The sequence below is a fragment of the Neolamprologus multifasciatus genome, chromosome 15 (assembly GCF_963576455.1).
Source record: "Neolamprologus multifasciatus chromosome 15, fNeoMul1.2, whole genome shotgun sequence".
Lineage (NCBI taxonomy): Eukaryota > Metazoa > Chordata > Actinopteri > Cichliformes > Cichlidae > Neolamprologus > Neolamprologus multifasciatus.
Window position 1 is genome coordinate 35,609,634 of NC_140453.1, and position 139,233 is coordinate 35,748,866.

At 40.2% G+C, this 139,233-nt stretch overlaps 6 protein-coding genes, 2 long non-coding RNA genes and 2 other non-coding genes across 24 annotated transcripts; 5 read left to right on the forward strand and 5 right to left on the reverse strand.

Annotated features, from left to right (window-relative positions):
- Positions 1 to 5,870: 5,870 nt before the first annotated feature.
- kiss2 (kisspeptin 2) lies at positions 5,871 to 8,484 on the reverse strand. The gene is made up of 2 exons (XM_085132945.1): positions 7,856 to 8,484; positions 5,871 to 6,637 (listed from the first exon to the last, which is right to left on the reverse strand). The coding sequence occupies exons 1-2, from the start codon at positions 7,965 to 7,967 to the stop codon at positions 6,375 to 6,377; spliced, it is 375 nt and encodes a 124-aa protein (XP_084989071.1). The 5' UTR covers positions 7,968 to 8,484; the 3' UTR covers positions 5,871 to 6,374.
- Positions 8,485 to 8,920: 436 nt separating this feature from the next.
- On the forward strand, positions 8,921 to 13,365 carry LOC146502587 (uncharacterized). The gene is made up of 2 exons (XR_014869364.1): positions 8,921 to 12,313; positions 12,390 to 13,365. It is a non-coding gene; the product is annotated as an uncharacterized LOC146502587 (long non-coding RNA).
- Positions 13,366 to 29,417: 16,052 nt separating this feature from the next.
- Positions 29,418 to 61,102, reverse strand: LOC146502588 (NLR family CARD domain-containing protein 3-like). Of its 9 annotated transcripts, XM_085132936.1 has the most exons (13): positions 60,970 to 61,102; positions 60,696 to 60,751; positions 58,389 to 58,554; positions 57,746 to 57,847; positions 56,666 to 56,744; positions 56,299 to 56,503; positions 54,323 to 56,147; positions 46,451 to 46,624; positions 46,045 to 46,218; positions 44,253 to 44,426; positions 43,375 to 43,548; positions 33,331 to 33,377; positions 29,418 to 33,176 (listed from the first exon to the last, which is right to left on the reverse strand). In XM_085132936.1, the coding sequence occupies exons 3-13, from the start codon at positions 58,538 to 58,540 to the stop codon at positions 32,650 to 32,652; spliced, it is 3,633 nt and encodes a 1,210-aa protein (XP_084989062.1). In that variant the 5' UTR covers positions 58,541 to 58,554; positions 60,696 to 60,751; positions 60,970 to 61,102; the 3' UTR covers positions 29,418 to 32,649. The 9 variants fall into 9 exon arrangements, with proteins under 9 accessions (XP_084989062.1, XP_084989065.1, XP_084989066.1 ...); XM_085132939.1 differs by lacking the exon at positions 57,746 to 57,847; XM_085132940.1 differs by lacking the exon at positions 46,451 to 46,624 and having other exon boundaries at positions 60,970 to 61,101.
- Positions 46,970 to 54,315, reverse strand: LOC146502589 (uncharacterized). Its single transcript, XR_014869365.1, has 2 exons — positions 50,385 to 54,315; positions 46,970 to 50,121 (listed from the first exon to the last, which is right to left on the reverse strand). It is a non-coding gene; the product is annotated as an uncharacterized LOC146502589 (long non-coding RNA).
- A 6,373-nt stretch (positions 61,103 to 67,475) lies between the features above and the next one.
- On the forward strand, positions 67,476 to 85,217 carry gys2 (glycogen synthase 2). 2 transcript variants are annotated; one of them, XR_014869160.1, is made up of 17 exons: positions 67,476 to 68,242; positions 71,255 to 71,436; positions 72,185 to 72,376; positions 72,511 to 72,696; positions 74,329 to 74,473; positions 74,971 to 75,088; positions 75,193 to 75,313; positions 75,397 to 75,503; positions 76,363 to 76,422; positions 76,520 to 76,598; positions 78,283 to 78,396; positions 78,655 to 78,781; positions 78,888 to 78,983; positions 79,084 to 79,247; positions 79,784 to 79,864; positions 81,679 to 81,776; positions 82,272 to 82,387. XR_014869160.1 is itself a non-coding variant. In XM_085131816.1 (16 exons), the coding sequence occupies exons 1-16, from the start codon at positions 68,119 to 68,121 to the stop codon at positions 82,488 to 82,490; spliced, it is 2,115 nt and encodes a 704-aa protein (XP_084987942.1). In that variant the 5' UTR covers positions 67,476 to 68,118; the 3' UTR covers positions 82,491 to 85,217. The 2 variants fall into 2 exon arrangements, 1 of the variants encoding a protein (XP_084987942.1); XM_085131816.1 differs by lacking the exon at positions 81,679 to 81,776 and having other exon boundaries at positions 82,272 to 85,217.
- On the reverse strand, positions 83,727 to 93,075 carry spx (spexin hormone). 2 transcript variants are annotated; one of them, XM_085131827.1, is made up of 6 exons: positions 85,799 to 93,075; positions 85,256 to 85,339; positions 85,054 to 85,111; positions 84,861 to 84,923; positions 84,403 to 84,489; positions 83,727 to 83,844 (listed from the first exon to the last, which is right to left on the reverse strand). In XM_085131827.1, the coding sequence occupies exons 1-6, from the start codon at positions 85,802 to 85,804 to the stop codon at positions 83,780 to 83,782; spliced, it is 363 nt and encodes a 120-aa protein (XP_084987953.1). In that variant the 5' UTR covers positions 85,805 to 93,075; the 3' UTR covers positions 83,727 to 83,779. The 2 variants fall into 2 exon arrangements, with proteins under 2 accessions (XP_084987953.1, XP_084987952.1); XM_085131826.1 differs by lacking the exon at positions 83,727 to 83,844 and having other exon boundaries at positions 84,317 to 84,489.
- A 115-nt stretch (positions 93,076 to 93,190) lies between these two features.
- On the reverse strand, positions 93,191 to 101,316 carry golt1ba (golgi transport 1Ba). Of its 3 annotated transcripts, none has more exons than XR_014869161.1 (6): positions 101,102 to 101,316; positions 100,452 to 100,543; positions 97,860 to 98,038; positions 96,248 to 96,329; positions 95,807 to 95,913; positions 93,191 to 93,833 (listed from the first exon to the last, which is right to left on the reverse strand). XR_014869161.1 is itself a non-coding variant. In XM_085131825.1 (6 exons), the coding sequence occupies exons 1-5, from the start codon at positions 101,124 to 101,126 to the stop codon at positions 95,905 to 95,907; spliced, it is 387 nt and encodes a 128-aa protein (XP_084987951.1). In that variant the 5' UTR covers positions 101,127 to 101,315; the 3' UTR covers positions 93,191 to 93,833; positions 95,879 to 95,904. The 3 variants fall into 3 exon arrangements, 2 of the variants coding, with proteins under 2 accessions (XP_084987951.1, XP_084987950.1); XM_085131825.1 differs by having other exon boundaries at positions 95,879 to 95,913; positions 101,102 to 101,315; XM_085131824.1 differs by lacking the exon at positions 95,807 to 95,913 and having other exon boundaries at positions 101,102 to 101,277.
- Positions 101,317 to 101,671: 355 nt separating this feature from the next.
- On the forward strand, positions 101,672 to 118,487 carry recql (RecQ helicase-like). Of its 3 annotated transcripts, XM_085131808.1 has the most exons (16): positions 101,673 to 101,804; positions 102,645 to 102,696; positions 104,554 to 104,781; positions 104,870 to 105,049; positions 105,154 to 105,260; positions 106,144 to 106,342; positions 106,447 to 106,613; positions 109,313 to 109,394; positions 110,045 to 110,193; positions 111,759 to 111,876; positions 111,976 to 112,114; positions 112,202 to 112,293; positions 112,387 to 112,598; positions 113,760 to 113,894; positions 116,033 to 116,172; positions 117,755 to 117,895. In XM_085131808.1, the coding sequence occupies exons 2-15, from the start codon at positions 102,687 to 102,689 to the stop codon at positions 116,135 to 116,137; spliced, it is 1,923 nt and encodes a 640-aa protein (XP_084987934.1). In that variant the 5' UTR covers positions 101,673 to 101,804; positions 102,645 to 102,686; the 3' UTR covers positions 116,138 to 116,172; positions 117,755 to 117,895. The 3 variants fall into 3 exon arrangements, with proteins under 3 accessions (XP_084987932.1, XP_084987934.1, XP_084987933.1); XM_085131806.1 differs by lacking the exon at positions 116,033 to 116,172 and having other exon boundaries at positions 101,672 to 101,804; positions 117,755 to 118,487; XM_085131807.1 differs by lacking the exons at positions 101,673 to 101,804; positions 116,033 to 116,172 and adding an exon at positions 101,812 to 101,993 and having other exon boundaries at positions 117,755 to 118,487.
- Positions 118,488 to 126,446: 7,959 nt separating this feature from the next.
- Positions 126,447 to 126,529, forward strand: trnal-cag (transfer RNA leucine (anticodon CAG)). Its single transcript has one exon. It is a non-coding gene; the product is annotated as a tRNA-Leu (tRNA).
- A 1,758-nt stretch (positions 126,530 to 128,287) lies between these two features.
- Positions 128,288 to 128,600, forward strand: LOC146502595 (signal recognition particle RNA). Its single transcript, XR_014869678.1, has one exon.
- Positions 128,601 to 139,233: the final 10,633 nt, after the last annotated feature.

Genomic DNA, 139,233 nt, shown 5'->3' on the forward strand with positions numbered 1-139,233 from the left:
GAACGTTTCAAAAAAGTTGGCAGGGGAGCAGTCTTGTATTACCAGTTCTTTTAGCTCCAAGGAGACACAAAGTTTACTATGAACAAAGTTCAACGCAGCCAGCTTTCTTTGTCTTTGCTGACTCGGGGGGGGGGGGGGGAATTCCTAAATCTCCTTTTGGAGATGACGGACATCATAACCACTTTCTCTGTTAACCATGGCTCTCTGCTTTAGACTGTGTGTGCTGACTTAAAAAGAAGGGTTTCATAGGTCGTGATTTTTCTGCACTGCTGAGATATTATCAGAAGATCTGTAAAGTAAATGCAGTAAAGCACAATACTGTGACAAGTATGAGACAAATGCAGCAGAAACGGGTTCATCTGATGATTTGTCAAACAGAGGGGGAAAAGAGATCTTAATTCAAGCGAATTTTTTGTAATTACTGGGTGTCCTCTCAGGGTTGCTGTACTTTAGTTAATGCGATTGCTTGTACATGTATTTTTGGTGAGTGTTCTGTTTTATTAGCTGCAGTTCCAGCAGAGTAAGATATTTGATATGCATTCCTTCTTCAAAATAGTTTATCATTTGGAATGATAACTTAAAAATAATACTGCAATATCTCAAATCGAGCTGATCAACATGTAGATAGATCTATAAAATCTTAGGCATTCCAATGACTTGTTTATCTGTACTGATAAAACTTTACTTTAAAGACTTAGTATGGAACGCCAGGACTTCCATAATGAATTAAATACACCATTAAATAATTAATTAAATGTGGCAATAATTAATTAAATGTGGCAATAATTAATTAAAATCGGAAATAATTAATTACATAAATATTTATGACACATTTAATTAATTATTGACACATTTAATTATTTCTTTATTTCACATTTTAATTAATTATTGCACAGTTGACTCCTTCAGGTCTCACCATGAAATAATTTTACCTGTCAACCTCACCCATCAAACCCAGGGGGCGGGGCTAACGCTGATCGAGTCAAAACCATTGCTTTGGCCTGGTGGCCATTGTTTTTAGCACACAACAACCAGCATGTGAAAACTAACAGAACTGAACTTTGAAAAACCCTGTTTGTGTGTGTGTCACCAAATACCGTTTTAATATTTTTTAGCCGAGTATGTAGTGGTTTAATCTTCATGTGTCTGGTCGGTTTGTCAAGATAGAGCCTCTTTGCAAAAGTGCTTCGATGATTTCGGAGATGTCTGCCCAGTCTCACGGCAAAGCGTGGGATAGACCCGTTCGCCTCGCAAGCAATCGAGCTGTTATTACCACCGACAAAGCGCAGGCCCCGGTAGACAGCTGTAATAACCCCCGCTGACACTGACTTATTTTACTGAGGTTATATTTATCGGGGTTTTATTTCCTGATGTTCGTATGTGTCCTACGTGTTTCAGTATAATTCTGAATTATAACTAACATTAAAAACATGTTTAAGGAGGAGAGAGAGAAAATAAATTCGATTAACAGCTGATCTTTGGGTTTTTGTTCAGTAATCAGTGTGACCTGCGTATAAACGCATAAAATAAATAACGTTGGTGTTTCCGCCATGTAGTAACTGCTGGCTTTAACTGTAGAAAGGTTGTTCGACACTATGACACACATACAGACTTCATGATGTTCGGCTAATATTTTTATTGTGAAAATTAATCATGAGGGTAAACGGACCTGTACACCACAGAGCGAGGTCAGTATATCCACGATATCTTCAGCTCTATGAGTTAACACAGAGTTTCCCAGCTGACTAATCTAACGGTCATCTACGAATATGTCACGGCTCATATCTATATGATTATACAGAAAATCATCCTTATTACTGCCAACTATTCCAGAGACGTGAAAATCTACAGCATAAAGAACAAAACATCCAGAAGTCTGCACGATGTGTTTCACAGTTTGTAACAAGCCTTTGACAGTTAAACATAACATGACCGAAAAAGAAAAAAAAGAGAAAAAAAATTCACAAATTATATGTTAACCTCATTTATTTTTATTTAAGTAAACTCTAAAAATTCTAACAGACAGCTGGTGCTTAGAATACAGCTGAATAACTATTAAAAAACAGATGATATAATATTTCTGTCCAGGTTGCAGTCTTCATGATGAACACGCTGTTGCAAACTCTGCTCCTCTCGGTGGAAATGCGCCTACTCTTTCTTTAAAACATTTTATAAGTCAGTTTACTCTCAAAATTCACTGTTAAATCCAAAACACACCAGATAAAGAAAAGCGAATGGTTTAGTCAACACATGTGCCAGTGAACCATTAAACGTCTGTAAACCTGTGCAGTTATGAAACGTAACTTTAACCTCAGCCAAACCGATTTGCTCAGTTGTAAATAAAACAGCGAAGTAAACGTGACCCGACAGACAAAACCTGAGTGAATTAAGTCCAGCGTTTAACCACTGAGAGCTAAAACTCAGCTGAGGTTTCAAAGCTGTGCCGGTGATTGGACATCAGCCGCTGATGAAGTGGGTTCGCCTATAAAGTGCTCTGTTGGGAAACAAGCTCCAGCAGCTCTGCGCTCGGGAAAAACTATATTTACTTATCTTGTGCAGAAACATTGCGTTATATTGTGCACCGGCTGCCCAGTTAAACTGTGACTATCACCAGGTAACGTGGACGTGTTTCTTGAATTAGCAGCAGGTGTTAAACAACCGCTGACAGGTGAGGAGGAGGAGGATGCATGCAGGTAAACTGAGGGCCTGTTGAGCTGATCGCTGGTGTCGTGAGAAACACGTCAGCTCGGTCTTTATGTTACAGAAGCACAGAGACACAAGACCAGGCGGAAAGAGACGATCGTTCGGTGAAAATGAGAATCTGCAAATGCAACACGTGGAACACAGCAGGCACGTGCAGAGGGGGGGGGGGGGGGTAGAGGGGCTTGAGCACCCACCCCTTTCCTGATGGGTGCCCAAAGTGCCCTTTTGTTGAGGCAGCTTTTTTTTTTAAAAAGAAAAATTTTTTAATGTGTGTGTGCGTGCGGAGTCCTGTCTGTGCCCCTCAACAATAATATTTAACTATTAATCACAGTTTTGCTAAATAAAAGGATCTGGCTTGCATCTGTCACATGATCACATTTAACCAATGATCGCCCTTGACGGCAGAACGCGCTGGTTACGAGCCGGGAACGAGCTCACAAAGAGCACGCGCATTTTTAGCGGTCCAGAGCTGTAGGAGAAACACAAGTTAACTCAGAGACACAGACTGATGCGACAAAACCAGTAAGTAGGTGTACAGCGTACACTGTAGTGTATAGCACACAGGAGTATTAGCTTATTACGTACACGTTGGTAAGCTGTCTTGTGGCAACTGACGAACTGAAACAAATGAGCGTGCTGTGTGTGCAACAGCGCGACAAACATTACCTGTCATTTTATTAACTGCACAAGTAGTGCTGGTCATAGCTGCTGGCTACCTGTGTAAGGCTGTCATGGGTCTGTATCTGTCACCGTTTTAGGGAACATATTTAGTTTTAAAGTAAGTTTCCGGGCTTTTCCTGCCTTTCTGGAGGGATTATATTTCACTAAAACGATCTAATATGCATGTCCACATAATTATGCATTATTATAATTATAATATATTAAAAACACACGCTGTATTTTAAAGAACATACATTAAGAAGCAGATTATATTAGATTTATATTTTAAATAACACAAAATTTGGATTTTACAGCAGTAAAATTATTGTATCTCTACAGTTTAAAAATGTAATAAGCTTTGCCCCTGCACAGAGTGGATAGTGAAACAAATGGAATCATCATAAATGCATTATTTCATATTTCATATTTATTACTTCCCCCTCCTCATTGCTTTATTATTGTAGCTCTAGTAGTAAATAATAATGTAAGGATTCTGGATCAGCACCGTGATGCCCATAGTATATACAGTATTCTGAAGAAGGTCTAAAATGTCACTGTGTGTGCGTGCATGTGTGTGTTTTATTTAGATGGATTTAAAAAAAAAATATTACTCATGATATAACATTGTCCAGACATGCCTGGTAAGGACATGAGGAGGAAACAGTAGGAGCTGTGTGAGGCTACTAAAGGCAGTGCTATAACATTTTTCTGTCATCATTTTATTATAGATTAAGTGCAAGAGTTGTTAGGTGTGGATAATTCAATTATAGTTTATTGCAATAGCAAGTTGTGCCTTGTTCTCACTATAATGGGATGGAAGGAAGAAGAGAAGCAAAGAGTGATTCACAGGCAGAGCCGAAAATATTTCTCACAGTTTTTTGTTGCCTTATGGTTCCAAGCGCTGTCACCAATCTTTGCATTTTGTTATTATCTCATGACACTTGTTTAATCAGCTACCATCTCTCCTATGGACTTTTTACTGTCTACAGTCTCAGATCAACACAGCCCTGCCCTTCCCTATTAGATTCTTGATGAATGTGTGTTGTTGTTATTCAGCCTGGCTCAATGTGCCCCTTTTTAACTTTGAGCACCCGCCCCTTTAAACCTCTTTGCACGGCCCTGGAACACAGAGAGTGGAATATCTAAACAAACCGGTTAACATAGCCCCCACCCCTCCAAAACAAACAAATACACACAAAATAAACAGTTAAGCTGGAACACCGGGGCTGTGAGCTCGGTGCACTCTGTCAGCTGACTGTTAGCAGAGCTAGCGAAATCTCTGAAAACATCTGAGCACTTTTGCAAACATGTTCTATGTTGACAACCTGACCAGACATTCGCAGCTAAAACACTATTATTAAAACTACACCATTGCTGCCTGTCATTTGAAATGCATTCTGGGATACCAAGTCGACACAAGCAATCGATTATCTAGGATTGACCTGTCTTGCCTTACTTTGCACGGCAACCAATCAAATGTTAGAGAAGCTGCAGGGCAGCGTTAACCCCGCCCCCTGAGTTTGATGGGTGAGGCTGACAGATAAAATTATTTCATGGTGAGACCTGAAGGAGTCAACTGTGCAATAATTAATTAAAATGTGAAATAAAGAAATAATTAATTAAATGTGTCATTAATTAATTAAATGTGTCATTAATTAATTAAATGTGTCAATAATTAATTAATTACATGTGTCATAAATATTTATGTAATTAATTATTTCCGATTTTAATTAATTATTGCCTCATTTAATTCATTATTTAATGGTGTATTTAATTAATTCATTATGGCAGTCCTGGCGTTCCATACCCTGGAACACCATCTGTGAATTGTGGTACATCCTGAGATTTGATTTTCACCTAGGTGTCATCCACATACCTGAACCAATGACTTTATGGGGATGTGTTTTTATAGTTATTAAGTAGGTTTAAAGCACATGTAGAGAATCCCTTTAACAATGTGTTTTATTTACATTGTTAAATAGTGTAAGGATAACTCTTGTGAAGCAAAAAAAGGAAATAAGCTGTAATAATAATAACCAGTATTCTGCCAAAAATGGTCTCATGTTCTGTAGTGCTATAGTGGACAATTGCAACATTGTAAAATTTTATTATTACTATTATTATTGTTATTAGTTAGAGGAAATAATTAATAAAAACAAACTACCACTGAAGCTAAGAGAAACTAAACTAAAACTGCTCAAACATTAAAAAAAAACTAAACTGAAACAATTAAACTCCCTCTGGAAACTAAATGGAACCAAACTGAATGAATTTGTTTTTGTTTTTTGTTTTTTTTAAAAAAAGGAACTAAAAATAAAAAGTAATTTGAAACTAGAAAACTCAAGAACTCAAACTGTCAATTATTGACTTGAAATCCAATAAAGAAAAAACTATTACAACAAGTATATAACCATGGAACAAATGACAAGAGGGTTTCCTCAATGTTTTTAATAGCTTTTTTGTTTTTAAAAAGGTATTATTTAATATTGGTACCTTGCCTTGGAGTGACTGTGACCACCTAATTTGCTCTGGTGTAAATAAAATATTCTGATTCTGATTCCCAATAGACACCAAATGGATGTTCCGGTAATAAGAATATGTTGAATAGAGTCACAGAAGCGCTTTGTTCTGGCTTGATTCAGCATTTTTTATTTTTTTTACAATTCTACTAAACACATTTGACTATTTTCCCTGTTATTATTTAGTTTGCAGTGCCCTTTTGTGACTGCAGTCAATTAAATCACTTCATTTTTACACTACTACTAAGGATCTCTTCGTATAATTCATCAGATTATTAAGACGAGACACAGGACAAGACATGCTCTCTAAAAGTATTTTATTTACATAGTTCTCCTCTCCATTGTAGCATCTGAAAATAATTTTACATTAAAGATAGGTGCAAAAGTTTTAATCAGGGAAACCTTTTTTAAATAAAGAGTTTTAAGAACACTGCTGTCACCGCTTGACTTTCCACCACAAATAACATAATTCCCCAGATCATGTCCTCTGTTTCAGGTGGGCACCTCCAGTTCGCGCAAGAACAGAGAAAAGGGTGAAACCTTTTTTGTTCTGGCTCTTTTAACAGCTCTTCTGTAAATGTAGCCGTTGTAGCGTTTTCCAAAGCGAAGGCTGAGAGGGTTGTAGTTGAAATTACTTCTGCGATCATTGCAAAGAAGCTGCCTCTGGTCCTCGTTCTCTCTCAGGGAAAAGCAGAGGCTCGGATCCTCTGCCAGGAAGTCGCCTGCTGTTCTCCTGAATGCAGAGGACACTGCTCCTGAAGGCAAACCCCAGACACATCAATCCACAACTGGAAATACATAAACACAGCAGAGTACGTGCAGCTGTAACCTGCTACACAATCTATTGAATCAGTCATCACCACTCTGCATTTAAACACACACACACCCACACACACAGTGTTTGATGAGGTAACTCATGCATTTTTTTCTTTTTTAGATTATTTTAGTTTGACATGTACTTTTGTTTTTAAAAAGAAGATTTTATGACCATGAAATATCTATGTGTCAATTATTTTTATACCAAGTTATGGGTTTATTGTTTTGTTTTGTTTTTAGCTTCATATCAAAATTAAGACAGTCAATTGGAACATCATAATTTTCACTTAAAACATTAAAGCAGCCACAGGAGTTAAAAAGCCTTCAAGGTTGATGCAAATATTTCATATGGATACCCTGTCTATTACTGATTATGTCCAAATCCTCAGCTAATCCATGAATCATAAGGAAAATACAGTCCTAATGATAGTAAGACTGTATGTTGCTTTCATAATGATGAGAGAACAGGAGGCTCAGCGCTTCATCCTACAGCTACAGTTACTCAAACTTTTCTGCCCCACTTCAAAAGATAGAAACAGTTCAGATCTCACAATTTTTAACATCAGCATTTTGAACAAGCCTCAACATTTTCCTTTAAGTCTATTTTGTCTGCAAAAGTCAGATTCATTTGATTTAGTTTTACTCCACATTGTTCTGGTCATCGGTGCAGTGGGGCCTGCAACACTGTTTGAGAAGAAGTGTATTACAACAAGATAGTGTGCCAAAGTATTACGAGAAGGAAACAGGCCAAACTGCAGACATAAACCCTATCAAGCTGCTTTGGCATGAAGTAGACAGAAGACTGAATGCAAGACAACCTAAAAGTGCATCAGATTAGCAGGAACAAAAAGTATATACATTAGAATCAGTATACCTATAGCAGGCTCAGCTTCTGAATGATTCAAACATTTTGATTCAATTTAGGGCTGAGAATTTCATGATTTTTTGCACCCCTCTAGCCTGTATTCTGAGACGTGAAACTACATTTTTTCAAACCCTTTATTTTTAGTGTAAATTCCAAATTCACAAAACCTATAAAAACCTAACTGGCTGCAACTCTTGAGGCGACACGTTTCCTGTCTGTACTGATAGTGCTAAATGAATAGCATAATGCTGTGATAAATAACAAATAAAAAATATTAGACTTCAGCAGCCACCTGTTGCATGTGTTCTCTGTGCAGGGTCGACTCCTGGCAGAGCTGCTCCCACACTCCGTCCATCCTGGATAGCAATGAGAGCACAAACCACAGCCAAAGCCAGTAGTCTCATCTTTCAGCACCAGATCCAAAAATTATTTGTCTACTCAGCCTTCCCACCATTCAAACCTGTTTTATGTCTCCACCAGGTGACCGCCTGCGCCGCTTGGCTGCCAGCCAATCACAGTGCGTGCATCTCTGTCCTGTAAATTGTAGAGCTGATTGATGCAGCGCTTCTACGAAATGCTGAGAACATCATTCAATACAAAACACTATGCTGCATAAAACCCCCCCAAACACTTACATGAAAAAAGCTGTGGAGCTGTGGAGTAACGTTGCAGTGCAGTTTTTAATCCCATCTGCAGTCAATCAAAAAGCTGGAGCGGGAATGTGGAATAAGTCTTCACTATAAAAATATTCTAGTTTTTTCATTCTTCGTTTTTCACTTGGAACAACGAGTACAGTGCAAAAGTCTTTAGACACCCATCATTCCTTTATATTTTGCTTCAAGTGAGTGTTTTGTAATTTTTTCAAAGTGATCTTGATCACTAGCAGCTTCGTGAAGGGGTTTCAAAGTGTGTATTTGCTACTTTGCTTGTATGTCATCTTTCTTTCTTTCTTTCTTTCTTTCTTTCTTTCTTTCTTTCTTTCTTTCTTTCTTTCTTTCTTTCTTTCTTTTATTTTCTGTTAAACACTTAACAGGGACCCGAGTCATTTAAACATAAAAAACCACACATAACTGTATGGATGACTGTAGAAAATAGGGACGACCTAACAGCTCCCCCCAAATGAAGCCAAAACATCTCTATCGCCCCCTGGTGTCTGGCTGCGGGATAGGTCACCCCCCTCAAGTCGGAGGGTCTGGGTTTGAGGTGAAACCCTCCATGCATACTCCAAGAAGTACTGACTTTATCATCACCCACCTACTTTCTTTTAAATAAATAAATACTTTTTTTTCATTATTTACAATACCAGAAAAGAGAGGGGGAACCGCTCCCCCATAAATAAATAAATAAAAAAAAATGTATAAGGGACATTTGCAACACTGGTCAGAAAAAGCGCACGTAACATCATCAAGGACCACACACACCCACAGCACACACTGTTCACACTCCTGTCACCTGCTACAGGTGTGTGAAAGCAAGGACAATCCACAGGCTATCAGGCTACTGAATCACTGACTTATGCTTGAACTGTGATTATCTTTAACCTGTTAAATTGCAATTTTTTTTTACATCTATATCCAACATAACACAACTTCATACAGTCTAAACATTTTAATATAGCACATTCTGTATATATTACCACTGTGACAGTGTTGCAACTACTGGCACTTTAAATTCTGACTACACCCACACATAAGCTACATAAGCACTTGTTTTACTTTATTATTTTCTATGCTCAGACTTAAACTTATTCTTTATTTTAGTTAGTTGTTATTTAGTTGTGTGAAGGGAACCTGCAAAGTAAGAATTTCATTGCTCTGCATAACCACTTGTGTTTTGTGGTGTATATGACAATAATCTTCTTGAATCTTGACAGTAAATAACATCTGAACTAGATCATTTTGAACATGCACAAAACATCTGAAAATGAGCTGTGAACTATGAAGTAGAAACGTGAACTATGAGCTGTGAAAACCAAAGGGGCTGTAAATTGTCATAGCAGGAGCTAGAGAGACAACTCAGGGAGAGGATTGTGGCTCAGGTGAGGGTCAGTGGCACTGGAACACACAGAGATAACTGTAAGTGATGGCAGCGATTGGTCAGGTAAGAAGAGTAAGTAACCAGGAAGTGTCTTACAGATTTTGTAGGTGGAGGCTGGCGTGAGGGGAAGGCAGTCGAAGTGATCCAGGTGTCCAGAATCTGAGGGTCCAGAGGGAGTGTTTATCGTGAATCCTTTGAGAAGGAGCAGGGAGGAAGGCAGGCGGATAAATGGATATCTAACAGAGCTTGGACTGTGACCATGATTACTGAGCAGACAAGCGTTCAGAAGTGGTGAGTAATGTTGAGAGTGAAAAGATGTACCAGACGATTCCTGAAAACCACAGAAAAACACCAGGCAAGCATACACCAAATACGATGATGCACAGGAATAACTTGTTGGTCTGGTGAAGACTTATTGAGAATCAGAATCAGAATACTTAATTGATTCCTAGGGGAAATTATGTTGGTTACAGTGCTCCAGTCCAAACAGTAACAAAAACAGACAATACAAGAAGTAAGAAATACAATATATACAATATATACATACATATAACTCACTTACTAATAAATATCTGAATAAGAACGAAGAACATGTGCAAAAAGGGTGTTGCTATAGCAGGATGTGTTTGAGTGTGTGTTGAGAGCGCTGGTCTTATATGCAGGCAGCCCCAAATTGCCAACAGGCGCAGATCCTTATTGGAATGAAGAAGCTGCACCGATAGGTGGGAACTCCAGCTCTTCGGAAAAACACACAGCCACTCACACGGACCATGACAGTAACATGTTTAATACCTAATTATCACATCAAAAATTGTATATACACTCCACACCAGTTGGTGGCAGTAGTGTACCATTTATCTGTTTGCCAACCGCTAATAAACAATATAAGGAAGAAGAAGAACATTGTATATTTAGATGGAGTTTTATTGACACATGCATTCTTCTTATAACCAGGACAGAGGAGAGAAGAGGAAAAGTGAGGAGAGGAGATGGGAGTGTGGCAGAAAGGTGAAGAAGAGGTGAGAGCAGACAGAGGGCATGCAGTTTAAAAGGACCCACTATGACACAAGAAGAGCAGATTTTATAAGACCCACAGAGTAAACAGTGAGTAGGAGGACTGCTGCAGAGGGATGTCAGAAATGTTCCTCCATGGCTGACAACAACAACTACAGACACGTCTGTGACTGCGATGAACACCTGAGTGTAAGACGAGGACTGAATATGATACTTTAACCTTTAACAGTCAAATATGAATGTGTGTAACAGTGCATGATTATGTATTATACATATATCAGAAATATGTGAAATTTAACAGCATGTCAGATCTATCTGAACATGGAAACCAGTGTTAAAACCATTTCAGTCTCAGTCAGTGTTACTGAAACATTCACTTCATCTCCAACAGCAAGTCACTGACACAGACAGTTGGAGCAGTTACAGTCAAATCATTGATCAGTGTTTTTATAACATTAGCTGCTGTTGCTGCACTAGTGCTGCTGCTCTCTTTCTCTTATTGTAGGTCTAGCTAACAATATCAAGTGTCTTCATATGACTGTTGTCTAATGTTCAAATGTAGATAACACCACCTGCACCACCCTGTTACACAGCACAGCCCTCTCATGTAGGCTTGGCTGCAGCGCATATTAGCAGCTCCAGTGACATCAGCTTTCTGTGCAGTACACACTAGACAGGAGATCCCGCTCCATAGTGTCATCACATCTACAGACTGTTACATATTCTCACCTGGTAATAAGAAGCTGCACACAGCTCGAAGATTAACAGACTGAAGTAAATACAAATGAAAGTTACAGTAAACTAAAATCTTGGAAACACAACATGAAACAGCGTGGGAAATATGTTAATGTTGCATAAAACATGTGTTGCATTACAGATATTTATATGATCCATATTTGAGGTGGGATGGGCTTATCCACCCACTCTCACACCATCATATCACGATCCTGGGTTAGTGTCTTGGTCTCAGGTCACAACATCAGCACAGTCTTGGCTTGGGTGAAGTAGTTGGGTGGTTCTTGTTGTCCCTGACAGCTGCAGGGACAGTGCCATCAGCCATGCAGCAGCACAATGACTGCTCAAGGAAAGTCAGTGTGGCTCAGTCTACTGTAAACATTGTCCTAAAGTGGTGGGAAAGTGGCTGCAAGCTGGCTGTACATGCACTGTGTCCAATACTCCCAGTACGTGCACCTGCAGATGATATCCACAAACCTCTGAGTGTCACAGAGTGGGCCTGTGTTCAGCTCACTCTGCCCCATTGAATTCTACTTACAGAGTTTTACAAGTGTGAGTAAAGTTATATATACAAGTTGGTGGCTGATAAGTTATTGTAATGACACCTAACCCCATGGTTCTTATTGGTTAATAGTAGCTTAGAGCATCTGCACCAATCATAAAAGCACCAAGTTTGGAGCACGTGGGTCTCTGCAAGTAAGTCCCTGTAATGTTGGCCAAGCCTTATATACTAGAAACATCTGTCATTACCAGCAGATGAAGCTGCCCTTAAAGCAGGATCTCACTTTAAACCTGAAAAAAGAATTTGCTATTAGCATACTATGGTTATATGTCTCTCTCTCCTGTCTCTCACCTATCTGCCTGGCCCACGCACCTGCCGTGAATCTACCTGATGACCTGGACTCCTGGGCTATTTAAGCGGAGGGCTCAGAAGGCTTCTTTGCTGGGTTGCGGACTTACTCTCGTCAGTACAGCCCCGATAAACCCCGTTTGTCGTGTGATTACTCTGTTTATGCTCACTGCAGTTCTCTTGTGCTTAGGTTCTCGGACTCGTCCGGAACCCCGATCGATTTCCCTGGTGGCGTGGAGTGGAGTGAGAGTGAGTGTGCTGGAAACAAATACGAGAGGTGCGAGTGAGCGGAGCGTGTTTGGATTCAGAAGAGTGCTGAAGACAAACTGGGAAGGAGCGAGTGAGCAGAGTGTGTGCTGGACTTTGTCCCCTTTTCCCCTGGACCATTGCACATCCTGCCCTGTACACGTGGGGTTTTGTAAATAAATGTACGACTGCTGTTCTAGTTCAGCTGGTCTGCGCCTGGTGACAGGTGCAATTATTATATGACATTTTATTATTGTCTTGTATTATTCATCCATTCACCTCTACTTTTCTTGCATTACATCACATAGTCAGTATAAATATGTTTTTTAATGAATGATGAAAGTCGGATGAATTTAATGAGCCCTTGTTGAGAGAGATGGGACAGAGAGAGACAGAAGTCCCCCCCTCACCTCTTATTGCCTCTGAGAGAAATAAAAAGGTATTAACATTTAGGCTGTTATGTTTACAATGATTTGAAGTGCTATTAGTAAATCATCTTAATTCTTAATCAGAATAGAAGTTTAATGAATATGTTGAATGAGAAATTTGGTAATTGACATTATTTAAATATGTAGATTTTGTGTGTGTAGACGTGCCTCAGCTTTGCCCTTGAAAGATTAGTGTGTGTGTGGCTGCAGGAATGTTGAAAGATAAGAAATGTGCCAGAACTCCATCCTGATAAAAGACAGGATATTAAGAGTTAACAATAGAGTCATAATTCATATGTGATTTTGCTGATAGTTAATCCTGCTTAACTGACTGAAACTGTTTAGAATACAATCAGGTATAAGTCTAACCAAAGCAACGAATAAGAAAATATGATAATAACTCTGTAGGCCCCATACTGAGAGTCTGTGTGGAAAGGATGGGAGGAGCCACTAATCTAACATTAACATGTAAATAAAATCAATTATACTGAATATATTTGTTTCTGGGAAGAAAGTTTTCCTATGTATTTGAATCAAAAAGACATGTGGATGTTCATGTGAAAATGAGCTGATGGTGAATCTAATTGAAGATGAATTGCATGGGTTGAGTGATGCTTCATAAAGTGAAGTATATTCATATGCACCCAAATGTTCATGTGTAATGGAATTTTCTATGTTAAGAAGAAAAGAAGAAAATGAAATGAAGTGATTTTGAAGGCTAAAAGTCAGATTCAGTGAGGATGAACGTTTATGGTTAGTTGCTGGAGTTCTTGCGATGAGCAGGAGACATCATCTGAAGACTCGTCCCGTGAGTCCACAGTTTGACAGAAATTCTATCAGGATAAGATAGAAGATCTTTATTGTCACTGTTACCAGAACAATGAGTAGTTTGGCATCTCTCCATTGGCAGCTTGTATCTTTTTACATTCAGATTCTTAGGATAATAGAAGAAGATAAATAAAGATAAGAACAAGTTTCAGAGGTACATACACAGGGAATGTGTGTAATGCACAATAAATGAAGTATCTAAACAAAAGGATATGCACAAGTTATATACAGAAACAAATATATAGATATATCTGCAGGTACAGTGTAAAGAGGAGGATCAGTTCAGTATAAGGTGCTATGTGATTGGTGGTATTGCACATTGAGTAAGCGGTAGGAATGCTGGTTGCTGCTGTAAAAGAATACAGTTCTATAAATAGAGGTAGGGATTCTACTGTAATGAATACTGGTTAGAAATAAATATAGTGCAAGTGTCCATGAGTGTTAACAGCACAGTTAACCTTCAATCAGGGTGGAGGTAGAAACTTCTACTGAGTCTGTTTGTCTTTGACATGTTGGACCTGTAGAGTTTACCGGAGGGAAGGTGGGAAAGTGAGTGTCCAGGGTGCGAGGGGTCCTTGATGATGATGCTGGCTTCCTGCTGAAGTCTGCCAGTATAGATGTCTCTGAGGGGGGTTAGTGAAGTGCCGATTGCCTGCTCTGCTGCCCTCACCACGTGCTGCAGTTTCCTCTTGTCCTCCACAGTCCAGCAGTTGAAGCAGAGTGTGCAGCAGTAGGTCAGAAGGCTCTCGATGGTGGAGCAGTAGAAATTAATTAGCAGGCTTTGGGGCTTGACATTGCTTCCTGAGGAAGTACAGCCTTTGTTGTGCTTTCCTTACCTGGTGGGAGATGTTTGTGGACCAGGTAAGGTCGGCCGAGATGTGGACACAGAGGAACTTGAAGCTCTCCACCCTTTCTACCTCCTCCCCATTAATGTAGAGGGTGGAGTGCTCAGATCGCTTTGTTCTGCTGAAGTCGATTATCATGTCCTTGGTCTTGGCTGTGTTCAGATGCAGGTTGTTGTCGTCACACCATTGCTTCAGATGCTGAACCTCCTCTCTGTAGGTTGAATCATCGTTGTTGTCAAACAGTCAAATACAAATACAAATTTTATAATGATGTTACTGGTGTGGATTGGAGAACAGTCATGGGTGAAAAGTGAGTATAAGAGGGGACTGAGGACACACGTTCAGAGTGAGGGTGGAGGAGGTGTGCGCTCCCATTCTGACGTTCTGGGGTGTGTTGCTCAGGAAGTCCAGTATCCAGCTGCACAGTGAGCTGCTGGGTCCTAAGTTGCTGAGTTTATTAACCAGTTTGTGGGGTTGAACTGTATTGAAGGCAGAGGTAAAGTCCACAAACAGCATTCTCACGTACGTGTTTACTACTGTCCAGATGTGTGAGGGTTGTGTGAAGAGCTGTAATTATGGCGTCCTCTGTCCACCTGTTTGCCTTCTACAGACTGTAGCGGTGAGAGGTTGAAGATGGTGGTGAAAACCTCTGCTAGTTGCACATGCTTTAAGCACTCCACTGGCTGCACCATCAGGACCAGCTGCTTTCCTCGCATAGACTATGCGCAGTGTGGCTCTGACCTGATGCAGCTCCAGCTGGATGGGGGCGTCGTCCCTCTCTGTAACGGCAGGATAGGTGTTGGTGTCACTGTTTTGTTGGTCAAAGCGGGCGAAGAACTGTTTTATGGTGTCAGGTGAGGTGATGTGCGGGGAGTTTGTTTGTGTGCGATTGTCCTTGTAGCCAATGAGTGTCTTGATCCCCTGCCACATGTTTCTGGAGTGGTTTGTGTTAAAATGTTCCTCGATGCGCTGTTTGAATCTGCATTTGGATTCTTTGATGCCTTTAGATTAGACGCCTCTTTGTAGGTTTGTTGGTCTCCTGATTTGAAGGCGCTGCTCTCAGTAGAGCTTGCACCTCAATGTTGAGCCATGGCTTCTGCTTTGGGAACACTTTAACAGTCTTTGTTGTTACACTCTCAGTTCAGATGTATGAGAGTACAGCAGATGTGTGGCCCTCCAAGTCTCTTCCTTCTGCGAATACACTCCAGACCATATTGTCCAAACAGTCCTGCAGAGCTGTGGTGGCTTCCACAGTCTAGTGTAGACTGTGTTACTTCTGGGTCTTAGAGACAAGGTTTGGATTTCTGAGGATGTTTCTGGGGGATCTAGTTTTGGTTAAATTATAGTTCTGCATTCTTCATCATCATTTCACTTATTTCTTGGTGTTCACATCTCATTTATTTCCCTTTCCTTATACTGTTAGTTCATGCTGGTTTAAATGAGTCCTAAACTTCATTGTATGTGACATTAAACATCTTAAATGTAACTTTCTGTAGGAAAGAAAGCTGTAGGAGCCCAGGTTTCATCTTCACACACATCAGGAACAGCTGCTTCATCACAAACATCACAGAAGAAGAACAACACTGTATCAGATTTAATGTAAGTCAGTATTTAGAAAGTAGAAGGACAGAAAATCCAGGTGTGGATGAGGCTCGTTGCATCATCCCCAAAAACAGCTGCTACTGTGATTCCTGCTGAAGGGCCTTCAAATAAGTGTCCGAATACTTCAGGAAATATGATGTTAAAGAAACAATCGTAAAGTTGTGTTTCCAGTTTGTCATTATTAGAAAAATTATCAGCCGACAGGCTGAATGGATTAAATGGAGTAAACTGATACTGGTCCCACCATGACCTCTGACCTTTGACCTGCATCTACAGCACTGAGCCCTGACAGTGAGCAGCACTTGTTTCTTCAGCAGGATGTTTCCCTTCCTGCTGCAGACGGTGTAGGTGGAGGTGTTTGTGTCTCCATCTGTGGGGTAGTTCAGGGTCAGACTGAGGTCTCCAGGTTAAAGCAGCTTTCTCTTCATCTTCGTTGGGTCTCTGTAAAACTTGTGTGTCTCAGTTTGTTCCTGATGTGTTCCTGACTCGTTCTTTGGTAACTAGTCTGCAGTGTCCTGTAAAGTGCTGCAGACATGTTGGATGAAGAGCAGAAGAACAGACAGACTGAGCCTCCACAGTCGGCCATGTCTCACACGCTTCGTTTCTGTGGGCCTCAGCATCAGCAACGTGTCTGCGGAGGATGTAGGTTTGAGTGACCACAACTGCGTCTTTGTTGACCTTCACTTGAGGACATGCCATTGGATAAATGAGTCTATTTGAAACTTCAGAAACTCATATCAGAAAATGGTTTTGTTTGACAAAATCAGCTGTTGCGTCTCGAGCTGCCTCACCTATAAATGTGCGCTCTAAAGCAGACAGCAACAAAAGTCTGATTTTCTGTAGATAAGATCAAAGAAATCAATGACAACCCCCCCCCCCCCCCCACCCCCCAGAGCATTCTTGTTGTGGCAGCTCACTGCTGCTCTACTTTTACACCTGTGACATTTGATGATAATTAGCCGTCTTCAGCTCCCTCAGATATTCTACCCACAAAGCTTTTTGCCTTGTAAACCTTTTTAACGCTTTTCTTCAGACTGGGGTGTTCCAGCTTTTTCAAACATGCCATTGTGGAACCAAAGCTCAGCAAACCCAGCTTAGATCCAACATTACATCACCATTATAGATCAGTTTCTCTTTCATGTCAAAGCTTGTTGAGAAGAAGCTGCCCACCTCACAGCCTGCTTGAAGAAACACAACATCATGACCGTTTCCAATCTGGTTTTGGTAAAATGCATCCACTGACACTGCACTACTAAAAGTAACCAGTTATATTGTGATGTCAGCAGATGATGGAAAATACACAGTCCTGGTCTTGTTGGAGCTCTCCTGCTCTGAACATCTAAAGCTCTGCACCACATGACTGAGCACAACTCAGGGAGGAACATTTACTGAAGCTGCTGCAACATTTACTGTCAGCACATGATTGTGTGACAGTCAAGGAGCCACCAGAGGACACCTGCTAACAGGGCTGGGTATCCTCACTGATTTCTACAATCCATTCCATTCACTTTTAATCGGTGAAGTTTGCCTCAGACAGTCAGAAATATTATCATTCATTTCCATATTTTTATATCTATAAAAAGAAAGCTGACACTGTGAGACTTCATCAGAGGTGTGAGCATCACAGCAGAGGCCTTTGTGTCAAAGTAACTGAGGATAAAACACAGAAAAACATGAAGCAGATTTTCCTGGCCTGGCTTTTTATAGCAGATGACCTTAAAAATATTCTGCAGTAGAACAAAAACACATGTGAACATGACCTGATGCTGCTGAAGTGAAGCAAAGCAAAGTTACAGAGGTTTGATTACAGACACAGCTGAGAGTTTTGCAATTTTGCATCATTTTACAAAGTAGAAGCAGAAATGAGACTAAGTAAAAAACAACAACAAACCCAGCGGCCGACAGCGCTGTCAACAACGGTAGACTGGTGGGTAATAACAAGCGAATAATGCAGAAAACAGAGATTTTTAGATGGGAAACTGATTCTGATGCGTCTCTGTGCAGAATCCGTGTTCCTGCTCTCATTTACTGTTTTAGCTGTTTGATGGTTGTTGAAACTGTGTGAGCTTTAACCTGAGATTCAGGCATTTCGGGTAAAATACATTTATATTTAAAAATCGATTCAGGATTTTAATGAATCAATATGACATTATCCAAGCTAGAATCGATTTCAATCACTAATCAAATCCACCCCTACCTGTAGTAGGAGACACTCACCTGACTTACAATAGTGCCGGAAATGAAATAAAAGATCTCCAGAGACAATGAGAACAAGAACCAGGAGAACCAGGAGAACCAGGAGAACCAGGAGAACCAGGAGAAAGAGGAGAACCAGGAGAACCAGGAGAGCTGTGGCCCAGGATGGAAATGGTTCTGTAGAGAAACACAAATTGGCAGGTGACCTTTGACTGAATGTAATGAATTAAAGAATATGCTTAGATTTAAAATGGTTAAGCAAGCATGCTTATTGTGACAATATTAAAAGTTCAGTTTGAGTGATTGTGATCGTCTACAGCAGCGTTTTGGTTTGATGTTGACCTTTGACCTGCAGTGGGACATCTCTCAGTCTCCATTCTCAGTCTAAATTATCTGACGGAGGTCTCGCTGCGCTGTCCTTAGACAGTAAACGTGACGAAACTATTGAGGAAAAATGCAGCGTATATATTGTTTATCATGACTCTGGTTTTACGTGGCCTATCAACACAGTTTATAAACTGGTATATATCACCTTGTTGCTTTGTCTTTAAGTGGTCATGTGATTGGCTTACCACGACTACTTTATTCTTCCTCAGTCAAACAGCAGCACTCATGCGATTGTTTTGCCCCCTGAGCTCCAGGTGTTGTGCTAGACAGTGATCGTGATTACTGTCTGCAGCAGCGCCTGCAGCTGCTTAAAGCTGTAGAGTCCAGATTACTTACAGCCAGGGCCGTGCAGAGACGTTTAAAGGGGCGGGTGCTCAAAGTTAAAAAGGGGCACATTGAACCAGGCTGAATAACAACAATACACGTTGTAGAAATGTTTAGCTTATTTTAGAGTTTAGAAATGTGTTAACATAGAATGTAGAATTATTGTAGAGACACGGACACTGCCCTCAATGTGATAAAGGCCTGACTGTCATGAACTTAGGAGCAGAGTATAGGAGACCCTCCCCAGTTGAACTGTGAAAGTAAAACAGAGAGGAGTTAATCCTGAGAGGAAATTCCCCAGAGAATGTTTGGGTGGGGGTCTCAACATTTGACCTGGATAACTGTGGTCTGGAAGGGAAATCAGTCACCTACACCCACAGTGTTTTAACTGTCACGCACACTCACTTACGCGCACACACATACATACAGGTATGCGTACACAGTCACACACGAGCACTCACAAAGACACAGACACAGAGTTTGCAGCACACCGTAGGGGGGTTTTATGATGGGGACACCTCTATAAAGCTGGCTGTAACTAACAAAGGGGTGAAGATTTTGCAGAGGGACACACCGGCCTCGTCTTCCCTTCTAGAAGTGCATGCTTAAATGAAGATGAATAAAGATAAATAAAAGTTTTGTGAAAATGACTACTGAGTTCCGGTGCCGTCTCTGGAAGTTTCGACGAATAAAAGAACAGGGGTAAAACTGATTTCGTAACAGTTTTGGTGCCGAAACCCGGGATTCGCTCGAGGCCCAGAGAGGATGAATTGGCAGAGCTGAGATCGTGAAACGAGGCGAACAGAGAGCTAGCTCACATGATTAAAAGGTAAGCACGACCTGTTTATTTTCGAACCGTGCATATTGTTTAAAGCCTAAATTATCTGTTCGCTAAGTTGAACGTATCGCAGTGTAAATTCACTCAGTAGAAAAAAAAAGGCGGATAGCGTCCGTCTCAGTGCGTTAAAGCAAGAGACTTTTGTAAGAACTCCAAGTTGATGTTTAGCGTACTGTGAGCGACTAAAGCAAGAGACTTTTCTAAGAACTCCAAGTTGATGTTTAGCGCCCCGTAAGAACATCTCAGTGCGTTAAAGCAGGAGACGTTTGTTACGGATTAGTAGAATCGGTGTTTCATCCGTTTTAGTTATTAGGAAAAAAAGTGGCGGTGTGTGATCCGTCCTCCGTGCGTTAAAGCAGGAAACGTGTGTTACTATTAGTTAGAAAGAGGGGTTTAAGGCCTCGTCGCCAGCTGAGAGCTGTGTGTGTCACGGGTTTGGTTACCCCACCTAGTCTCGGACGCGGGGCTAGGACCTGTGAGGGCAGGAGATCCAGGGTGGTGACCTGGGGATTCGTGGCTCCTTAAATAACTAAGTCGGGGAGAGGTCCCTGTCACAGTCTGAAGTATGCATAAAAGCAGGATCGGTTGCTTTCGCCGGTTAGATTCCGAGCTGAGTTGAACCAGTGCCTGATGCAGAAAGAGGACGGTGTAGTGTGTGTGAAAGCGCCGTTAGAGTCGGCGTCTCGTCTGAAGTACGGGAGTCAATTAAAGTAACAAAAAGAATTTGTGTCTAAAAGTGTGTGTTTGTGGTGTGTAGAAATTGCGGCAGGAGGCCGTGTCGCGAATTGTTGCAAACTGTGAAGTCAATTGGGGGGTTTAATTTGGTTTTATTTTTTATGGGGAAGAGAAACTGCGGTATCCAGTCCGTGGCGCAGTTTGAATAATTCGTGAGGCAAATGTGGCGCGATCTGAAGATCGTGAGCCTAATTGTCCTAGTTAGGTTGAGGTGTATAAGAGCGGACGGCACCCGCTCTTTGTTCTGATTAGGGCGTTGTCCTGAATCAGCAGAAGTGTTTCGCAGAAAGTTTGTATGGGGCTGCAAGAAGTATGAAGTGTTTTTGAGCCAGCCTCGAGGGGCGGGTTCACAGGTGGAACGGACGAGGAGTAAAATGTGCGTGTGTGTGAGAGAGAAAGAAAAGGTGGGGGTGAGTGACCAGCCTGTGTGTGTGTGTGAATTCCTTGATGACAAATAGGGAGACAAAGTAGATTAGTTGATTTTCTGTGAAATAATAATAGTCAAGAAATTGTAGTGATCAAATAGGAGAAACTGAACTAAAGTAAATAAAGCAAATTAAAAAGTGGATTAGTGTTAAGGTAATGATAAATAAATTGATAAAACTAATAGTGACATTTAAAGGTGATCAAGTATTGAAGGATGAATGGAGAATTTGATTGTGGACTGTATGAGAGCTGTTGGGGTGAAAGGAAAATGAGGTTGGAGGAGTGAGTTAACAGGTTAATGTGTGGGTGTAAAACAATGAGGTAAAAAAAAAAAAAAAAAGAGAAAGAAAATGATAAAAACAAAGAAAATAAAAAGTGTGGAAGTGTGAGTGGGAAATTGTCTCCAACTGGGGGAAGCAGTGATGCTACGGGTCACCTTCTTCCCCTGCTGGACACAAAACACAAAACATAATTTGGAGTGTTGTGGATGAAAAGAATTAATAACAACATCAAAAAGATTTTTTGTGTTTGTGGTTAAGATCAAATAAAAATTTCATTTTTGGGGTTTGAAGTCAGTAGAGGTCAAAACAAAATAAGTAGAGATGTGTTGCTTTAGGAGTGATGAAAACATATGCAGTCACAGTGAATAATGACAGTCTCTCAGTCTGTCGATTACAGGTGGGGAACGGACCTGGATCAATTCTCCATGGGCAGCAGTCGGAAGAAAATTATAGGTTAAAATCATTAGAAAAATAAAATAAAATAGAAACACCCAGCCAGAATTTTTTGGCTGAATTGTTTTGCAGCTTCCCGTCCTCATCCTGAACAAGCAAGCTCCAAGGAAGCTAATCTCTCCCTGAAGACACCGAGTGCAGTTACAGAAGCACGAGCATGAACATCAACAGTGGACAGAAGTCCAAGAGACAATACCAGAGTTCTGAGCAGAGAGGTCCAGCAGCACTGTGGGCAAACGACATCAGAAAGAGAAGATCCACCATCTAGATTGGATGGATGGATGGAGATGCGTTTCCAGCAAGCTGCAACCTCACTGTGTGTGAAGGACCTTTGACAAGACTGTCAGAGTTTGACATTTGCCATGTTTGGAGCGAGATGGCAATGAAAGAGACAGTGGGACAAAGAGATACACGGGACAAAGCTGAAGAAAACTGACTGCCATTGGACAGAAAAGTGGGAGAGAAGAACGGAGAGAAAGGAGCAGAAGAGGACTGAGGCTGCTGTTGTAGTTTGGGGAATCAAATTGGGTTAAGGAATCCAGGGGGGACAAACGACTGCCTGGAAGTGGAGGATTGACACAGCGTCCAGACCACCACAAAAGGGGGAGGAAGACAAGCACTGAGGTATGCAAGAGTACTGTTAGAAAAAATGGAAAGGTGACACCACACATGCACATGATATGCACTAGAGATAACACAAAATCATACACAAAGTGGCACACATCCAAAGAGGGTATTTGTAGAAGGGGTTAACAACACACAGTGTGGTTGCCTATGGTAACCTGCAAGTATTTGGGGTTTAGCTGTGCCTGACTATGACAGAGTTTTTCATTTAGATGTTTCTGAAACAAAATTTGGAGTGAACAGAGTTTTGTTTCAGAAAAAAGGGGGAAGGTACATAAAAGGATACATAGAAATAGAAAATGTATTAACCCGACTAACACACACACACACACACGTAATGAAACTCATTAGGATCAAACACAATTTTAAGTAGGCAATACTGTTACCATCATCCTGTCTGGTTTATTGAGTGGGTTGAGAACTGATACATAGACGACTGAATCAGTATTATTTTGGGGAAGATTATAGCAGGGGTGAACAGAATCCTGCAGACAGAGTTTAAATGAGTGAAACTAGCAGATTTTTTGTTTTTGTTTTGTTTTGTTTTTGTTTCTGAACTATGGGGAAAGTTTTACCATGGCACCAAGTTTTAGATTTGGTGTTTTCTCACCTATAAGAGAAAGAATATTCTGTGACAAGTCCTAAGACAAGGCTTCTGTATTTTTATTTACTTTTGTTTTTCAGTTTTATCTGTTATTTTTCATTTTATTTTTATTTTTGAACAGTGCACTGATTTCTGTTTGTGAATTTCTTTTCTTTAAGCAGATCTGCACGTCGGGAATTAAAAGCGCTACACGTCATCGAGAAAATTGTTGCAAGTGAGTTTCTCCATATTAAAATGGGCTCAGGAGAAAGCCACTTATTTGGGACAATTAGAAAATGAGAGTCCCTGCCTAAAAAGGATTCAGCGAGGTAATCCGACCTAAAGTTCTTCTTTTTTCTTTTTGAAATGACGTCATTTTGCTGAGGGTGGAAATCAAATGCGGCGATGGTTTCCACTATCAGCAAAGAAAGAAAGAATGGATGAAGGAATGAATGGAAATAAAACAAACTGACTGACTGGTAAAAGCTGACAAGACTTGACTACGACTCAAGGTTAACCTCCACCTAGACAGGACAAAAGGGTGGATGAATTTATGTGTTTCTTTTTACAGGAGCAGAAAGATGACAGCAACATCTGAGGTTGCGTGAGCTTTGGCCGTACTGATTTAACTTGTAAAGGCCACTTTCTGTGTTTGTGAATCTACCAGGGGTGTGTTATCCATGGGCTTGTGTTGCTCACAGAAGTTACTGTGAGAAAGTGTGTATACATCTGCGCAGCGCTAACATTTACATTCTCTTTTCTACAGCATTACAGTTCTTCATGTGATTTGATGATGTGATTTATAACAGAACAATTGGTTGATGTTTGTTTCTCTACTACAGGATTGATGATGCTGTTACACTGTGTTGTTGGGAAAATGTTGAAGGTTACTTTGACGATGTGAATAACGTGAGAAATTTCCTGTGGTGAAACCAGTGTCATTCCTTTTACAGCAGGCTTAAGTTTATGGCCTTTTACGGCACCTCTGGAACCTATCGACCTGAGCCTGACCACCAGGATTGTCTACGTGTGCTCCTAATGTTTGTTTTTCTTTAAGAGTGGATGTAGAGCATTCAGCAGAAAACAGACAAGTGACACGAGGAAACAAATAAGAGATGCAGTGTTTATGGAATAGTTGAATATGAGCTCATTAGCTGGCCACTACTGAGCTCATAGTGATAAAATGGGTGGAGTGACATTGTTTAAGGGAAGTCACAGATTAAATTGTGGAATAAATTGGGATGATTCATGATTTGGGACAAATTATGGTAATAATAGTGATTTAATGATTGGAGAAAACCTGCACATGATACTTGTCTTTTATGCTGAATACTTTATCACTCTTATGATCTACAGTTGGTTGCAAATGTGAAGTTTGATTTAACAGATTTGTCTTCCAGGACACAGGCTCCAGGTGGAGCTGGGAGTTAAATAAGCTGAACATGTAACTGCTGATTAATGTTTTTACACAGGGTTACAGGTTGGAGTATGGCTGCTCCAAGTGGGAAACCCTGAAGATTGTTTTAGAGAGAATGTGCAACATTCTTGTACATGTCTCATTGGGGAGTTGACACATGGTGGAAGCCATGTGGGGAGAGGAGTGTTATTTTTAATCTGTAGATGTCGTGAGGTACCATGACGAGAAGGAGTGGCTGAGAGGATCGTCCACAAGATGGAAGCTGGGGCCAGGAGAGAGGGTTCAGGAGAATCAGAGATCATCTTCAGCACAGCAGACATCACACAGAGAGCTGTGCTACTGAGCTTCCAGGAGATTGAGAGGAGACTTCCCACAGCAAGATTTTAAATAAAATGAGAGATTCATCGTTGACATTGAGGAAGACAACTAAGGTGTACGACGTGCTCTGCCTTAAATCTTCAGCAGCGTTGGACGTGACAACTCGAGGGATGGAGAGAGCGTGCCAAGCTCCAAAAGTGACAGCGCAGAGGAAATCCAGCGATGGAATTGTGTTTCTGTGTGAAGCACAAATACTAGGAGACTGGGAAATAGTTGACACCACTTTTCCCAAGGATGAAGATCACCTAAAGTGTGTCACTTTGCCATGCAGATTTGATGCTCTGCAGAGAAGCCTTCTGTGAGGGAGAGATGTAAACAGACGAACCTTTCATCTACATTTAATTCATGTCAACTTCTTTAGGCTAGTTGAGGGGGAATTGGAGAGAAACAGTAGTGTCAGGTGTGAATATTGTAATTGTAACTGTGATTTTTCTTAAAAGTGAATTGCCCAGAGACAGATCTGAGTCCACTCCAGGGATACCACCATCACAGGCCACGGTGAAGTGAACAAAACATAGTGAAACAGGTCAATCAGATGAGTGTTTTGATTATTATGGCGGTAGAGAGTTGGACTACGTTAAAGGGTCCACAATCTCGTATACATTTGATCTTTGTGCTGTCATTAAATGTAAGGGCTTGCTGAACAGTTGGGTCCAACATCTTTAATGGCAGTACAAAATCGGATGGCGTTAGATATGTTGTTGGGAGAAAAAGGGGGCGTCTGCGCAATGTTTGGGGATATGTATTGTACTTTTATTTCAAATAACACAGTCCCCCAATGGCTCTGTGACCCGAGCTCTGGAAGGCCTAAAGACGTTGTCCACCACAATGTATGAGCATTCAGGATTGGATAACCCGCTGGAAGCGTGGATGACCTCTGTCTTTGGGCAATGAAAAGGTTTCATTATGTCAATTATGGTTTCTTTGTTTGTTTTTATTGCAGTATCAGTGACATGTGGGTGTTGTGGTGTGCCTTGTATCAGATCCTTGTTCGTAAGACTCATCATGATGCCACTTTTGGGAAATGGGGAGTCACAGTATGAAAACATTATGGTGAAAGATTTAGTGTAGTTTTATCTGCCATAGGGCAGATAAAAAGGGGGATTTGTAGAAATGTTTAGCTTATTTTAGAGTTTAGAAATGTGTTAACATAGAATTATTGTAGAGACACTGACACTGCCCTCAATGTGATAAAGGCCTGACTGTCATGAACTTAGGAGCAGAGTATAGGAGACCCTCCCCAGTTGAACTGTGAAAGTAAAACAGAGAGGAGTTAATCCTGAGAGGAAATTCCCCAGAGAATGTTTGGGTGGGGGTCTCAACATTTGACCTGGATAACTGTGGTCTGGAAGGGAAATCAGTCACCTACACACACAGTGTTTTAACTGTCACGCACACTCACTTACGCGCACACACATACATACAGGTATGCGTACACAGTCACACACGAGCACTCACAAAGACACAGACACAGAGTTTGCAGCACACCGTAGGGGGGTTTTATGATGGGGACACCTCTATAAAGCTGGCTGTAACTAACAAAGGGGTGAAGATTTTGCAGAGGGACACACCGGCCTCGTCTTCCCTTCTAGAAGTGCATGCTTAAATGAAGATGAATAAAGATAAATAAAAGTTTTGTGAAAATGACTACTGAGTTCCGGTGCCGTCTCTGGAAGTTTCGACGAATAAAAGAACAGGGGTAAAACTGATTTCGTAACAACGTTCATCAAGAATCTAATATGGGCAACAAGGCAAAGCAAACGTAGCCTATGTTTTACCTGATGGGTACAACGTTGCTGTTGAGGGGTTGCTGCTGCTCCTGCTGCTGATAGTGCTGGAGGGCAGGGCTGTGTTGATCTGAGAATGTAGACATTAAAAAGTCCATAGGAGAGATGGTAGCTGATTAAACAAGTGTCATGAGATAATAACAAAATGCAAAGATTGGTGACAGCGCTTGGAACCATAAGGCAACAAAAAACTGAGAAATAATTTAGGCTCTGCCTGTGAATTACTCTTTGCTTCTCTTCTTCCTTCCATCCCATCATTTCATATATCACTCTCCACTTGCTGTCTATCTGAGAACAAGGCACAACTTGCTATTGCAATAAACTATAATTTAATTATCAACACCTAACAACTCTTGCACTTAATCTATAATAAAATGACAACAGAAAAATGTTATAGCACTGCCTTTAGTAGCCTCACACAGCTTCTACTGTTTCTCCCTCATGTCCTTACCAGGCATGTCTGGACAATGTTATATCATGAGTAATAATTTAAAAAAATCCATATACATAAAACACACACATGCACGCACACACAGTGACATTTTAGACCTTCTTCAGAATACTGGATATACTGTGGGCATCACGGCGCTGATCCAGAATCCTTACATTATTATTTATTACTAGAGCTACAATAATAAAGCAATGAGGAGGGGGAAGTAATAAATATGAAATAATGTATTTATGATGATTCCATTTGTTTCACTATCCACTCTGTGCAGGGGCAAAGCTTATGACATTTTTAAACTGTAGAGATACAATAATTTTACTGCTGTAAAATCCAAATTTTGTCTTATTTAAAATATAAATCTAATATAATCTGCTTCTTAATGTATGTTCTTTAAAATACAGCGTGTGTTTTTAATATATTATAATTATAATAATGCATAATTATGTGGACATGCATATTAGATCGTTTTTTAGTGAAATATAATCCCTCCAGAAAGGCAGGAAAAGCCCGGAAACTTACTTTAAAACTAAATATGTTCTAAATACTTTAAAAACTAAATATGTTCCCTAAAACGGTGGACAGAGCTGCAGACCCATGACAGCCTTACACAGGTAGCCAGCAGCTATGACCAGCACTACTTGTGCAGTTAATAAAAGGACAGGTAATGTTTGTCGCGCTGTTGCACACACAGCACGCTCGTTTGTTTCAGTTCGTCAGTTGCAACAAGACACCTTACCAACGTGTACGTAATAAGCTAATACTGTGTGCTGTAGACTACAGTGTACGCTGTACACCTACTTACTGGTTTTGTCGCATCAGTTTGTGTCTCTGAGTTAATTTGTGTTTCTCCTAAAGCTCCCGACCGCAAAAAATGCACGTGCTCTTTGTGAGCTCGTTCCCGGCTGGTAACCAGCGCGTTCTGCCGTCAAGGGCGATCATTGGTTAAATGTGATCATGTGACTGATGCAAGCCAGATCCTTTTATTTAGCAAAACTGTGATTAATAGTTAAATATTATTGTTGAGGGGCACAGACAGGACTCCGCACGCCCACACACATAAAAAAAAATAATAATAATTTTTAAAAAAAAAAGTAGCCTCAACAAAAGGGCACTTTAGGCACCCATCAGGAAAGGGGCGGGTGCTCAAGCCCCTCTAGCCCCCCCCTCTGCACGTGCCTGCTTACAGCTACTTCCTGCAGCTGATATAAGATGCTGTAAATTGAACACAGCTTAAACCATCTGTTTGTTGAAAAATAGTAATGGATCGCATTTTCTTGTTTGTAACTGTAACGGCGTTGTAACGATAGGAATAGTAATTAGTTAGATTACTCGTTACTGAAAAAAGTAACGCCGTTACTTGTAACGCCGTTATTCCCATAACTGGTTATCCATGAGCTGCACTTCTTTGAGAAAGTTTCCTGCTGTGTTTCCTGTCTGTGGACAAACACGAGTGTTTCAGGACTTGGTTCCTTTGACCTGTCCATACAGGACATCACGCTGTCTTTTCTCTTTAATGCAGCTCCAGGTCCTTCCACGTGCTGCTCTGTGTTTGTGCAGTTTGTAGTCTGTCCTGGGAAACGTAGCACACATGGTGTTCTTCTGGTGTTTCCTCCTTTCACTGAGTGTGAAACACTGACGCTGTGCTGTTGTTCACAGAGGGAGCTGATTCTAGCTGCAGCTGGACTCTGTCATCTAACTGAATGTGTTGGTGCTGATCACGAGGCTCTGAGGGGGGAACAGCAGGAGGACTCTGGATACTGACGTCAGTGTATCTGTGGAAGCTCACACAGCGTGTCTCTGTCATTCAATATTGTGCTATACATTGTATCTATCCAAAGATGAATAGACTGTGTATTCACTGGTCTCTGTGCTGCTGACTGCTTTGCTGCAGGTCTGATGTCATCATCACTCCCTCCTCCACCCTCAGCAGTCCCAGCATGCTGCTGTGGTGCACACAGGACCCCACCCTCACTCTACACCTGAGCCATAGACCACACCCTCCACCTCAATATACGCCACAGTTTTCTCTGGTATGGAAATGAGATCAGGAGGAAATCATTATTATTATTATTATTTAATAAATGCTCACATTAATTTGGGCTTATTTGTTTCCATATTAGAAATATTAGTTGAGTGTTTTTAGTATAAAATGGTGAAGGTCCCTCCTTTTGCTCCTCCCCTCACCTGTGGATGGACGGTGCTGTTACCATGGTGACAGCTGTGAGCTTGGATGTGTTTCTGTCCTGCCTGGTTATCACTGAAGTAATCTTTACTTTCACATTTATTACAGGTAATAACTCTGATTTTTCTGTGTATTATGAACTAAATGTATCCTGATACACACAGAGATGGATGAACAGAGGTCACATGATGAAAGAAAAAACATGGAGTCTTTGATTTATTTAGATATTTATTGATGAATGCAAACAAACCCTGACACTGAACCATCATCGAGCTTTCACAGAACAAACCTGATCACATGACCTGCTAACACAGACCCAAACAGTGAAAAGCTCCATGGCAACAACAACAAACAGCCTCACATATGTTAACAAAGGCCGTTAGAAGCACAGTCTTTCTCCTGTTTGTACACAGATCTCTGCACATTTTCATCACAGTTACTCACAGACATGCAGAGTGTGTGGATATCAAAGCTAAGTTTCCAACATGTTTGTAGTCTGTACTGGGACTCATGGAGCATCTCTCTATGAGCACTCAGTGCTTTAAACAGTGAGTCCCAGTTTAGCCAGCAGCCTTCACACCACACATCACACAGACATGGAAACTTCAAACCCTCAGACTGAAGACACTGGCAGTCTCTGGCACCAGCGACTGCGCTAACAAACATACAGCAAACAGTGATGGTTTGGTAGAGAAAGCTGGTTGGGTAAAACCAAGTAGGCAGCGGAGGAGGGGGGGTTACATTACTAGATGATTAAACATGAAACTATTTGGCTGATAATAATTGAAACGAGTAAAGAAAATCAACAAGTTATTTATACAAGATAATTCATAATTTTATAAACAAGAATGATTAACTTATATTGGCTGGATCTGATTATTGGGGGGTCATGACCCCCGTAACCCCCCTGGAAATTATGCGCCTGGTCCTGAGGTCAAATCCACCATCTTTGTTTCAGTGCTGAGCTTCATGTTCTCCCTCCCGTGTTTGTGTGCGTCCTCTCGGGTACTCCGGCTTCCTCCCACAGTCCAAACACATGCAGTTAGTGGGGTCAGGTTAACTGTGAGTGGTTGTGTCTCTCTGTGTTATTCCACCTTAATAAATGACTTCCTGTTAGCATTAAGTGCTTCTGTAGGACTGATTTTATTTTCATGGGTTGGATCATTTAAATGAAGCTGGACTCAGATGCTGTAAATAAGTTGATTGATCATTAATTAATAAAGCTGGTCAAATACATCACATGGACACATGTGATTGTGTATTGTAGTATTGATCCCAATGCTGGTATTAGTACTGGATCAATAACACTGGATGAATGCGTTCAGCATGGAGTCCCTGAGCTGTGTTACAGACAAACATGGAAAACTGAAAGGTCTGTGTCATTCAGTCTGTTACACTTCTAAACAACAGAGGCTGACCCAAGTGCCTCAGAGCCAGGCATGCTCACATCACAGCTCTCTAAATAAGCTAGTTTCAAAATAAGAGCTGAAAGCTGTGTTTGGTTGGGTTAGCTTATTATTGTGGAGACTAACATTCAGTGATCCTGTGTTCAGACTCATAATGATTACTCTCATAAATCCTGATCTTTGTATTTACTGTGTGTTGGATCAATAACTGAGATTCATCGTATCACACAGCTGTGCTGCTGCTGCTGGGAACTGTGATGTCAGCACATCTGGAACAATACGAGGTATCTGCTACCAGACTGAGCAGGACGTGAGACCTGTGGACTGTTTAAACCTGTCCCTCCACAGGTCACTCAGACCTGATCCACACCTCAGTGATATTCTCTGACTTCCTCAGTAGAGACAGAAACCATTCAGATCTGGGACGATCAGCTGACTGATGATGTCACACAGACTGTGTTTTTCAGGAACAGTGATTCTGATGTGAGCCTGCTAGTTGGCAGCAGACCTGATGAAACCACATGTTCACATCTCTGAGGACAGACTGGACTCTTTGACTGCACCTTGGTTATCCTCAGAGGTCTGTACAGGAGCATGTCCATCCCCCACTTAAGATCTCAGTCACTGTGAAACACAGAAACCTGCTTGTGTAGCCTCTGCCTCACATGTAGATACAGCTACAGGTTTCTCTGTCAGGCAGACTGAAACAGTGTCCTGATGCTGCATCATTCAGCTCTGTGCCCCAGTCAGCATCACTGTGAGCTACCAGTGTCAGTGTTTCTGCCCTTTTCCTGTAACACTACACTCAGCACAGGCTCAGCTGGTATCCAGTGTTGGACTTTGGCTTCAGCTGCTGTAATAGATCCTCTAACATAGATCAGCTCTGCTACATGTTGTTAGATAAGTGCAGCTGCCTGTCATGTCCTGATGTTTCTCTGGGTCAGCAGGTTCTCCATCAGAGGTTCACATGGAGCTGATCCAGTATCTCCAGTAACTGTGTTATGTGCCTCACTGGTTCATCCTTCTGTCTGTGTGACGTCAGTCAGGTATTGAAGTTAAACTCTGTAATCTTCACTGTGTCACAGAGTTCAGTGAGTCTCGTTATTCACAGTATCAATCAGATCATTAGAGAACAGCTGATCAGCAATCAGTGGTGCCAACAGCACCTCCTGTGGTGAGAGGATGCAATAATGCAATGTAGGATTTTTACACTGAACACTTCCAGTCATGGAAATTGTCTGTTGGATCTGTTTGACGTTGCTTTCTTGGTTAGAGTTCCTCACAAATGTCCAGATTATTCTTCTAATGAGGCCATCGACCATGTTTTCAGTTCTTTGGAAGAAAACATCGCCCTTTGCCATCGTTACTTTTCTTTTACTTCTTCAAATGCAGCTGAACTCCAGCTGGTATTTTATTGGACTTTGCAGCTGTTTATGGTCATCAGTTCATTCCTGCAAACCTATGAACCTGAACAACAATGATGCTGCATTGCAGGCTGATTCCAAAAGGTTGATTCTGTTCATCTGGACGTTTTCAGAAACGTTTGCTCACTGATCAGGTGACTTCTTCAGTCTCAGCTGACTGCAGCTTTACAACCTTACAAACAGCACATTTGCACAATGACTGAAACCAGCAGCAGCGGCACCTGATATATATGATACTAATATAATACATATACATATATAATCCATACTAATGATGAAGGAACTGAGCTCACAGTCCATTGTTCATTCAGTGAACTACTCAGTTTATTTTGGGCCTCAGAAATGCTCACTCTGTTTGTACATCACTTATTGTCAGCAATAGACTCATTCTGCTGTGTGGACAGGAACACATGTGACATCACTTCCTGTTTGTTTGTGACTGAAGAGGAAGAAGTTTACAAGGAATCATTTAGAAGAGTTTCAAACATCAACTGATTGAATCCATGAATCTGAAAACGTGTTTGTGAGTGAAAGAGACAGACATGTACAGACTGAACTATCTGTTCAACAGTCAGAGTGTTTCTCTAACAGGAGACACTCTTTACACTCCACTCAGCACAGGGACACTGAGGAACCAGGAGACCAGAACCCAAACCCAGGATAAAGAGTTTGAGTGAATGTGGTGTTGAAGGTGTGGAGGTGGATCAGAGTGTCAGAGGAGACTCTGTAGAAGGACAGAGTACCAGCAGGACAGTCCACATACACTGCTACTTTGTTAGAGACAGAGGAGGAGGAGGAGGAGGAGATGGATGTTTTTATCTTATTGTGCCTGACAAACTGAGGACCATCATCAGAGCAGTCCAGACTCCAGGACTGATCATTGTTTCCAAACCAACCGTCTCCTTTCCTTCTGATGCTTCTGTAACTCACTGATATAAGAACGTCTCCTCTCCACTCGACCTCCCAGTAACAGCGACCAGTCAGACCATTTCTACACAGCAGCTGCTCCCAAACATCAAATCTGTCTGGATGATCGGGATATGACTGAACCTCCTCCACGCGTGTCACTTTTCTGTTGTTGTCAGACAGTTGGAGCTTTGTGTTCACTGTGTTTGTGTCGATTGTGAGTTGACAGGAATCTGATGGAGAGAACAAACACAATCCAGCTGCAGTTATTGATCCGTCATCTGTTCATTGATTGACACTTTGATGATGACTCCTGACATCAGAATGATGAAGATGGTTGAATGTGTGCTGCTTTGTTTTCATGAATTCCATTAAAAACACACTTACACTTCCTCAGACCTGGTCTCAACCATCGGACTCCAGCAGGCTCCACCCTGAAAGGAGGAGGGGGGGTCAAAGCAGCACAGTCAGCATGCACACATGGACATTACATGGCTCTCATACACACACTGTTACACACTGAGCTCAAAGCTCGGCTCCACTGTTTTATTCAAAGAAATCTACATTTATTTACAATCAGCACATTTAAAAACAGGTTGAGCCAAAGTGCTGCACATAGTAGAGATAAAATAGGAAACATACACAGTAATTACTATAAAGACTCGTCAGAATTGAAAGCTACAGAGTACAAATGTGTTTCCAACCGGGTTTTAAAAATGTCGCGTGTTGGTGAAGACCTGATGTGAAGGCCGACTGTTCCAGAGTTTGGCTGCAGCAATCGATAAAGCTTACCTCTGTTTTTACGTCTAGTTCTGGGGAAAGTCAGAAGCTACTTATCTGCAGACCTGAGGGCTCGACTTGGATTATTTTTGTTAAAGAGAGATAAGATGGAGCTAATCCATTGAGAGATTTAAAGACAAACAACAAGATCTGTAAGTGGATTCTACAACGTACTGGTAACCAGTGGAAAAAGCTGGAAAAAGCTGGTGATGGGTGTTTAGCACAAAGCCACTGCTGGAACCAGACAATTCTACTACAACAGCAAAAAGCACCAAGCAGAGCTCTTCGATCCCATGCACGAGATCAAACTATGATCTCGAGATCATAGTTTGAGAGAGAACTGTGACAGCGCCGTGGCTTCGCTTGACCTCTCACTCTCGTCTGCTCCCTCGTACACTGCTCTTTATTGAGGTTACATAAATATGCATAGGTTCATTAACATATGACATCTTACACAGGTATGAACACAGAGTACCAGTCTGTGCATAGTGTAGGTATGTGTGTGTGTGTTCCAGATGTGACCCTGTGACCTCAAAGCTGGTGCTAAGAGTCCAGTGGTCCCCCTAACAAAGGGTTCTTATACTTAACTAGATACAGAGTAGGTGTCCTCCTATACCATAAATCAGTAAGAGAAGGTACGACCTCTCTCATGGCCCCAAGCTGTGTGTACATGCCAGAGCACTCTGGACACACAGTTTTTACAGACTACTAAGGATCAAACCTCTATCATTATGCAATCAATTATAAAACTCTAAGCATATATGAGTAAATATTTTCAAGCATAAATGACAATCAACAATATAAACCTTAAAGCTGGTTTTAATAACAGAATTTATTTGATTCTCAAATAAGAAAGAGCTATTGAGAAACACTCCTAAATCTTTAGTTCTGAACTTTTCCAGTGGGCCAAGGTCAACATTATCAGATACTGCTAACTCTTTTCACTTGCATTATAACAATGTGAGCAGCTAGTGCTATGTAGGCTGATCTTAGCATGCTTAGCATTAAGCAATGCTAATTTGATGTGAATTAGCATTATGCGCTAATGCTAACACTGTTTTCCCTTACTTATTAACAATGTGAGTAGCTAATGCTAACACTATTTCCGTTTGCTTTATAAAAATGTGAACGGCTAATGATAACACTCTTTTCCCCTGTGTCGCTACCCGATCCGTACTGGAAACCCGATCGGTACCCCGCATGCGCGAAAGGTGTCTACTTCCGGTCGTAGCGTTTTACGATAGTTATGGGTCAGAGTATCGGTTAAGATGTTAAGAATAATAAGTATATCTTAAAATGTTTGCAATAATGAAGCATTTCAGTAAAATGTAGACAAAAACGAAAAATAAAAAGATAGTTACGGATCGGGACTCCCCGATCCTTACTGCGCATGTGCAAAGTTGGACCGTACAAATCGGTTCTACCCGATCCGTACCGCGCATGTGCAGATGTTTTCTTCTTCTTCTGTTCGTTTAATGGCAGTTTACTCCCCAGTGTATGAGGATACTGCCACCTGCTGACCGAGCAAATGAACCCTATTGTAAACTGAATTGGCGTCATTACAAACGCGTGTTAAATTTGATTTAGTGATAGTCGAGTGTGTTTATGCTTGTCTGTGTGGAGAGGATTGACTGGAATAGTGATGATGATGTCCCCTATCACTGTCAATTGTCAGTAAACACTTAATCTGGCTGATGAATCTTCACGTGACACATTGCTAAATCAATATTATTAAGTCTGTAATAAGGCGCCATTCTTCTTATTTTACGGCGCTGTTGTTCAATCGGGGAACGCTCTCTGTTGAGGAGAAAAGCATGAATTTGTTTGTATACGGATTATCCATTGTCCATAACAACCGTATCATTCAAATATATTGAATGTCGCAATGTTGGCAAAGAGAGGAAGTGACGTAAGATTTGCGCATGCGGGGTACGGATCGGGTTTCCAGTACAGATCGGGTAGTGACACCGAGCATTACAACAATCTGAGCTGCTATGGCTAAGTAGGTCGCCATTAGCACCTATGTCTAATTTAAGGCAAAAACGCATTAGAACCTAATGCTCATATTGTTTTCCTTTGCTTTATAACAATGTGAGCAGCTACTGCTAAGTAGGCTACCGCAGTGTTGGGAAGGTTACTTTTAAAATGTATTCCAATACATGCCCCAAAATGTATTCTGTAATGCAGACGTTCCCAAAGTGTGGGGCCCGCCCCCTAAGGGGGGCGCAGAGCCATTGCAGGAGGGGCACGGCATGAAAAGGGAAAAAAAAAAACCCAAAACGCTTGGACACTGTTAGCACGGGCGCCCACACAAACGCAAAGCAGGAGATGAAGCATAGCTGAATATGTTTCCAAACCAACTTCATTCTAAGCCAAAGACTAGAAAATATGGTGAAGCAAATCTTCCCTTTGGTTTCACCTGCACAAGTGCCAAGGTAGGTCTCCCTGCAGAATTGGTTTTCCCTTTGTTGGGAGCAGCGCTGGGCTGTTTAAATCACGGACAAACAGTATCCCACATTCTTGATTTGTAGTTCACCAACACTTGTTGTAATGACTAACTACTCCTGACATTTTGGAGATGTTAGCTCTTTATACAGTAAAGTTACAGCGGGATACAAATAACATCAGGCTGATCCTGCCACGATTTGTTCCCCCGGTTCAAATCACGGACAAACAGCATCCTACAGTTATTTATGTTTTTGAACCCATTTTGCAGAGGGATTCGAAACACCGTTTACGTGTGGATGAAACAGCTGCGTTTTCAAAAATACCCGTGTAGGTGTGGACGTAGCGTAAAAGACTTAGTAGTTTATTTTTTTACTACCTGTAATTTATTGCAGATTACTTGTATTTGCTTAATTGTTTACTAAATGTTTGAGGTGTGAAATCAACCACAATGGAGCAAAATATGGGTGTGTGTGGTTGGAGGATGTGTTCGTGCGTGCGCGCGCGTGCGCACGAGGGGGGGGGGGCGCGAACATTTTTCTTGTAAAACAAGGGGGGCCCAGCAAAAAAGGTTTGGGAACCACTGCTGTAATGTATTCCGTTACGTTACTCAATGAGAGTAACGTATTCTGAATACTTTGGATTACTTAATATATTATCATGCTGTTTACAACTACATGAATGTACTATTGCTGTGATTTATTACTGTTAGTGAAGGTCCGTGGCTCCGAACCGTAGTAAAGGGACCTCTGGCTAATACGGTGGGTTCTGTGTCGGGCTCGTAGCCGAAAAACTAGCTTTACTTTGTTGTCTGGGTCAACTTTGCTAGTGAGAGACAGTGAGAGGCGTTGAAACTTATTGTTTTTGGAGGAAAACACGAACACGGTGTACAGTCGAGTCTTAATAGCTTACTTACAACTGGGCTCGTCAGGCACTCTTCTTGGCTGCAGTGGTTATTATTATATTTACATGCTTCCAGCTCCCGTTTTTACTCGATGACAGCTCGTACTTTTCCTTTTTCTCCCTCCCTCGCTCACAGACACATAACGGGTATGGCAGTCCATTCTCCCTGCAGCACAGACTACACTGCCTATGATGCTACATTCTTTAGAGCTATACCGGTAGCATTCTGCCTATTAGCTTAGCACAACAACAACAAAAAGGCCTGTCTCACCCAGGAAACATGCAGAGAGAGAGCGTCACCCTGTAACCATGGCAACCGTAACGCTGCCACCTGGAACAACAGAACGTAGCTGTCAAACAAAACCCAAACAGGCCTGACCCGCCGCAATATGAAACAGGGAAGTACCGCCGTGTAATCCATTTATTTCAACAAAGTAACTGTATTCTAAATACCACCTTTTTAAACTGTAACTGTAACGGAATACAGTTACTCATATTTTGTATTTTAAATACGTAACAGTGGTACATGTATTCCGTTACTCCCCAACACTGGGCTACCGTTATTACCTAATACTAATATGAGGTCAAAGCATTAGTAGCTAATGCTAATACCATATTTTCTTGCTTTATAACAATATCAGTAGCATTGTTATTAGAGACTAATGGCAACATGGCGCCTGTGTTCGGCTTGGCCGCTGTTGCTGCTCCGTGTTTTTGTCGACTGCTTCAGTATATTGTTTTTTATCTTGTCATCTCATCTGTGGTATATCATGAAGGTCTATTTGCTACTCGGATATACAGTTCACATACATTGTTGAGTATCAAAATATGTATGGAAAACACTTTTGACAGCTGACAGAGCTACCACCAGGCTTTCCCTCCGCCATTTGTCTGCCCTCCTCCCTCTCCCGACTACCGGTACCTGTTCTTAGCTCCAAACAATAACCCAGGAGCAAAAACACTTTTAAGGAGATCGTCTAGAAGGGGCTGTAGGTCTGGTGTCCAGGCTAAAAGGAAACGCGCCCGACAGAGGGGATTTCTTCCGCTCCATGGTAGAGAACGTCCCCGGTATTTGGTACCGGTTCCCCTCCAGGACGCTGATAAGGCCGATCAATTACCGCCTACCCGGCTTTTCATCGCGGGCGAACAGAACGATTACCTGGATCGGCGTCTTTTCTGGAGATGCGGGATGTTTTCACTTTGGCCTATCATTTTACAAGACCACAGTTCCACAGCTAGGGGAATCAGAAGACTACGTCCTCTTTCCAGGTGTCTGCTGTCAATTCCCCGTCAATCAGCTGTTGATGACGTCAGCCTGTCACCTCCGCTTCAGATCGCTCTCCTAAACGCTGGCACCATAGCCAACAAATCATTTGTACTGAATGACGTTTTTAGCAGTAATAGTCTGGACTTCATGTTTCTCATGGAATCTTGGCAGCGGGAGAATGAATTTATTTATTTAATGAGCTCTGCCCGGTCGGCTGTCGCTTCATCGGGACTGCGTTTGGACCGTCGTGGTGGTGGTCTGGTCACTGGTCACCGAGACAATTTCGCTTGCAGGGCTATGGACTCTGAGTTTTTCCCTTCCTTTGAGTCACAACTTCTTAAGGTTGGTTCTTCAGATATATTTTATCGTGTTTTAATTTACTGCCCTCCCGGCCCCGCTGGTGCTTTTATTCAAGATTTTACGTACGTTTTACCTTCCATTATTAAATTGGAGAAAGTCTTAATGATTGGGGATTTCAACCTCCATGTGGATGATCTTAGCTGTAGTATGGCCTCTGACTTTTTATCCATTACAGACTCTTTTAGTTTTATTCAGCATGTCTCTGGACCCACCCATGTTAAAAGCCACACCTTGGACCTTGTTTTTTCTCTTGGCTTAGACATAACTGATGTCTGTGTTAAGGACGTACAAGTGAGTGACTATTCCTGTGTTACTTTTAGTCTTAGCTTCCCTCTGTACGCACCACCTTCTAATCTCATGTTCCATAAGCGGTTCATAAATCAGGATGTTGCTGTCCAACATATTAGAAAACTTCAAAGCAACATCCTGCATCCATACACTGCTGCTACACAGTGTTTTAACAATCACTGCTTGGAGATTTTAAATTCAGTGGCACCTATGAAATCTGTCATTGCTGCCTCAAAAAGAGCTCATCCATGGATAAATATGATGTAAGGAATGTCAAAAAAATCTGTAGAAAAGTAGAACGCCTTTGGAAATCAACTAAACTCGAAAGTTCCACCTAAGAGAACTTTGGGTTTCCTTACATGAAACCATAAAAACAGCCAGATCAGGATATTTCTCTCATCAAGCAATAGAAATTCCAAGGTACTGTTTGACTCCATAAACTCTATTGTTTCACCCGTGGTCCAGACGGATCTGTGACCTCTATATCTGAGAGTGATGACTTTCTGAATTTCTTTGAGGAAAAAGTTGATCATGTCTGTATGAACGTTGGTTCTTCAATACCACCTTTTTGTGTCTCTGGGCCACTTCCCCCTCATTTACTGTCAGTGTTTAACCCAATGAACATACATGACCTTTCACTCCTGCTGGATAAAATGAAAATTACCACTTGTGAAAATGACATTATACCTGCTGGGCTGTTTAAAAATGCTCTCTCTGTCATTGGCCCCTCTATTGTAGAGATATGCAATGCCTCTCTTTTAACGGATGTGGTCCCTAGGTTCTACAAGCATGCTGTTGTTGAGCCCATATGGAAAAAGAGCAGTTTGGATCCAACTCAGCTTAAGAATTATAGGCCTATCTCTAAGCTTCCATTATTATCGAAAATTCTGGAAAAAGTTGTTGCAGATCAGCTTACCACTTTTTTAGAAAAACATGAAATTTATGACAAATTTCAGATGGGTTTCCGTAAAAGTCACTCAACAGAAACCGCATTACTTAAAGTCTCTAGTGACATTATGATGTCAGCTGACTCCGGAGCATCCTCAGTCATGGTTTTGCTGGACTTAACGTCTGCCTTTGACACCATTGACCATACCATCCTGATTAACCGGCTCCGGGACATAGTCGGTGTGTGTCCCGGACACACACCGACTATGTGTGTGTCCACTTCAAACCACTGGCTTTGAAGTGGTTTCAGTCATACCTCTCCAACAGATCTTTTAGTGTTTTTGCGAATCGGTTTATGTCACATTCTAAAGATCTGACATGTGGGGTACCGCAGGGTTCAGTTCTGGGTCCTATTCTTTTTCTTTTGTACATGTTACCTCTAGGACTTATAATTAGGGAGTTCCCTGAGGTGTCTTATCACTTCTATGCTGATGATATTCAGCTCTAGTGCTCTTTTAAGCTGATGGAAGTCCATAAACTGTCCTCTTTAATTAAATGTTTAGCTTCCATTGAACAGTGGCTTGGTGACAACTACTTACAGTTGAACTCTGAAAAGTAAGAAACATTAATTATTGCCCCCGACAACCAGATATCTCTAATCAAACAGCATCTTGGTTCTCTTGGCTCATCTCTTCACCCGAGCCTCAGGTACCTTGGTGTGATCTTTGATTCTGCCATGTCCTTAGAACAACACTCTCGCCAGTTATTAGGAACTGTCTTTTTCAGCTAAGAAACATCTCCAAACTGCGAACTTTGCTGTCTAAATCTGAGTTAGAAATGGATATTCATGCTTTTATTTCATCTCGCTTAGATTATTGTAACAGCCTTTTTCTTTGTTTGAGCAAAAGGAATCTTGACCGTCTCCAGTTAGTCCAGAATGCTGCTGCAAGGCTTTTAACAAAGACAAAAAAGAGAGCACATTACACCAGTGTTACGTTCATTATACTGGCTTCCAGTACATTTCAGAATTAATTTTAAAATCTTGGTACTGACTTTTAAAGCTTTGAATTGTGATGCCCCTGCCTACATTTCTTTTAGAACCCCACGCTCCCTCTCGCAGCCTGAGATCATCTAATCAAAGGCTGTTGGTAGTCCCGCAAACAGAGATTGGCTTTTAATTAGATTTGTGCTATATGTTTGATTATTAATGTATTTTATGTATTTCTGTTTTATATTACTGTGAAGCACTTTGTGTTTTTTAGCCGGTGAAAAGTGCTATATAAATAAATTGATTTGATTTGATTAACATTAATTAACTTCATTAGGCATTAAGAAGTCAATGCTAAATAGGCTACCATTAGTGGCTAATGCTAATTTTCGTAAATAAGCATTAGCTTAGGACTTAATGCTAATACCATATTCTCTTACAATGTGAGCAGCTAATTCTAGGTAGGTTGCCATCATTAGCTAATGTTAATTTGAAGTGAATTAGCATTATCTGCTAATGCTAACAACGTTTTTGCTAACTCTTTTCCCTTGCATTATAACAATATGAGCAGCTAATGTTAAGAAGGCTGCTGTTATTAGCTAATGCTAATTTGATGTGTGTTAGCATTATCCGCTACTGCTAACAGTGTTTTTTCTTACTTTTCTTACTTTTTAACAATATTAGCAGCTAATGCTAAAATGACTTTCCCTTCAGTCAAGCCTATTTAGCATTAATTAACTTCATTTAGCATTAAAAAGTTAATGCTAAATAGGCTACCATTAGTGGCTAATTAGTGGCTAGTTTTAGGTGAATAAGCATAAGCAACTAATGCTAATACCATATTCTCTTGATTTATGAGTAGCTAATGCTTACACTATTTTTCCTTCACTATTCACTATTAATTTTAACAATGTGAGCAGCTAATACTGAGTAGGTTGTCGTTATTAACTAATGCTAATTTGATGTGAATTAGCATTATCTGCTTATGCTAACAATGTTTTTTGTTACTTTTTAACAATATGAGAAGCTAATGCTAACACTATTTTTCATTCAATTTTAAGTTTTCCCCTGCGATGTGAAGAGTTAATGCTAAATAGGACGCCATTATTGGCTAATTCTAATTTTACGTGAATAAGCATTAGCAGCTAATGCTCATACCATTTTCCTTTGCTTTGTAAGAATGACAGCAGCTAATGATACGAAGTCTACCGTTATTAACTAATGCTAATTTGATGTGAATTAACATTATCCGATAATGCTAACTCTTTTCCCCTGCATTATAACAATGTCAGTAGTTAATGCTAAGTAGGCTGCCATTAATTATGGCAGCCTACTTAGCATTAACTACTGACATTGAATCAGTAGTTAATGCCGACATTGAATGCGGCATTAGCTGCTCACATTGTTATAAGGAAAGAGAACACTATATTAGCATTAGCTGCTACTAATTATTCACCCCTAATTAGGGGTGAATTATTATTCACCCCTAATTAGGGTGAATAATAATTCTTTATTCAGCTCATTCTTTGGAGGCCGCCAGCTGGAAGCCGACCGGGAGGTCGAGGCACGATGTGCTGGGAAAGCGGTGTTCCTCCCGGCTGTAGTAGGTCTCGACCTCCCGTTAGCTTCGAGATAGTGGGTGTCAGATCTCCGAAAACGTCGGAGCACTTTTGCAAATATGTGATGTCTTGTAAACCGAGCAGGTATCTGACGTTTACACAATTACATTCACGCCTCAAAATATCTTAAAAGTGTATTTTGTGACCCAGAAAGAGTAATATTACAACTAAGTAGCTGCCGCCATTGTTGGAATTCAACTTTTGCGAGATTTCGCAAAAGTTTTGCGAGATCCCGAGTTTGTTTTGCGAGATCTCGCAAAAGTCCGTCTTAATTTTTTTTCCCTCCCATGTCCCCTGTGGGGCTCCGTAATTTCATTCTCATTCTGTTTTTTAGGAACAAATTTTTTGTGAATTCAGCTGTGAATGTAGAGTTTGTCAGTATTTAAGCTTCCATTTCCAAATGTTAGCTGCTCCTGTCTGCCTCTTTGTAACACACACAGACTGAAATGATGCACAGCCTTGTTTCATTTTTCTGTCAGTGTCACTGACTGTCACTGTGACTGTGGACATACAGCATGGGAAACATACACATGGCTGACACTTTATTAGGTACACTATCTCAGGTGCAGTACACCTGTGACCTAATAAAGTGTTTCTAAAGTTACAACATGTTGTCTCTGTCCAAATATTTATGGACCTAACTGTAGGTCTACTTTTAATGAACTCTTAACATGACTTATCAGTTATCATTAATGTCCCAGCAAACAGACTCCTCGGAGACCCCCTATATAAATATCTATGTACTATCCAGCTAGACTAGTGTGTCTGTCCCTGAAAATATTCCTGCATGTGTGATTGTTCATGTCTCATCTGCAGGAAAGAAACAGGAAGTGAGTGAAGGACACAGCAAATGATTCCAGCTCTTCCTCCTCTATCAGACATTTTCTCCATACCTGAGAGTGTCCAGTCTCCAGCCTGGATCCTTCAGTCCAGCCGACAGCAGCTTCATTCCTGAATCACCTGGATGATTGTAGCTCAGGTCCAGCTCTCTCAGATAGGAGGGGTTGGAGCTCAGAGCTGAGGCCAGAGAACTACAGCCTTCCTCTGTGATCAGACAGCATGACATACTGCAGACACACAAAACAACAATCCATCTGTGAACTCTACTCTGTACAATTTTTTTCTTTTTGTTTCTTCTTTCAGAGAGATTTAACACCCAGATCATCAGTGCTTTGTGACACTGGAGAGGAAGAAGTCTTTCAATAGCAAAGGACCTGAAGCAGGACCAGGTTGAGGGAGGAAAAGTCATCCAAAGTTTTCTTCTTTTAAAAACTCTAAGCACCACAAGTAAATCTGCACTCTGGGTCTGGCATTAGGATATGTGCTATATGAGGGAATGTGGTTGTATAAGACTATATGTTGGAAGAAGGACTTTAGATTGATTTTCTGGAATTCCCAGGGAGCCGATGGAGAGAAAAAAAAGAGATAATTTATGTTTCTCTTCCCTCTCAGTGCTGTTTCTGAGTGAGTCATTTGAATGCCTTTAAGGGAGCTTTCAGAACAAACTCATAATGAATTACAGTAGTGTAGCCTCTAACTACCAAATGCATGACACAGTTTTATGAAATAATTCAGATGTGATGTTACTAATTTTAGTAAACAACATAGACTGTTCTTTACTATGCACAATAAATGACACATCTTAATCAAACATGACTTCTCGGTGTATTCATAGTCATTCAATATTCCACAAGAAACAATATTTAAATGTTAGTTGTTTATGCAGTAATATTCAAATTTTAAATGATCATCATTAAAATAAAATCCTGACCTGAGATTTTCCAGTGCACAATACAGACTCTTTAGTCCAACAGACAAAAGCTTCACTCCTGTGTCCTTAACTTCATTCTTACTCAGGTCCAGCTCTCTCAGACTACAGGACTGACAGCTGAGAACTGAGGACAAAGCTTCACAGCTTCTCTCCGAGAGATCACAGTCACTCAGTCTGAAAAATTAGAAACACATAACAATGAGCCAGTTGTTAAAGTGTATTCATGAAGCACTGAGGGCTATTGAGCAATATTTATTCATGTTTATGGTGAGGTTTTCTCAGTAGACAAGAGGGTTTGTTCCCTACACCTGCGAATGACATTTTGGAGTACGCGGCCTTCTTGGACGGTGTTCCACCTGGGGACTCTGTCATCCTACTTGGAGACTTCAATGCTCATGTCGGCAACTACATGAGACTTGAGGGGTGTGATTGGGAGGAACGGCCTGCCACATCTGAACCCGAGTGATATTCTGTTACTGGACACCTCTGAGAATCGCAGTTTGTCTATAACAAACACCACGTTTGAACATAATGATGTCCATAAGCGCACATGACACCCAGGCCACAAGTCAGTGATTGGCTTTGTAATCATATCATCAGATCTGCAACTGTATTTTCAGAGATTAAGTCTGAATGGACCATGCTCAGGACCTCCATTTAAGTTAGCTGGGTGGTGACTTCCACCAGAAGTAGTCCTCCTCTCAGGCTTGGTTAGCCTGTGGGACTTTGGAGGCAGCCGATTTGTCCTGTGCAATGCGGCTTGGGCGGTGATTGAATCAAAAACAATGATGCCATGGAGAAAGACTTGGAATGCCTCAAAGAGGTTCTTTTAAACCATCAGGGGACTCAGTTGGGCAAGGCAGTGGCTCCACCTCCACTGTGTATAATGTGAACAGAGTGCTGCCAACATCAACTGACGATATTGCTGGGCAGTGCAAGGAATACTTTAAGGACCTCCTTAATATTTCTGGCACATTTTCCATAGAGCAAGCAGAGTCTGGGGGGCGGGGGGTGTAACTGGTCCATCACCTGGGGTGTGGTTACTGAGGCAGTTAAGAAACCTCTTGGTGGCAGGCCCCTGGAATGTATAAGAATCACATTGAGTTCCTAAAGGCTCTGGAAGTTGTCTTGGTCTCTACAATTTCGCGTGGAGACCAGGGGCTGTACCTTTAGAATAGCAGACCGGGTTAGTGGTTTCCATCTTTAAGAAGCGGGACCGGAGGGTGTGCTCTAAGTGTAGGGGATCACACTCCTCAGCCTTTTTTGGGAAAGTCTATGTCAAGGTGCCTGAAAGGACTGTCTGCTCGTTAGTTAAACCTTGGTTACAGGAGGAAGAATGCATTTTGCGGAACACTGGATTTGCATTTTACACTCTTGAAGACACTTGAGGGTGCATGAGAATTTGCCTAACCAGTCTAGATGTGTTTTGTAAACTTGGAGAAGGAGTTCGACTGTGTCCCTTGGAGTATTGTGTGAGAGATGCTGTGGGAGAATGGGGTGTTTGGCTCATTTGATCCTTATAACCAGCAATAAGGTGGACTCGTTCCCGGTGGGTGTTGATTTCTATCAGCAACCCCTGCCCCAATGAGGATAAGCAGGAGAGAATTGATGGATGGGTGCTAAATCAACTGTAGTTATTTCAAAGCATTACCAAAGTATGGCCATTTAATGTGATTTATAAATATTTTTTTATAGTGCTACACGAAAAAGAATGAAGTTGAACTTAATTGTGTAAAATACTCAATTTGCTAATTTTGTCATTACACAAAAAAAGGAAGTCACTTGATCCAACCTGAGAGTTTCCAGTTTACAATATGGACTCTCCGCTGCAACGGACAGCTTCTTTATTCCTGAATCCTGCAAGCCATTGGTACTCAGGTCCAGCTCTTTCAGAAGAGAGGACTGGAAGCTGATAATGGAGGATAGAGCGTCACAACTTCTCTGTGAGAGGTTACAGCCACTCAGTCTGAAAAAAAAAAGAAGAATACATGGCACATACGTGCATTCATGATGCAATGACAACTTACATTATTAAGCTTTGGAACAGACTTTGATCCCTTCTGTTAAATATGTATAACAATTTAAAAGAACATTTATAGGTAAAAGGTTTATTTTTTTCAACACACACACACACACACACACACACACACACACACACACACACACACACACACAAAAAGAAAGGCAATTGATCTGACCTTAGAGTTTCCAGTTTAAAATGTAGACTCTTCAACCCAGCAGACAAACGCTTCACTCCTGAATCCTTCAGCTTGTTATTACTCAGGTCCAGCTCTCTCAGACTAGAGGACTGGGAGCTGAGAACTGAAGACAGAGGTTCACAGCTTCTCTTGGAGAGGTTACAGAAACTGAGTCTGAAAAATATATTTGTGATAAATAGTTTTATCGCGACGTCACTCCGGCTCTATTTCACTCTTCTGTACCACCTTTAGAAGTCTGTACCAGCAACAAGCATGTGACTTGTCACTTTTCTTTCAAAAGAGATGTTTAATGAAACTTAGAATTAACATAGCCAGACTCTGTCAAAAAACAGTGTTGACTCCAGCTTATACCCCCCCTCCCCCCCCCAACCACACAAGCACATAATTACAGTGTGCCAGACGCCCAAAATACCAAAAAGTGCATTAGAATTTCACATTTCTATATTCTATGCCTTTAACATAACAGCATTTTTGAATTTACATGAAATATTTTTTACAACAACAAAAATTTATATTTATCCTTTTAACCATTTTATCAGTACCAATGATCTAGCATTTAGATGGCTCTTACAATTAGTATGATTGTAAAAAGCCTGCTACAATATATGAAAATACAGTATATAAAGCATAACAGAGGTTGTGAATTTCAAACCAACTTGAAAGCCAACTGTATGACTCCATTTATTCTTTAATATACGTATTATTTAATACGTTTGACAATTCCCAACACCACAGGCTTACATGCAGCTTCAAACCATGAGATGTTTTACAAATAGCTATAGAAACTCTTTGCTGGATCTCTGACTTTGGATGCATCACTCCATCAGACCTGTTGCCAATAATTATCAGTACAGTTCTTGTGTAATATAAATGCATCCCTGAATGTCAGGTCTTAAGTGGAAATTGTTCTATTTCTTAAGAACATGGTTTTCAAATACTGTTAATTTTCTAATTTTTATGACTGCCACTTCATCTTTTGTCCTGCATTTGTTTTCACCAAAACTAATGCTAAAATTTTTGACCACAGGTACAAACTAAAGGTAATTAATGCTGATGTATGCTGTCATAGATGCTTATTTTTATATTTGTTTATATTCATTTTGTAGTAGTTGATAATTGTCAGCTACTGGTCGACCATAAGCTGTGTCTGGGTGCTTTAATAAGGGTTATAACTGCAGTTGCAGATCTGATGAATCTTCCAGAAATACTGAAATTGTAGTCCTTTTTCCATTAGTACCTTCTTGGACTGGCTCAACGTGGCAAGACTCCTTTTCCATTATAATCAAATTCCACCTAATGTGAGGTTGTCATAGCAATGCAGCTGAATGTCTCAAGACCTAATAAAATAATAATAATAATAATAATAATAATAATAATAATAATAATAATAATAATAATAATGTGTATGTGTTTCACTGTAGGGAAATATCGAGATAGTATATGGGTAAAAGGCGCATGCGCAGTGCTTTTGTTTTCATACACACATGACGGAAAAAGCATGGTGGGGACAGAGAATGAGAAGGGCAAAAGCAGATCGTTGAATGAAACGGATGAACCAGAATATGTTTGTAAAAATGCTGCAACTTCAGTGGTGTGGCAGTGGTTTAGCTTTCGTCAAATACACAACAAAGCACTATTTTTGGTAGAGCATGCTAGTGGGCCGTCGTTATTACCGTATTTTTTGGAAAATACGGCACACTTAAAATCAATCCTTTGATTTTTCTGAAAATCGACAGTGCCCCTTATAATCCTGTGTGCCTTATGTGTGAATTCTGGTTGTGTTTACTGACCTCGAAAAGATTTTATGTGGTACATGGTGCTCAAAAATCTGTCAAATGTTTTAGAACGACTTTGCTAAGCTACGAACCCGCACCGCTTGATGGATTGTTGGAGCATTACGGCTATCGTAGGAGCCTCGCGGAGTGATACGTACTGTGCTTCAACATAATATTACCGTATTGCGTGTGTATAACCTCATTTTAAGTTTTGTGGATATTATACATGGTTATCCTGAGAATATGTCGCCCAATTTCCACTGGAAATGTCTTTCGGTTAAACTGTCAGCAAGGAATTTGCATTTGCACTGCTAAATTTTTATATAACTTTAATGCATATAAAAGACATCTGCCTGTTTAAGTGAAAATGCATTGATGTTTTTTTTTTTTGCACTAATAAAGTTGTGGAGTTGTAAAGTATTTTGTCTAGTGTCAATTATATCGTCAGTTATATCGTTATGACATATTTTCAAATGTATGTCGTGCTAAATATTTTTGGTCATATCGCCCTGCTCTACTGCTGACAGCCTTTGATTAGATGATCCCAGGCTGCGAGAGGAGTGTGAGATTCTAAGAGATCAGAAATATAGGCAGGAGCGTCACGATTCAAAGCTTTAAAAGTCAGTACTAAGATTTTAAAATGAATTCTATTAAACCCGATTCTTTGATCCCCATGATAAAACAGAGAAAACCCGACTCAGAGTGGTCAAAACATTTATATATTTATTCAATCATCTTTCGGAAGAGAGAGCCCTGCACAGCCCCAAAAGCCAGTTGCAGAAACTCTAACATTAGAATCATAAAATGTGTCTCATATAGGTGTTATTTTGGTACTTTACATGTCACACAGTTTCAACAACTCCTTGTATCGTACAAGGATTGTACAAGTATCTGGCTTCCTGTATTTATCAATATGCTTGTATAGCTCTACACTAACTTCCTGTTTTTCAGTCTGGCTGAGCACTTAGTTTTTGAGTCAAAACTGGCCTTGCTTTACAAGCTTTTATTACTAATATACATAAAACAATATAATAAGAAAATAAGCACTAAGAATATATTAATTTCATGACAATTCTAAAATGTACTGGAAGCCAGTGTAATGAGCGTAAAACTGATGTAATGTGCTCTCTTTTTCGTGTCTTTGTTAAAAGCCTTGCAGCAGCATTCTGGACTGACTGGAGACGGTCAAGATTCTTTTTACTCAAACAAAGAAAAAGACTGTTACAATAATCTGAGCGAGAAGAAATAAAAGCATGAATAATCATTTCTAACTTGGATTTAGAAAAAAAAGTTTGTAGTTTGGAGATATTTCTTAGCTGAAAAAGGCAGTTCCTAATTAACTGTCTAGAGTGTTGCTCTAGAGACATGGCAGAATCAAGATCCAGAGTTCAACTGCAAGTAGTTGTCTCCAAGCCACTGTTAAATGGAAGCTAAACATTTTATTAACCCTTTAAGACCTACCATAGAACCAAGTCCGCCAGAGCTTATCTTTATATTTTTACATGCTGTAGTGCCATTTTTGGGAGCATTTCAAGTTGCCATACATCAATGCAACCATTATAGCCCAAATTCTAATAATATGTATTCATTAAGTCCATAGTAACTACATAAACAAATTAAGAAAAAACAGAAAATCGTTTTTGTTTTTCCATATATTTCTAGTTAGAGAAATTTATGAGGTTTATCCCTCAAAACTGTAAGTACAAAAAAGTTGCACAAAATAGTTTCCATCAACAGGAAATTTATTTTTAGTGTCTTCATAGTTTTATTTTTGAGATACACCCATTTTTATATACTGCAGGAAAAACGCAAATAAATATTATAATCCAAATTTGCAAAATCGGGCAAGTAATGGCGGACATGCAATAGTTTGCGCTGACATCTATTCCAACGTAGCAAGTGTTTTGAACAGCTGATCAGATCAGCAAAGCGTGTATCGGGAATATCATGTTGCTGTTGCTGCCAGTACTTTTAGTGCAATTTTTGCAAAGCTTTATGTGGAAGAAAATCTTGACCTAGGGCAAGCTGATGGGATAAGATGTAAGTACAACTCCTCCGGTTTCATATGCAGAAAAAAATCATTGTGCTAGCTTACGTGGTTCCGGTTCTACAGGGATTTAAAAATAGTTACGCAAAACAGAGCGTGCCCGCTCTGACCGGTTTTAAAGGGTTAAAGAGGACAGTTTATGGACTTCCATCAGCTTAAAAGAGCAGTAGAGCTGAATATCATCGGCATAGAGGTGATAAATCAGGGAACTGCCTAAGTATAAGTCCTATGGGTAACATGTACAGGAGGAAAAATAATCGGTCACAGAACTGAACCCTGTGGGACCCCACACAGGTCCTTAGAGTGTGACATAAACTGATTTGCAAAGACAATAAAAGACCTGTTGGAAAGGTATGACTGAAACCACTCCAGAGCCAGACCGGACACAACGACTATGTGCCGGAGCCTGTTAATCAGGACCGTATGGTCAACGGTATCAAAGGCAGACGTTAAGTCCAGCAAAACCATGACTGTGGATGTTCCGGAGTCAGCTGACATCATAATGTCACTAGAGACCTTAATTAATCCAGTTTCTGTTGAGTGACACTTACGGAAATCCAACTGAAATTTGTCAGAGATTTCATGTTTTTCTAAAAATGCGGTAAGTTGATGTGCAACTACTTTTTCCAGAATTTTTGACAGTAATGGGAGCTTAAGCTGTGTTGGATCCAAACTGCTCTTTTTTAATATGGGCTCAACAGCAGCATGCTTACAGAACCTAGGGACCACCCCGGTTAAAAGAGAGGCATTGCATATTTCTACAATAGGGGGGCCAATGAGAGACAGAGCATTTTTAAACAGCACAGCAGTTAGAATGTCATTTGGACAAGTGGTGATTTTCATTTTATCCAGAAAAAGTGAAAGGTCATGTATGGTCAATGGGTTAATCACTGACAGTAAATGAAGGGGAGGTGGACCAGAGACACAAACAAACGGTATTGAAGAACCAGTGTTCATATGGACATTATTAACTGTATCCACAAAGAAGTTTAGAAAGTCATGGATACTTGGAATTTCATGGTACTTTGGAATTTCTCTTGTTTGATGAGATCAACTGAGAAAAATATCCTGATCTAGCTGATTTAATGGTTTCATGCAGGGAAACCCAAAGTTCCCTAAGGTGGAGCCTGTGAACTATAAGTTTAGTTGATTTACAAAGGCGTTCTGCTTTCTTACAGAGTCTTTTGACTTTCCTTATGTCATCGTTTATCCACGGATGAGCTCTTTTTGGAGCAGCAATTACAGTTTTTAAAGGTGCCACCAAATTTAATATCTCCAAACAATGGCTATTAAAACACTGCGTAGCAACATCAGCATGAGTGCAGCCCCTGATGACATGAAGATCCAATAAATCATAAAACTTCAGCGCAACATCCTGATTTATGAACCGCTTACTGAAGAAAAGAGATTGGATGGTGGTGTGTACAGAGGGAAGCTGAGGTTAGAAATAATACAAGAATGGTCACTCACTTGTATGTCACAAGTAGGGCTGGGCGATATGACCCAAAATTCATATCTCAATATTTTTTTAGCTGGATGGCGATATAAGATCTTGATATTTTTTTTAAGCCATAAAGTAAGAACAAAAAGAGAGTTCTTAGTCCAAGCTGTGTCCCAGATGTCACACAGGCACTTCTATTAACATACAGCATAGATGTTGTTAGGAAAAATAATTATTTTTTAATGAGTATCTGCTCATTAGATTGTTTTATGTACTTTAATAATGAAGGCTTGTAGAGTAAGGCCACTTTTAACTCACAAACTAAGTTCTCAGCCAGACTGAAAAACAGGAAGTTTTAGTGCACAGCCATATTAATAGATAAGACACTGAAATGAGGAACTTGCCATATAAGCAATGTTTGAGACTGTGTGACGTGTAAAGTACCAAAATAACACCTATATGAAGCACAGTTTATGATTCTAATGTTAGAGCTCTTGCAACTGGCGTTTGAGCTGTGCATGGGTCTCTCTCTTCCGGAAGATGATTGAATAAAAAGAAATATAAATATTTTAACACACTATGAGTCGGTTTTCTCTGTTCTGTCATGGGGACAAAAGAATCGGGGTATAATAATGTACATGAAAAAACTACTCAAAAATAAATTATGAGCATTTATTAAATAATAATGCTCCATAAATAAAAGAAAACTATGTTGTTTTTGTGCATAACAAAAAGCTCACAATTGTGCAGTCAAAGTGTAAACTAAAAGACGCTGAGCATAATAACAAGGGCAGATTTCACAGCTGCTCTGTTCCCAAGTTCTACTGAGTGACTGACAGCCTGGAGTTTGAAATCCGCTTCGTAACCACGTCTCTTAACAGGTGCCATTTATGGTCCTTATACACACACAATACGGTAATATTACGTTGAAGCACAGTACGTATCACTCCGCGAGGCTCCTCGGTAGCCGTAATGTTCCGACAATCCATCAAGCGGTGCAGCTCCGTAGCTTAGCAAAGTCGTACTAAAATTTTTTTGACAGATTGCTGAGCGCGGTGTACCACAAAAAATCGGTTCGCGGTCATCAAGTACAACCAGAATTCATACATAAGGCACACTGTCAACTTCTGAGAGAATGAAAGGATTTTAGGCTGTGCAGCCCCTCTGGGCTGCATGTTGTTAGCTTGGTTAGCTCGTTAACACATTGATGCCATCCAGCCCCACGCACGGGGCGATGCGCAGTAACTCATTAGCGGAGATTTGCCATGTCCATCTCGTGCATCTCCATCTGCAGGTGATGGGGAAGGAGGGGGATGTCTTCAGTGAAGGAGAGAGGTGAAGTCGAGTAACGTTGCGTAGAGACAAAAATGGACGAAAGAGAGGCAAACTTGCGGCTCCACAAGTATAATTATAACGTAACATAGACTATATCGATATAAAGGATATTGTCACATCTTATATCTCATATAAAAATATATCGATATTTTTTAAAAAAACTCGATATATCGCCTAGTCACAAGTGACACAAAGATGAGTTATGTCTAAGCCAAGAGAAAACACGAGGTCCAAGGTGTGGTCTTTAACGTGAGTGGGACCAGAGACATGCTGAATACAACTAAAAGAGTCTGTAATGGATAAAAAGTCAGAGGCCATGCTACAGGTAAGTGTTAAAAACGGTTCTTTTGATTCTTAGGGCCAAAAAGACACGGCTCAAAAGTGGTCTTTTACTTTAAAAAATGATCTTTATTTACATATCCCGGGATATGGAAACTGAGCACACACAGAAACGCCTGCTCATATCAGCCAGTCTCAAGCAAAAAAAAGAAAGCCAGGTTATTTATGTACCTCTCGACGTCACACACACAGTTTCATTACACACAAAACTTCTTCTATTCAGTTCCTCTTTTCTGCGTCTGATTTTATTAATATGCCTGTGCACTAAAAATTCCTGTGCAGCTTGCAATAACTTCCTCTTTCTAAAGTCTGTTGCCAGGGCAACCTGTCACCCTTCTGTCTGAACTTAGTTTCACTCTGTCTGGAGCTCATAGTCTGCAAAAACAGAGTCTAATCTTAAAGATGGCCTTCTTTTATACATAAAACAATATAATCAACAAATACGCATTCAAAATATATATTTCAAATCTCAACATAAGATCATCCACGTGCAAGTTGAAATCGCAGATCATCAAGACTTTCACCAGTTTAATAATGGAGGATAAAAAGTCTGTGAAATCCTGGATAAAAACACCAGCGGGGCCGGTAGTGTCAGTAGATTAAAACACAGTAAAATATATTGAACCGACCTTAAGAGGTTGTGACTCAAAGGAAGGGAAAGTCTCAGAGTCCAAAGCTCTGCAGGATAAACTGTCCCGGAAAACAGTGGCAACTCCACCACCACGACGGTCCAAACGCGGAGTGCCGATGAAGTGACAGCAGACCGCATAAACATGACATGAATGCCACCAACAAAGGTGGACATCGACAGTATACCTGCTGCTCACTCACACTTTGTTAATTACACACGAAAATTATGTTTTAAGTAGAATTGTTTTTTTCTAAACAAAAGGAATGATCACATATTTACTTACAGAGCTTTGTTGGAGGCTTTGACCACTGGCAGCAGCCTCAGAAGAGCTTCCTCTGAAGCAGAGTATTTCTTCAGGTCAAACACATCCAGATCTTTTTCTGATGACAGTAAGATGAAGACCAGAGCTGACCACTGAGCAGGAGACAGTTTGTCTGTGGAGAGACTTCCTGATCTCAGGGACTGTTGGATCTCCTCCACTAGAGAACGATCATTCAGTTCATTCAGACAGTGGAACAGATTGATGCTTTTCTCTGCAGACAGATTGGTTCTGAGCGTTTCCTTGATGCACTGGACTGTTTCCTGATTGGTCTGTGAACTACTTCCTGTCTGTGTCAGCAGACCTCGTAGGAGATTCTGATTGGTCTGCAGTGAAAGACCCAGCAGGAAGCGGAGGAACAAGTCCAGGTGTCCATTTGAACTCTGTAAGGCCTTGTTCACAGCACTCTGGTAGAAGAGTTTCTCTGCAGATTTGTCTTTTTTCTGTAATTCTTGTTTTCCAAACCGTTTAAACCACTTGGATGTTGTTTGCTGTCCTTCCAGCAGATTGAGTCCAGAGTTGAAGAAGGTCAGATGGACATGAAGAGCAGCCAGAAACTCCTGAACACTCAGATGGATGAAGCAGAACACCTTGTCCTGGTACAGTCCTCTATCCTCTTTAAAGATCTGTGTGAACACTCCTGAGTACACTGAGGCTGCTCTGATATCGATGCCACACTCTGTCATGTCTGATTCATAGAAGATCAGGTTTCCTTTCTGCAGCTGATCAAAAGCCAGTTTTCCCAGTGACTCAATCATCTTCCTGCTCTCTGGACTCCAGTGTGGATCTGTCTCAGCTCCTCCATCATACTTGACCTTCTTCACTTTGGCCTGAACCACCAGGAAGTGGATGTACATCTCAGTCAGGGTCTTGGGCAGCTGTCCTCCCTCTCTGATTTCCAGCACATCCTCCAGAACTGTAGCAGTGATCCAGCAGAAGACTGGGATGTGGCACACGATGTGGAGGCTTCGTGATGTCTTGATGTGGGAGATGATCCTGCTGGCCTGCTCCTCATCTCTGAATCTCTTCCTGAAGTACTCCTCCTTCTGTGGGTCAGTGAACCCTCTGACCTCTGTCACCATGCCAACACAGTCAGGAGGGATGTGATTGGCTGCTGCAGGTCGTGTGGTTATCCAGAGACGAGCAGAAGGAAGCAGTTTCCCCCTGATGAGGTTTATCAGCAGCACATCCACTGAGGTGGACTTTCTAGGGTCAGTTAGGATTTTAGTTTTGTGGAAGTCCAGAGGAAGTCGACACTCATCCAGACCATCAAAGATGAACACAACCTGGAAGTCTTCAAAGCTGCACATTCCTGCTTCTTTGGTTTCAGTAAAGAAGTGATGAACAAGTTCCACCAAGCTGAACTTTTCCTCTTTCAGCACATTCAGCTCTCTGAAAGTGAATGGAAATATGAACTGGATGTCCTGGTTGGCTTTGTCTTCAGCCCAGTCCAGGGTGTATTTCTGTGTTAAGACTGTTTTCCCAATGCCAGCCACTCCCTTTGTCAGCACTGTTCTGATTGGTTCATCTCTTCCAGGTGAGGCTTTAAAGATGTCTTCTTGTCTGATTGTTGTTTCTGGTCTGTCTGGTTTCCTGGATGCTGTTTCAATCTGTCTGACCTCATGTTCCTCATTGACCTCTGCAGTCCCTCCCTCTGTGATGTAGAGCTCTGTGTAGATCTGATTCAGAAGGGTTGGGTTTCCTGCTTTAGCGATGCCCTCAAACACACACTGGAACTTCCTCTTCAGGGTGGATTTAAGGTTACGATGACAAACTGCAGCTGGAAGTTCTGAATAATAATATTAAAAATACAACTTCAACAACTGTATTTTACAAAACGCTGATGAAAATTTCTGACTCACTGAGAAATGACTGAACACACTGGTGTCACAGGTGTCTCATTTATCCAGTAGCTTAAATCTTTAGATAAATCCTCTTACGTCTCTGCAGACGGTCAGCCAGCTCCTCCTGCTTCATTCTCCTCAGGAAGTCCACTGTGATCTTCACAATTGCCTTTCTGCTGCTGCTCCTCTGCTCGTCATCCTCCCTCTGACTCTCTAAGCATTCTGGGTAATCTGAACTCAAAACCTTCTGGATCTTCTTCAGCTCGTTCTTCACAAAAATGATGATGTTGTCCTCCAGCAGCTGGAACAGAATACTTTATGAATGAGCCAATCAGACTGAAATCATGGAGCCAAACATCAGATCCATGTTGGACACACTGACAATCTACTGGTCTACAAAGAGCAGCATGGAGATGACTGTGAATAGAATAGATGTAACAGTAGTTGTTGTACATGTACAGACCATAAATATGGAGTCCAGCTGTGTTTGATGCTGCTGGGCAGACTGACCACTGGGAACCTCTGAGCTCTGCTGGTCCACTCTGTGGAGGAAACATGAAGGATTAGTTCAAGCACAGGATAAAGATCCAGTAGATTCTGCTGAAAAAACTTCATCTGAATCAAGTTTGTCAAGTTTTAACCTCTCAGATTGTGAACATATCAGTAATTTTCAGTCTTTTTTATGGACATCCTTTCAGTGGTGATGTCAGGGATGATTTGGAAGAAGCTCATTAAACTGAACCATCAGCAGATCACTGCTCCAAAACCAGAACATGATCCGAGGTCTCCCTCCACCACCAGAACACCAGCTTTACTAACGTGGTAGATCAGTGTAGTACAGATCAATAACTGATGAGTCATTTGATCAAAATCACTGAGGGCTTCACATCTGACCCTCTGATGTTTCTGTATACATTTTGCATATTTAATGAATGTCTGAAAGTTTTACATTCATTCTATGAACACAGTGGAAATGTTGTGTTATAGTCACCATGTTTTTTCCACCATCATAAATTCTTAAGTTCAGAAAATTAGATTCTTTTTTTCACAGTTGAAAAACAACAACATTTATTCTCTATTGAAATCTGCATCCTCCACTCCAAAGGTCACAATCTGAAGGTAACATCTGGTTTTGTTCCCTGTGATTAAATCTGAGCATCAGTATGGTGGGATTTATCCACTACATCCACACCACTGTGGTTCAGTGTTGTCCTGATGGAGTCTCATTAACAGCAGCCAGTATGATCCAGGCTTTAGCTGCTGGGTCTCTTTGTGACCTCTCAGACTGTTTAACAGATCAGACACAAAGAGAATCAGAGCAGCTCTGTTCTTTAAAGACAAACATGAACCCACTCAGGTCACACTTTCCCCACAGATATGAGCATCACTGTCCTCAAACAGCAAATGACCAAGTCTAACATTTTGATCTTTTCTCTTTCATTGTTTTCTTTTTAATGAATCTTTGTAACAATCTGAGGATGTTTCAGGTCATATTTATCCAGGAAAACCCAAACATGTAAAGGAGTCATCACAGCTCTCTGACCTCGTTGGTCCAGGTTCAGCACTGAAGAGTGGAGGTTGATCTTTGGACCGGTCACTCCTCACAGATGGACAGCTGGATCCTGCAGACTGTGACCTCTGACCTCTGCAGACACAAACATATTTTATTCAATGACTGATAAAAAGACCGGGGTACAGAAAGAAATTGAGGAAAGAAAGAGAAGTTGATGAGAAAGTTAGGAGAGGGAGAGAGAGAAAAAACAAAAACTCCATTAAAAATATATTAAAAAAACATTTAAAAAAAACAGCAGAGGAACATCAGCAACAACCAACGTGTATAAATAACAGTAAATAATCAATAATAAATGTTGCTGAACAGCACACACTGTTAATAATACAAGATGCTTTTAAAGGCAGCAGCTGAGTACTTGTTTGTATACCCGTGTGTGTGAGCACACTTGTGTTTATAAGCTTTCTCCATGTAATTGTCTAATAGTGGGTGTGAGGAATCTGCCCTGCCCCCCAGGAGAAGAAGCAAGCATGCAGGAGACCCAGGCCCTAGACATCCTGAGGCCTCCACCAGAGCAGGAAAGCCCCAGGACTACATGAGCAATAATTCCACTAATCTCATGTCAATGGTGAATCCAGTGCCATTGCTTGACTGTCTGAGAATTAAATTATTTTACCTCTCATCACAAATTTTCCTGCTTCTCAGAGTTTTCCTCGTTGGTCCAGGTTCACCACTGAAGTGTGGAGTTACATCTTTGGACCGGTCACTCCTCACAGACGGACAGCTGGATCCTGCAGTCTCTGCTCTGTCCTCCTCTTCCTCCATCATAATCTTCAGTCAGTCTGAGAGGTAAACCACAAACACTGAGTGAGTTCACATTAATAGGAGTAACTGAGTCACAGTCGCTGACCTCTGACCTGTCATGTAACCTAGAAACCAGGTCACATCACTGTGACCTGGTTTCTAGGTCAACTCCTCGCTGGAGGGGAAACCAATTCTGGTTGTGCTTACTGGCCTCAAACCAATTTTTAAAAATCTGTCAAAAATTGTTTTAGTACAACTTTAGTAAGTTACGAAGCCGCACTGCTTGATGGATTGTCAGATCATTACGGCTACTGTAGGCAGGAGCCTCGCAAGTGATACGTACTGTGCTTCAACATAATATTACCGTATTGTGTGTGTATAAGGACCCCAAAATGGCACCTGTTCAGAGGAGCGCTTTTTAAACTCAAGGCTTTCAGTCGCGCAGTCAAACTTGGGAATAAAACAGCTGCCAGAGAATTCAACATTAATGAATCAATGGTACGGAGGAAGCAAGAAGAATGAGTTTGACTTACTTACTGTTTTGTTTCCCCTAATGCGCCTTATAATCCTGTGCACCTTATGTTCCAAAAAATACGTATTGACTTATGTATTTGGCACACTGCAGTTTCATAATGCAAAGCACCTGTTTTTGACTTGTGTGGATATTATACATGGTTAAGCTGAGGATATGTCAGCCCATCTCCACTTGAAATGCCTTTTGGTTAAACTGTCAGCAAGGAATTTGCATTTGAGTTAAAATTTTATATAACTTTAATGCACATAAAAAAGCTGCTTGTTTAAGTGAAAATACATTGATGGGGTTTTTTGCACTAATAAAGTTGTGGAGTTGTAAAGTATTTTGTCTTGCATCAGCTATATCGTTATCGTAAATTTTCAAATATATATCGTGATAAATATTTTGGACACATTGCTCTGCCCTATATTTTTGCTATACTCCTTATACTCCTGAATGCAGCACAAGAAATAACTTTTCCACTCTAAGTTTCATATGAAGATCAGGAATTTAGAGGATTCAGAAAACTGTTGATAGAAGTTCTCGGAGCTGCTGTAGAAATACTTTTTAACTCACTGTGGAAACTCTGATCAAAGTTAAAGTCCTGGTTTTATACTTTAAGCTTTTTTGCCCACGCAGTTAAAACTTCTGTCCATGTTGCCATTAAAACATAAAAAACAAATCAGATTAGAGGATCTATTTTGCTATTTATGAAGAATGAGCAAATTTATTATAAGATTATGAGAAGTGTGAAAAAATAACTGTTTATATGTTGCTCTCCTACACATCACTATAAAGTTTAATTTGTTAAAAGTCAAAGTTTGAGTTCATATTCACTGCAGTGCGAGAAAACAGTTTAGTACAAGTTTGTACAGCCCGATCCGGCGGGGAGGTGTGGGAAGCCAGACCAGGCGCCCCCTTCTGGCTCTCCTCTCTGCTCTCTCCTATCTTGTCCCTTTTGTCTTACTTCTCTCTATCACCTTTTCCATCACTTTGAAGAAGTAAGGCTCCGTAAATGCTAAAGGGGTAATCATTTCTCAGTTGCAGTGAATAGATAGAAAGAAAAATGTAGGAAACTAAACAGGAGAAAGAGAAATAACAATTTAACATAAACCAGTGACACAATCCAGGGACTGATCAGCCCTGGCAGGGCCCCCTTGGATGAGGGTGTCTAGTGATAATGGGAAACACCTGATGAATCCAAGGTCCACTACTGATGATGTGTCCCAAATTTAAAATGATAATCTAGATCAGAACTCAAATCCCCCCCCCAAAATGGCAGATTAGCCTGGATAAAAGACTGAAAGTTGAGGCACACAACGATATGTGCCACTGGTAAAGTTTCTGTGCTGCCTTTCCTCATAACAGCCATCCCTCAAGATTCTCTCCATTTAAAGCAATGCATTATCAGGGACTACAACATCTAGTCCTTTAACTGAATCAATGTCTAAATGTTAGCGTTTGTTTATGGAAAATTGTTCATTTGTTCTGTTTCACAATAAATATATATATAAACATCTGTAACATACAGACATACAGACAACATACAGACAGAAGACAAGTTTTAGTTTGGTTATTAATAAATAATAAATACATAAAAGTCCTGTATGGATCAAAGTTATATCTAAAACTTAAAACTATTTTTTTTTCAATTTTTTTTCTTACCAAGAAAAAAGCAAAAGCTGAGATCAGACCACATTCAGTGTGTTGACTCCCGTACTCTGAACACACACACACACACGGAGAGAGAGAGAGAGAGAGAGAGAGAGAGAGAGAGAGAGAGAGAATGGCGGACACACTCGGCCACGTTAGAAAACATTACACACTGACTTTAATACAAACACACACAGTTTGCTGTGTGAAGAAATCAAACATGAGCTGAACAAACAGTAAAGTTCCTAAAGACAAACTGTTAAAGGAGGAAACAAAGCAAACTTACAGTTTCTTCACACCAACAACACTCCACAGTTTAGGATTTGTATGGTTTTTCTGTTCAGCAATAAAGCTGCTTTTTGACTTTCGCTCCCGCCTCAGATGACTCTACATTTGGGTACTTTTCCTGCCTGCACACAGCCGTCACATGACAAAATCTCTCCTGTGTGAACATCGTCAACAACAAGTTATGCTGTTAGACCTGTTTTATTGGCCTGACAGTGGGCTGTCTGTGTGTTTCTGAGAAGCTGAACACAAAATGAAGATTTTTGTTTTACTTTTTGCAGAATAAATGTTTTAAAACACAAAGTCCAAAGTTCATCCAAAGAACACTGCTTACTGACGGTATGTGTCATTTTTGTCAGAGTCTTGGAGGAGAAAACGACTAACTCTGCAGAAACATGGTGGACAAAGGTGATAATGACACATTAAAGAAGAGAACTGATTAACACAATATGGCTGTGTTAAGTATCAGGTGAGGTTGACTGCAGAAAAATATGCATTTGTCATACTTTGAGAAGGGATTTTGATGAAAACCACTGGTGTGCCTTAACATAACACGCAGTAACACTAATAAAATCGACTTTGTGTTGAAGCACACAGCCGGCTATATTTCAGACAAAGTTACCAGAATTCATGCTTTTTTTTTTTCTTCTTTGGCTCTCGGAGGAGGCGGACGCACTTTTTCTCCTCTCCCTTATCTTCCCTGCTTATGTCCTTGTCTAGTCTCGTGTTTTTTTTTTTTGTATTTTCCCTGGAACACTCTCTCACAGTCTGTTCTCTAAAACCTAAAAGAGGAATTATGGATTGGATCAACTGGTCCCTAAATGCAATTGACACCCCTTTCTCAACGAGAAGTTTGGGCTTGGGTGAGCCTGAGTGCTGAAGATATCTACCTATTTGGAACCATGGTAACAGGGTTCTGGCTGATCGGAGCTGGCTTGGCCCTGACTTATCGAAGAATTAAGAAAGCGGAACCGGCTGTTCAAACCCCCACAAGGCTGCCTGCTGGGATTGAAACGATGGGAGAGGCGTCAGTTTCTCAAAATGGGTTCATTGAGTCAGCACGGATACGATCTTGGAGAGGCTACGGCTGCTGTGAATACTCAGAATAAGATCTCTGACTGCAGACTGGATACATCTCGGAAGGGCTAGCCCGGAATAACATCTCTGGGCGCAAATTGGATGACACCTCGGGGAGGCACACTGCCGTGAGTTCTCAGAAATTGGCTCCTTGAGCACAAGAAATGACAACATCACAGAACGCAAGTATGGCGAAGCTCGCGGGTCTCCAACGGGAGATTGAGAGACCAGTGTTGGACTGTAGAACTGCTTTGAAATTCATATGAGCTGTTCGCACTAAAGTAAAAAATACCATCACTTATGCGGATACCCCTTTGGCGCCAGCTGCAAGGCTGGAGCTGAACAAAACACCCTGATAACGACTGTGTTGAGTCTGTTCCTTCCCATTCCATGCAAGGCCACCTGGGTTGGCTGGAAGACTGTTTACTTAGCCTGGCAGGGCGAAGGACACTGTCTCAGCTGAACTATGGACACGCATACACATACATATACTGATACTGATAAGCACTCACTGACGCATCACCCTTTCTACCCCGGATCCAACGCCACCTCCAACACTTACCTCCCCTCTGATGTGGACATCGGGTCAGTTGGAGGCGCAGTCGAAAGATTGCGGCGGTCCCAGATCAGATGTACACACTGGAACTCTTTCCCAAGTTGCTTGTCTGTGTTTATTGTGCTATGGTGTGTTGATATCTGTGCATTCCTGTATCATCCTTCTGTGTTACATATTTTGATGTTTTTTTCCTCGCTATCTAGCCTGACCTGTCTCCCCAATGTGATGTTTGTGTATTGTATGTACGGTCGGCAAGGTCTGTCATCTCGGTTGTGGGCAAAAGACCTGCAACTGACAAATAAAGGCTATCTCATCATCTCATCAAAATACAAATTTCTGTGGATGAATTTGAAGTGATTACAATCTAATTCTGTGCAGATGTGACCCACCACCTGCTTTTCCCTGTGTGGATAAGTAATGTCTGTGTGGCACTGAAGTTAAATCAGTCACACAGTCAACCAAAACCTCTGAAGCTCTGTTAGCACCTCGTGCTGTGAACAAGCATAAGACACTAAGAAAGACATTCTGAATGGCAGATCTAGAGTTTTATGGTATGACATCTTCAACGAATGCCTCTCTCTAACATTTATCATTTATAGCAGCTGTTCTCTTACTCATCTGCCTCCCTCCTGCTTCTTTGTATGTGTGTGTGTGTGTGTGTGTGTGTGTACATGTTTACATATCTCTGTGGGGACCAACAGCCCTTATGGGGACATTTTTGAGACTCAAATTTTTGTTTTAGGGTCAGAGTTACAGTTGGGTTATGGTTAGGAATTTAAAACAGTATGGCTCAGTTCACTTGGTTTCTCGTTGAATTTGTTCTGACTCTAACTAAGTCGGCTGTGCTGTAAACTTTAGGATTTAATCTAAAAAAAGGAGAAAGAACCAATTTCAAACAACATGTCTCTCTGTCTGTCTCAACATAATACTAATTTATCATTTTTGTTTTTATCCTTTTCCAAAAGGAGACTATATTCTCAGATCATGAAATTGTTAGAATATCACCTCAAATGCAGCAATTCCACCTCTCAATCAGAGTTTCACACTTTATTTACAGTCACACATAACATGCCAACCCAGTGAGGGGAACTTGTATTGCCTGGATTTATTATCCTTCAAACTTATCTCTGTATATAGTAATTATATTTTATGTTATGTGTTATAAGTTTGTATTAAAATACAACTTTATAGAAGATTTTTTAAAGGCGTGGTTTTTGGGGGGTGGGACTTTATTGTCCAGTTGTTAACAAAGGAGCATTGACACAATGTTCCTCCTAACTCCTTGTCGTCACTCGTGTAGTACCCCACCGATGGGCCGGAATAGGCCTTCAATCGATGGCAAAAAATAATCCAAGGTCTCTATTTGCTAAAATACACTCATAACAAAGAAAATCCCTACAAAAACCCCCAGAAAATTACCAGTGTATCTGTGGCGAGGCGTGGTCGACGGTGCGGCTGCAGGGTAGGCAAACACACCTGCAAGTTATCCGCAAAGACTGAACTGGGTCCTGTCGTGTTGTTGTTGGTATGTGGAGCTGGTAGCAGGAGAGCTGCAGCTGTGTGTTAGAATAACAACTGTGCGTGTAAATAAAGTTAATGCTGAACAGCATAAGCCTGTGGTTGGTAATTTTCCCGAGATGATGTATCCCTCCCCACTGTCCTCCCCCCACCACCCTCTCCTCAAAACCTGAACAAAACTCAGGGCTCCAAAGCCTCTCTAAACCTCCAAGATGAGAAGCATGCGTCATCTGTTTAAGACTTCAGAGAATTCATTAAAAGGATCCCAGAACATCTTACTATACGTGCAGAACCAGATACTCCAGATATTTGTCACAGGTGTGTTTGGCAGCACATGTGAAGAGTCGTTCATTTGCATATTAGCTTGGTAACAAACTAAATACCAAAGCAACACAGTCATCTGTAAGCTCATCCATCTGTTATGTTCCCCTGTCAGTCCACCTTTAAAAATATTATTAATCTCTAGCTTAATCATGGCTGTTTTCCTTTAAAAAAGAAGTGTGTGTGTGTGTGTGTGTGTGTGTGTGTGTGTGTGTGTCAACAAACTCTGCCTACCTCCCTCTAGAAGTGGCTGTTGTTGAGTAACCTGGACGTCTCCTCGTCACAGTTTGTGTTTTGCTTCAAAACCAGCTCAAACCCCATAAGAGCAAAGCTGTGGGAGCTCTGGTGGACCTGCTCAGTGTGTCCTTTGGTGTGTGATGCTGGGTGCTGGCAGTGGGTTTGGGTCATAGTGTTGAACTTCCATGAAAGAGTGCCGTGGTCAGTGCCTGCTACTCTGTCTTGGTACATGTGACAAAAATGACATTTGATGACATTACAGCAAACTAAATATGGCTTTTTGAGCACCTTTCTGCTTTGAGTAGGACTTTCTAGAGCAGAGGTCTCAAACTCGTAGCCCCCGTCACTCCTACTGGTGGCTCGTATATTGACGTGAAGAAATGCAGTTTAGCCGTTGAAGAGACTTTTTGTTTGTTGTTGAGTGCGATGTTAAAATATGTTTTTTAAATTATTTAATATGAACAGAGAGTGCAGACATTGCAGATAGAGAACATGACCCTGTGACTGTGGCAGATTACTGTTTTAATGGATGCACTGCTACATTTACCCACTTAGCCCGCTGGCTTTTCAGACAAACACACTTGTTTTCATATTTTAGGGAGGACATCTAATTAAGATGATGCTTTTTCTCGCCACTTATTCTCCAAACTGAACGCCTAAACCTGACCACACACGCACACACACACACACACACACACACACACACACACACACACACACACACACACACACACACACACACACACAAAATGTCATCAACATTTTTACTTTTTTCTTTCTGAAGCTTTTATTAAAAGATGATTTAAAAAAAATCACTGATTGTTTATTTCAGTCATTTGTGACATCAGCCTTTAGGTAGCACATGCTTTTATATTAATGTTCCTATAAAATAAAGTTAATGAAAATCTACACGATTTCAAGGCTGGGCTAAGACCCCAATGTTTCAAGATCCTAGCAACGTTTGTACTTGCTTCAAACTTTAGACACAACTTACTGGGAAAACCAGCGTCATTTGCCACACTCCTTGAAAGAGCTGTCCATTTGATTATTTTCTTAAGGCATCAGGTTTATATTTTTACTGAAATGAGACCAGGTAAAAGTTTCCGCAACATTTACTTAGTCAATATAAAGTCACGAGTTGTCACTGAACCTCAGTTCTATGCAATCAACTACAGTGTGTGCAACAGAATTCAATTTTCAATTCAGTTTTGCTTATATAGTGCTAAATCACAACAACAGTTCCCTCAAGGTGCTCTATATTGTAGGGTAAAGACCTACAATAATATTGAGAAAAACAATCAGATGTACCCCTATGAACAAGCACTTTGGCAACAGTGGGAAGGAAAAACTCAATTTTAACAGGAAGAAACCTCCAGCAGAACAAGGCTCGGGGAGGGACAGCCAGAAGAGAGCCAGTAATGAATAATAATTAATGATTAAATGCAGAGGTGAGTGAAAAGGAAACAGTAACTGCATCATGGGAAGCCCCTTGCAGCCTAGGCCTATTACAGCTTAGCTAACAGAGTATTCAGGGTTACCTGATCCAGTCCCAACTGTGTGCTTTGTCACAGTTAATTTTTTTTTCCACACAGAGGCGCCTAAAAGCCGAAGGCTCTGCCTATCTCTGTACATGGAAGAGGAAAGAAGTTGCACAGAGGTGTGTAAGACTGCAGCTCTGCTTCATGGTCCCAACTCTGGATATATAGTTACATATTGGGTGGAAATGAAAGCACTCCATTCAAAGTGGGATGGATGCTGTCTCACCTAACAACACCAGACTTTTCCCAGAAGGTTTCCCAGTTATCTGTAAAGCACATAGCTTTTTTCAGTGCAGTGATTAGCAGTTTCCCTCATAAGAAGAATATTCCACGCTCTATTCAAAACCATGGGGTCCTAGCAGTCCTAGCCTGTTTGGTGCTAGGACCGCTTGTTGTAGGGCTGCCAACGTTAACACGTTAATGCCGTCATCCAGATTTAAATTTTTAACGCAATCAAACCATCTGGAGCGCAGAATGGACAAACTTTGGACAAAGTGCCCGAAATGCATTGACAGAGACATTTCAGGGATTTTGAGTCATTCTGCGCTCCAAATGGATTAATTGCGTTAAAAATTTTAATCGCATTAATCGTGATGACGGCGTTTACATTGAAAGCCCTAGTTTGTTGGTTTGTTTTTATTTTGTTCTATTTTGCAAGCTGGTCATTAGATGCCGCTCCAGCCAGCCAGAGAATCCCCCGCCGGCCCGCCCCTCTCCTCCTGTAAGCAGCAGGCGCACCTTGCAAACAGAGGGCGCCTTTACTCCCCGAAAATGGGCAATAGGAAACAGATCGGTGCCCATGCAATCCCCAAAATGCGATGACATGATGTCGGGGCGCATGGGTGCGAGCAACTTTTTTTTTTTTTTTGCTATGTTGCCCATATCAAAAACTGCTACTGCCTAGGGGTATGTTCTCACAAGGAAATCCGCATAGACCTATGGTTAAATGTGGCTTGTAGACTAAAGCACTTTGACTGGTCACAAAGATGAAAAAAGAGCTACATAAATCAGTCAGCCAGTGTAAGAGCTCATTGAGGTCTGCAAAGAGTCTCAGTTAGATACAAATTATTTTGCAAATTTTGATTTTTGCTTTTATTGGTTTTAGAAATTCAGATTACAAAATTATTTCTTAGTACAAACTATTACAAAAATAGTCTTAATTAGATAAAAGTAGTTGGGGTGAGTTTTTTTTGGTAAGGTTTAAGGAGAGAAATGTCAGATTGGCACAAGCTGCTGCACCTTTGCTAATCAACTCTGCCTTGTTAAGCAGCAGCAGGGTGGTTCCTCATGGAGCACATGTGCATGCTAGCTAATATAGTTGACTCAGGAGTGAACAGCTTCCGCTGATATAATCTCTGACTTTTCTGGAGTTTGACACTACTAAGGGGCGAAAACAGGCCTTATGCTGTTTTTTTGTTTGTTTGTTTTTTGCGTGAGCAAGGAAATTTCTCTGTAAATGTTCAGTAGTTTGTAGAATCCTTATTTGGTTGTGTTGAGTGGAATGTAAAGGTGTTTTTTAGTATCTGCTCTCAAAACAACACTTTTAAGTTCACATGCAGTCAGCCTAAAGCGGATTGATCACTTTAGGCCTTCATTCCTCAGAGAGATAAATAAATAAATAAATAAATAGTAAGACTGAGCACACAGCTGCAGTTTGTTTTTATCACACACAACCCAAAAACCAAACCTTTCACCCTGACATGATTATGGAAGGTAGGCGGGGTGAAAGTGCTTTGCCCTCGTGACTTTTTTTTTTTTTTTTTTTTTAATAAGTCTCATCTTTGCCTTCGGAGAGGAAAGCTCTTTCTGGCCTCTAGCCACAACAGGTTTGAAGGTCCTACATTGAGATTAAGCGGAGCTTCTTCCCAACAGTGACGTTTGTTGGATCCCCAGAAACTGTAAGATGCCTCTGTCCCGTTCGCTTTCCATGACATCCCTGACCGGGGTGCTGCCGGCCTGGGAGGAGGACGAGCTGCCTGTGGAGGACCTGCTGCTCTTCGAAGTATCCTGGGAGGTCACCAACAAAGGTCAGTTTCATCAGAACTGTATTACTTATATTTCCATTTCATACAGTGAAACACTCGATGTATCTTTGTAGTATTTATTTCATTTGAATCAGTTAGCTCATAGTAATGTGTTTGAGTCAATATATTTCAGTGTGCGTGTGTATATGTTTGTTTGTTTGTGGGGTTTTTTTAAAAAGTTTTTTTTAATGACTTGTGGCTATAAAAACAATATACAGAATGTATAAATATCTATGAATCAAAGGAATTAAAAAAACTTCTGAAACCATAATGAACAGTAACACATTTGTATCTTTAAAGTATCAGTATTTCAGTTTAAACATCACTTTAATTTGTATCTCTAATACCATGCCATGTGACAATTTCCTGTTTAAAAAAACCCCCCATCTGTCTGTTAATATTAGTAATATTTTATGAAAGAGTCACTCTTTGCCCCTTGAAGAGCAAATATTGAAATGCACTGAGTGTGCTTCCTCTGAAGAGTTAAACATTAAGCTGATGCTCATGTAGTGTCCTAAACACAAAAAAGATAAAATGACTGAATAGTGAATTGGTTTGCATGTGGACAGCAGGTGTCATGTTACAGTACTAATTGTGGCTTTAGCCTCGAATCACTGAGAACATTTTATGCATAGTGAAGATTTCTGCTGCTTGTTTATTCACTCTTACTGACAGTTTGGATTGTAATTGGATATGGAAACTGCAACTTTTTTTTTTTTTTTTAAAGATGTGACAATAGCACATTGTTTTATGTTGTGTTTAATTACCTTTAATTTCAAATTAATGATTCTAAAAAATGTAAATATTAATTTGAACATTAAGGTTCAGAGGTTATCAGGCACTCTGCTGTTTTCTCTGGCTTTACTGTTTATATGATCCCTGCTCTCTGATGCAGCTCAGACGTCATTCTCCACTGAATGTTTTGGTGATAATATCAGTATTTGTCTTTATGCTGCCTAGTGAGACTGAAAAACATTACCACATGTGCTTTGACCCCTACAAACCAGAGACTTTGTGTCTGCTACAAATGGCACCAGTGCAATATCAGCTCCTGGTAAAAATGGGTTTGTATAAAAGATCTGTTAAAGCATTTGATAGCCCCTGACTATTTTCAGTGATTTAGTGTTTGACTAAATGACTGAACAGCTGATGATAATGTATGTAGGTATGTTTTGTCTCTTTCTTTCCATTTTTGTGGATTTTTAAATGACAATCTGGATTATGTCTCAGCACATAATAAAACGTAATTTAACAAAAGTAAACCAAAAGGCAAAAACACTGTATAGAAAAACTAGGAACATCTTTCCTACTTCCATAAGAATTAGGAGACTAAAAAGCAGCCAGTTGCTGCTACTAAATGCATTTGATTATCTGATCTGGAAATGTGAACAGCTATAGAAGTAGCAGTAGTTTAATTATCATTCAGGTGTCTGTTCACCTAATGCCAATGAAGATGGAAATCAAAATTATGAGGAAGCAATTTTTGTTGCCCTTCAGTCTGGAACCGGTTACAAGGCTGCTTCTTGAGCAATTTGAAATCAGTCATTCTGCAGAGTCAGAAAGCATTCAAAACAGTTTTCAGTCTTAACCAGAAGTTGGCATTCCAACAAATTCAACCCAATGATACTCAGAAACTTAACCCTCTGGGGTTTAATTGGCCATTTTTCCATACTTTTGATTTTACCTTGTATATTTCACATTTTAAAACTGTTTACCTTGCCTCGTTTAAAATAATTCTTGTCAGCACTCCCTGTCTAATTTGGGATTTTTTTTTTTTTTTTAACTGCAAAAACTACAAACATGTTTAACAATCATTTTCATAACTTGAAATGCAAAATAAATTGTAAATTAAAAAAAAGTTATGCACAAGTTTTGCAAATAAAGTTATTTGGAACTACTTTCCTAAAAATGTAGCAAGGCGTCAGGCGTTTTTATATAACCATTTAAAACTATTTGCGGAATAATCAGGTGTTCTGCATCAAATAGTTAAAGTTAAAAATAAATAACTGGATTATGAATTAACGTAAAAATGGCGTTGACCCTGAGATTGCTTTTTACGTCACGTAGCTGCGCAATGAACGCAGTTTTTGTGGGTGCCAGAAAAAGCGGCATTCAAAGACCGAGAAAACTGCCTTTTTTCCGCCACTCAGAAGGGGCGTTCAAGGCGTGCCCCCCCTCCTTTGTTTTTCTGACTAATTAAACGGCGATCTTTAACGCCATTTCTTAACCAGACGGGTTAGGAAAAGTGGCAAATTGCAGCACTATTGGCTTGCAACAGTTAAACGTTTTTAACCTTTTCTTTCGGGACTAAACGTGCCGATAGTATTCAGAAAACTTATTCTAACTCTGGTTTTACGTGGCCTATCACACAATTTAAAAACTGGTATATAGATTGAAGTCCGCACTTTCAAAAGAAGTTGAAGGAGACTCTTGGCTGCATCTTCTTGCTATAGGTACAGTCTTAAATCGGTCATGTGATTTAGACCCCAAAGAGTTAACCCTCCACCAGGCCTCAGTTAGCATGTTAAATGTTAAAATTCATGACAGTCCAATTATAGAAAAAGTCATCAGGTATGGCTTGTTTGGAAGGGCTGTATGATCAAACTGTTGCTACTGTTACCACTACTATTGTTGTTTCCTTGTGGCCATCTAGTTTTCCAAAACACCATAATACTCAGACTACTGAGAATACTATGAGTATTCTCTTATGAGTAATCAAAATACTCAGGCTTTAATAACGTCAAGCTGTAACAGAGGTCATTCTTTACATGCATTTTTTTTTAAAAATTCAATTGCAATTCGAATGTGGAGGCCATGCCACCAAACACTGACAATCCTTTTTTTTTTTTTTTTTTCCTCCACAGATTGCTGTAGTAATGTGTTAGGAGTCTGTGAACATACAGACTGGTTCCTATTGGACTTTTTACAAGAATTTTAAAAGAAAAGTCAAGTCAAAAGTTTGAAACCTTTTGCAGTGACTTCAGGTCTTTTCACTTGCCCTGTGTGTCACTATAGTTGGGGGAATCTACACAGTCATCCAGACCAAGGCTAAGATCACTGTGGATGAATGGGGAGACAACTACTACATGATGGGGCCGTACTTCGAGCACAACTTCAAGACTCAGGTGGAGAGCTGTGAGCCACCAAATCCTGCCATCAGGAAGGCCATGGATGCCCTCATCCACAACGGCTGCCAGGTGAGGGATGGGAGAGGAAAAAGATTATCTGTGTACCAGTTGACACACCAAAACCTACTGAGTTGACAGGCATACAATTTGCTTAACCATAAAGGGGGACTAGTGGGTCTGGGGGTTCTCACCCATGAAATTAGTTATTCATCATTGTGAAATGATGAATATCACTGTCATACAGTTTGGGCTGCCCTGGATGTACACTGTGTATGATGGGAATGATGTGATTGTATTGTGATTGCTGGATGAGGATGGTCACTGAATGGTATTTACGCAGGAGGCTCAGATGCCAAATGCGTGTTTGACCACTAGAGGGTGCACATATGCTGATGAGGCAGTTGCAGATCATACTGTCAGAATACATTTCTTAAGGAAATAACAATTAACATGACTTTAGTAAAAAGCTACACTAAAGCTGCGAGGCTCCTTGGAGATGTTTAAAATGTTGTCTAACTTTAAGAGCAGATAGAAAATGTGTTTGTAAGAACGCAACTTGGCTGTATATTGCTGTCATGCAAAAACAACACAATATAGTGATCACTTTATACTTCAAATGCATGCATCCAAAATTTCTCTTAGCAAAGTGGCTATAACCAGAATCTTCATACCGCCTGCGCCCCAAGTAGGGTTAGGGTTAGGCTAACCTCAGGCTAAAACTGTTGCCACGAAACTGAATACATATCCTGGGACAGAAGCACAGAGACACTTAAATCTGAAAGTGTCCCTAATAAAACTGAACTTGTTCTTAATGCAGGTTCATTTTGGTCGCTGGCTGATTGAGGGCAGCCCCTACGTAATCCTGTTTGACATAGGCTCAGCAGCCTGGAACCTGGACCGCTGGAAAGGGGACCTTTGGGACACCTGCAACATTGGTCTGCCCTACCATGACCGAGAAGCCAATGACTCGCTCATTTTGGGCTCTCTTATTGCATGGTTCTTCAAAGAGGTGCATTATAAGTGAACCTAATTGTCTTGTTAGCTCCTATGCTGAGTTTTGGATTTATAAAAATAAATAAATCTCAATATGCATCACTGAGATGGTTAGCATAAGTAAACATGACAGCTTTCTTTTGTTTTTAGTTGACAGACCACCTTGGAGACAAACCTAATGTCATCAGTCACTTCCATGAATGGCAGGCAGGTGCTGGACTTATTCTCTCTCGCTCACGCAAAATTCCCATGGCGACAGTATTCACAACACATGCCACCCTGCTGGGAAGATACCTTTGTGCTGGGAACACTGACTTTTACAACAACCTGGACAAGGTGAGAGAACAAGAGAACTGCCTTACAGCAAACAGACACATAGTAACACTGTTTGTAGTTGGCCTGTAACTGTCATGGACACCAAGCCATTCCCTTCTTATGACTCTAGTTAATAATACAGGCAGGAAAATTTGTCAATGTTATATTGTGAATCAATGCTTGAACTTTACAGCTGATATGTTGCCTACAATGTGCATATTAGATTCATTATAAATCTATCTCAGATAGTTGAATTGGGTAGTACTTAAATCCTTTTGACCCTAATAGAAGGGGAAAAACATTAGTGTTTGTAAACATAGGGGCACTACAGTAGGCATGTTATTTATATTATCAAATCACAATAGCATTCACTTTTATATTTCATATTGTAGGGCCTTTACACTACAATATGAAATGCAAAAAATGAGTGAAGAAGAGAAGCCCACAGCATGCTGAGGCCTATTGCAGTGTACCTATGAAAACAGAACAAAAAGCAAAGTTCTTAAGAGTCTGTCTCCTGACACCTCACGTCCATCACAAAATACGCGTGCAACTCATACTCGCGCCTCTCTGCCTGCAATGGCCAGCCATAAGATTTATGCTCATATTTAATGGTTTAGCTCTTTTAGGACTACTTAGAGCATCATTAGTAATGTTGAGCTACATTTGGAGATGTCAATGCAATGTTTGTAATTGACCACACAAGCTAAAGGTCAATGTGGAGCTAAAGGTTACTCCTTGACCGAATGGATAATTGACAGATGATTCTTTGGACCATCACTTATTCTGTCGATGGAATCTTGTTAACTGAGAGTCAGAAAATGCAGCAAATATGGTAAAACAAAGCAGGATCATTTCCAGACTCACAAACTGTAAATGAACTTTAAAAGAGATTTTTTTTATTCATTTAATTGAATAATTAAATTTTATTATGCTCTTGTTTATGTTCACAACTATGCCTGAAATTGATAATTATACATACTGTTATAACCAAAACTTTTGTGGTCCCAAGAGGGTAGTCGAGATCTTGCTTTGTAGGATTAATGAGGATGCGGTGAACTAAACTGGTGCAGTCTCATCCTCATTTTTTTTCAGTATGTTTCATGACAAATGCTCATACTCGGACACTCGTGTCCTCTCTTGCTCATTTAAACATGTATGCACGCTCGCATCCACACACGGCATAACTCTATATTTGTTTGTGTACCTCCCTCTGTTTTGTCTTTTAGGTGTTGTATCGTTAGTGTACTTTGTTACAGAGGAAGCATGTCTGTTTGCAGACACCCTCATCTCACCCTCATTCTTTTCTCCCTCTTTTTTTTGTCCCTTCTATTCTTCCACTTCTCCGGTCTTTTGCCTAGTCTTCACCCTCTGTCCACCCCAGCATTATATCCACAAACGATAATATGAATAATATATATATATATATTTTTTTAAATGACTGCAACAAAAACATTCCCATGAGGAAAGTAGACCCTCTGTAGGCTCGTCTTGTTAAAGCAAATACATTTGGTAAAAAAAAAGGCATTCAGAAAAATATTCTGCTGCTCTGGGCAGGTTTAAAAAAAATGCTTGATAATTAAACATGTTTTGTCCCCTGAAGTAAAATGAATGTTTTTGGTTTTTTCTGTTTTTAAAAATTGTGTATGGCAGTTTAACATTGACAAGGAGGCTGGTGAGAGGCAGATCTACCACCGATACTGCTTAGAGAGAGCAGCAGTTCACTGTGCTCACGTCTTCACGACAGTCTCTCAGATCACTGCTGTGGAGGCCAACCACATGCTGCACAGGAAACCAGGTGGAAATTTTTCACTATACTATCTCCACAAGAACGTGGTTTTACGTCGTCTATTGGTTTTCTGACGATCCATGCAACACAGTCATGCAAGAAATGTTTTTACAAATCACACTACAGTCCTGTAGATAAATGCACATCATGATTGACTCATTTGTAGCGATAACTAGCAACAGTATCTTGAAGTAATCAGTTTCTGTATGATGTTCACACAGTCACATAATTTGCTCAAAGTGAAAAATTGGATAATCCATCACATCTGTCTCTAAAATACCTGGAGATACAACTGCAAGGTTCCTAGGACTTGACTATAAAACAAGCCCTTCATCACCATACTGGTATAAGATGGGAGGGGGGGGCTCTGAACTTTGAACTTCCAGGGATTGATGGCAAAAATGCCTTCCAGTTTTGAAATAAAATGTTGAAGCTAAACACAAAATAATTTCTATACCGCTGTCAACAGAAAATGAATAAAACTATCTTTTCCTATGTTGGTACAGATGTGGTCACCCCAAATGGGCTGAATGTGAAGAAGTTCTCAGCCATGCACGAGTTTCAAAACCTGCACTCCACCAACAAGGCCCAAATCCAGGAGTTTATCAGGGGACACTTCTATGGGTTTGTTGCTTTATTAAAAAGTAGTTCTGGCATCTCTCGAAGTTTGTTGTACTTCATAAAATGAATTGACAATTTCATTTTATTAATCTTTATTATCTCGGTAGTCACCTGGACTTCAACTTGGATAAAACCCTCATCTTCTTCATTGCTGGGCGCTATGAGTTCTCAAACAAGGGAGCAGATATTTTCATTGAATCACTGTCCAGACTGAACTACCTGCTACGGGTGAGGCCATGTTTGTTTTGTGCCTTTTTGGTAGTGTTGTGTTGTACACATCAAATGGAAACCCATCCTCACCGTCTCTGCAGGTCCACCGAAACGATGTGACGGTCGTAGTTTTCTTCATCATGCCAGCGAAAACTAACAACTTCAATGTGGAGTCACTGAAGGGGCAGGCAGTACGTAAACAGCTTTGGTACGTCCTGCTTTGCTGATTACTTGTAGCAATTAAATAATTCTGTACAGTACATCCATTTTTTTTTTCATTATATACTCTAAATGTGATGAACAATACCCGGGGGGAGGAATCTGGAAACCTGTTGGGATTTTTCTCCCTCACTGATCACTTGAGGAGCTGCAGTTTTTGGTAAAATTGTAAATCCCAGAGGTTTTAAAAGAAGGCTATAAAGAACGGCGCATGGATGAAATCTGAAATGGAGCCTGGGAATTGCAGGGCCTTCTTAGTTGTCTCTGCCATGTTGTTGTCGCCACGCAAAAGCAGAGGCTGTATGCCAACAGGTAATAAGGAAGAAAGTGCACTAATGAATGAGACAAAGGGGTGTTAGGAGAATTTATTTTTAGGCGCTACTGATGCTCAAATTCCCTGAACTTTTCGTGTAGCTGTTCGCCAACCTGTTTGTGGTGATCACCTGCACAACATTTATTGCTTCAAGCTTGGGCTTATCGACCTTTCTGGGCAGCCACGACACATCAGACAAATCCAATCTTCACTTGTAAATAGCAGACAGTTTGAGACAGCCTGGTATTGATCTGATTTGAAACACAAACCTGATTTAACTGCAGCCTGAACAAAGTGTTTACCTCCAGTAGGAAGCTGTACTGAAAAACTCGTCATTATCCAACATTGATTTAAAAAATGTGTACTTCCTCATGAGTGGTTGCTAAGGTGGGCATGGTTCAGCAAAAATGCAACTTAGGAACTTTGCTCCTTCCCTGCTTTAACTCTTAAACTCTAAATATTAATGATTTTCTGTTACTGTTGGTGCTTCAAACTAACAACTGCAGTGGTGATAGATTTCCTTTGCTTTTAACAGGGATACAGCTCATGCTGTTAAGGAGAAATTTGGTAAAAAGCTGTATGATGCTCTGTTAAAGTAAGTATTTCTACTTGCTGAGGTATTTGATGTTGATATCAAAGTGTTGTGTAAATTTGCAGATCAATGATGATGTATGTATGTCTTCTTTCATTAGAGGGCAGAGCCCTGATCTCAACAACATTTTGGACCGAGATGACTTCACCATTATGAAGAGAGCCATCTACGCCACACAGGTGTGTGTGTGTGTGTGTGTGTGTGTGTGTGTGTGTGTGTGTGTGTGTGTGTGTGTGTGTGTGTGTGTGTGTGTGTGTGTGTGTGTGTGTGTGTGTGTGTGTGTGTGTGTGTGTGTGTGTGTGTGTGTGTGTGTGTGTGTGTGTGTGTGTGTTAAACCTAATCTTTAATTCTACTTCCCCACCTTTCAAGTAACTGACTACCATTAGTCCTTATTGATGATAATGACCTAGAAAGATTAATATCAGTAAATTGTACCAGTGTATTGTTTCCCAAGACAAACTATGTTCAGCTGAAATCTTTACACCTAAGGTGACACTCTTGATAAGAAAATGTTAATATCTTTAAAATGTGGAAATTGGGATCTTTTCAACCAGCCAGAAACTACCTTTTTACTACATAAAGGGCCATGTTTATGGTTGTGCCACTATTACATTTGGGCACATACAAATTTCAGGATAACTTATTTCAACAACATTAAAGACATAACTTTCATTTTGACTCAAATGTTAAAGCTATGCTGGAATATTTTATTTTGAATTTCATATAACTTCTTGCTCTGTTCATTTAATTTGTGGGTCCTTTTGTAGTCTGCTGTTAACAGTATGAATAACATCGCAGGCTGTTGCAGCATTAGCAGAGAGTGCGGCACATGCAGTTATTCAATCTTCAATTGAAGTTCATACAGCACCAAATCACAACAACAGTCACTTTAAGGTAGACCCTACAATAATACATGCAGAGTAAAACCCAACAATCATATGACCCCCTATGAGCGAGCACTCTGGTGACAGTGGGAAGGAAAAACTCCCTTTTAACAGGAAGAAACCTTTGGCAGAACCAGGCTCAGAGAGGGGCGGGGCCATCTGCTGCAACTGGTTGGGGCGAGAGAAGGAAGACATGTTATCACAATAACGTATGTACACTCCCACAGTAGATAATACGGCCTCATTCTGCTAGCTTACCAGCTCAATGTCCTTACTGCAGAGTGTCTTTTTGATGGTTAGATGGTGTAACTCTGGACATTTATCATTCACAAACACAGCCAGACGCCCCCACCCCCCTTATCTTATTTCTGCTGTCCTTGGTCAGCCTGGATTAGATGCAGATAAACATGGACTGTCTTACTTTTTGGTGTTAGTGTGGTTAATTGGACTGATAAGATGCCCACTGATGCCAGGGCCACCAATTCATCCACGTTACTGTGAAGAAATCTCACATTCCACATGATGATGGGTCTTCTCTGGTTTCGATGCTTGATACCAGATTCCTCCTAAGATCTTAGGGCAGCTCTGGACTAGAACAGAGTCCAGCTCCTGCCAAGGATGGTTCCAGATCCTGACTTTATCTAGTTGATATCTCTCAACCTCTAATAACCATCTCTCAACCTAATAGCCAGCCCTGGTATCTGGAGACTGGACCACCGCCCTCCTGTAGGGCCTTTGCCTTTGAACATTGCCTGTCACACAATGTATCCAATGCCTATAGCGCCGCCTTACCCTAACCTGCAGGTGGTGGACCTACTGGAGGGAAGCCAGTGTAGCTTCTTTGGGCTGCATCTGACTGGACCCCATTGCCTAAGGGCCTGGTCACCAGGCACTTTTTAAAATCACTCAGGGGTCAATTGAATTCCTCACTTTTATGTTTATCTATCCTAATCACATACTTTAACCTCTTGGCTTGCAGAGGCACAGCCTCCCTCCAGTAACCACTCACAACATGCTGGACGACTCAGCAGATCCCATCCTGTCCAACATCAGACGTGTTGGCCTCTTCAACTCCAGGAACGACCGTGTCAAGGTAAACAAAACATTATGTCAGCCATGTCAGGTGTGATAAGATCTCTCTCGATCTCTCTATTGATGAAGATAGATATATATTTTAAAAATTAATAAAATGTGGAGAGATCTACTGTGACTACACAGTTGGTCTTTAATCTATTGACTTGTAGTTATTAAAAACAAACAAACAAAAACTGGCTTAACTTTGATGTTTTAATTTGTGCTATGCTGCCAAATAAGGACATGGGCAACTCTTATCTGTGTGTCACACTCTCAGGTTGTTTTCCACCCAGAGTTCCTGTCCTCGACTAGTCCTCTGCTGCCAATGGACTACGAGGATTTTGTCCGTGGTTGTAACCTTGGAGTGTTCCCTTCCTACTATGAACCATGGGGCTACACACCTGGTAGACTGACCATCCTCATGTTGTAGCCAGGCATACATGTTTCTACACAAATGCTTTATACTTCCCCTGTGCATATTGTTTAGGGCTTCTGTCTTCTGTTCTCCAGGTGAGTGTACTGTAATGGGCATTCCTAGTGTGACCACCAATTTGTCAGGTTTTGGTTGCTTCATGGAGGAGCATGTCTCGGACCCTGCTGCATATGGTGCGTGAGTGCATTCACACTCATGGGTGCACAAACACTGAATTATGTGTGTTCATCCTTATGGATTATGTTTTCTCTCCCACCTCCTCCTCTCTGTCAGGTATCTATATAGTGGACCGACGCTTCCGTTCTGCTGAGGAGTCCTGCAACCAGCTAACTCAGTTCATGTTCAGTTTCTGCCAGCAGTCTCGGCGGCAGCGTATCGTCCAGCGCAACCGAACTGAGAGGCTGTCTGACCTTCTGGACTGGAGATACCTCGGACGGGTCGGTTTCTGATTCTGAAGCCCTGAATAGTTATTTGGTTAAAGTCAGAACAGGACACGATCAGAGAAAACGGGAGTCTACTACTGAACTATATTCTGGTTCAACCAACAAATAATCTGATTTTATTACTGCTTTTGCGGTTTACCAGATACAGGTATACAACAGTGAACCGCAAGCCGCCAACTTTGGTTGTGCTAGGCTATTCCACTTACACAAGTCAAATATAGGGCTACCATGCTGTGGTTTCTGTGAACTGTGGCACAATGATTTTCCATTCTTCTTTTATACTGTGCCATGTATTAATCTCCTATATAGTTCACCCTCTCCTTTAACAGGATAACTTGGCATACAAGATTTCATAATTGGTCCATATGTAGAACAAAGCATGCACCAACTTTAAGACTACTTTCGTCGTTACTCAAGGATGTATTCTTATGGTCAAGATTTATTAGAGGTGGTAGTTCAGACGCCCACATTGCAAATCTTTCATTGAAATGTTTGTTCAGTTCTTAATGTATTTCTGACTTGTTTGACAGTTCTACATACATGCACGTCACCTGGCCCTTAGCAGAGCTTTCCCAGACAAGTTCAAGATGGATCCCATGGCCCCTCTGAAGGTAAGGAATCCTTTACAAGGGATTTTGATCATAGTTGTGCACAAAACTTTATGTAGAGTAAGTGTTGAGGAGAGGGTAGAGCTTTGTGAAGTGATTTAAAGAGTTTACTGTTTGTGGGGATTATGTCCGATCCCCTTTTGATTTAATATTGGCCTTAAGTTACCCTAAAAACCTTGGTCATGACCCTCTCTGTCCTCCTGAGACCCAGCTTAATCATTTGTCCTCTGTAATGGACTTTTTTCCCCCTATATCTTTTGACTTATTTGAGCTACCCTAATAAGTCCTGATGTGCTCAGAGGACATCCTGGCTTTTCTCGTGTGTTTGGCTGGCCTCTTTTTGCAAAAAGAGGCAGGAAATTACAAAAAATGTTAAACAGAAAGAAACTTTTTTTTTTTTTTCCCCTTCCCCCTCAGTTGTCATGAGGCTAGGACCTTTGCTAGCTAGCTGTGATCCTGGGTTACATTTACAACCTAATTGAAAGCATGAGAACTGTACTGGCATTACTAAATTCTGTGTGGTTCTTGTACCAAACAAGTTGATGCCATCGGATCCTAATGATCAGCTGCCCTGACATCACATGTGAGAAAGTCTGAGAGACTTGTCTGTGAAGGTTCTCAGTCATCCAGGTCATCGTAGTCAAAGGAGCTTGCAAAGAAAAGCGTCTGGACTTCTTTAAGTTGCTTGAAGACGTTTCACCCCTCATCCGAGAAGCTTCTTCAGTTCTAAGGTCAAATGGTGGGGAGTCCCAGATTTAAACCTAGTGGGAGTATCCCCCCACAGAGACCCTGATGATCCTCTAATCGCCTGAGACAAGGTGTGAAACTGGGTGTGGGTCCCAATCAGCCAGGGTTTCGGGGGAGTTCATTGTGAAACCTGGCCCCACCTTATCATGCGAATTCCTGAGGTCAGATGGCCCAGGATGTGAGTGGGCGTTAAGGCGTCTGGGAAGGGAACTCAAAACTGGATGAGAGTTGGTGTCGTAAACCACCGCCTCTGTTCAAAGATGGTTGCTCACAGTGGACATAGATGGCTTCTTTCACTCCTCTTTCAAACCATCTGTCCTCTCTGTCCAAAATGTGAACATTGGCATCCTCGAAAGAGTGTCCTTTATCCTTAAGATGCAGATGGACAGCTGAGTCTTGTCCTGTGGAGGTGGCTCTTCACCATTTGACCTTAGAACTGAAGAAACTTCTCGGATGAGAGGTGAAACGTCTTCAAGCAACTTAAAGAAGTCCAGACGCTTTTCTTTGCAAGCTCTTTTGTCCGAGAGAGTTGTTATGGTCCATGAAAACATCACTTGACCCTCTTCAGATTGTGGCAGGTAGATTGATTGCATTGTCGACTCTCATATTTGGTCTCTACATAAGCCTTGCTTCCATCTAGATGCTTGCTGAGGGTCATCTTGTTTTATTTATCAAGTTTAACACAATTCAGTCAGATTAAGAGAGACCTACAGGAAATGTTAGTAAACATCTCAGGATCTCATGTATCACAGTCTAACTGACAAACTGCAGTATGTGAGATAGTTTGTCTAATGTTCAGTACAACAACTCCAAGGGGAACTTTGCTGCGTCCATTCTTGTTGTCCTTGTACACATCCCACTTAAAATTAGACGTAAAAATCTGGCTCATGACATCGACAGAAATACTGATTTTTGTAGTGATTGGATATGTTGGGAACAAGAGGAGTACACAGGACTGGTGGATCATTTTGTGGAGCAGAGAAATCCTCTGCTTCTGAATGTGGAAAAGACCAGAAAGGTGATGGATTTCTAAACGAAGATGGTGGCTACACGTCCCGTGTCTATCGTAGGACAAGATGCCGCTGTGGTGCAGGAGTTGACATCCAGATACTTCTACATTAAAAGGCTGAATTGGAAGACCAACACAGAGGCTGTATACAAGAAGGGGGTGAGCATCCTCTATTTCCTAAGGGAGCTGAGACACTTCAGTATGTGCAGCAACGTGCTGGAGAATTTCTGTCAGTTTCTTGTGGAGAGCAGAGTGGAGCTGGTGATTCCAACAGACTGAACAAACAGATTAGGAAGGTTAGTTCTGTGACTGGCTGCAAAATGGGAGTCTGAAATACTACAACTATATAAATTTTGTTTGTTTTCTTTTCTTGATGAAGTCAACTGCTGTAACAAGAATTTCCTAAGTATTTAAGATTGCTTTTTAAATCCAATGTTTCTAAGCGATTATCAGATAAAAACGAGCATTTCATGGTTCTAGGCCAGCCTGCCAGCTTCCTTTTTACTTTATTAGGCTCCTCTGCTCACCTGGTAAGAGTTCACACACTAATCATAATTATACTATCTACTTCAACTTTAGATTAGTTTAGCAAATTCACAGATCTCTGTTTAGGAATCACTGACTTGCAGTAACTGGGCTCATTTGTCTCCACAGACGGAGGGTTTCCGGTATCCCCGGCCCTACTCGGTTCCACCCTCTCCTTCTGCCTCTATCCATTCCACGCCCCACCACAGTGATGTTGAGGATGAAGATGATGAACCCTATGATGAAGATGAGGAGGCCGAGAGGGACCGGATGAATATCAAATCTCCATTTGTGCTCAATGCTGTGCCAGAGGGGAAGAAGCAGCAACCAGGAGAGTCAAGAAACTGAAATGCTCCAGAGTAGCTATGGCCTTTACAGTTGGATGGACTTGACAGACAAATGTGTGCGGGGGGGGGGGGGGATCACTGCCTGGTTAGCCCAGGTCTACACCACAGTAATGACGACCCCCACATCATCACCTTTTGTTAACAATTGTTACACTTATTCTGCTGCCAGGCAATAAAGTCCACCCTGCATAACAAACTTTTTATAAAGTTTGTTGAAAGGTTAAATCTAAGTTCATCATCTGTCTTCAAATGCTAGCTTGCCAAAATAACTTTAGTCAAGCGGAGTCTGAAAATGCTAACTGAACATTACAGTTATTTAAAATAAACTTGAGTAGAACAAAGTGTCTGTCACAGGCTTTCCATTCGTTTGTTTGCATGAAGCGATAGTAGAGGGTTGCGCTTTAGGAGCAATTTAGAATAAGCAATGAATTTGACACTGTAGCCTTCATTTTAATTTTAGCAGACTATTTTTCAGATTAGGGAACGCAAAACCAAAAACGATGACATGAGACGAGGGACTGTCAAAGTAAAACAGGAAGTATAACACAGAGACATGGACTTGACACTGAACAAAGGGAACACTGAGCTAATCTGAAGGCCGAAAAGTTGAGGTTGGAAGGTCTGCAGCATTTGACTCTGCAAAAATTTGGTTACATCTGTAAACTATGCGTCTCAGTATCCACTGACTTTTTGTGATTGGACTTGTTGCACAAGTGACATTTGGAATCACTAGGATGATGCAACTACCACTTCACATTTAAAGAAGAAAGTGATGGGCGAAATCTAATGACTACTTATTGCCCTTTTTTTTTTTTTTAATTTTTTTTTAAAGTACACAATTTTTACAGTGCACTTTGGTGTTACCACACACCTCTACATAGTAGTTTAAATATGGCAATATAAGGGAACAAACTACATGACGTGATTTGATTCAAAAGACGCTTTGCTTCACTCTGGACTGAAATGGTTTGTATAGGTTTTGAGTTTTCCAAGGTAATCTTGTGGTCTAATAAGATTGAATTTCCAAGTAACCTAATTTCAGTTTTGTTTAAATTCTTGATTCATATTTTTGAAATCTGGAGCTTCTTGATTTTTTTTGTTTTACAGTGATTGATTATATACCTGGAAAAATAACACTGACCATAAAAGTAGAAAATTTGCCCCAAACAGTTTCAATGAAACTCTTTTTATTAAAACATCACATTTCATATTTAGAGAATTTATATTTACAGCTTCCTTTTCCCCCACACAGAACAAATCAGAGGTTGTTGTCTGGCAATGATACAAACATTAGAAATATTCCCTCTTCCACACTGGTAGCTCCTGGATATACACCTCATCTGCATTGTCATCAGCTAGAAGAGAGGAACGGTAAAAGAAAGTATGGAGTTGAAATTGAACAAAAAGAAGAACAAAACACATTTTGAACTAAATGCCACAAGATTTGAAATCTTTTTTTTTTTTTTTTTTTTTTCCCCTATTATTGCCTTTTCACTACAATCTGAAGTTGATTCGAACTGGAACAAATTTAAAAAAAAATTCAACCTCTTTTCTTTATTAAAGCATAAAGGCAAATTTGTGTCGCAAAACACCCTTCATAAAACTGCAATGACACAGCCATGCTTCAACTACCATAGTTCCCACAACTTGAACTCTAACACCTAAATCATCGGTTTTCTCACAGAGCTATTAAAGGACAGTTAATCTTTTTTTTTTTTTTTTTTTTGTATATTTGGTCGGAGTTGCACTATGACAGTGTACAGTATATGAGTTACCCAGTCAGCTCTAGAAATATCTACTTTGTCTCAAAAACAGCTGAAGTGGCCATCATGGCATCTTGTGATGCTCAAAGCATGAAAAACATACATTTGGAAAACGTATATATAACCCATAAGTCAAGATTCTGCTCTCACCTCCCTCTCTAGCCTGCTGTAGGAAATTAAGCAGAACAGTAGCAGCCTGGTCCACAGTCAGCTTCTCTGTGTTCTGACTACGAGTCTCTGACAATCAAGACAACACAACACACAGTCCTGAAGGTGATTGCAGGTCAAGGTCCGCCATGAAAACCACTTACTGTGTATAAACATGGAAAGTTTATTTTTTTTGTCTTTCTTTTGAATAATGAAAGTTAACTCTGTGAGGTCTAAGTCATCCATCAGTGTTTACCATAAACTCTGTGCAATCAAAATGTTTTTTCCCCCCACACATATCAAAAACCATTTAAATTTTTTTCAAGAGGTGGTGAAAGCTATTTTGCTTTCAAATTAGAATTAGAGTTATGGTTATCACCAATGATGACTAAAGGTTCTTTACATTTTTTTTTTTTAAATTATTCATTTGTTATTACATTTTACAGGATACTTTATTGTACCTAGGTGAAGAGTGTCGTAGACATCTCCTTCTTTTCGGTCCTCTGAGATGAACCTTCTTCCCTCTGAAAAAATGTTTTTAAAAACAACTTTATGGTTTATTTACACAACTAAATAAATAAATAAATAGATAAATGGTGACAGTAAATGTTTATCGTCACCCTGTTCCTATTATGTCAGTAGCTAGATACATACGGGTGCCCTTGAGGTACAGCATAGCCTGCGGGGTCCAGTTTCTTCGCTGGAATGAGCCCTTTATAGAAGAAATGGTATTTGAAGCTCAAAGCTGGAGATATTTTTCTGACTTTAGAATACTGTCAGAATATGAATAATTGTTTTGGTAATCTTGTGACAAAGCAGTTCAACAGGGGAAAAAATAAAATCAAACCAGCCGTACCTTTGGCGTGCTCCATGACTGGGAGATAAATGTTGCCAGTAATAAAAGGGTGAGTACATACGCTATTGTGACAGTCTTCAAACCCTGTCGGCAAAAAAGAAATGATCAAATCATGATGTCATCAGCATCCTTCATCTTCCTCACAGACCGACTCACTCAGATATGTGCCTTTATATTCACTTGAAGAAATCTTTTAATAATTAACTCAGTAACTGTGAAGCCTCAGTGAAAAATCATGTGTATATATAATATATCTGTGAATACAAAGAAAAAAGTGAACTTTTAGTGAGGACATCTCCAAAATTACTTTGATATTGCTGATTGATTCATCTTTTAGAAAGTGAGATATTAAAATGTTTAGTTAAGATAACATTTTCCTAAATGACATTTTCAAGAAAGAATGCATTTCACTTTTTTGAGGATGCAAAAAGTCCAGATATTTAAAAAAGTTTTTTTCCAATGAAACCTGTTTAAGAAAAAAAAAAGGAAAAAAAGAAATTCCTTCCACCAAAATACTGCAAACGTTTCATGCCTTCCACCTACCTTCATGGTATCACAGGTCCTGTAAGCCTGGCGCCTGCAGAGACGATGAGAGAGTAGAAGGTTCAGGGTAGCTGCTGGTGGTGTTTCCTCTGCCTCTACTTATATCCTCTGTGAACCTTCTGTGCTCTGTCAAGATGCTGCCAGCAATAGGTCATGCAAGTTTGATGGAAAGGGGGCGGTTAGGAGAGTGAATGAATTGTGCCACTAATCGATCCAGTTCCTTTCACAGACAGCTGAAGTCTATTGTAAAATACCTGTGAATTGAATCAAGCTTCTCTAAACACTTCCTGCTCCCCAGGGTGGTTTTTCAAAATTAGTCGGAGCTGCAGGCCATTAATATGAAATGTGGAGCTCCCTGGATGTTCATAACAACAGCAATATTCTCCTCTGTGGTAATTTTTAATATGTTTGCACCTTGCTTACTGGAGCAGTATACGGAGAGATGTGAGTTCATTTAATGAATCAAAAGGCAACATATCCACTAATGAAAGGAACAGTCCACAGCCTACAGGAGTGAATGAGTGATGTTCACTGTCAGTAATTGAAGAATCTCACTAACTGCCCTATTTCCCACATTGTAGCTAGTTACTCAAAGATGCCACCAAGCATTTGTGTGCATTTTTCAATATGGTTACACTCATGGGGTGGCTGTAGCTCAGCAGGTCATCTGCTGATCAGAAGGATGGTGGTTAAATCCATGGCTCCCACAGTCAGCATGCCAAATATCCTTGGGAAAGATACTAACCCCAAGTTGCTCTCTGGTGCATCCATCCACGTATGAATGTGTGTGAATGTTAGTTTGAAAGCACTTAAATGCATAGAAAAAAAGTGCCTGTGGATGAATGTGGCATGTTGTATAAAATGCTTTGAGTGCTCTGGGAGAGTAGAAAGGGCTATATAAGAATCACTTCATTTACTATTTACTCAAGGCAAACTATCTGGACCATTCTCTGTAATGTCAGTGCAGCCTGTGTTCAGCCACAAATTCTGCAGTTGCTGTCTCGTGGCTCTCCTGAGCATGACTATAAATGGCAAACACAAATGGACTGGTACTTGCATAGCACCATTCCACTCAGTTAAGTACTTCTAAGACTTTCCAGTGCGATTCCCATTGACCCAATCTCTCTCTCTCTCACACACACACACACACACACACACTCACACACAAACACACTTTATCTATAAGATAATGTCAATAGAAAATTGTACTTAGTAGTCAGTATAATCTTTTAATAATATAAGTTTGCATATGGTAGTGATAGGATGTGCGATCCTTAATAGTCTGCAAAGGCTCTGTGTGCATTCCAGAGTGCTCTGGCATTCACACCCACATCCTGGGAGCATGGGAGAGGGCATACCTTCTCTTATTGTTTTATGGTAGGATAAACGTAGCTATGTCAAGTTTTAGTCTAAGTGCTTAGATGAACTGTTGGACTTCCAGACCAGCAGATTTAGGGAAGTCGGTTATGGGGTCACACTCTGACTCCACACCCACACACACACACACACACACACACACACACACACACACACACACATTCCAATGTAAGGAACAAACACCCACTGATGTATAAATAAAAACCAGGGCAGTCTCAGAGCTGCGAGTCCCTGAGCCCTCACTCTCGTGCGAGAGCTCAGAGCTGCCCTTGCTAAGCAACAAGTAAAACTGTGTGTTTCTCCTCTCTGATTCTCAGCTGAAGAAGTGTTTTAGAATATATCTCTTAACAGATAAGGTAACTCTTTATTGTCATTGCACAGTCATACCTAGCACAATAGTACAATGAAATTGGGAACTGTCCCACGTTGGCACTACACACAACGAAACACAAGACAATACAGTAACTTAAAGTGGATTTTTTTTAAGGTGCAAGAAAAGGAATGACTTAATAAATGAATGTCTATTGCACATTATTATTATTATTGCATCCCATAGGATGCTGCATGCCCTCTTGAGACAGCAAGTGCTGAACAGGTCCTTCAGGGAAGGAAGAGGATGTCCAATGATTTTTTTTTGGGCCATATTAATGACCCTCTAAAGTGCCTTTTTTGTGTGCCATGGTGCAGCTGGAGAACCATACCGTGCAGTATGTCAGCACACTTTCAGTGGAGCGACGTTGGAAGACAATGAGCAGCTCAATCTTTACAACCGCCGAGGTGTTTGAGCTCCACTGGAGGTCTGTGTCTAACAACTTGAAACTGGACATCCTTTCCTTGCACTCCCTGTTGGGCTACAACACAGACTTCCTCTTTCTGAAGTCAAGTAGCAGCTATTTTGTCTTGGTGGTGTTGAGGTCCAAGTTGTTGTGTGGACACCAATTCGATAGCCAGGGATTTTAGTGCCGACCTTTAGCAGAGACGAGGCTGGGCTAAACAGCGCGGAGACCTCTGGCAGAGCAGAACCAGGACTAGATGGTGCAAAGACCTCTGGTGGGGCAGAAGTAGGACCAGACGGCACAGAGACCTTTGGTGTAGATGGAGTTAGCTGGGGCTGCGAAGGGCACACAGCCTGCTCAGGATGTTTCTCAGACTCGGGCAAACAGGAACCTTCCAGCTCGAGATCATGCTCAGGTGATGGAGGTCCCTCTGGCTCAGACTGTGGTGTGGAGTCCCTGGCTGGTAGGTCAGCTGACGCAGGAGGCTGGGTTGGTTTAATAGTCTCCGGTAGTAGGATAAGAGTGGTTGGGCCGAGAACTGCAGGAGGTGAGATTTAGCTGTGGCGGTGATGTGAACGAGGAGGGACTCAAGGAGTTGGGTCACTGCTGCTGCTGCAATGTGGGAAGGCTTGTCCACTGCTACTGTGATGTGGAAAGGATTTCCTGCTGCTACTGCTGCGAGGTGGAGGAATTGGGAATGTGGAGGTGATGAACAGGGCCAGCTCCAGGGCTTGGAGCGTCTCCTTAGCCTGGGTCAGAGAATGGGCAAACTCCAAAGCCACAGAGAGTGATGATTTTCCCAGAAAATGGGCCCTGGATGACTCATCTTTCAGTGGGATATCAGCAGAGTTAAGGATGATGCTGCAAAAACTCAATACTAACACACCTCAATCTGTTAGGATCAACATCATCACACATCCATCCTTTATCTTCAACACTGGCTCCCCTCAGGGCTGAGTCCTCAGCTCATTTCTCTAAACCCTGCTCACACATGACTGCAAAGCCAATTTCAGCAATAACCTCATAGTGAAGTTTGCAGATGACACAGCAGTGGTGTGGTCGGCTCCTCAAGTCAGTCAGACTCATAAACAGCTTCTTCCTCTGGTCCATTCAGATCGTCAACAACACTACCCCACCCACCTCACCAATCTGAGCCATGGTTTGAGTAGCCCCCATCACTCAGGCCAATCACACATAGGCCACTCTATTCAGTCTTCTCTTTGCACCACTTCCAAGCATTTTGCATCTTGTTTTGTAATGTGGGCCTTTCTCTCATTTTTGGATACATTCTCTTGTTTTCTATACTTTATATCCCACTTGATTGTATTTATTTCTCCTGTTTATATTTCTTCCTGATGTCTACTATTTCTATTTTGTTTCAGCACAGTTGGTGTGGACACCCAGAATTTCGTTGTACATGTACAATAGCAATAAAGGGCTATTCTTTTCTTTTGTTCCTTGTTTGTCCTTGTTGTTTTTGGTTTTACTGGTGTTCATTTGACATTGCATTTACCTTGTGATGTACAGGAGTGTTGCTTTTATCTTGACATTAGTACTCATCATTTTGAATTCTTTCTTTTCTAAACTGCTCATATTTTAATATTACTATTTGTAGACATTTTAAAAATAAAATAAGCCATTTAATTTGCCTATTTGTAGTTTTTTTGTGCATGTGTTCATCTTCAGCTACTTATGAGCAGTGTGCATGATTTGGTGTTTGTGTTTAGGAGATATATATAAAATCTTTAGTCTATCCAAGCTTTCTCAGGGCGTAGACCCATAGACAGGTTGCCAGGGCTAATACAGAGAGACAGACCACCATTCAAATTCACATTCAAACCTATGGGCAATTTAAAATCACCATTTAACCTTACCCCAGGCTTCTAAGTATTTATTTACTGCAATCTGAATCAAGAAATACAAGAACTTGACTGACGCAGAGTGGGGATAGACATCTAAACCTTGTTTAGCAAAGCTGCATTACAACAAGGACTTTTTAACCAAACTTTACACATGCAGGGATGGAACAATCAAGACCAGCTTTTTCATTTAGTTAAGAACATTTTTATTTATATAATTCTTTTCCAGATAAATATCACAAAGAGCTTCAGAACAAAAACAGTAAAAAACCAAAAGGGACAAAAGGTTTCCCCCAAAAGTTGTTGTCTTTTAGCTGCTTTGTAAAAGACAGCACAGACGAGTCCACAGGTCACAGGCTCAGTGGGAAAGAGTTTCAGAGTCACTGTGGTAAAAGCTTTAGTTCTCACTCTGATCACAGGGATCTGCTCGGGCTGCATCAGTGTCGAAGTTAAATTGATTGGATTTTGTTTTTAATATAGCACTTTTTTTCTCGACTGGAGAAACATTTACCGATTTATCATCTCCAGCTTAGAAACATCTGGAAGCTTCATGATATCAGTGATAAAAAAAAGTTCTTAAAGGTGCTCAAAATGTGCTGAAAAGGGAGAAGATTTAACAAATACAATAAAAGCCCTCAGGTGGAACGTTATGGCACATTATAGGCAAGAGAGGTGGAAGAGGACCTGTACTGGGAAACAACACAGGAAAGGACTGTTCAGACAGATATAAGGAGAACCAATCCAAAGCAGACCCAGATACAAGCACCACGCATGTAGTAGTCAGCAGTTTGAAGAGGTCAGGTCAAACAAAACAGAACATTGTTCTTCATCATTGGATCAAAGGAGGAAGACCTGTTCCAGTTAAATGAGCTTGATTAAAAACGGACTGAAAATGATCCAGAAAGCTGTATTTGTCCAAAACAGCTGTAAGCTTTTAGCCACACCCTTCTCTAACATCTTTGCAATAAAAATAATTTTAGATTGTCCTGTAAATGAGAGAAACTTGTTAAGCTTGTTTTTCTGTTTGCTTTTTAAGTGGCGGGATTCTTAAAATGAGTAGGCACTTAGACAATGAAGTGCTAACTATACAATTAAACATGTCAAAATCTTTCTATAATGCAGCATTTTTAATCGACGCAGGTGAATGTATAAATGAGTTGAGCTCAACAAATGCTCCACTTTTTGACAAGAACACTTTAAACTGCAAATCCTGTCATTTGTCTAAAGTAAAGATTTTGAAACAGGAGCTGACCTCACTTTGACACGATATATGTTATCTGAAATGGAAAGAAGATTGTAAAACCACTGTTGGTCAGTGTGAAGGAATAAGACTGTTCAAAAGCAGGGAATTTCACAGCCGCACAGGAATGTAAGATGCAAGCGCTAACCACACAGTTAACAGTCTTTTCATGCACATGAAAATATATATCTGATGGGGAATTTATCAGAGTACTTGATGGGCAACACAAATATACCCTGAGAAAAAAGAAGCATATTAGCAGGTGCCCTTTCCAAGAGTTGAGGTGTTGTAACTAAAATAGTTACCATCATCAGGCGAGAATATTTTGATTTTTGATTTATTAGTAGCAGAACAATCTTCCATTTAGTCTGAGTGCTGGATTTCTATTTTCCTCTCAGAGGCAAGAACTTTCCACATGTAGGGAACCTTGCTCAGAAGATGCTAGCTCTCTTTCATTCAACCTTTTTATGTAAACAAACATTTTTCAGAGATAAAGTTTAACAAATCCATACACTGAGATACTGAAGACATTTAAAACTGACTTTAACCTCACTTAAGACCCGAACTCTTCCATGGCATGCATTTTTAATTTCTCTTTGATATTTGGGCATGTTGGAACATGATGAATGTAAAAACAATGAATTTCCAGATTTGTTTTTTTACCTATTTTTTGTTTTTGAGAAAAAGTAGATCCACATATGAAGACATATGTTTAAAATTTCAATAGAACACTGGCAGTATGATGTCCTAGTAAGTGGATATCAGGCCCTTGTAGAGCCCTTGTATTATTTTGGTCTAGACATCCCAAAATGTGGTGTTGGATGTCCACATATGTGGACGCCAGGTCCTAGGAGGTTAATGCACATTTTCAAGCCTAAAATAGCCTAGATTTTTCTCACTCATTTTGTTCACAATTGTTTTGGAAATATTGATCAAATAATGATTAAATGTTGGCATTTTTACTCGTGAAATCTAAATTAAACAATAAAATAAATATTGAGCAGGCTTGAGTTTAGTTATTGGTGTGGCCCTCTTATGTCTTGTGTGTTCTTATACCTTTATAAAATGAATTACTTACCCCGGTTTATGGTGTATAATGGTGACAAAGACATTGAACATACACTACATTTTAGTGTAGATTAAGCTTTAGGGGTGTAAGTTAGTTATCTAAAGTGTTACCTTAGATAAATCAGTATACTGACTGCGGGCATGGGCTGTTGAATGATTCTTATGTGCACATCTCATAAACATGAGAATAACTTTTTGTGCACACCTATTTCAGCTAAGAATATTTGTTCACACATATTAGTGAATTAGGCCCAAAAACCTTAGAATAGATTCAAGTGTTGCTTTTTTTGATCATTGTCATGTCAACACTGAAAACAATGTGAGCAGTGGATTCAAAACACTGAAAAAGCCTCACAGGGGAAATAATTTTAGAAACCTACTCGCTTATCCAACTCAGTGTTTTGGGGGCTTGAGCCTATTCCACATGCTGTCCCCTTTGGTGGAAGCAAACAGGAAAAGGTTATAAAAAGTAATACGGATGGCAAAAATACTATTCAATATTTACTGCAAAATATTTGAGTACTCTTTGAAGACACTCCACAACACTGTCAAAAAAATGCACATAGTTGTGCCACACTTGTGGTGCCTTAGCTTTATCTGGCCCTGCTGGGGAAAGTTTCCTTTTTTATTTTGTAATAGTATTTTTTCAGTTCCACACAGAAGTGTTGGCTTTGTAGCTTTCTCTTATTTATTTAGCAACATCTAATATCACAGGCCTGATGCCTATAGTTAGTAGCATGTTATCTTCTGTTTAAATGTCCAACAGCAGTCACCCAACAACATTTTCTACTACCGGTAATTAAAAAAAACAAGTAAATCATAAATGTAATGCTCAAAAAAAGGCAGAAATAATTTAAACTTTTGTTGTATTTTTAAATCCTAGCTCTCAAAGAGTATATGATTTTGGTATAAAACCATTTTGTGCGTCAGTAAGGATTTTCAATTTGAATATTAATTAATCAAGATTCAGTGTGTGCTTAACTTTTGTGTTGCATGAACATTGTCTTTGAACACTTAACTTGAGAACTGTGTCTATCCCAACGAACGAGTAGACAGACTGCCACTCAAGCGATCATATTTAAAAAATAATTTATACAGAAACACTTCTAGCCAACACTGAACACAATCACAAAGAAATGGACAAAGTAAATATTACAACAGCCATACTTGGTATTCCAGCAGCTAAAACGGGGGTGTAACTGTAAACAAAATCCTGGATTTAAAAGCTTTTGTGCAAATTAAGTTAAAGCACAGGCACAAACGTGGCAAACATGGCAGGATGCACTTCCACTTCTTGTCCTTGCACTGGGTAGTTTTATCTGACAGTTCCTCAGATTAAGAACATCATGTAGACAAAGTTGGGCCTTGAGGGAGTCTTCTATCCTCCTTTTAAACGCAAGATGCAGTCAATGGCGAAGGGATCGATGGCATTTGAAACATTTATTGTAGAGACTTTAGTGTTGACAGTAAGAAACTGATATTGCAATACAGTGATGAATCTGTGATTGGTAGTGCTGACCACTGAAGTTACAGACAAAAACAGTCCTTGTCTGCTTGAATGTGGAAATCTGAATCTGATCTGTATATTTAGGCGCTTTTACTCAGCACCATGGGAGATTGTGATGCTTTATAAAACCTATAATCAAACAATTTTCTCTGGTTACAAAAAGTCACTGTTATACCATAGTGTTGCTCTCGCCCACTTTGTCCGCATACTGAAAGAAAAGAAAGAAACTGTGTTAAGTGACAGCTTGTTGACATTCAGGACTCATGTGGAGAATGTTTGGCACAGATAAATGTAGGAGTGGCTGAGCTGCAGTGTTTGCTATTATCCTGAAACCCTTTAAAGTGAAGCATGCATGACCTAAAGGGACACACCACAGCTTAAGGCACAGTCTTAAAATTTCAGGTCATTTTTATAACCTGTTTGCAACGAGGTTGTGTGCACTACTTTCTGTTTAAAACAAACAAAAAAGACGAGTCTAACAAGTCTGAATACTATTCTTTCAGTACATAATCGCACACAACGGCACACAACCTGATGGTGCAGGGAAACCCTTTCGTCCACCAGGGTAAAACAGGCAGCCTAGTATATACCAAACCCACCTCCCACTAGGGGAAACTCCAAAGTGGAACAGAGTCTAGCCCCTCTCCAGGAAACACTTTTCAGAACCTGAGCTATATGTGCTGCTGTGAGTCTGATGAGTATATCTAACCAAAAGCACTTAGTCAGACGCCTTCCCCACCAAAGAGGTGACACTCCATGTCCCTAGAGGAGGGGTCTCAAACTCCAGTCCTTGAGGGCCTTTGTCCTGAAACGTTTCCATGTGTCCCTGTTGTAATACACCTGAATAAAATTAGTAGGTCATTAGCAAGAGTATAGAACTTGACTGCATGCTGAAACGGCAACCCCTAACCCACAGGTGTCGAAATCCAGGCCTCGAGGGCCAGTGTCCTGCAAGTTTTAGATGTGTCCTTGATCCAACACAGCTGATTTAAATGGCTAAATTACCTCCTCAACATGTCTTGAAGTTCTCCAGAGGCCTGGTAATGAACTAATCATTTGATTAGTTCATTACCGTACAGCAATGAACTAGTCATTGTCATCTTAAGATATATCAGTCTTCAGATGACATGTCTGTGGTGTGTTAAGTGTTAAGAACTTGTGTTGAGGAGAAGATGCGTTGAGGAGGTAATTGAGCCATTTGAATCAGCTGTGTTGGATCAAGGACACATCTAAAATGAGGACACCGGCCCTCGAGGTCTGGAACTGCCCACCCCTGTTCTATACAGTCTTGCTAGTGACCTACTAATTGTATACAGGCGTGTTGCAACAGGGACACATGGAAAAGATTTAGGACACCAGCCCTCAAGGACTGGAGTTCGAGACCCCTTCCCTAGAGCCAACTGCGTATGAGACCAACGGGACCTCTGCCTTTGACTGCTGCCCAGTCCTTATTGCACTGAACCCCGACAGCACCTGCTGTAGGTGGACTATAAAATACCAATGGAGAGAGCAGGTTAATGTCATTTAAGGAACAGACTTCCCTTTTAGATCTGAAGGCTATATCCACTTCTTTTATACATGATACTGTTAAAAACTGTTATGCACATATGCCCATAACTACAAGATTTTGTCAGGTTAGCCAACGTGCTAGTGGGAAATTGTGACAGCTAATCTTCCATAGAAGCTGGCTGTTTAGCTTGTTAAAATATTCAAAGTGGCTCATTGCAGACCAACTTTTTAAATCCCTTTGTCTGCAGTTTGTACAATTCATATTTCGCTGCATTTTGCATGGTGCAGCCTTACTGTTAAAATCCACTGGGGCCATTCTGCATGGGATTTGCAGGTTCTCTCTGGGTACTCAAGCTTCCTATCACAGTCCAAAGACAAGCAGGTAAACTTCACTGGTGATTCTCAATTGGCTACAAGTGTGACTGTCAATGTCTCTCAGTGCTATCCCTGCAATAGGCTGGTGGCCTGTCCAGGGTCACCAGCCTGGACAGGTCACCGACTCTTGCCCTATGACTAAAAGAGGCTACTGCAACCCTGAACTGGAGAAGTAAAAGACGATGGATGGATGGCTTGGCTGACTGGATGTACAACATGTCATCTTAAGATATATCAGTCTTCAGATGACATGCCTGTGGTGTGTGCCTTAAAGGTTAAAAAACAAAAGACAATTACCTGCTCCAAAAAGATGAGACTCAAAGCGTGTTAGATTAGTTAACATGCAAAGGAAAATCGGCAGTGACTGACCACGACTGCTGATTGTCCTCAGAGCCTTACGAAGGCTTAAGAAAAAAAAAAAAAAAAGACAAATGCTCACCTCAAAACAAAGCTTCCAACACAACAGCATGGTAGGAGTATGTTTATTAGCCACAAAGCAATGTGTGAGACAAGCTAAACACACAAAACATTTAATTTTCCAAACTGCTTCCATCCTAGCTGTGTATACTGAGATCGTGTGTCTACCAAATTGATTTTCAGTTAAATACCCATGGCATTTATTTGGGCAGTCTGGTTAATCTGTTGTGCTTGAGGTGTTTGAATAGGATGATTAATAAAGAAACCATGCTGTGTTTAAACAAAAGCTGCACAGCAGGTGTAGAGCTGGGTAATACTCACTGCACTGATAAAGGGCAGGTTTAGGATGGAGCCAAGGACTGGTATTCTCCTGATAAAGCCTACAACCACTGGAAAGAAGCCCCTGGATGTGATTAAAGAGAGGAGAGTAAGACAGAGGGGAGAAGCCAAAGACAATTCATGAAAAAAAAGTGTTTTTTGATTATTACATTATTTGAACACGTGCATGTCTTTTTTTTTTCTTCTTTTCCAGAATTCTGAGAAAAAAGCCAGAATTCTGACTTTTTTCTCAGAATTCTGGAAAAGAAGAAGAAGGAAAAAAAAGACGTGCTCACTTTTTTTTCCCAGTAGCCTAATCCTCTTCCGTATGAACCAGACTAGAGGACCAACTTTTATGCATAAATGTTTTTATAATGAAGATGGAAAGAATCATCCCACAGGTTGATTATTAACACCAAGTTGTTGCTAGCTTTCAAGGCTCCTCAGAACTGGGCTTGGTCTTCGTCTTTAAGCATTATCTGCATCTCTTGGTTCCATCTTAATAATCCTGTGATAATTTTGGAATTGACAGACTTTCAATTGTCAAGTCTATTTTGAAAACATTTTCTAAACAACACTGGCTAAAATGATATCTACCGCATATTAGCATCCTAAAAACGCCTGAACTGAAAAGCTTCAGTTGAACCGAAATGCTACAGTGAAAATACTGACAGGGACTAGAAAGAGAAAGCAAATTTCTCCTGTATTGGCTTCTTATCACTGGTTCCCTGATAAATCCAGAATCGAATTTAAAATCCTTCTCACCACATACAAGGTCTTGAATATTCAGTCCCCATCTTATCTTAATGATCTCAAAGTATCATATCAACCCAACAGAGCTCTTCACTCTCAGACTGCTCGCCTATGTGTGGCTCCTAGGATATTTAATTCAAGTTCATGTATATAGTGCCAAATTGCAACAACAGTTGGGTGCGTCTGTTAATGCTCCCTCGCGTCTCCTTGTTCTCTCAATATTTCCAAAGTGTCTCCAGGTATTCCCAGTGTTCCAGGTTTTCAGTTTGTTAGGAATTTAGCTTTTACAGTGTATTTTTTTTTTAATGTTCATGCTTTGTTCTCAACCATAATAAATCGCTCGCCTTTTGTTGAAATCTAGTTTGCCTCCTGTGGTCTGCATTTAGGACCTCATAAAAAACCACAACACACAATCTGAATCCATTGATCGTGACAGTAAGTCTTTAGACGACAATTAATCAACCCAACCCGGTGACGTCATGTTCTGTGCAGACTCAGGATGGTGCTAAACTTGTTTTAAAGACTTTAAGCAGTTATTTCTTAAATCCAGCTTCACAGACCGTGCGAAATCTATGACAGTTTTTTAAAGCATAGTAGTCCATGTAGTGTTTCATGTCCACTTTAAGTCTTTAAAAACACTGCAACTTTGATGAAAACAGTGCTTTCCAAAGTGCTATATTATATTTAATGTAGGGCTTTTCAGGACTGAGCCCAAGTTTTAATCAGATCTCTCAAGTCATCCTGTTTCTTTCATGTAAAGAATAAGTTTACTGTATCACAGGTTTCAGTGTTTTGTGGGCTCTTTAAACAAGATAACTGTTAGTCTACTGAATCTGTTGTGTGCCTTTTGTATTCATCTTACCTGAACAAGAGAAAAAAACCATAGATCTCGAGCAAAACTCCAATAATGGGCCAGCCAATCAACACCACAAACACTCCTCCCAGGAAGAAACTGGTGGCCTTCATCTTGTGCTTTTGGAAAAAGAAGCGGAAGGTCCTCTCAAGGCCGATGACAAAGGAGAGTCCAGCAACAAAGAGAATCTGCAGAAACAAAAAAGAGAGTGGAAACATATTAGAGAAGGGTTCAAAACTGCAAGCACACGCAATCAAGTATCTAGTGTTGTCATCAGCATCATATAAATACCATCCAAACAGACTGAAAGAAAGCAATTATTTGTACTAGTATGAATGAAACAAAAAACACTGGAGTTTAATTTTATTGGTTTTAAATGATAATTGTGTAGCCAGTAGAGTTGCCACAAACCAAATGCATGCAAGTGGTTAAGAAACTTGTCCTCTGATTCAGTTGTGGGTCTGCCAGACCTCTTTCTGTTAGAGTTTGTTTCTGAGTGTCTTTTGATGTCTTTTTGAAACTATACTCACTGACACCTTGACTTTCTTTGCAGTTTCTCTGTAGGAAAGACCTACATTTTTAAGCGTTATGATGGTCTATCTCTCTTCCATTGTTAATTGCCTTTTTCTCACCATTTTTGTAGCAACACACTCCAACACTGCTTTTATGCAGACAGAGGGTGTTGTGAGTGATCTAGAAAAGTTGGAACACCTGCAGGAATTAGTAGCACCAGCTTTCAAGGCTTGATCAGAACAGCTTTAAATTGTTAACCCATTTTGTGTTTCCTGAAAAGTCCTTTATAATGTACAATCCCGAAATGTGCATTACTTTTTCAGTTTTGGGTAACCTTAGCTTTTTTTTAACCTGGCAGTTCATCACTTACCTTTGTACCTCGAACGACTTGAATTCCAATACATAACTGGAATATTGTTGTTCTAAAAGTTTTGACTGGTAGGGTATATTTTCTGTGCTTACAGAGAATATTAGAAGGAACATTTTTAACACTGTGCAGCATTACAGAAAAATCCAAAATGCGATCCTTTTTACAAGCAGCCATATTGCTAATGACAAAAATGATGAATGTCATGATTTTGAACGTGTCAAGTCCATCTATCCAGTGTTAGAGTAAAAGGCTTCAAGCAATACTCCAGGCATGATGTATAAAAGATTCCAAGCAGGTCCTGTTTATTCTGAATTTGTTTCACGTTAGCAGGAAGAAAAGGTCTAAGAGACCTGCAGCAATAAACCATCTTTTAAGATGGTTTATTGCTGCAGCCCATGTGGCAGGACCCTCTGTCACAAAGACTGCTCAACTGGACAGTGTATCAGTACACTGCCTAACTGCCATTTACATTCAGATCTATGGGAAATATGTCATTAAATAGATTAGAAAGTATGAATTGCAGTCTGGCACATAACTGATTTAGTTTGGTAGCAAAGGCAAAGAGCAGCTCTTCCAATAATAGTTCATCATTAGTTCTATGAAGACATACAATTAGGGTTACAATGGATATTCAGAGCACTATAAAGATGTAAGCAAATAGAGGCCGTCAGCGTCGCAAAAAGTGAGACACGCAGAAGTGAATACATTTTCAACAGCTAAAAAAACCCAAGAGATCATGCTTGAACCTTTGACCTCTATGGCGAGGTGATTGGGTGTTTCTCTTATGTTTACCAGTAATAGTCATTGCAAATCAAAACAATCCTGTGACATGAAACATTATTGTCCAAATGGGAATGGTCTTTTTCATGATAACAGTACCCCCTTTCATGGGACGATCGGGCTCACTGAAAGGTTTATATGTGTTAAAATCACGTGAATCATAATTGCAGTCAGCTAAATATCTATGGGGGATTTTGGATTCAATTCAATTTAATTTAATTTTATGTATATATAGTGCCATATCACACAAGAGTTACTTCAGGGTGCTCTATATCATAAGGTTAAGACCCTACAATGATACAGACAAGCCCCAACAATCAGATGATCCCCTATGAGCAAGCACTTTGGTGACAGTGGGAAGGAAAATTTCCCTGGGAACAGGAAGAAACCCCCAGCAGGGAGGGGCGGCCATCTGCTGCGACTGTTTGGGGATGAGAGGAGGAAGACATGCTGTGGAAGACAGTCAGATTTTAATAACTAATAATTAAATGGACCTAAAAAAAGGCGAGTGAAGAAGAAGCACTCAGTGCATAATGGGGAGCCTCAAAGATTTATGGTCACCTGGTCCAGCTCTAACTATGCTGTTTATCAGAGACTAAAGTTTTCAGCCTAATCTACATAGAGAGCTTGTCTGTCTCCCAAATCCAAACTAGGAGCTGGTTCCACAGAAGAGTGGCCTGCAAGTTCATAACTGAGACGTTTTATGTTAGTTTTATTTCCTGTGTAACTGAAATAATGCAAATGTGACACTGCTGAGAAAGTGAGGCACTTTGATGCTATTAATGATGCTGTTGCTATGGTTATGTGAAACTAAACACAGCTGGATCACACTAACAGATTATAATTAATAATAATTGTCACGTGTCACACAGCAATGCATCTGTGTAATCAGAAGTTGCACTTTTAGACATCCTTTGGAACAACAACAGGTTACTCACATTTCCAATAGCCAGAAGTGCTTTGTCAAAGAACAGGATCATCCCGAAGAAGAGGAAAAACACGCCGAAGCCTGTTAATCCCATTCCAATCTCTGAAGGACACACACAAACCACCAGAGTCTGACATTTAAATCTTAAGATAACATGAAGAGATAATATTTTGTTACACGTTTTTCTACCTCGAAAGCAAACCAATTTGTTTATATCTCGTTACGGACACATTGACAGAAGCTATGCTCTGCGTGTCAGAATGTAATCCTGCACATAGTCATAATTCTAACAGACTTATTTCAAATTAAAGCACACGGAAGTACTCCAATAACACATATACAAACAAGGATGGCAGAAATATCCACAATAAGAATCACAACAGGGCTTCCAAAGGAGCTCCGCTGCTCACTCTGAATGCTAAAGTTGTCAGAGCGCTTAAAAATGTACTAGCACGTAACTTTGGTCGTTCTAGTGGCTATAGCGGATATTATTGGGGGGAAAGCTGCTGGCTATTTGTGCCACTAAATGTCATGAGAGAAAAATGAAAGGTAACTTTCTTGTACTGACAGTGCTAGTTAGCACTTTGAGCACTGCAGCTCAAACTAGGGTTAACTCAGACAGCAGGAACCTACGGATACACTCAAAAACACAGCTCTTACTTTGGGAGTCCGTTAGAGAAATCATCTTGATAATGTAGTTGGATGAGACAGAAGCAGAACAAAAAAGCTCTTCTCAGAATAATTTTGGATGACAGCTGCCACTGCAGCAACAGCCACGTCTTCCGGAAACACACCTTCTCTCGTTGACATCTTCCGGAACAGCGTCCATTCATCTCGGCAACTTTCGTTCATTAAGATTATAGTTAATAACATAACCTTCACTAGGACACATATACCACGTAGCTACCCTGCTCTATTATAACGCAACATCTGGACTGCACATAGCAGAATATGTAGCAAAATAGTGGAACACAACAACACATTAGCTCATCTTGAATGTACCACATTGTGTGAACTTGTTTTAACGCCTGCGTTTGGTCTGTCAGGCAAACAATGTAGAAATGTGTAACTGCCTGATTGCTTTGATTTCACCCAGACTTTCCAGTTTACCTATTAAACGCCGACTTTATGTATTTAAAATGTGCAATACATTAAAATTGGTTATAGTTGATAAAGGATGTAAATCGTCCAGCAGGAGAAGGTATTTGCAGACAGCCTAGTGGATTAAGCTCGGGGCGAAAATGTCCCGAGTCTTCTCTGATGCATATGCTTCCGAGTTTCTTTTTGTCCGTCTGTCTGTTGTAGCAACTGAGTAGCTGCTCCAACGGGAAGACGTGGTCGTGGATACAGTGTTTTTTCAATGGTTAGTCGATTGAAATTTGTGCGTTTCGAAGTTTTGTCGCAGAGGCTAAATTCACAGAGAAAGTGAAGGTGAATGAATGACGGTGGTTCCTTTGAGCTAGAGGAGACTGAGTTATTGAACAGCACTCTCCAGGCTCCTGATGCTCATTACCGTAACAAACTAGCAGCTAGCTACTATGCGATGAAACAGGTGCACCGCTTTAGAGTCTAGCATGTTACCTTTATTAATATTCATTATATGCACTTTATGTGCATATAAAAAAATCTGTGACATAGTGTCTTTTACTGCATGTAGTAACCATGAGTCTTTTGGCGTTTTCACTATTTTTCTCATTTATTATTTTTACCTATTTAATGTAATTTAATTTAATTTTACGTCCAGACCTTTGTGCTGCTGAAACAAGTTTGTGGGATTAATATTAGTCTATGCCTATTAAGCCCGGACAGCGTAATGAATTTCACGTGGCTGGCTAAGTCTCAGTAATATGGAGTACCTTTTGCTATAGTTCTGATTCTGAATTTTTAATTAAATTTAGAAGTAAATCGTCTGCTTTAGAAATTACAACATGAACGTTTCCCCGAATTTTAACACGAGTAATAAATTTAAGAAAAAAGAAATGACTCCAAGTACTCATTCACAGAAATAAATAGAAACAAAAGGGTCTGAACACCACTGATAAAAATGCAGTCAGCGTTACATTCATATATCTCACTGGCAAATAAAAATGAAACTTATAAATGTAGAAAGACCGTTGTTTCCGGTCATACATATTATCATATAAAATCATGAACTTGACTGTTTTTTAAAGTTTATTTTTTATATGGTTTATGTCTGTGACAGCCTGAAAGCTGATTTCCTGCTGAGCACATCAGACTGTGAAATATGAATACAGGTAAGTATTTCTGTTTATACTTTTTAACATTTTTCCAATTAATGGTTTGCTGAGTTTTTTGTGGAGCAGTGAACAATGAACAGTACTGATATGTATACATGTGATAAAATAGCTGTGATAGCTTTTGTATTGGAGACAATGTTGTTAGCATGGCGACTGGAGACGATAACACTGCCACAACTCCAGAGGGAGGTGAAGGAATAAGATCATTAACTGCCGGGGTGTGATTCTCAGGGCACTTGTTACTGTGTAGGTGTGAGACCTGGCTGTCTTCTCTGCCCACTCTAACAACACCAGTCCACTGAGAGAACATGCTGCACATTTCTGTCTCTATGAAAGGAGCTGACGGTACATAAGGCATCGCAGATATAGCCAACACACTAAGTGCTCCTTAGGTTTTCAAGACGTCAGTGTCAGTCACACTGTCATAAAGATGTTTCTTTATTTAGATTCTATTTTGGTTGAATTCAATCCTTTATGACTTTTATTTTTAATTTAGATGACTGTCTTTTAACAAAGACTCTCTTCCAATCTCCTTGGGTGAATTAAAGCAGGTAGGACCAAAAAGTGCACCGGGAAAGAGACAGGATAAGACATGCTGTGGAAGAGAGCCAGAGATTAATAACAAGTATGATTCAGTGCAGAGAGGTCTATTAACACATAGTGAGTGGGAAAGGTGACTGAAGAAGACTGAAAGAAGTAAATGCAAAAAAGTAAAAATAAATAATTGTTACTGGTACTGACCTGTAACGCTGTCTGAAAACAATTACATGGTGACAAAATGAGAATGTTATCCTCTTTTTTTTTTTTTTTTCTAAAAAAAAAGTTCCTGGTAATAGACAACCTAACTAGCATTTAGAGGGTAAAAAAAATCTGAATTGGAATAAAATTTTGGTTTTCATGACAAGGACAGATGCCAATTTGAAAACTCGAGTGGAAACTGTTTTAATATGTATTCATTTTATAACATTTTGTGAACGTAAACAGGTGGTGGCCACATTTGTCCACTAACAAGCTGAGTGGGAGTTTTTTTGTTTGTTTTTTTTCTTCAAAAAAGTAATGATGCATATATAATCGTATAAGGTTAATTATTGATATACATTTAACTACAATCATGGTTAGAAAATAAATCAGATTGCTTGTATTATTTGGTAAAAAATAATTATTTTATCCTTTTATCTCTTTGTAAATCATCAAAATGATGTGATGTAACTGGTTTTGAAAGGGTCAAAATTCTGAATTTTATGACTAGGACTGGTGCTAATTTAAAAAGTCAAGTCAGACAAAGTTTCAATATATATATATATATATATATATATATATATATATATATTTATTTTACTGTATTTTATGAATGTAAACAGGAGGTGGCCACTTTTGGCCATGAATAAGCTGAGTGGGAGTTTTATCAACTTTTGCTTTACGTGCACAAAAATAATAATATATGTTGTTGTTAATCGAGGACATGTCTTAAACTCTACTATTAACAATATAAGAAATCTAGTAGCACTGCAAATATAGGAAATGGTCATTTTTGAGGTTGTCTTCCAACAAGGGCTTTGTACAAACAAACTGGTGTTTTACAGGTTTATATTTATGAAAAGAGCTGATGTTAGTTAAAAACTTTATGCAGTAAGAATAGCAAAAGAAAACCATGCAAATAAAAAAAAATTACAGACTTAATTTGTTGATGGCCACTTCTGGACATGAGCAAGCTGAATGGATGAGTGATTTTGAACAAACCAGAGCTGATTGCCCAAGAGTAGTTATTATCCGGGCATTGCTGAACTGGGGTCCAAAGACACAACAAATAAGTGCTTTGAGCCTGCTACCAATGTTCCTGGTGTTGCTGTTTAGATATGCAGGTCGAGCTGGACTCGGTCGAGGCCGAGCTGGACACGGTGGAACTGCAGCTCGCAGAGATCCTGCAGAAAAAGGCTGAGCTCACTTCTCGGAAGAATGCCCTGCTGCAGCAGCTGGAGGAGGCCTGTGACACTGCACAGCCTTTGTCTTCTTCTGCCTCAAAGGCATCTGAAGCCAAGCCAGCGATGAGCAAGCAGGAAATGCAACGATATGATGGCACAGGTACTCGACAGACAGGCTAGACAACTAGTTGTAGAAATATGCCACGTCTGTGCACTGTGTTGACCTGCAGTAACCTCATGCTTTATAGATTTTCCATGGTCCAGCAATGTGGAGCAGCACCTGAAGGCCACATTCCATCTCTCTAACTTCAGACCTTTGCAGCTGAAAGCCATCAACCTGACCATGTCAGGCAAGGACCTGTTCCTGGTCATGCCCACAGGAAGAGGGAAGAGTCTCTGCTATCAGCTTCCTGCAATCTGTTCTAATGGTACAGTGAGAAACACATGCAGAGTTTTGGAACAAAACATCTGTCCTTCCAGTTTTATGCTCTTCTTCTGAGGACTTATTTCTTTTACTTTTATCATTTATCAGGTTTTACACTGGTCATCACTCCCCTTGTATCTCTGATGGAGGACCAGTTGATGTACCTGAAGACTATTGACGTGCCGGCAGTCATGCTCAATGCATCCAGTAGCAGAGTAAGAACTGCCTGCCATGTAGAAAAAGATTATTTGAGGATTATGCCTGTGTGTGGAAAGAAAAGAATTGCCTTTTGTAATCCACATTTTGGATACAAGTTGTAACTATGTGTTTGTTTTACTGAAAGGGTGCAGATTTTTGGAAAGGAAAAAAAATCTGCTAGCCAACTGTGTTATGTGTTGTGATTCCAAAGATATAGAGTGGAAAAAAACTAGAGGTCGTACCCACTCTCCCTCCAGGTAGCCTTCTTTTGTGACAGCCTGTGCCATAGCTTTTGACAGATGTACACATCTGTCAAAAATTCACACATACACATGTGTTGATAGTTTAATAGTATGTCTCATGAAAGTGAACTTACAAATGTGTGTGAATGCACAGACTAGCAAAACAGAGTTTTAGGGAGAAAATAAAACTACACGTACAGGTACTATCTTCTATTCAATCCAGTGACATTAGATTTGTACAGCCACAATCACAACAATAGTTGCATCAAGGTGCTGTAATCCTGTTTTCACTGGTTTACAAAACTAGTGTGAGAGATCATCCAAAATCATTCATTCTGCATATTCCATGACTTCTGTTCATATCTGATGAGTAAACTGATGTTCTTGACAACTGCTTTTAATTTTGTAACCATGTCTTCATTTTGCTTTAAGCAACAATGAAATAACTATGGGAACTGCACTCACTGTTAACCAGTCTGTCCAAGAATCGTTTAGTAACATCACACACACTTCTGCTGTGGACAAGAAATGAAAACTGAGATGGCTTTAGGGCATCTAAACAACATGGATGGATCATCTGTAATGATCCACAAACACTGCAGAGCTTTATGTTTCTGGCACTAAACAGCAGCTTGTGTTTTGTTTCCATCATTCGCAGGAGCATGCTAAGATGGTCATGGCTGGAATGACAGATCCAAAGGCCCCCTTCAAGCTGGTGTACGTGACTCCAGAGAAAATTGCTAAGAGCAAGCTCCTGATGTCTCGTCTGGAGAAAGCCTACAAAGCAAACCTCCTGAGTCGTATTGCTGTTGATGAGGTGCACTGTTGCAGCCAATGGGGTCATGACTTCAGACCAGGTGAATATTCTGACCTCAGATCATATTTAGTAAAAAAAAACACCCCCCACCCCCCGTCGCTATGATGTGCTACATACTGGTTCATCTGTGTGCTTGTCGTTCAGATTATAAGTTGCTAGGCATCCTGAAGAGGCAGTTCCCCAAAGTGCCCCTCCTTGGCCTCACAGCCACAGCAACCAGTAGTGTCCTGAAAGACTGCGAGAAGATCCTGTGTGTGCCACAGGCAATCACGCTCACTGCTTCCTTCAATCGAACTAATCTCTACTATGAAGTAAGCACTGACACTGCACTCAAAAATCCACTTAGCCAGTCAAATGTTTTAATATAAAAAGATGTGTTTAGAAATATACATTTTTACCCTAGCAACAGGCAATACTGTTGTCTGATTGGCTGGTAGGTTGCTAAGCCGCAACAGCTATGAACTCTGTGAAGAAATCGTTCATTTCTGTATATTAGATTGAAATTAGAATCCCCCACCTTTATACCTTAATACGTCTTTAACTTTCAGTATAGTCCATTGAAGAAGTGGTGTCCATCTTCTACCAATATGCTCATATTTAACTTGTAGCAAACGTGACACACCAGCTGTCAATCAATAGTATACATCCCGCCCATCCCTTCTTGATCAGTGCCCATAACACAGTTTAAAAAAATGACCTGGGGAAAAAAAAATGAAAACCAAAAACAACAGATTTGTTTTTATTTTTAAATTAAATTATTAGAAATTACATTGACTTTATTTAAATGGGTGACAAAGGAAACTGAAGACATTTCTGTCTATTATGCTGTCAGAGACATGTCAAGACAAACCAATGGCTGACAGCCAATATAGTATTTCTGAGTTATTCACTTTATGCTATAATGAAACATTTCTACCCTGAAATGTTTATTTATGATTTTTTTCCTAAAAATCTACATAAAAAATATTCTGGAAATCAAATCCAGTTTTGTTGTCACTTTACAGAACAGGATTTGTGAGATGTCCAAAAAGCAATTTGATCTCATACAGACTGACATGCCAAGAGGTTTATGATATATCAAATGAATAGTTATTACAAACATGAAAATGCATCAGTTTAAAATAAACAATTGATTAATAACAGTCAATACACTGTCATTGTCACACACTTGGCAGGACAGACACCAGCATCACCGGGCAGGGATGTCACAGTAGACTTACATGAATCTCGATATCCAGTTTGAAACCAACACAAAATGATTATCCCTCATACTCAAACATAAACTGATTTATGGTGGTAGCAGGACATATGCTAAACTGTTGGGAAAATATGCTGAATAGACCACTATTGTTACTCCAAGGTATAACGTCAGTATGTACATTACATTAGCCACTGAAAAACACTTTAGTCCAAAGGTGTCGAACTCCAGACCTCGAGGGCCGGTGTCCTGCAGGCTTTAGGTGTGTCCTTGATCCAACAGAGTTGATTTAAATGGCTAAATTACCTCCTCAACATGTCTTGAAGTTCTCCAGAGGCCTGGTAATGAACTAATCATTTGATTCAGATGTGTTGAAACAGGGTGATATCTAAAACCTGCAGGACACCGGCCCTCGAGGCCTGGAGTTCAACACCCCTGCTTTAGTCTGTGGACCATTGCTGATTTTAAAAGGCCAGTAAAATAAATTAAAAAAAAAAATGCAGGATAATATAAAAAAAACAATACTTTAGATGTGGTTGGATGTTGAAAGTCTCTGAACCAATCTGTCTGTCTCTTTCTTCCCTGTGAATTTGGGACAAAATAGTGTGCTGCTTATTCACAGTCGGATCACACAGTTACTGTGTAGTGTGCTTGACATCATCTGTCTTTGAATCTACCTTAATAGAATAAAACTAAATAAGTTTTGTATCAGGTGGAAGGCAAACTCTCTGAATAATGATATAAATGTACTTATGAAGTCAGCTCTTTATCTTTTCTCAGAGTTAATAACTGTCACCTCCACTGTATAATCATTAAATAGAGCAGAGGTTCTTAACCTTTTTTACTGCGGGTCCCATTTCAGATATTAACACTGTATTGAATAAATTGATGTTACTTTTGGTTTAATTTAATAACTAAATCAAATCGACTTCATTTTAACGGTTAAAACCTTGTCAAATAAACATGATGATGACATGATACAATGTAATAATCACAAAGACATTTATTTATTATGTGTATTTAAACCTGCACATAAAACAAAATGCCAAACAGCAAAGAAGGATTTCTGATCTGAGCATTCAAAGAGCTTTATACAACTTGCTTTCTCACACATCAAATGTGTGAGCTGAGTATAGTTACATTAGTTATGTCTGCTAAATTGGGCTAACACTAATGTGACCAACTCTGTCAGATAACTCCAACGCTTAACACAATTTCAGTCAAAATGTAGAGCTAGTATTTTTTAACATGGGACTCTATTGGTATTTTACTGGCTTTTAAAACCAGCCTGAAGTACCTGTAGTTTTTGGCTCCATTTTTCAGCCCCTTGACTATGACCTTGGACTGTAGAAGTGCCCTTTATAGAAGTTAAGTTATACAAATTCTCAACAAGAAATGGTTTGGATCATACATTTAATCTAACAACTTTTACAGACAGAAGATACTCTATGAATACACAAAGTTCGAAAAGGCTGTAGAGGAATTCTCTAGAAAAGGGGTGGTGAACTCCAGGACTCGAGGGCCGGTGTCCTGCAGGTTTTAGATATCGCCCTATTTCAGCACACCTCAATCAAATGATTAGTTCATTACCAGGCCTCTGGAGAACTTCAGGACATGTTGAGGAGGTAATTTAGCCATTTAAATCAGATCAGCTGTGTTGGATCAAGGACACATCTAAAACCTGCAGGAAACCGACCCTCGAGGCCTGGATTTCGACACCTGTGCTCTAGAAGTTAAGAGTTAGGGTTCATAAACTTCTTTTTACTATGCTCCCCATCTTCATACTTAACACGTGTTTCATTTCCTTCTCAGGTTCGTATAAAGGATTCTGTCAGTGAAGCATCAGTAAATGACATAGCTGCTCTGATCAAGAGTAAATACAAGGACCAATCAGGTACTATGACAAACAAGACTGCTGCATATATAAAACATCACTAATGCCATTTTTCCACTAGTGCCGACTCAATTTGATTCTCTTCTGTTTTGGTGATTTTCCATTAAAATTTAGTACATGCACGGGTTGTTTTAGCAACACGGTTGTCATTTGTATACTACACAAACAAAACAATGAAGGACGCTGAGGCGATGGTATACCTTCTGCTCAGCCTACAGCTTACTGTTAAACCATGGTATTGGTTTTTGTGTAGCCATTTCCCTCAATGCTGGGTTTCAAAAGTAGTGGTTTTGATTTTTGAGAAGGAATCACTCTCATGACCCCAGTGACACCACTGACTGGCCAATTGGCGTCATCCAGTTTGTTCCATTTTTTGATTGTCTCAGATTGCTTGGAAGCCTGACCGAATAGGTACTAAAAAGTATCTGGTTACCACTTATTACCACCTAATGGAAAAACCGTAAAATTGAGTTGATTTGAGCCAATCCGAGCTGAGTGGGCACTAGTGGAAAATGGCTAAAAAAGGTTAATATCCTCAATTCTGCAAAGTATTTTTAGTCATGCCAGAATAGATAATGTGAATAATGTGAATATTTCTATACATAATAATCATATATGAATATTTTCTGCTTTGTTCATACATGCCACAGGAATTGTGTATGTATTCTCTCAGAAGGATGCAGAGTTGGTGTCAGCAGAACTCCAGAAAAGAGACATCTTGGCATATCCTTACCATGCAAACATGAACTCTGAGGACAAGTCCCGGGTTCACCGCAAGTGGACCTCCAACAAAATTCAGGTCAGTAAAGAAACATATGCACAGCTGCATTTCTGCTGAGATTTTCTATAAGAATTGGGTCAAGATTTTCTCCTCATGGTTAATATTGCCTGGAGTGATTCCACAAAAAATTCTTTTTTAATATATTTTTTTATTTAATTGCAATAAATGGTTCAGCACATAGTTTTAATAATATCTAAAAGCTAATTTTTGGATTTAAAATATTCTTCTAAAAAGGGTTTTAGTGGATTTCTGGACTTCTGTAGTGTTGTAGATGACAGCAGCTTAAACTACAGTCAGTGCTCCCCAAAATAAATAATTAAGTCATAGCTTAAAATGTAGATTTAAATAGCATAAAAAGGGATAATAGGAAGGTAAAGGGAGAAATCAACATGGCAAAGTCAGAAAATGAACCATAAATTACAAAGGAGCTCAAGGGGGATGTGAGCGTAGCTTATTTCCTGGAATATGAAACTAAGGAGGTGGTTTGCATGGAAAAAAATGGAGATCAAGTAGAGTGGAAGGAGTGTTCTTTGAACAGCACTTTGTGATTTAGATTGCACTTAAAAGAAAAGCATATAATGCAATCAGAATGACACTCAAGGAAAAATGAGTTCATCATCAGACACTATCCAGGAAAACTCAGGGTGTTTTATGACTCCAGCTCCGTGATCTACAGCAGCGCATCCAAAGCCACAAACAACCTGGAAAAATGGGGATTACAAAGTCCAGAGCCAGTTCCCTCTTAGCAGTCATTTTTAAATGGAGATCCTATCATTGTAGGTGGTAAACAGCTGGAAGTAATCCATGCGATGATCTCCTTGAAACACGTTGAAACTGAGAGGAGTTCATCATAATAACCAATGTACAGAAGAGGATTAGGGCCACTGGAAAAAAAAAAGTGGGCACGTCTTCTTTTTTTAATATATATATATATATATATATATATATATATATATATATATAATTTCCTAAACAATTAATGAGTTTAATAGCCTGATATCAGCCTTTATCCAGGTCAAGATAACATGTAGGCTTAGGTCACAAACTCTAGAGCTAATGAAAGAGGAGGGAGGCATAACTTAGAAAATTATTAAAAGATAGCTCATTACTCTTCTGAATACAGTAGGACTAAAATCTTTATAAGAAATATTTATTTACACTCAATAAGTGGATGTCAGTACCTCTAAAGGTCTGGGACATGCCAGAGAACGAGCAGTAATAAATCTGCAGGTCTCTTCCAAATCTTCTGGGATTGTCCAAAGCTGTCCTACTGTACAGAGGTGGTAGCAAACTTAATTTAACAATTTGTCCACAATTGGCCTTTGATTTCACTTTAATTTATCTACTTAACCTTCCATCTGGACTTGATTAAAAAAGATTGTAAATATTATATAAATAATGTGATCTGAACTAAAAATCATATCAATTTTGTTCAAAATCAGCACTGAAGTTCCCCCATACATAGAGAGGGGCAATGCCTCTGATTGAAAAAAATATTCCATTCCATGCTTGTAAACAGCTCACTGAATAATGCATCTGTAAAATACATGAGTTGTTTTTTTTTTCCGTTTTTGTGTGTTTAGGTTGTGGTAGCCACTGTGGCATTTGGCATGGGCATTGACAAGCCTGACGTCAGGTTTGTCATCCACCACACCATCAGCAAGTCCATTGAGAACTACTACCAAGAGAGTGGACGGGCAGGTAAACGGCCTATAATTTCTATTGGTAGCATAAGCAATACCGTTCTAGCTTTACTCATGGTTATTATTCCGATGTTAAGTGTTTCCGTTGTGTCTCCAGGTCGAGATGACTCTCCGGCTGACTGCATTGTCTATTTCGGCTTCGCTGATATCTTCAGGATCAGCACCATGGTGGTGATGGAGAATGTTGGTCAGCAGAAATTACTACAGATGGTAGATTACTGCCAGAATGTTAACAGGTAGCACAGGATGTTAGTGCGGGCTGCTCAATTTGCACAGTCTTAAATGTAATATATATTCTTAAATGTAATATCTGCTTTGTGAAGGTGTCGGCGCTCTCTCATGGCAGTTCACTTTGATGAAGTGTGGGATGATGAAGGATGCAACCAGATGTGTGATACTTGCAGTCAAGCAAAAGGTGTGGGTGGTGATGAAATTTATTGCTTTATGTGTCAGCCTTATAGATCATATGCCCTAAATCCATCACCTCACTTTTAACACCCCCCTCCAGATTACCCCACTGTGGACATTACCCAACATGCCAGGCAAGTGGTGCAGATTGTGGAGCTTGCAGCCTCCATGGATGAGAAACTAACCCCACTGAAACTGGTGGATGCATGGATGGGGAAAGGCCCTGCAAAGCACAGGAAGATGATTCAGACCACCACGCTGTCTCGGCGACAGGCTGAAGTTGTGATTGTTCACCTGCTCCTGCAGGGGTACCTCAGGTGATTCATGCTTCGTTTCTTTCTGTGAATTTAGCTTAATTCAATTTTATTTATTAAGTATCAATTCACTACAGTTTTTTTCAAGATGACTTTGTTTATTGTTCTGTTTTTGTTCATTAATTGACCAGTGTGTGCATGTCTGTGTGTCAGCCTGTCTGTAGAGACGATAGCTGGAAAAGTTTTGAATGAATTCTGATAAAACCTTGGATGGGGTTTAGAGAAGGCTTGGGTTAACGATCCATTAAAATTTGGCTTCCTCTGATTGTATTGGCGCAGGAAATGATACTGGTATATAAGGATTCTAAATATCGCATTACAGTTAGATCCAAACATGTCACATTTGATCTCTGACATCACTTTTACATTTCACATGTGCACTTCTTTAAAGTTAACCCCCAAATGCATTATTGTTACTGCACTGCAAACTTCTTAAAATACATTTAAAAAGAACAAAGACAACAAAATGCAAATATAATGTACCCCTAAAAGTAAATTCTGAGGAGAAGAGAGTGAGCTGCTTGGGCAGAGGTTGGTGCTCTTGGAGTGCTTCTTGGTCTAAAAGAGATCATCTTTGTGTGACACATCTCTCTTTTCTGACACGTCAGAAAAATATGTTGATTTCATGCAAAGAAATGCAAAGAAAACCCACTGGTGTCAATGAAGTGCCTCCAAACTGCTAACCAAGTTTGGATACCATTTTCTTACCCTACACTAGGTTAACCTTCAAGCTAGCAACCGGTGCACTGTTGCCGATGTGGGGCCTAGGAAATGCAGAATAAATTAAATTGAACTCAAAACATCAGGCCCTTTTCAGAATATCCATTCTAGCTTTTCTAATTAGGATCAAACCTGTCACAATGTAAAGAACAAAAATGCATTGAGAAGTTCCCCTCAAATCACACAGCCTCTGCAAATACATTGTTTTGGAAATCAGACCATATTTAGTCCATAGAGAGGAGTAGCTGAAGTTAAAGGCCAGACATGCTTTTCACTTTTACTTTCTTTGAATAAAGCTTTAAACTCACCTTAGTTTGACCTGACTGACTGTGGCAAACCATCAGGCTGTGTAAGTCTCCAGTTCATGGGATTAAAGATAAAGCTCTGATGCTGTGACCATTAAGTCTGTCTGACACAGAGTTCTTCCCAATGTGTTGACCTCAGAGAGGATTTCAGCTTCACACCTTACACCACCTACTTCTACATGAAGCTGGGCCGCAAAGCTTCTCTGCTGAAGAACCCGACACACACACTAAGCATGAAGATGAGCGATGCAGGGGCCGGAGCTGCTTTGGTAAGTTTGAAGAAAAAAAACACATTCTTCTGTTACCATCATTTAGGAGAGTTTTTTAGTATAACACCTAACCCTAACTACAAAGTAAGTTACAAATCACATCTGTTTCCATGTCACAGTTGGGTGTAGTTAGGCCTGAATTTTAAAACACTCACTTTAGTTAGTACATCACACTGTCTTTGTTGGCAACAGGTTTGAACAAACATTTCCAGTTTGTAAGATATTACAGCTACAATCAGACTGAGTGCCAGCACAAACAGATCAGAGTGAGCAGACTGCACTGTACTGTTTGGAATATTTTTTTTTATTAGTAACTAATCCAAAAGAGCCTAATAAACCATTTATGTTCTATTTAAAAGCTCTAAGTGAATAAAAATGTTATAAGGACACTCTAGTCAAAATAAACAGTTTTAGATCCCTGTCTTCCTTCTCTCACCCTAACCTATCGCAGCAGATGGCCGCCCCTCCCTGTGCCTGGTTCTGCTGGAGGTTTCTTCCTGTTAAAAGGGAGTTTTTCCTTCCCACTGTCGCCAAAGTGCTTGCTCATAGGGGGTCATATGATTGTTGGGTTTTTCTCTGTATGTATTATTGGCACGATCTGATGTCCTCGTGTTGGTGTTCCCACATCATCATAATAAATGTTGTTCCAGGTTCAACATTGCAAGTGACCAATCACATTGTTGTGACGTCATACTTTTGCGACTTCGGGGAAAAAAATGCCGTTAAAAAAATGTACTTGCGAGAAAACGCCTCTGTCTGCCGATCCAGCAATTTGAATTCTTTGCATTTCAGGATACTGTTTTTTAATAAACGATAAGCATTATACATATTGTCCTTGCAACATTGGAATTTCATGATCGTGGCTCTAGAGTTGGGAGTTCGTCTTGTAATCGGAAGATTGCCGGTTCGAGCCCCGGCTTGGACAGTCTCGGTCGTTCTGTCCTTGAGCAAGACACTTCACCCGTTGCCTACTGGTGGTGGTCAGAGGGCCCGGTGGCGCCAGTGTCCGGCAGCCTCGCCTCTGTCAGTGCGCCCCAGGGTGGCTGTGGCTACAATGTAGCTTGCCATCACCAGTGTGTGAATGTGTGTGTGAATGGGTGGATGACTGAATGTGTAAAGCGCTTTGGGGTTCTTAGAGACTAGTAAAGCGCTATACAAATACAGGCCATTTACCATAAATGAATGAATCGCTTAGCTTGCAAAAGTATAATGTCACAACAATGTGATTGGTCACTTGCAATGTTGAACCTGGAACAACATTTATTATGATGATGTGGGAACAACTCCAACACGACGATATCAGATCATCCGTGTTATTGTAGGGTTTACCTTACAATATAAAGTGCGCTGTTGTTGTGATTTGGCGCTGTATAAATAAAACTGAATTGAATTGGAAATAAAGCTATTTAATATAAATGGTTTATAAAAGGGTTAAACAGGTATGGGTACAGGGTACACAGAAAAATGCATGACTTTCATTACTTCTGTTTGGGACATGTAAACTTCTGCATGTATTATTTATGCCACATATAAATAGTCCTAGAAATTGGTTGCAGTAAAAATGTTCAGCTGCTTCTCTTCCTGGAGTTTCCAAGCACTATCGAAAAAATAAATAAATTAGCAAAAAAACTTTATAATTGCTTCAGAAAAGATAATTTCATTTTTTATGAATAAACTAAGTAAAACTACTTGTCAATGTACTCTCCAATTCAACAGCTACACTCACAGAACTAGCCAACTAAAATATGCTCTCCTCTGCACAGTCCTCTTTTATAAAGTGCTTTACAAACCCAAACATTAAAGCTAACAAGTGGATTTTCCCGTTTAACCAGAGGAGTTTATGTGTTTATATAAACAATGACTGGTGGACAAACCACACTGATATAGAAAGCTACAGCTCCTCAGACTTGAAATACTTAATACTTGAATGCAGAGGATCTTTTCTAACCTTTTTGGAAATGGGGTTGTAAATTAGATCTTTACAGCAGTACCGTTCTGAGATCTCACGGTTTCCTGTTTTGGCACTGAATGAGATTCTGTCCTGGATTGTTGCATGTCCTCCCCTTCTAGTGTCGACTCATACATTCCACATCGGTGTGAACCTATTCGGATAAAGCACTTTTGTTAATGACCTGCAGGTAAAAGTCTCCAGTGGCAAGGGCAAATCCAAAGAGGGAAAGAGATCAGTTCAGAGCTGTGGAGATGCCACTGTGTCCAAGAAAATCAAGACACATCTCCCATAGCCCTCTCTCACCTGCCCAGAAGACAAGTTTACAAAGTACAGTTCATCATTCCCTACTCTGTTCACAGTTGCTTGTGTATGCATGGTGCTATGAACACTGTTACTTGTTACCGCATTTTTAAAATGCTGATTTTCAGCCTGTTGCTTTGACTTCCATGGTGATGAAAACTTTTGAGAAGCTTGTAAAACATGAGCTTTTGCATGCTACTCAGGATAAATTACACCCCCTCACCCCCTATAGAACAGGTAATAGGTAGGGTAGAGGATGCTGTGTGCACCTTGCTCTATATGGTTTTGAAGCACATGGATGGTGTAGCAAACTTTTATTGCCTGCTTTTTGTATTCAGCCCCATATTTTAGCAAGACATCTCACCCGTGCATTTAATCTTGATTCTGGACTGATTTCTTGGCTCATTGACTTTTTAACAGATAGACCTCAGAAAGTGAGAGTCAACAATATTTTATCAGATGTGCTTTTATCTTCCACTGTTTCCCCCCAAGAGTGTGTCCTTTCTCCACTTTGGATCTTTATACAAATGAGTGTCAGAGCCTCTACCAGGACGGACATATAATCAATTTTGCAAACGACTCCGTCATCGTCTCTCTCTGCTCCACGATACAGATTGTGACCGTGGCCCAGTTGTAGATGACTTTGTAAGCATGGTGTGGACAGTCTTTTCTTGACATTAATGTGTTTAAAATAAAGGAAATGGTTGTTGATTTTTGTAAACAAAAAATGTCATCCCTGCCCCCTGTTTGTATTCATGGGCAAGAAATTGAGGGGGTAGAGAAATATAAATATCTGGGAACCATACTTAATTAAAAGTTTAAATTTGATGTGAATACAGACACCATACGTGCAAAGACTCATCAGCGTATGTATTTGTATCGGAAACTAAGTGGTTTTAATGTGGATAATATTTTTTATGAAAATGTTGTTTTATTGAGTCTGTTTTCGTTTTCTTTAATCTGCTGGTTTGGGTCTCTTAGCCTGAAAAATAAGAAAAGGCTGGAGCTCATTTTTAAATTGTGTAGCAAAGTGGCAGCTAAATGATGTTGCCCTCATGTATAAAGGGAGGGTGACCCTGAAGTCACAAAGGATTCAGGATGCTATGACACCCTGTTTTTTTTTTTTTGTTTTTTTTTAAAGAGTATCAGCTGTTGCCTTCAGGGAGGAGGTATTCCTTGCCTCGTTGCAGAACAAACAGATTTAAATTCTTATTCGTCCCTACCACTATTCATTTTTGAACTTCTGTTATGTAATTTTGGTGGATGTGTTATTTATGCAGCTGGCTACAAAGCAAATTGCCCCTTGGGCATAATAAAGGTTATCTTGATTATATTTTCTCACCCACGCCTGTTGGGCTTAGTGCAAAATCTTAAATATTCAGATTTTACACTAAGAAGCATGTTTCACCAAGCTCTCGCTAACATTTCATCAAACTAACACATTCCATTTAACCTGGTTACTTGTAGGTTAAATATTCTGTTGCTGTATACACTTTATAAACATGATACTTTAAAGGTTTCTCTATTTTGACACATTCGCTTCTTTGTGTACATCCAGTGGCTTATTCCAGAATGAAGATTTCACTAACATTGAATTTCATGTTTACAGGACACCTCAGCTGTTAAAGTGAATGAAGAGGATGTCAATATGACCTTAGACTCCACTGTTGTGGAGGACAGCTGTCCCCCACAACCTAAACAGATAATATTTAAAGAAAAGAGGAACGTATCGAGAAGACAAGACCTGAAGCCAGTCAGCCAGACAAACAAGCAGATGGCGAGACCAGACAGATATGGAAAGGCTGAGGAAAAGAAGAATAAACCTATCGTATTTCAACATATAATTGAGGTGGATGTTGAAATGAACAGAGTACATCATGTAGGAATCAGTGATTGTCAGAAAACACCGTCACATTCAGATAAACCTTGTTCCAGTTGCAAATCCAGCACCCCTCAGAGAATGCGAAGGAAAGCTTGTGTTCACACAGCAGCAGCCACAGGGCATGTTCCCTGTCCATCCACCCATATCACTGTGCCTAGCTCTCCTTCCCAGACCTCCATCTCTGACACAGCAGCTGAGGAGCTCTGCGACCTCAGGAATTATTATGGCGAACAGCTGAGGAGAATAAACTACATTTCCCACGAGTACTTGGGGCAGCCCACACATCCAGGAGTGCTGGCCTGTATCAGGGAGCCTTTGAAGAGCCTCCGCCTGCCCCGTGGACTGATCATTGCCCAGACAGCTCGAACCTTGTGGACACGCATCAGTGGCAGGAGAAAGCTGGTCCGCTGCTGAATTTTGTTACTGTTTAAATATAAAAATAAAATGAACTTTGTTTGGATGTCTTGTATATTTTTATATTTATTTTTATATAGATAGAAGAGAGAGAAATGACCTACTTCGTGTCAAACCAATGTTTTATGGCCCCCGTGTCAAATGATTTATGCCTCAGGAAATTGTAACGGAAGTAATAAAAGTTAATTTTCTATTTTCATGAATATCATGAAATTATGATGTTACATAACTTGGTAATAATCAATCATATGCCCAAAAAGGATGATCATGAAAATGTAGACGAGGATGATGAGTAGGATGTTTGAGATCGTTTGAGTTTGTCACTTTAAGCCAAAAAGTTTAAGGCAAAGACAAAATTAAGACAGAAAATGCCACCTTTTTAGACAACTGATTTGTGTGTGTTACTCTATGGACAGATGAAAGCAAGGTTATTCTTATTGGGTTTAGAGGTCGCAGAGAGTTTGTGAGGCGACCCCCAAACACTGAACACAAGCCACAGTACACTGTGAAGACTGTAAAACATGGAGGTGCAAGCATAATAGTTTGGGGATGTTTCTCATACTTTGGAGTGGGGCCCATTTATTGCATAACAGGCACCATGGACCAGTTTCAGTACCTAAAAATACTGGAAGAGGTCACGTAGAGATTGCACGATACCACTTTTTACCGATACCGATATCATAAATTTGGATATCTGCCGATACCGATATGAATCCGATATAGCATATTTTATAATTAATAAAATGGGATTTTGTATAAGTTCATACTCAAGTTTAAAAAACAAAACAAAACTAAAGCTATTCTGTATGCAAAAAATACACTGCACCCAAAATATTTCATAGATCAGCAATACTGATCAATCTAATAAACTTAAACCTACTCCATCCTCCCTATTCTGGTATTTTAAAGAGTACTTAGTGGAAATATTAAGCAACCTAACTCATAGGGTTGCCAACTCAGAGCAAAAGAAAAAAAAAAAAAAATAGGGAACCACCCCCCACCCTCTGCCTCATAATGCTTAATTATTTGATTAAATTATTATTTAAATTTGACTTAATAGTTCATATATACATATATGCATTTTACATCAGATGAAAACTTTGGTTGTAAGATTCAGATAACTGTTTATTTAAAGCTAGACATGACAATAAGAAAGAAAAGTATTTCTTTGTGCCCCCCTTTCTCTGTTAGTGCCCTACCTGGCCCCCTGGCAAAACTTTGCTAGACCCGCCCCTACACAGTTACCAGCTGTCACCTACGTAGAAAAGAAAAGAAGAAAATCATTAAAGAAAATCATTAAAATCATCGTTTGACTCAATCAAACGATGATTTTAATGATCACACGTGTGGGAGATGGACGCCGTACACAGACAGCATCAGATCTCAAAATGGTGGAGCATTGATCAAACTCTTATAGCCTCTAGTGGCCCCCACCTAATCATAAAAGCCTAAACATTCACATTCTTTCTCTCACACGGCGCCTAAGCTACGACCTTGGCTCCCTGTTTATCTGCTCCTGCTGAGATGGGGCAGAAAACCTCTCCAGTATGTTCTGTTCTCTTCTAATCAGACAAATAAGGCGATGACTTTCTGCGAACAGTATTTCTTATAACTCAGCAGTATAATGCATCATAAAACAATATCATTCATTCACAATAAATCAGCAGTCTAATGTAATGCAAATCAGTTTAACAAATGTAATAGTTATCACCTTCTTCTAATTCAGGAGAATAATGCAAACTAAAACTACATAATAATTCACAATCTTTAATTAGGGGTCTAACATGGCATAAAATAATATTATAATCCCACAGCAAGAATGGAGTTTAAGCGAAGTAAATCTTGCAGCATCTCCATCCTAAAAGGAAAACTCGCAGCCAAGCAATTCTATATCAGTGGAGAACCAATTCCAAAAGTCTAAGAGATGTCCATCAAGAGCCTGGGACGGTGGTATAATGTAGACCTCAATGATACCTGGCAACTTGAAAAACTAAGGCAAAACTTGGCTGATGACCTCAGGCGGATTAACCCTCTGATGCATAGTGGTCACTGGATTGGACAGCTACTAAAACATACATATCTCTTTAATGCATTGGTTTCTATGGTGGAACTGCATATTAGCCTTTAGAGTGCTCTCTGCTGCCATACTCCATTGAGTCAATTCAGTGTTCAGTTAGTGCAACTGCAAGTAAATTTCCTCTGAATCAAAGATAGCAGACAAACTGCCACCCCTGCCGACCACTGCTTGCATATCCTGTCAATCCTTCTATGCTAGAAGAGCCCAACAGGTAAAAAAAAATATGACGATATGCAGTAACATCTAGGGAAGGATATTATCTGTTTGGAATAAGAAAATGTTATGTCTAATATTTAGAAAACTACAATTAACCATGTGTCCAATGAAGTGGACATCATCATCACCCACTATATTTTTTTAACATAAGTCATAAGTTGCTTCACTGTTTCTTGGGACTGTTTGGTTATAAGTAAGCATATAATTGTTACATTTAAAAGCTACTCATTTAAAATATATATTTCTGTGCAGATCAGCTATAGTTTGAGTTACTATAATAATTATTTTATCATATTTTGTAGACTTCAAATGCAGCAAAGAATAAGGCAGCTTACAGAATAGTCCAGGAAATTCCATCCAGCTCCATTGATGATGATTTTATTAATGAGTGCAGTGATGATGAGTTTAGTGATAAGTCCAGTGATGATGAGTGGCTGCCAGAGAAGAACAGAGACTTAGGAGCTACCTATGATGTAGATACAGACAGTCAGGGTACAGAAAGTGAGAATGATGAGGGCCAGGATGAAGAGGAAGGTCAGCATGATCAGGGAGCTGTGGGAGATGAGCACATGGCACCTGACCATACTCAAGCCCGCAAAAATGTTTGGAAAGTCCAAGACAATAACTTTGATGGAGACTTTCCTCCTATCTAGGAGAGTGGAAATTGAATGTGGAGGGGAAGGATCCCATAGATTTCTTCAGACATCTGTTTCCAGCAGATCTAATTGATAATATAACATACAACACCAACTTGTCTGCTCTACAAAAAAGGGAAAGAAAATCTGTCAGTAACAGGAGAAGAGATGCTGTTTTTTTAGGGATCAACCTGATCATGGGGTACATTCGGTATCCTAGGGCACGAATGTACTGGTCTAGTGAGGACAGACTTCGTCTTGGAATAGTTGCAAATGCCATGTCTGTAAACAGATATGAGCAAATCCTGAGATACCTGCACTTTGTAGATAACTTGACTTACCAGCCAGCAAACACAGACAGGCTCTTCAAAATAAGACCAATCCCATGTGCTCTTCGGGAGACATTCAATGCAGCAGCAGACCCTGATGAACTTCAGTCAGTTGATGAGCAGATAATTCCTTTCAAAGGCCTATTGTCCATCAAGCAATACATACCAAAAAAGCCCAAACCCTGGGGAGTGAAGGTATGGGTGAGAGCAGGAACCTCAGGCTATATGAATAGATTTGAAGTGTACCAAGGCTCTGCAAGTAGTGGTCGCATCAATGAATTGGGAATGGCTTGAGATGTGGTGATGCATCTTTGTGATAACATAAAACACAAAAATCACAAGGTGTTTTTTGATAACTTCTGCTGCAGCATTCCACTCATCGAGGCCTTGAAAGACCAAGGGATCTATGGCCAGTGTTGGGGAGTAACGGAATACATGTACCGCCGTTACGTATTTAAAATACAAAATATGAGTAACTGTATTCCGTTACAGTTACCGTTTAAAAAGGTGGTATTTAGAATACAGTTACTTTGTTGAAATAAATGGATTACACGGCGGTACTTCCCTGTTTCATATTGTGGCGGGTCAGGACTGTTTGGGTTTTGTTTGACAGCTACGTTCTGTTGTTCCAGGCGGCAGCGTTACGGTTGCCATGGTTACAGGGTGACGCTCTCTCTCTGCGTGTTTCCTGGGTGAGAGAGCGCCTGTTGTTGTTGTTGTGCTAAGCTAATAGGCAGAATGCTACAGGTATAGCTCTAAAGATGGGCAGATCATGGGCAGTGTAGTCCGTGCTGCAGGGAGAATGGACTGCCATACCCGTTATGTGTCTGTGAGCGAGGGAGGGAGAAAAATGAAAAGTACGAGCTGTCATCGAGCAGAAATGGGAGCTGGAAGCATGTAAATATAATAATAACCACTGCAGCCAAGAAGAGTGCCTGACGAGCCCAGCTGTAAGTAAGCTATTAAGACTCGACTGTACACCGTGTTCGTGTTTTCCTCCAAAACAATAAGTTCTGTTGGAGCAGCCTTTCAACGCCTCTCTCTGTCTCTGCTAGCAAAGTTGACCCAGACAACAAAGTAAAGCTAGTTTTCGGCTACGAGTATTAGCCAGAGGTCCCTTTACTACGGTTCGGAGCCGCGGACCTTCAGTAACAGTAATAAATCACAGCAATAGTACATTCATGTAGTTGTAAACAGCATGATAATATATTAAGTAATCCAAAGTATTCAGAATACGTTACTCTCATTGAGTAACGTAACGGAATACGTTACAGAATACATTTTGGGGCATGTAATCTGTATTCTGTAATGGAATACATTTTAAAAGTAACCTTCCCAACACTGTCTATGGCACAGGTACATGCAGAGCAAACAGGCTGAAGGGAGCAGATAACAAACTCAAGAGTGAAAAACAACTGAAAGAACTGGGCAGAGGAGCTTGTTCTGTTGTCAGCAATAATGCAAACATCACTGTCACACGTTGGCTCCACAGTTCTGTCCTCCACATGGTCTCGTCCTGTGCTGGCCAATCCCCTGAAGATGTTGCCAACAGGACTGTTGATTGATTTTGTTATTTACACCTAAACATTGGGGCTATATGAGTTGGCGCTGCGTTCAGGTTGCAGTCTCCCCTGGAGGCGTGGGTTCAAATCCCACTTCTGACAAGTGTATGTTTGCACTTCTCTCTTACTGCTACTCATGGGTCTTTGATCAGTGGTTGATGATCAATGGTCATGAGAATTTGCATAATCATGATGAAGGAACTGACCTCCAAGCCCACTGTTCCTTCAGGTGGCTGCTTTCAGTCATTATGCAAATATACTGTTTATAAGAATGGGGAAACCTGCAGTCAGCTGAGACTGAAGAAGTCACTTGGATGAGTGATGAGATGTTTCTCCCACTGAAAATGCTACATTCAGATGAACAGAATCAACCTTTAAAGACTTCTTACTGTTGTGACAAAATACACTTGAAACTGGCAACTATGAGAGTTGTGCACTGTTCATCCCTCACAGCAGTGGATTTTGTAATCATGCACAATGTAACAACATTCTAGATAATTGCAATAAAATTCACTAGAGGGTGGATTTGTTCACACTGACACTGATGTGCTAAAAACCTGATTTTGTGAAGTCAAAACTTTCAGCAAGTTGAAACAATCTTTATCTTTTACTCCAACTATCCCAAAATAAGGACTGGTCCTTCCCATGTGATGGTATGAAAATATGAAAGGCTGTCATCATTTCAGATGTTTACTGTGTAAATGTTTGTTTGAATGTTTTTTTTCTCTCTTTTTTTTTCTACCTTGCCTTGCTTGGTATCATTCTTTTCAGCACAACCTCACATGTCTGAATTTACAGTTATTTTTTCATTGACATATTGTATTAACACAACTGATCTGAAATCACACAAGAACATAAAATCCTAGTAGTAGTTATGTTTTCTTCTTACTGTAAAAACCACAGACATGTTTAGTAAATTATCTTCATAACTTGAAATGCAAAGAGAAATTGTACATTTTTAAAACTTATGCAAAGATTTTGTCCATAAGTTTACAAATTTTGTGAACAACAAAGTTTTATACGACTATTAATCTAAAAATGCAGCCAATGCATCTGCCGTTCTTTTTCTTGTACAGCCATTTAAAAATACTACGACAATAATGCTGATATGATTTGTTGTGGTTCCACGGTGCAATGGTTAGCACTCTGAATCCAGCGAATCCAGTGGGATTTGCTTTTGGGATATGAAACCATAGTGCATGTCTTCTCTAGCACATTGTGCTTTCAGTCAGAGGTGTATAAAATCAAGCAGCTAATCATGATGGCTGCCTTTAGAAACACTTGCGAAACACGAAAGAATGGTACTAAAGAGCTGTCTGAAATGCAGATGCACACCACACAAAGTTACACAGTGGGATGTCTGAGTGCTGAGGTCCCTTGTGTGTAAAAGTCACACTCTGCTGACTAACTGCACAGCTCAAAACCTCCTCTGAATTTAACATCAGCACAAAAAAAACATTAGTAACTCAATCAGTGTGTTACCTTTAACCTTTTGCCTTTTACCCTTTCATTGTAGCATGAGCCCCATGCATTACGGTGACATTAAAAATTCCAAACAGCACCTGATATCATCTTATAGATTCAATTCATGTTGCTGTCACAGAATTGATAATATGTCAGGTATACCTGATTTTACATCCCACAGAAGCCTCATCAGCCCTTCTTTGTCTTTTTCATTCACATCAAATATTACATTTCTGCCATAACCTCGATGACAGCAGCTATCTGGGATTTTTACTGTCACCACAATGCAACTTGGCAAGAGTTAGGATGGCCGAGCGGGCTAAGGTGCTATGATTAGGGCACAGTTTTTCCTGGAGGTGTGTTTTCGAGTCCCACTTCTGTTCTGTTTCACATCTGCCAAGTAGGCAGTATTCACTTCTGAGGTTGCGCTACTCTTATGTGAGATACCCTTATTAGTGTATCCACAGACGTGCTTGTAACACACTCCTTATCCATGCACTCTTCCGGCTTCTGTAATGATGGAAAGAATTGGTGGCTGAATTTCTTGAGTCTAGCCCCTCTCTTGTATTAGAGCCTACAGGGAGTACATGACGATCATTACAACAACAAAACCATGTACTAGGCCATTAATATATAAATAAATAATAAATAAATACATTTTTATTTATAAAGCACCTTTCAAGACAGAATCATAAAGTGCTGCACATAAGAGTCATAAAAAGATTTAAAAAGAGAAAATAAAACAGGCAAAAAATTAACCAAAAGCAGTTTTAAAAAGCTTCATTGCTACAGAAGCTCCAGGAAAACATCGAATGGGCAAGAATGGAGTTTAAGCGAAGTAAATCTTGCAGCATCTCCATCCTAAAAGGAAAACTGACAGCCAAGCAACTCTATATCAGTGGAGAACCAATTCCAAAAGTCTAAGAGACGTCCATCAAGAGCCTGGGACGGTGGTATAATGTAGACCTCAATGATACCTGGCAACTTGAAAAACTAAACAACAACACTGCACTCCTTGAGTGAGGCTTGAGATGTCACTCAAGGACTCCCGGGACCCCATAGTGAGGGGCGCTGCTCCCACCCTAGCAACAGGGAGGAAGTGGTACCCAGCCACGTCTGTGCTACAGGCCAAATCGGCCCTGAGCCATAATGACGTGGTGGGTCGCGTCCAACAGGGCAGAGAAGGATTAGTATGACATTTTATTGGTGAGGAGAGAGGATGGAACCAGAAATGCATTTATCCCCGTGTTCTGTGTTGATGAAAATCACCCAACAGGAAAGCAGCTGGGCATTCATAAACCAGTTCACAGGTTGGGCTGTGGTTCCCCCTCTAGCGTCTCTGCTTGAACTTTCAACTGTGAACCTCTTAGACCCAACCTTCCCAACTGCTCATCTCACAAAAGACAAAATGAAAGAACCCAGAATGTCTTTTTTTACCTAATTTTTATACCTGCTCACACTTTTTCACGCTTCCCTCACAGGACGTCACATTTCACACTTTGGCCATCCAATCAAGTTGTTGACATCTGGTCATTCCTGTCCACTCACACCTGATTTTTCTATTTCGATCTGACTTACAACATTTAACACAAACTTTTAAATCAATATATTTTCTTTGTAATTATTTTTATTTGTTTTTTATTACAAGCACTTAACATACAAGTATGTCGTATGGAAATCAGCAACTGCGCTGGATTATTCACCAGTGGTAAGCTCCAACATGTCAGGATGGCCGAGCGGTCTAAGGTGCTGCGTTCAGGTCGCAGTCTCTCCTGGAGGCGTGGGTTCGAATCCCACTTCTGACAATTGTATCTTTGCACTTCTTTCTTACTGCTACTCATGGGTCTTTGATCAGTGGTTGTTGATCAATGGTCATGAGAATTTGCATAATCTTGATGAAGGAACTGACCTCCAAGCCCACTCTTCCTTCAGGTGGCTGCTTTCAGTCATTATGCAAATATACTGTTTATAAGATTGGGGAAACCTGCAGTCAGCTGAGACTGAAGAAGTCACTTGGATGAGTGACGAGACGTTTCTCCCACTGAAAACGCTACATTCAGATGAACAGAATCAACCTTTGAAGACTTCTTACTGTTGTGACAAAATACACTTGAAACGGGAAATTCTATATCAGTGGAGAACCAATTCCAACAGTCTAAGAGACGTCCATCAAGAGCCTGGGACGGTGGTATAATGTAGACCTCAATGATACCTGGCAACGTCTGTGCTACAGGCCAAATCGGCTATGAGCCATAATGACGTGGTGGGTCGCGTCCAACAGGGCAGAGAAGGATTTGGTCTTGGCAACCTCAGTGGCAACAGGCATTTGTAACCGAACGTCAAAAAATGGTGGTGGAGGAGATGTGTCGAAAGGAGGAAACAGTAAGACACGCCAAAGCCATAGCGCTGGCCAAGCAGGGTCACTGGATGAATTGGGAGAGTGTTGAAAAGAGGAAACTCTTATGGAGTGAAATCTGGTGAAATCGGTGGGACCTGATTTTTGGGGGGTGAAACCATACTGCATGTCTACTCTGGCACATTGAATTTCTGTATGACTTGTGCTTTCTGTGAGAGCTTTATAAAATCAAGCAGCTAACCATGACGTCTGCCTTTACAAAACACTTGTCAATCACTAAAGAGTTCCTTCACTTGTCAGTCACTATGTGGTACTAAAGAGCTGTCTGAAATTCAGTTACAACCCACACAAAGTTGCAGATTGGAGTATCCGAGTGCTGAGGTGGGCTTGTGCGCAAAAGTCAAAAACACTCTGCTGACTCTAACTGCACAGCTCCAAACCTCTTCCGACCTCAAAGTCAGCACAGAAAGTGGGCGCCACGAGCTTCGTAGTATGTGTTTACATGGCTGAACAGCTGCTATATTCGAACAAACGCCTCCAGGGCAGACTGCGACCTGAACGCAGTGCCTTAGACCGCTTGGCGACCAAAAACCTGCACAAGTTATCATTACGTGACATGCAGTATGGTTTCACCTCCCAAAAAGCAGGTCCCACCGAGATATGAACTCAGATCGTTGGATTCAAAGTCCAGAGTGCTAACCATTACACCATGGAAATGATATGAAAATGTGGGAACTGTCAGGTCATGGCAACCTGTCAAAAAGTATTTAGCCAAATGATCAGTAATGATGACATTGTAGATTATTGGCTACAATGGTTTCCATGGCTGAACAGCTGCTATATGTGTTATGAGAAGGATAATGTTTGTTTCTTCCAAAGTATCTAACAGTGGTAACCTCCACCAAACTGACGCTGCAATGTCAGAATGTCTGAGCGGTCGAAGGCGCTGTGTTCACGTTGCAGTCTCCCCTGGATGTGTGGCTTTGAATGCCACTTCTGACATTGAAGCTTTACTCTTCTTGATATTGTGACAAAATACTCTTGGGTTAACCACGAGCTTTCTAAAAACTTGCATATAACAATTGTGCACCATTCATTCCTCATCTTTGCTGCCCATCATTACAACTTTGCTAATGATGGGCAGCAGGTTAGTGTCATGATGTCACCTCAGACATAGTTAAAAGCCCTGTTAACGTAGCTGCTTCTCGCCGGGTGCGGTGGCGTGTGCCTGTAATCCAAGCTACCGGGAGGCTGAGGTTGGAGGATCGTTTGAGCCCAGGAGCTCTGAGCTGCAGCAGGCTATGTTGATCGGGTGTCCGCACTAAGTTCGGCATTGATATGGTGATCCTGGGGGAGCCTGGCACCACCAGGTCACCTAAGGAGGGGTGCACCGGCCCAGGTCGGAAACGGAGCAGGTCAAAGCCCCCGTGTCGCTCAGTAGTGGGATCGTGCCTGTAAATAGATGCTGTAGTGCAGCCTGAGTAGTGCAGCCTGAGCAATGCAGCGAGACACAATCTTTATATACATCCTTATACCTGTCTCTACCTCACACAGCAACCTCATCAGCACGTCTTGGTCTTTTTAATTCAAGTCCAAAACACTCACAAATCTGCTGCTCTGCTTGTCCTGCACTACCCCCACCTGCAGGACAGCTGCAACTACATCCTCCACCCTAAACACGCCACCGCCCAGCAGGTGGAGACAAACTCAAAGTAGGACATTTTATTGGTGAGGAGAGAGGTTTTTTTTTTTATCCAGCTCCACCTGACCCAACATGGCCTGCAGCAGGCCCAGATTGGACTGATCCATGCTTAGAGAGGCAACAGGGGAGCCTTCCAGCTCTGAACCCTGGGAAACACACTTCCTGGCTCTGCTGGTGTGATTACCGATCCAGTCTGTTCAGCATATAAAAGAAGAACAACACTGATTTTCTGACATGATCTCATCTTCAAACAGAGTATTTCATTTTGGAGAAAATCCATCCCTTGCAGATATTACCTGACTTGCTCTGAGGCGGATCAGGATTAAGAACCTGAGAAACCAGGACTGATGTTTCCTCTCTGAACAGCCACGGTGGCATTGAGAGCTGAAATGACATTATATAAGTGTTTAAGTTCACCTCTAATGCCAGATATATAATAAACAATTTCAAAGAAAGTTCATATTTGCTGTGTTTTTTAAGCCGTTTCTTCTGCAAACCACTTTGCAACCAACCTTCTTTTTCAATTTGCCAATTACTTCTATGTGGACGCTGGGTTCGGAACTAGCTGGGAATCTTTGATTTGAACATTTTAAGGTTCAGGTATTTAATATGTAACTGTAGTTAGATTTGTTCTCATGAATCGAAGAAACAACAGAAAACAAAAAAGTACAGCAAAAAATACTGACAACAAAACTTAACACTAATTTTGGCCATCATATAATCCACAAATGTGACTTTTTAAATCTTGTCGTTTTCACAGTTTGGGACCAGAAACCTTTGTCCGGGAGGAAGAAAACGATTCTCACTGTGTGAAGGATCATCAAGAAAAATTAAACCAGCTGACCGCTGTAACTGTCTGGTGTACAGAAAATTTCAGCTGTGGTTCTCCAATCAGCCTTTTAGACCACTTAACAATCTGAGAGAGTTTCTGCTCCTTTCAGATAACTATCCAAACCACCACACCAAGGAAAAGGACAAAACAGATTCATTAAAAGCACGGTGAAATAAAACCATCATGGTTTTATCAACGTGGAAACAAAAAAGCCTTCTTAAAGACAGGAGCCGCTGGTGCCCCTTTCTGCACACAGCTTCAGTGTTCCGCTCCAGCTCTGTCGTCCGCTGCTGTAACCCTGCCTGAGAGGCACACCAAGTCATGTTTTATCAGCATAGCTGGACTAACAATAACCTAAGCCAGTCCCAAATGCAGGGCTGTAGCCTCCTCTCTTAGAGTCATGGTTTCAGCAGTGAGAGCATCATTGAGCCTCTGCTGCTCTTTCAGCTCCTCCTCCAGTTTTCTCCTCTCCTGTGCCTCCTTCATCTTCCCTCTAACACATTACAGGCAGACAGTGATTTAAACACATATAGCAGACTGCAAATATTTGCATCAAAGCAAACCTGCGCTAAAATTTAAAAACTGATTCTATTTATTGCTGCTAGTAGCAGCAGCAGCTACGCTCAGATGATCAAGCTAAATTTCTGACACTGTCACAGTTTTATTCCACACCACACACTGTGATGCAGGACCAGGACTGAATTATAGGAACTGAGGTGAGATGACAAAGCTTTGAGAGCAGCTCCATGAAAATATAAGAATATCAGTGTTATCCTTCAACCTCTTAGTAGCTGCACATATAGAATAAATTTCAAAATCCTGCATCACCTCAGTCTCAAGTGACAAGACTTGGCATCAGACCTTGAGGTCAAGGTCACGAAGATGCAAACTTTTTCAAGACTTGTACTAGATGTATCTATGGTATCAATTTGAAAATACAACATTGCTTCGTTTTCAGGTTATTGTATTTGCAAACCTGGGCGTCCATGGCACGCAGGCAGGTGCCAAGGTGAAGGTGGGATCCTTGACCTTTAAAAGGAAGCAGGAAACAAAGAGAAGATAACTGACTGAAGATGAGCTCGAGCATGATCACAGACAGTGAAGCACAGAAGACGGAAGCACATGAAGGGATATAAAGAAGCAGTCTAAGTCTAATTAAGAAGCAGAAACCACTGTGAGTCTATTTCAACCTCATTAGTTTAATATTAAAGCGACAGCAGGTGCAAAATGACAAAACTCTGAAGCAGGGAATGGCTTGGCAGACTGTTGTTCTCTCCTGATCCCTGCTGACGGATTTTTGTCTACCTCTGATTTTCTTTGTGTCCATCCCACCAATTCCAGTGGTCTCGGGCAAATGCCAGTTCAATAAAGGGAGAAATTTCAGAGATGAATTCTTCTGCGTCATACGTGTGATGTCTTATCCTTCATATTTTGTTCTGACATGTGTTTGTAAGCCACCATGGCATTTTCTGGCCACACACTGAGTTTGTTTCCTCAATTTGGCTCTTATCAAATTTACAAGGGGATAAAACTAAACTGAGACTAAAGTTACACTGAAATAACAATGCTTCTCTTTACTCTGTGTTGCCTCTGAAGTATAAAACCCAGTGGGAAACACAATCAGGTTTGTCTGCAACAATCCAGCATCACGCAGCGTGAAACTAAATGTGACTGTCTTAAAAACAAGAACCACAATTTCTTTGCTTTCCAGGAGTTCTGTTATCCTCGCTTATTGTGGTTGTAAAGACCTGATACAGCTGTTTGTAAGACAACACATTTATGGTTATTCCTAACATACAAAGTGTGCAACAGACACATTACATATTTATCTATGATGTGCATTAATGAGGAAAAGGACAGAATTTCTTCTGAATTTCCACTTTCATTGATTTCCACCTGTAATATTTCATTTCCCAACATTTTCACATGGAACAGTTTAAAAAACCCATAATACTATCATATAAACTGCAATATTGAATAAAACAAGGAGTCAAACAGAAAAGCAAACAAACCAAAAATGGTTTTAAATCCCGATTTGTATCAGCTACCTGTTAACCTATATTAGTTCCTTTCAGATTAATCAAAGTTTCCTTTAGTTGTTGTTCTAACTCTCTGATCAATACAATCCACTCAGTTCTATCGATTTAATTTAACCTGATTCAGTCCACCCAATGCTTTCACTCACTGTATGCGCAAACTGTCTAGTTATGATACCCAGTAACACTTCAACGAGTTACCAATACAACTCAGACACAATCAATTTGTTTTGAAAGGTGCTATATAAATAAAACTGTACTTTTATTTACTTTCTTTACTCACTTTTTATGTTATTGCAATAACACTTTTTACACTTTTTTTTAACACAAAAGAATTATCCTCATTCAAAAGACATGTAAGAACCTCATTGGCTTACGGAATGTTGATGTTATTTAAAAAATTCATACAAAAACATGACCTCATTCAAAAATGTCATGTGACAACCTCATTGGCTTATGGAATTCTGATGTCACAGGCTTCTAAAGCTTTGATCCTTTGAAGCTTTGATCCTCATGAATCCTTAAGTAGGGGTGAGGATGTACAACTTTTAGTCCGTTATTTGCAGCACTTATGTTAGCAGCATTTAAACGTTCACCAGTAAAGCATTTTCAAACATTTGGATCCTTTTCGTACTCACGGTATACAGACTCCAACATGTCTCAGAAAGAGCAAGAAAGACAAGAAGCTGACCCCAGCTCTATTCCATGGTATGAGTCCCTAGACCCTTATATCAGCTCTCTTCCTTGGGATGAACAGGTAGAATTAGAGGAAAAGCGATTAGAAGAAATGGAGAATGAAAATCTCATGAACAGAAAAAAGATTAAGATCCTGACAGAAGAAAATGAGAGAAAGAGCACTGAATTAGAAAAATTATCCTACCAGCTTCAGGAAAGGGAAGGTATTATTGAGGAGAAACAATGGGCTCTCCAAGATAAGAAGAATCACGAGCTCCAAGAAAAGCTTGATAAAGCTCTAGAAAAAATTAAAGATCTGCTCCAAAATGAGAAAAAAGAGAGCATTAAAGGGGATAAAATGCTCAAGAAGAATCAGGAGCTCCAAGAAAAGCTTGATGGAGCTCTAGAAAAAATTAAAGATCTGCTCCCAAATGAGAAAAAAAAGAGCATTAAAGGGGATAAAATGCTCAAGAAGAATCAGGAACTCCAAGAAAAGCTTGATGGGGCTCTGGAAAAAAATAAAGATCTGCTCCAAAAGGAGAAAAAAGAGAGCATAAAACAGGAAAACATGGTCAAGAAGAATCAGGAGCTCCAAGAGAAGCTTGACGAAGCTCTGGAAAAACTGAAAGAAATCCACCAAGAAGAGAAGCAACAGTCCACACAGCAGAGAGACATAGAGAGCAAACTCCAAGCCATGGAGGAAAAATACAAAGCGCTGCAGGTGAAACATGACAAAACTCTGCACAAAAGTCAACAGGTGCTTCAAGACAAGAAGCAAATGGAAATGAAACAGAAGGAAATGGACTCCAAGCTTGACGAGATGGAGGAAAAACACAGATTGCTCCAAATCAAGCTTGAGAAAACAGTGCACAGAAATAAAGAGTTCATTCAAGAGAGAGAGCAACAAGAAATGCTCGAGAAAGAAACAGACTCCCAGCTTGAAGTCTTGGAGGAAAAATTGAAAATGCTGCAAATAACTCTTGAGGAAACACTGCTCAAAAATAAAGAGATGCTTCACGAGAAAGACCAACAGAAAATACATCAGGAAGAAATGGATTGCAAGCTGAGGAACATCGAGAAACAAAATGAAGGCTTGCAAGTAATGCTTGATGAAGCTCTGCAGAGAAGAAAAGAGTTCCTTCACGAGAAAGACAAACAGAAAATACAAAAGGAAGAAATGGATTGCAAGCTGAGGCACATCAAGAAACAAAATGAAGGCTTGCAAGTGATGCTTGATGAAGCTCTGCAGAGAAGAAAAGAGTTCCTTCACGAGAAAGACAAGAAGAAAATACAAAAGGAAGAAATGGATTGCAAGCTGAGGCACATCAAGAAACAGAATGAAGGCTTGCAAGTGATGCTTGATGAAGCTCTTGAGAGAAATAAAGAGTTTCTTCACGAGATAGACCAACAGAAAATACAAAAGGAAGAAATGGATTGCAAGCTGAGGAACATTGAGAAACAAAATGAAGGCTTGCAAGTGATGCTTGACGAAGCTCTGGAGAGAAATAAGGAGATCCTCCAAGACAAGAAACAAGAGCCTGTAGAGCAGAGAGACCTGCAGAGCAAACTCCAAGCCATGGAGAAAAAATACAAAGCGCTGCAGGTGAAACATGATAAAACTCTGCACAAAAGTCAACAGTTGCTTCAAGACAAGAAGCAAATGGAAATGAAACAGAAAGAAACGGACTCCAAGCTTGACGAGATGGAGGAAAAACACAGATTGCTTCAAGTCAGGCTCGATAAAAAAGTGCACAGAAATAAAGAGTTCATTCAAGAGAGAGAGCAACAAGAAATACTCGAGAAAGAAACGGACTACAAGTTTGAAGTCTTGGAGGAAAAATGCAAAATGCTGCAAAAAACTCTTGAGGAAACACTGCTCAAAAATAAAGAGTTGCTTCACGAGAAAGACCAACAGAAAATACAACAGGAAGAAGAAAAACTTAATCTCCAGAGGAAAAATCAAGCACTCCAAGAATTGTATAACGAAGCGAAGTACAAAACAACTGTACTTGAAGGAGAAAAGAAAAAACTGGAAAAACAATGCTCAGCAATGCAGAGTAGCATCAAGGAGATGCTGAGAAAAAATACCGAACTTGAGGAACTTTCTAAGACCTTGAAGTACAAAGACACTGAAATCCAGGCGCAAAAGCAAGAACAACAGAAAACACATAAAGACCTGCAGTGTAGACTTCAAGAAATCCAGAAGAGAAACCAGCAGCTGGAAGACATGCACACAGATGTGCACGAGGCAAAGCGAATAGAGGAGGCAACAGTTGAAGAACTGAAAGACAAGCTTAAAGAAAAACAAGAACAATTAGAAGACATGGTGAAAAGATGCAACAAACTTGAGAAAGAAAACGCAGAAACAATCGATGAGCTGAAAACCCTCATCATTGAGAAAAAAGTGCTCTGTGGAAGAGTATTTGAAAAAGAAGAAAAAACGCTTCCACTGGTTCTGGAGGAGGGACACTGCTGCTTCTCACCCGATGTAACCTCGTCTTCCTCCACCTCTATTCCATCTTCATTTCCCCCCTTCCCCCTCCCCTCCCTCCTTTTACTTTTTTCACCCTCACCCCCCGACCAGTCTCGGCAGTTGACTGCCCCCTCCTGAGCCTGGTTCTGCCATAGGTTTCTCCTTTAGGTTCCTTTCACTTTAAAGGGAGTTTTTCCTATCCACTGTCGCCTGGTGCTTGCTCAGAGGGGATTGTTGGGGTTTTCTCTCATCTCTCTCTTTCATTCTTTCTATCCCCCCCTTTCCCTCCCTTCTGCCTTTTCCTTTACCCAATAAACACAATTGCCCACATTTTACATGTGTTTGAAAAATGTCTTCATTCAACAATAATTCATCTTAGGTATAAAAACAAGAAATAGGTAATAGCTGCATGTGTGTTTGTGTGTGTGCATAATATACATACTTGTTTCCCAGAAAGAATTAATACTAGATGGATAGAGACAGGGTTTAAAGACTAGAAATGAAAACATGTGAGTCCTGTCTTTCAATAAAAATATATAATTCCCTATATTCCTATCTATTCCAAACAACGGTAATAAGTAACAAAGTTTCAAATTTGTCTTTCACTTTGACTCTTAATTTACTAACCATGAACAAGAGGTCAGAGGTCAAATGTGGCACGATACCTTAAATCCTTAAATAAATACCTTAAATTTGTTGTCGTCCCCCCCGGTGTTTCCCTGACTCTCTTGGTATTTGATGCATGAATGCGTCCTCGGCTCAGCTCCCGTCCCCAAACCCTATCGTCACTTTTTTAAATACTTCCATCACACCAACAGGCACTTTAGAATCACCAATTGACAAGCATGTCTTTGGACAGGCTCAAACCGGAGAGGTGATCTTCTGAAAAATTACATTTTCTTATGTTGCAAGTCTCAAATCTTGATTGCCTGGATCCATTTAGTGTTTTATCATATGTGCTTTAAGCAGTAAATCTCAGGTAAAATGAACTGTTCTAACTGCCAGGAAGGATACAAACACAGACCCAAGATAAAGAAAGACTGGATACAGTCTTTACATTATCTGCATGTCGTTTGAAATCTACAAGACATGCTGACTCCATGTCTGTGTAGGTTCCTAGTCAATCATGTTTGTCTTAAGAGAGGCAGCTGGACTCATTTAAAACATTTCACTTCTCATCCAAGAGGTTTGTTCAGCTTGAAAAACAAAAAGGTGAAGAGTCCCAGCTATTTCAACCCTAATGGAGGTTGTTCTCTATGGAGGTGGTTGCTGACCTACCTACTATTAATCATGAGCTAAGGTTTGAAAAACTGCATGTGTCATTACCAACAGGGGTTCCAAGTAAAACCACTGGCATCATGGGAGAGTGTCTGCGTCTAAATTTCACTCTTTCATGGATGCCAGCATATGCTTGTCAAATAAAGCCTGATTTTAGTTTTGTTTTCCTTCTATAAATAGAGATATTTCTAAACTTCAAACTGGCGCAGAAAAACAATTCAAAGGGTATTAAGTGTCTGATGGTTCAAATTACCTTGAAGGACGATCATTGCAGTATACTGTAAAATGAAACACTGCATATACATATTATACTAGAGAGTACCTGTGTGTAGTATGAATAACATAACCACCGCACCAGAGGTGTAAGCACCTTTTGCAAGGCACTCAAGGAAACCAATGAACAGCCTCAAAAATAAATGAACAGGTGGAGATGCAGACTGTATTTGCAGATTACAGCTCCACCACAAATCAAACTTCCATATTACAGCGAGACTGCTCAGCAAGGAAAAATAGTCAATCTCAGTAAGACTGAATGAAGACTGACTAAAAATTAATTGCATCTGCTCACACATTACTCAGCTGTAAGGTTTTCTAAGTACTCAGATGTAACACTGTGGAGGAAAACCCAAAGAAATGGCAAACAGAAGTTCATTCTAATAAATTGGAAATGTGGGTCAAGTCCGTCAAAACATTTTAATTAAATCATTAATAAAACAGATAAAAATGTTAAGAAGACTCCGTGTAATATACATCTTCAGGTATGCTGGGTTGTCCTTCTTGCTACCTCACGGTAGTAACAGACAATGCAAACCAGCTTTCTCGAGCTCTCTCCTTGTCCATCTATTGACAATGGAGAAAGTTTTTATCAAATCCAAGCAATGACATGTAAATAATGCACAGTGTGTGTGTGTGTGTGTGTGTGTGTGTGTGTGTGTGTGTGTGTAAAGACCTGGTAAAATCTGTGAGTCTTCAGTATTAAAGTAAAGAAAAATGTAAGAAAAATGTAACTTTTGATGCCTAAAGTGGGGATCTGGGTGCTTGACTTTATCCTTTTAGAGGGAGCCATCATTTTAGAGTAGTGTACGTTTTTTTTTCTGATCAATCACCTCTTCAAGGTGAATTTAACATTTACAACGAAGAGGGTGAAAATAATGTAAGATGACAGTGCCACTACTGCCCATCTCTGCTCTTAACTAACTGAAGCCTTTCATTGATTACCAAAAAAACAAATTGGTACTCTCTTTATGGCCAGACACGTGCCAGCACTTTTAATTTTACTTCTACTTAACAAAACAAAAATGCAGACATAAGTGTACACATTAGTTTTTGACTGCTAGTGAAAATTGTTTTCTTTACAAATAACTCTATCACTGAGCTAACACAGCCAGTCCCTCGACACATTTGTGCTCTCTGCTCATATCGCCTTTGTATTAAATAATTTTTTTGCTTTTTAAAGAACATTTTTTAACATTGCACTGAACAATAAAAAAATCCTCCCTAACAAAGAAAAGTAACTTCAAGGGCCAAAGTGCATTATATTTCTTCACGTCAATATACGGGCTGCAAATAGGGGTGATGTGGGCCGGAAGTGGCCCCCAGTCTGTGAGTTTGAGACCCCTGTATTAGACAGTGATCTTGATCTTCACTAACAAGGAGCACTGAAGTTGTTATGCCAGCACATAGTTTTGCAGCACTTTACTAGGACACGTCCTGTTGGCTTTTCCTTGCCTGTATTTTACAGTTACACACCCATACTCAGGAGATCCAGTGAGATTAATTCTAGGTAATAATTATACTGTAGTTCACCCTGCAGCAATATCACTTTCAGTTACCTGGTACACCAGGTACAATAAAATATGCTATTTTGTAATTAAATCACAGATTTGTACTCTTATGTGGCCTTCTCAAGTTTTACAGCTTCATTAGCAATGTCTCACTATCATGATGATCCTTTAACCACTAAATGACAATGAGGAGTGATGAGAAATTGTTTACGTGCTTTATGAAAGTACCTACAATACTATATTATACTACAAATAAACTGCAAAATTTATAAAATGTTTAAAAAAAATCCAATTTAAATTTTCAAAATTAAAAGTATTCATTCAAGTGAAAAATCCCCCGCCAATGTTATTCTGCATTATCATGGGCTCAGCTGAAATACTTACTATGTTTTTGTAAATCCAGCTCATTAAATGTGGGCCTCACAGACAGCAACTAAAAACATATTATTTTATAGAATATGAAGTACAGGCAACAATTTTCCAATTTTCTATTGTTGATTTTGGTGAGCCTGTGTCACCTCAGGTAGTCATTCAAATCTGTGGTTATAAGTTATAACCACAGATTTGAATGAATGTCTTGTAAAAAGGTTTATCAGGAGTTAACTGTCAACTGAGAAATTATCTATTTTAAAGACACAAATATAACAATATATGATTATTATCTAACAGTATCGAGATAATTCCAGTCAGCTCGCTCAAATATTGTATTTAAAACAAGAACTATCATAAGGTGAGGTTTTTGATCATTTCAATCAATTTTTCCCTCTTATGAGCTAGAGACTTTCTTTTCTTTTGTTCTCTTATGTATTTATTTCTTTCTGTTTTTTGCTTTTAATTTTCTTTCCTTTTTCCAATTCAAACTGATTTGTAGTCATTTAGTAACTATAATCTGTCTTATTTTATCCCACATTTTTTTTCTGGGTTCAGTCTGGTATGGTGCTGTCACAGTGCAATAATCTGGTAGTCATACCGTTTTTTGTAGTAGTGCTTCCATGGTGTAATGGTTAGCACTGTGGACCTAGAATCCAGTGGTCTGAATTCAAAAATTGGTGAGACCGGCTTTTTGGAGGTGAAACCATTCTGCATGTCTTCTGTGGCACACCAGAACTGTGCTACTATTGCGTTTTCAGTGAGAGGTGTATAAAATCAAGCAGCTAACCATGACCTCTGTCTTTACAAATACTTGTCAATCACTATGTGGTGCTAAAGAGCTGTCTGAAATTCAGTTGTACACCACACAAAGTTACATGATGGGGTGTCTGAGTGCTGAGTTGTGCTTGTGCGTAATAGTAACAAACACTCTCCTGACTCACTGACTCCACATCTCTAAACCTCCTCTGACTTTAACATCAGCATGAAAACTGGGAACTGCG

Bases quoted from the DNA above. Each gene is read 5' to 3' on its own strand.
- golt1ba (XM_085131824.1), bottom strand. From the start codon at position 101,126: ATGATTTCTCTAACGGACTCCCAAA. The intron at 100,544-101,101 runs GTAAGAGCTGTG...TGTGTCCTTCAG, and splicing joins TTCTCTAACGGACTCCCAAA to AGATTGGAATGGGATTAACA. The intron at 98,039-100,451 runs GTGAGTAACCTG...TTGTTTCTGCAG, and splicing joins CACTTCTGGCTATTGGAAAT to ATTCTCTTTGTTGCTGGACT.
- gys2 (XM_085131816.1), top strand. From the start codon at position 68,119: ATGCCTCTGTCCCGTTCGCTTTCCATGACATCCCTGACCGGGGTGCTG. The intron at 71,437-72,184 runs GTGAGGGATGGG...TTCTTAATGCAG, and splicing joins TCATCCACAACGGCTGCCAG to GTTCATTTTGGTCGCTGGCT. The intron at 74,474-74,970 runs GTGGAAATTTTT...ATGTTGGTACAG, and splicing joins CATGCTGCACAGGAAACCAG to ATGTGGTCACCCCAAATGGG.
- LOC146502588 (XM_085132936.1), bottom strand. From the start codon at position 58,540: ATGATGGAGGAAGAGGAGGACAGAGCAGAGACTGCAGGATCCAGCTGT. The intron at 56,148-56,298 runs GTAAGAGGATTT...ATTATTATTCAG, and splicing joins GGCTGACCGTCTGCAGAGAC to AACTTCCAGCTGCAGTTTGT. The intron at 46,625-54,322 runs GTAAGTAAATAT...TATATTTTTCAG, and splicing joins AAAGCCTCCAACAAAGCTCT to ACTCAGTTTCTGTAACCTCT.
- kiss2 (XM_085132945.1), bottom strand. From the start codon at position 7,967: ATGAGACTACTGGCTTTGGCTGTGGTTTGTGCTCTCATTGCTATCCAG. The intron at 6,638-7,855 runs GTGGCTGCTGAA...GTTTGCCTTCAG, and splicing joins ACAGAGAACACATGCAACAG to GAGCAGTGTCCTCTGCATTC.
- recql (XM_085131806.1), top strand. The intron at 105,050-105,153 runs GTACAGTGAGAA...ATCATTTATCAG, and splicing joins TCCTGCAATCTGTTCTAATG to GTTTTACACTGGTCATCACT. The intron at 112,115-112,201 runs GTAGCACAGGAT...TGCTTTGTGAAG, and splicing joins TACTGCCAGAATGTTAACAG to GTGTCGGCGCTCTCTCATGG.
- spx (XM_085131826.1), bottom strand. The intron at 85,112-85,255 runs GTACGGCTGGTT...TCTTCTATAAAG, and splicing joins AGTCATGGAGCACGCCAAAG to GGCTCATTCCAGCGAAGAAA. The intron at 84,490-84,860 runs GTACAATAAAGT...CTTGATTGTCAG, and splicing joins CTACGACACTCTTCACCTAG to AGACTCGTAGTCAGAACACA.